Here is a 121,896-nt window from a genome sequence, read left to right on the forward strand (position 1 = left end):
GGATATCCTTTCTCACCAGCCTATTTCACTGCTATCATCCAATGTGCGTACCTACTACACAATAAAAATCCACGTTAATGTGCCAAAAAATGAGTCCAGTGTTAAGTTTGTGAAATGAGATCTAGTGTTGCAGCTTGTCAAAACAATAAATCTCAGGAAAAAAAAAAAGAAAAGGAATTACTTGAAATAGTTAAGAACACTTACAGGTTTGGGGGAGGGGGTTTGTGCTCTATTAAGTGCTCCACACCCCGGCCTTTTATTCGTTTGTGTGTCAGATATGGTCCTTGCTGAGGCTGATCTTGGATAATAATCTTTCCAACCAACCCCTCCACCCCCTACCCCCACTGCCAAGGAGCTGGGATTATAGGCATGCGCCAGCAGGCTCCTATTCCCAATTTTATGTTCTTATTAAGATCATTCTGTAAAACTGGCTTAGAAGAGGAAGGAAACCTAGGGGTGGCTGAGGTACAGAAGAGTAGACTGTAGATTGCATGTGTGTATGTGCACACTGGGACTTGAACCCAGGGCCTTGGGCCCTCGCATTTGGCCTTTCACTGTACGACTTGAGTCATGCCTCCACTTCTGGCTTTTTGTTGGCTAGTTTGAGGTAAGAATCTCAGATTTGTCTTTTCCTAATGATTTCAAGCATGATTCTCAGATTTCAGCCTCCTGAGTAGCTAGGATTATGGGCATGAGCCACCCACGTGCAGAAGTAACATTTCCTACAAGTCTGGTCTTGGGGAAAAAAATATGAAAGAACAAAAGCAAAAATCCAATGAAAGATTTTCTAGAGAAAATAAGATGAGACAGCTGGATCCAGGCAGAAAACAGAAACATGTCCTATGTTGTGCGTTAGGGAAGGGACCTGGTTTTGCAGGGAGGTGGAGAAAAAGAGAGAAAAGAAAATCCAACCATTTTTATGGACTAAGTCAAGGTCAGAGCTGAATAGATTAGGCATTTTTTCACTAGGAGTCACCAAGGTAAGCTTGGAGAAGGGCATTCACATTTCTTGCAAATCTAATAACAGGACCTGGGACAGTTATTGAAGCAGTGATCAGCTTCTGTCTCATCCGTGGTTATCATGATGGAGTGACGTAATGAGTACAACAAAAGCACACAGCTCATAGTAACTGAGCTCTTGTGGTTTCATGTTGGGGCACACACAGCAAAAGAACATATCTAAAAAGTGTTCAGTCCAGGAATTGTCCTTGCAGTCTTGTACTCCCTAACACTATGTTGAAGACGAACCATACAACTTGTGTGTAGGGATGGGAGTGGAAAATTAGGAGAGAGGAAAGCAAGGGGTGACATTGTTCAAAAAGAAACTTATTACCTGATTTATGTAGCTGTAACCCCTCTGCACATCACCATTGCAACAACAAAAAATTTTTAATCTAACTTTTATTTTTATTTGTTGCCAGTTCCAGGGCTTGAACTCAGGGCCCGAGCACTGTCTGTGGGCTTTCTCAAGGCTAGCGCTCTACCACTTGAGCCACAGCACCACTTCTGGCTTTTTCTATGCATGTGGTACGATGAATCAAATCTGAGTCTGCATGCTAGCCAAGCACCTGGCCCAATAATTTTTTTTTTTTAAAAAGGAAGAAAAGACCTCCTCCCAAACAATCTAAAGATTCTCCACTTAGGTCTTTACAATTTAACACAACCCTGAGGACTTTAGCCCAGCCTTTCCATGGGGGCTTTTGGGGACAGTCAAGGTCCAATTACACCGATCTCATCATCAGAGTCATGCCCCCCATGACTGTGTTGGCCCCCACACCATTCCCTGCCTATCCCCCAACACAGCTGACTGATCAAGCCTGGCTAATCCTCTTATTGGCAAGACACCAATGAGATGCTTTCTGAAGAGTGAGCCAAGAAATATTCTTTGGGCTGCCAGTATTTGACATAGAGAGGGAAGTAGAGAGAGAAGGAAGCCTAGCGGTAAACCAACCCTGGTGGAGTCCCAGATTCTAATAAAGATCAGCTATGCCGGCTGGGAGTTTGGCCTAGTGGTAGAGTGCTTGACTAGCATGCACAAAGACCCGGGTTCGATTCCTTGGTACCACACACGTAGAAAAAAGCCAGAAGTGGTGCTGAGGCTCAAGTGGTAGAACTCTATAGTCTTGAGAAAGTCCAAGGTCAGTGCTCAGGCCCTGAGCTCAAGCCCAGGACTGGCAAAAAAAAAAAAAAAAAAAAAAAATCAGCCATGCTTCGTTTGAGAGCACCTGCTGCACTGTGCCATAAAAATATTACTTGGGTGACACTGTCCAAAAAGAACTGTACTCAAATTTATAGAGCTTTGAGTGAAAAACCTCAGGACAGTGCCCAGGTCCTGAGTTCCAAGCCCTACAACCAAGAAAAAGAAATAAATGAAAGTAAAAAATTTTTAAGAAAAATCTTTTACTTGAGCTAGTTTGAAGACTTCCATCCATACTATTCAACCGATTCCATGCAAGACCTATGTTCTCCACTTACCAGGCATGTGTCCTTAGACAACTCTAAGTTGCCTCTAAGTTCTGATGACAACAGAACAAAGGGTCTGTCTGAGCAGATGTTGGGGACATTAGGACAGAGACATTGGTGGAAAGAAACCATGGAAAAGAACAGCTGATAAGAGCTCCAAGCTCCAGGACTTCTGAGAGGGCCCCTGGCGTTCGGTTGTCAGGGCCATGAAGGTCTCCTGAAAGAATGGACGTCTGAGAAGACCTTCCATTTGGAGAAGTAGAGGAAGACCGGAAGGACATTCTTGAATAGGACACAGCAAGGAAGCCAGGCTTCACGACCTACTGAGGGGCACAACATGGACCGATTCTTTTTGGTGAGCACTGATGCGTGGTACTGAATTTGAAGCTATTTTCTGCCCCATGCTGTAATTACCACCCCATTATCCATAACACCTTCAGTAAATGGTGTGCACAGGGGCCCATAATAGTGAGACCTTGCGGTACAAATCAAAGACAGATACATATTTGTGCTCCACTGAGGTCAAATGCTGAAGGAGGAGAATAAATGAAATCATGGAAAAGCAGCAGGAGCCCAGTGATGGGGAAGATGCTGACAGCTGCAAGACAGGACAGCTTATGTCCCCAAGAAGCTCCCAAAATGTATGCTTGCTTGAATCACGTTTTAGCTCAAGGTGATCCTGCTAAGCTCTGTAATCCCAGCTACTCAGGAGACTGAGATCTGAGGATCACAGTTCAAAACCAGTCTGGGCAAGAAAGTCCACGAGATTACAATTTACCACCAATAAAAAGCTAGAAGTAGGGGCTGGGAGTTTAGTCTAGTGGTACAGTACTTGCCTAGCATGCACAAAGACCCAGGTTCGATTCCTTGGTACCACATATATAGAAAAAAGCTGGAAGTGGTGGTGCTGTGACTCAATTGGTAGAGCTCTAGTCTTGAGGAAAGCCCAAGGACAGTGCTCAGGCCCTGAGTTCAAGTGCTACGACTAGCAAAAAAAAAAAAATGCATTAAAAAAAAAAAAAAGCTAGAAGTGGCACTCAAGTGGTAGAACCCTAATCCAGAGCAAAAAGCAGCTCAGGGACAGTGCCCAGGGACCGAGTTTCAGCCCAGGACCAGCAAAGGAAAAGAAAGAAAAAGAAAAGGAAAAAAATGTACTCATCATCCGACTTATGAAATGGTAACCCCCTCCTGTACAACACCTTAATAATAATAAAATTGTTTGGGGGTAGTCCTATCTATCCTACCTATGTTAATCACACATTAAACTGTGAATTAATTAACACCTCAAGAAACAAATTAACTGGGAGTTCTCGCTCTCTATATACTTTATTGTTTGAATTTTTAATAAGCACATAACCAATATAAAAGTGCTTAATGTATTTTCAATGCAATAACAACCAACCAACCAATTTCTTGTATTCCTTGAATTTGGACTAGAACTAGATTTTTTTTTTTTCTTTTTGTGTGTGCTCTGGTCCTGGGGCGTGAACTCCGGGCCTGGGCTCTGTCCCTAAGGGGGCACTTTTTGGCTCAAGGCTAGAGCTCTACCACTTGAGGTACATAGCTCTCCACTGCCAGCTTTTCAGTGGTTAAATGGAGTTTAGCATCTTATGGACTTTCCTGTTCAGGCTGGCTTCAAACTGCTTTCCTCAGATCTTGGCCTCCTCAGTAGTTCAGGATTACATAGGCATGAGCCATGGATCCTGGGCAGGATTATGTTTCTAACAAGTGACTTTTAACTAGTATAGATTTTCCATGTAGGCTGGTGGTAATTAACACAGACACCATGGCGTGTGTTCTATTATTAGAAACTTCCTGTAGTTTAGCCAGGCTCTGGAGAAGTCTGTTCTGAGGTGGAAGGGTAACACCTCCCCACCATGCTGACATCTGATCATTTAAAATTGTATTTCTTCAACTGAGGTGATCTCTTGGCAAGAGCTGTTAGCACATCTTTCCATTCAGATGGATACAGTTGGCGACAGATCAAATTCCAGACAAGAGTTAATTTCGAATTATTCTTTAAATTTCCCATGACAAGACAATCTATTGAGGACTGGAGACATGGCGCAAGTGGTAGAGTACCAGCCATGAGCAAAAAGGTTTGACAATAGCCTGAGGTTCAGGGTTCAAGCCTCAGTACAAGCATAACATAAAAATTACTGAGAATTACAACAGGTTAAGCCCACTGCACAAAGCATAATTTTAATACCTTCCTACCCTCAAATTAGGGGGGGGAGGAGTGTGATTATATCATATCTTTGTTAAAAGAATTCCAGGCCAGATGCTGGTGGCTCACACCTACTCAAGGGACAGATGTCAGAATCACTGTTCAAAGCTAGTCGGAAAGCCTGAGATTCTTATCTCTAATTAACTCCAAAAAACTGTAGCTCAAGTAGTAGAGAGCCCCACAAACAAGCACGAGGCTCAGAGTTCAATCTCCAGTACAATCAACAAAATCTAGTGTTCATTTTGTGAAATGCCAGATATTATTGAGAAAACAAAATTATTTTAATGTTTTAGCCCTCAAATAATATACTATAGTCTATTTACCCAAATCATTTATCTTGCAATATTATACATATTTATTCTTATTTCCTACCTACATATTCTTCACAGCCATTTTACTTAATAAATACGGATAGAACAGCATTTTACTGGATTTAATTAAACAAAAAAATCTCACTTCCTCCATGCTTTGTTATAATCCATGGAATACTTTCTCAAAGTAAGTTTTTTTTTTTGTTTTGCCAGTCCTGGGCTTGAGCTCAGGGCCTGAGCACTGTCCTTGGACTTTCTCAAGGCTAGAGCTCTACCACTTGAGCCTCAGCACCACTTCTGGCTTTTTTCTATGTATGTGGTACCGAGGAATCGAACCCGGGTCTTCATGCATGCTAGGCAAGCACTTTAACCACTAGGCCAAACTCCCGGCCCCTGAAAGTAAGTTCTATGAAAAGAATACACACTGAAATTTTTAGATTCCGGTGAAAAGCAAAGATTTCACTGGGTATTTTCTTTTTCCAGGCTGGTACTGGAAATTGAAGGCAGGGTCTAGATGTTCTCCTTTAGCTTTTGCACTCAAGCCTGGTACTCCACCACACCTCCATGTCTGGCTTTTTAGGGTGATTAATTGGAGACAAGGGACTCATGGATTTTATACCAGGGCTGGCTTTGAACCTCAGTCTTTGATCTGAGCCTCCTAAGTAGTTAAGTACTACAGGCTAAAGCCACTAGTGCTTGGCTGGTATTTCCCTTTTAATTGAGGCTGTGGTTTCTGCTCAATATTAGTTAAGACAACTCATAAAGGCATACAGTGAATGGTGGGTAAGCTAATTCCCTCAGACCGCGAGGGTGCTGCTGTTGACTGAATTACTGCTTGGTGTACTGAGCTTCGACCTCCAGCCTCAGATCATAACAGTTTTTGTCTATTAAAGGTGAGCCTTTCACCTACTCATTCCTCCAAGGATTCACTATTTGTTGCTTATTTAAACTGATTAAGAATGAAGAGGCCAAATCACAGAAAAGAGGAATCCTCCAAGCTTTAACTTGAGCACCTTAAAGAAAACACAGCTTTCTACTGAGCAAAACTCATACCTGAGCCAAAAATATCACAATGGACTCCCCCAAATCTGGCACAGTCCAGATTTGGCAATCTATGCAAACTAAAAAAAAGTAGTCCAACAAGAGTAGCAACTTGGGATTTTAGTAATCTCCTTACATTTTAGTAGACTACAATAAATCCATTATCTTAATTCTTTCCCCTCAGAAGATGTTATCACATTACCTGCTCCTGGTTAAAGTATTTTAGAAGTCCACAGAGTACCCCTAAGTTTTTTGTTTTTTTAAATCTATAAGTTTTGATTAACTGTGTTATCATGTAATTAATGAGCTGGCATGCAAAACTGGAACCTCAAAGAGAATCCCAAGAAACCTTTAGATCCTGTCTGAAGACAAATCCATGAGAAAAGTTCAAACGACTCTATCTCCAAAATAACCATCAGCTTAGAGAGTAAGGCCCTTAGTCCAACCTAGAATATGGATCAAAAAGAGATCAATAAGCAGAAATGTGGGGGGGGGGAGAGAAATCCAGAAAGGTAATAGGCAGGTGCTGGAGTTATCTAAGTAATTCATTGGACTGTCTCAGGACGTATTTGTGGCAACAGAGCTATTGTTTCAGAAACATTTCTATTTAGCTATCATGGGCAAGTTTCTATTGCTGCATAAACAGAACCCAGGCTCAAATTTCTGTGCAATTTCCTTTCCTCTCTAAAAAGAATTTTGCTACACTCGAATATTATTTAATATTCAGTACTTGCAGCTGCTACTTTAGTGTTCCCTGCAAATTTTTCACTTGAAAACGCTACTTGCCAAGGGGAGATTTGCGTAGCCAGCTTTTCCTTTTCTTGATCTGTTACTTAACAACACTATTACAGGTTAATAAAGGTGCTTTCCTTAAGTAAATCTTCCAGTAGATGTTAAAAAGGAACGCAAATACCGCACACGCTTGCAATGGGAGAATTTCTCCAACTGCTGAATAAATAAGCCATCTGTGACTCAGGCTTGCCTATCGTGTTTTTTAGGCTGACCCACTTCTCCAGTCACCACAGCTCACAAAAAAAAAAAAAAATTCACTTCTAAGGGACAGCAATAACTGATCTGAGCCAACAGGGTAAAAGGGGATGAGGAGGCAGACCAGCACTGATAAAAGTGGGTCTCTATTCAAAAACCCTCCCCTTCCTAAAATTAAAGAAAAAGAGGGAAGAAAACACACACGCACACAACTTCAATACCAGCCTTAACCAGAAGCTCTCTTTTTATCCAACCCGGCGCAAAACGAGGAGAGATGATCGCCAAGGGATCAGAACCCAGCCGAGTGTCCGAACACCTGGTGGTGCCTTTGGGGGGTCTGCAGACCCGACACCCCGGGGGTTCTCAAGCGGGTCCACCGGAGCTCCGTCCCGCTCCGGCGGGTGCCCATCGCCCTGCGGACGCGCTCCGCGGAGTCCCCGCCGCGTCCCCCGGCGCGCTCCGGGGGACCCGGACCCCCCCCACGCCCACCCCCTGCACCGTCCAGACAGGCGGAACTTCGTGTGCACTTTGCCGCCCTCCGGGGGCGCGCGTCCGCTCCACGCCCCTCCGTGGGTGGCGGGCGGGGGGAGGGGAGGTGCGGAGGAGCCCGGACCAGGGGTGAGGAGGAGCGGCGCCCCACGCCGCTACAAAGGGAAGGGCGTCGCGCCTCGCCCCGGGGCCCACCGACCCGCACGCGTCGGCCCGAGCCGCAGATAAGCCCCGCAGGCCCGGGGAGTGGGGGGGGGGACGCGCGGCAGGTGACAGTTGCCTCGCTGGTGCCCGGCCCGAAGGGGGGGGGGTCCCAGGCTCCCCACTCGGCCAGGGCCTCTCCGACACCGCGCGCCCTCCCGCCGCCAGGACCACCCAGCCCTCGCAAGGGTCTGGAGCTGGGGCGAAGCCGCCGGAAAGCCGGGGCGGCCGGGAAGCCCCCGCGCGCGGAGAGCCGGAGCCCCGCGGCGTGCGCCGTCCCCACCCTGCCGCGCCCGGGGACGCCCGGGAGCGCCGATTCCTACCCTTTGGTGTGCTCCGCTTCCTCTTCATTGTCCCCGTCTATCCCGCACGTGTCCTGGTCGTCTAGCTCCAGGCTCTGCTGGCTGGCCGCAGACTCGCTGTCCTCCGCCATCGCGGCGGCGGCGGCGCCGGCTGGGGAGGCGGCGCTCGAAGCGGCGGGCGCGGCGCGGCGCGGCGCGGCGGGGCGGGCACTGGAGCAGCTCCCTCTAGTGCAGCGTGCGGCCCGGAGCCCGGTCCTAGAGACTGCGGCCGCGGCCGCCACGCCCACCCCATGGGTCACGCCACGCCCACCAACCTGGTGAGCCTATCCTCGTCGACCCCGCCTCTCCGTCGCTTCAATTTGCATGACCACGCCTCCAAGCCGCGCCCATCCTCGGGCCAAGCTAGAGGGGCGGGGCCTGTGTTCTTTCCCTTGGGTGTGGGGGTGGCTGCTTATAGTCGGGGTATTCCATGTGGTTCTGGCACGTTCTGCACCCTGAAACCTGCGCGTCTTCTCCTCCCTGATCTGAGGCTCTCAAAAAAGCCACCACGTACAGAAACATCCTGCTGTGCGTTGGCATTGAGAACCTAGGCCAACCGATTTTGCATTTCCACGTGGTGGGGAGTGTTCTGGAGTTTCTGCAGGGATTTTTAATCCGGAGGAGGCGTGCGAAGGCCGCTGAGTTCCGGAAGCTCTCCCCGCCCCCTCGCACACATGCGCTTTTATAAATCCCGTCTCATGCATCTCTGCTTCATTATCAAACCAAAGTCATAAGTGAGAGCCTCTAATGTTCCCACCTTTCTGATTCCTATCATACTCACAGCCCTGAACTCTTGACAGGAAAATTCTGGGGCTGACCCTATTTGGGCTGGACGAGGTCAGCTGAGACCATATAACAAACATCTTGAGGAAGATGGGGCTGTCCAAGCTGGGGGATTGGACGGTTTCAGGCATACTATGCTACCTTCCCCCAAAGGTCACAATCTACACTCCAAACAAAATGAAAAGCGGAGACTGGATTGAAATCCTTTGTCTCATCCCTGACGCGGGAAAGGAAGTTCTTCATAGGCTTGCCAAATAAAAGGTAAGTTTTCAGGCTCTATTTGTGCTGTTTTCCTTTCCCTAGATGGAAAGATACACGTTAGAAACTGCATAAGAGAAGGTATTGGAAGCAACAGTTTTCCTCGCAAAGGGTAACTGTGTCCTTAAAGCTTAATAAGAGAAATATATAGACAAAAAATGCAAAGCAATGTCATAGTCAGATATCTGATGTTGATTTGGATAACTAAGGTTTTGTAAGAAATGCAAATGGAGACGGAGGTGGCTCACACCTGTAATCCATCCTAGCTTCTGTAGGATGTGGTTCAAAGCCAGCCCCAGCCAGAAGAGTGCCCTTGACCATCTTATCTCCATTAACCTCTCAAAAACTGGAAACGGTGCTGTGCCTCCATGTAGCAAAGCTTTAGTCTAGAGCAAAATAGCTTAGGGATAGTGCTCTAGCTGTGGGGAGGGGGGTGGGGGGGAAGTGATCAGTTTTGGGTGGGTGAGATGGGTGTTATTAATACAAAATACTGAGATTTATCTGGACATAAATCAGGGTCAGTAAATAGAAGGATTTTAGGCCTTCCTTTTCCCAGTTCTGCTATTCTTTCCATCTTCCCACAACTTACCATTTCAAAGGAGAAAGCAAACTTCTGTTTTTCTGTTTGTTGGTTTTTTTTGCCAATGTTGTAGCTTGAATTTAGGGCCTAGGGCACTGTCCCTGAGATTCTTTTAGCTCACTCTACCACTGGAACCATAGCTTTATCTTTATGAGGAATTGAACCCAGGGCTTCATGCATGCAAGGCAAGCACTCCACCACTAAGCCACATTCTCAGCTCCAAAGCAGATTTCTCTTAATCTTGTAACTTGACAGGAGTGGGTGTGGCCAGTCAGGAACTCAACTGGCTTTTCCTAGCTTATTTCCTAGTTTCAACAGAGTCCAGCCATTCTGATATTTGATTGTATCTTGTCCTGCCTCCTTCTGGTTTCAAAGTCAGTAATCATTGAGATTCCTGCTATTCATCTCTATGAAAGCAAGCAATTGAGCCAGGTATGGGTGGCTCACATCTATAATCCTACATGCTTAAGAGGTTGAGATCTGAGTATCACAGTTGCCAACCAGCGAGGGCAGAAAAGTCCCAGATATTCTTATCTCCAACTAGCTAGCAAAAAGCTTAGAAGTGGAAGCATGGCTCAAATGATAGAACACTGGCAGGAAAATAACCGGGCAAGGTGGCTCACACTTGTAATCCTAGCTATTCAGGAAGCTGAGATCTGAGGATTAAGGTTCAAAGCCAGCCCAGGTACACAAGGACCTGAGACTCTTATCTGCAATTAATCTCTAGAAAATGGGATGTGGGGATTGACTCAGGGAAGGGCAGTAGCCTTGAGCTGAAGAGCTCAGGGACAGCGCCCAGGCCAAGTTCAAGCCCCATGACCCACAAAAAATAAATAAATAAATAAAAGAGAGAGAAAGAGAGGGAGAAAGAGGAGCCAGAACTTTGGCCTAATGGTAGAGTGCTTGCCTAGCATGCATGAAGCTCTGGGTTTGATTCCTTGGTACCACATATACAGAAAAAGCTGAATGGTGCTGTGGCTCAAGTGGTAGAGCACTAGCCTTGAGGAATGCCCAAGGACAGTACCCAGGCTCTGAGTTCAGTCCTCAGGATCGGCAAAAAAAGAGAGAAAGAAAGAAAGAAAGAGTTCTAGCCCCAGTTCTGGCTACAATAAAAACATACAAACAACAAGCAAAAAGGAGTAGATGGGTAATTCTAACCTGCTTGGCTAACCAATAGGAACCTGATCAGGAGTTTGCCTATCAGATTAGCCACTATCAACAATTAGAATTCTCACAAAAACATTAAAAAAAAATACAGAGCAAAGGAAGCTCAACAGACATGTATTTATTTGAATTTTTGAGGAGCATCAGTAAAGACTGTTAAAAAAAAAAGACTAAGAAAACAATCTTAGAGAAATAAAACGAGGGCATTAAAAACTAGTTAAACATCAGAAAACAATGACAAACAGTTGCCTGTTTGTCATCTGCTCCCCAGAAGGGAAAGAAGTTGGCCAGACTTGTAGTTTATACCAGACTGACTTGAAGTCTTAGAGAATACCAAAGTCTCCCAATCTTTGTCTTTGGCCTGATCACCGTGGGGATTCCTAAATCCTATTGTCATGTAAAGAAACTCACTGTGCTCCCCAAAAGTTGTACTTCTTTCCCTGGCTTACGCCCAGTGTTTGGAAAATCAGAGCCAAGGGACTTTGGGATATCATCCAAAGTTTATTTGGAAGAAATTGTTCTATAAAATGATTTCCAGGCGCTAGGGAATTGCCATGTCTTCTATTGTAGATGTCTCTTTTGCTTAAAGAGTAACTTTCTTTGGGGGGGGGGATGTTACTGATAAATAGTAGTTAGCCCTGGCAAAGGTGACATAAAATTTCATTAAACTTTCTACTGTACAGATGATTCCAGCCCAGCAGGTTGGACGTTGGGTTGGAAATGCTGAGGTTCTCATCATGGAGATAACCCACTTGTGTTTAAAGTGGCCTTGTCCATACAGTATGACGCTAAATGAAAGGACTTCTAGAAACAAAAGCCATGTAATGAGTGATTGTTGTCCTTCATGTACTATGTTATCTCTCATCTCTTTTGCTGTCCCTTGGTTATCTCATATGGTTACAGTGTTTCATTTTGTTATCTGATATATTGGATATATGCATATTTGGTTATTTGAAATTGGATAGGAAAGGGGGGAAAACAAGATGAGGGTGGGGGTGGGGCAGAGGGAAATGGGGACCAAGACATGAGAAAGGGTATCAATGTATGTGAAGTAATGCACCTTCCATCTGGCGAATGTCATGTAACCCTTCTATTAATTACAATAAAAACTATATGGGAAAAAAATTTCCATCTCCTAAAATAAATAAATAAATAAAGTGGCCTTGTAACAGATTTGTTCCTTTGGTGGGTGTGTATAGGTCCTGGGGTTTGAATGCAGGGCTTGAGCACTGCCCCTTAACTTTTCTGTTCAAGATTACCACTCTACCACTTGAGCCACAACTCCATTTCTGTTTTTTTTTGGTTTTTCTTTTTTGGTAGTTAATTGGGGATAAGACTCTCAGAGGGCCTGGGAGTTTGGCCTAGTGGTAGAGTGCTTGCCTAGCATGCATGAAGACCAGGGTTTGATTCCTCAGTACCCCATACATAGAAAAAGCCAGAAGTGGTGCTATAGCTCAACTGGTAGAGCTCTAGCCTTGAGAAAGCCCAAGGACAGTGCTCAGGCTCTGAGTTCAAGCTCTGTGACTGGCAAAAAAAAATTCTTCTCTGTCCAAGATTACAGCTCCAAAAAAGGAGAGAGAAAGGAAAAAGCAAACAACGAACAGGTAGAGGAGGAGAGGAGGAGGAGGAGGAGGAGGAGGAGGAGGAGGAGGAGGAGGAGGAGGAGGAGAAGAACTATAATGAATCTGACATTTCTGTGGGTAGTACACGTAACCATAAGGGGAGCTGGAGTAAATAGGAAGTGCACCAGACTGCAGGGTGAGAAGGGTCTAGGGCCTGTTGAAGGCTCAGCCTCTCAGAGCTGTGTGATCTGTGCAAGCCCCTTTATCTTATGATTGGAAAACAGGCTGATCATTTTTCTTTTGCCCTATCGCATCATGTGATATAGTGTGGCTGTCCAGCTGATAGAAAAGCAATGGTAGAGAAAGTACTCGAGATGCTACTAAGGGCAACATAGGTGTACTGTCATGGACACATGGAAGCATCAGAACAAGCAGAGAAGAGCTTCTATTTCCACAAACATAACATATCCGTGTCTGTTGGTTTCTGTTTTGTTGGAGACCAGACTGTAGTTAGTCTTATTTTGTGGGACAGACATAACTTCATACCCTGGCTGGTGTGAGTTTCCTGGGGAGAGTAGGCTGAGACCTGAGATGAATTTTTAAGTTACAGGAAGTGCTCTAGGATTTGGAGTAGAGCAGGCACCGCTGATGATTTAAGTTATGGGAGAAAGAAGGAAGCTAAAGGTGTTTTTGTATAAATTGGCAGGGAAAGTATCTGTAAATGGAACAGAGAGGTGATATAATCAGGGGTAATTTGATAAAGAGTTTGGAAATCAAATGTGAATAAGTGGAAGTCACTACAGAATTACTCACCAATTATGCTGTCAGAGGTGCAGGTGTAAGAAGTGCATTTGAAGCAGTGTTTCTGGACCATTTGGAGGAAAGGAAACCTAGAAGCAAAACTGCAGTCAGTGAGGTTTGTTTCTGATGAGAAAAGGCAAACAGGTTCAGAGATTATGGTGCAAGGGGAAAAAAGAAAGAAGAACGAAGGAGAAATAAAGAGGGAGAGGGGAAAGGAGAGCGGAGGAGGGAGAGGGTGCGGTAGTATAGGGGGAATTGGAAAGGAGAGGGAATGAGAATTAAGAATTTCAGAGCTCCAGTAGTCAAGAGGAAGAGAAGATCATTCTAAAGTTAGAAGGGGAAGGGAGGATGTTGAAAGGAAATGGAGGGGAAGGGGGATGCAGTGCCTGATAGGGGATATCTAAGTTTCTGTTGCTTTAGTGGACAAGAGGAAGGGAGGAGTATTCTGAAGTAGTAAGCAGAGAGCAGAACAATGGGTAATCAGATAATCTAGGGGGATGATGTGTCAGATGCTTAGAAGTAGTTACTGGCTTTCTGCTAAACACAATGAAGCATGATGGCAGTTTAAATGAATTCATAGCATGTCAGCCTTTGAATTTTTCATGTTTATTTATCCTTTGCCTGTCAAATTGACTTTTTTTTCTTTATTTTTTATTGTTGGGGTAACGTGTAGAGGGGTTATGTATACATTCGTCAGGTAGTATTTTCTTCTTCTTCTTCTAAACATCCTTCAAAATTCAAGAGATTAATGTTCTAGAGAGGCACAGTTTATAGTGACCAAGTATTTAGGGGCCAACTGTGAGGAGGAGAAAACCAAGGTGCATTCCAAATATATCAGCTACTGACTCATGGTTTCTTATGTAATGTTCCATCTCAACCTGTCCAACTACTCTGTGATATAGGCATTATCGCTTTCCCATTGCCCCTTTTAGGCATCAAGAGATGCCAGGAAGCCAGGTTTCAGTGCTGGTGGCTCAAGCCTATAATCCTAGTTACTCAGGAGGCTGAGATCTGAGGAGCACCCTGCGAAGCCAGCCTGAGCAGGAAAGTCACGAGATTTTTACATCCAATTAACTATTAAAAAAAAAAAAAAAAGAGGCCAGAAGTAGAGCTGTGGTAGAGCACTAGCTTGAGTGAAAAATGTCTCAGCACCAGTGTGGATAGGCACACACACACACACACACACACACACACACACACACACACACACAGAAGACTAAGAGCCTGGAAGAGATTATGCAATCAGTCCCTGCTTCTATCCTAGCAGGGCTGTGGTTGGCTGTTTGTTTACTTATTGGGACAAGGACTGGCATACATAATAGGCCAGCTAGCCACCTCTTTCTGGCCTTTAGGACTCGTTTTTTTTTTTCCCCCAAGTCTGCATTGTTAGACATCCCTTCTACCCTTCTACCCTACCCACCCTTACTTATCTTGCAGTTTGGGGAAGGTTACTCACTTGTCTTGTCTTTGTGCTCTAAAGAGATGCCTCTGAGGTACTTTGGGGAAAACATCTATTTTATTTGTTGATTAATAGATTTTAGAGAGGTGCTGGGTGGCGCTTGAACTCAGAACCCTGAGTTTAGGGCCCTATCGCTTAGCTTTTTTGCTCAAGGCTAGTACTTCAGCTACAGCTATGCTTTCTGGAGTTTGGGATGATTAATTAGAGATAAGAGTCTCAAGACTTCCCTGCCCAGCTGCCCTGGCTGGCTCTGAACTGTGATCCTTGGATCTCAACTTCATGAGTAACTAAGATTACAAGTGTGAGCCACCAGCACCTTGGAGGAATGATGTCTGTCTGTCTGTCTGTCTGTCTGTCTGTCTGTCTCTCTCTCTCTCTCTCTCTCTCTCTCTCTCTCTCTCTTTTGTCTGTTGATTGTGGGGCTTGAATTCTGAGCCTGAGCCCTGTCCCAGCTCAAGGCTAATGCTCTATCACTTGAGCCACAGCACCACTTCCGGTTTTCTGGTAGTTAATTGGAGATGAAAGTCGACTGGTTTTGAACCATGATCCTCAGACCTTGGCCTCCCAAGTAGCTAGAATTACAGGCAGGAGCCACTTGTGCCTGGCATGATGTCTTTTTAGTGGGGTCACCAAGCTACTGATCATTCCCATGCTTCTTGCTATGTGGGAGGATAAATCACCAAGTGTTTTAGACCCCATGTATGTCCCGTTGTTTGCAGCTGCAGGCAGGGCGGACTGGCCTCTATCTGGATTCTCATCATCCCCTTTGGAGGGGTCCTGCTGGAAGGCTGAGATAGTCTCTTGGTTGGTAGCTCCACCAAGTGGCCTCAAAGGAAAGCAGCAACCCAAAAAGAGTTTGAAGGCCTTGTCAGAGTATCTGGCTTGGGAATTTGAACTTGCACCCCAAGGAGATGGTTTGTTCATTTAACAGAAGAAAAAGAAGAAAGAGAAGGAGAAGAAGAAGAAGACGACGACAACGACGACAGAAATGAATAAAGAAAACCAAGTCTTGGAGAAAATCGGAGCCAGACAGACCAACACACCCATGAATATGCACCTCTAAGTCTCTGGGTCCAGGGAATGCTGGGGTATCACCACGTGGCTCCTTCATCTTTGTTTATTGAGCACCTGGACATCTGTTGGCCGAGGCTGCTGGCTGAATTCTGTTTTATGATCCATTGCTTGCAATATTGTTTTCCATTTCTGGAGACATTGGCCAAGATGGAGGAACTCAGGAGGTCAAGATGAGTACTGTGGGGATAAGGTTGTTCTGTCTGCTCCTTACATATTGAAGAAATTAGAAATTGGACTCTAGAAGAAGCCCCGTCTAACTGACTGCCCTAGAGGTCAGGGATTCAGGAAACCCAGGGAAGACAGACTTGGACCCCAAGTTCATGGGTCATGGTACTGATAGTTCTCTAACAAATCCTTTAAACATGGCTCAGGTGATAGATGCCTGCCTAGCAAGAGTCAGGCAATCTGTTGCTAGTTTTCTTCCTCTTCCTGCTATTGGAAGGTGGTGGAAATATTTAAGAAACATGATGGGAAGTTTTAGGTAATGATGGGTTTGCTCTTAAAGGGGATCATGAGATCCTAGCCTTCTCCTCCTCTCTCTCTCTTTGATCTCACACAGAATGAATTTCCTATCATACACTCCTGCCATGGCTTTCCACCTGAAAAAGCAACAGAACTGTGAGCCCATAAGAAACATTTTCTTTTTCTAAAAATGAAATCAGGCCTTCAATCCCCACTGCTATCAAAAATAAAAGATACTTATCTCCTTTGTAAAAGGAATTACTTCATGGTTGTGATATCTAATGATCAATAGTTTTAGGAAAGATCCCCCCCCCCTCTCTCTGCTCTCCTCTCTCTCTTATTTTTTCCAGTCCTGGTACTTGAACTCAGGGCTTAGGCACTGTGCTTGGGCTTTCCTAAGCCTATCACTCTACCCTTGAGCCACAGTGCCACTTCCAGCCTTTTCTGTGTATGTGGGACCAACGAATGAAACCCAGGGCTTCGTGCATGGTAGGCAAGCACTCTACTACTAGGCCATGATCCTGGCCCAGGAAAGATCTCTTTATCTGTATGGATTATGGATGTGATTGTGTAGAAGGTTATAATGACATTCAATGTTTGTGATGAAATTTTGAGTGGATTCTTTATAGACTATCTATCTATCCATCTACCTACTTTAACTAGTATGCCAGATTGAATAAACACTGACAGTGTTCTGTTTCGTGTTTTAAACTGTTTTATTTATTCATTTTCAGTCATGGAGCTTGAACTCAGGGCCTTGACACAACTGTCGTTGAGCTCTTTTTCTCAAGGTAGCATTCTATCACTGTGAGCCCCAGCACCACTTTCTCTCAAGCCCCCCAGGGCAGCTAGGATTACAGGTATGAATCACCAGCACCTGTCTTTTTCTTCTCTTTCTAGAATATGTGTATATATATATATATATTCAGGACCTTGAGATTTTACTTGGCTCTCTTGTTCACAGCTGGTACTTTACCATTTGAGCCACACCACCAATCCAGAATTTTGCTAGTTTTTTAGACATATGAGACGTTCCAACTTTTCTATCTATGCTAGCTTAAAACCAAGGTCCTCCAAATCTCAAACTCCTGAGTACTGTGTAGCTAGGATTATGGGCATTTTCTTTCTTTTCTTTTCTTTTCTTTTCTTTTCTTTTCTTGTCTCTACTATGGTTTGAACTCTTTCTTTTTGTTTTTGCCAGTCCTGGGGCTTGAACTAGGTACTGTCCTTAAACTTTCCCAAGGCTACCACTTGAACCACAGTGCCATTCTTGGCTTTTTCTGTGTATGTGGTACCAAGGAATCAAACCCGGGGCTTCATGCATGCTAGGCAAGCACTCTACCACTAGGCCAAACTCCTGGCTTCCCTTCCTCTCTCTCTCTTTCTTTCTCTCTCTCTCTCTCTCTCTCTTTTGTGGGTCATGAGGCTTGAACTCGGCCTGGGCCTTGTCCCTGAGCTCTTCAGCTCAAGGCTACCATCCTACCCTTGAGCCAAGCCCCATTTCCCATTTTCTAGAGGTTAATTGCAGATAAGAGTCTCAGGTCCTTTTGTGCCTGGGCTGGCTTTGAACCTCGATCCTCAGATCTCAGCCTCCTGAGTAGCTAGGATTACAGGAGTGAGCCACCGCGCCTGGCCAGGCTTGAACTCGTAAACAACGGCCTCTTCCTGCTCATTTGTCTTTTTTTGCTCAAGATTAGCGTACTATCACTTGAGCCACAGCTCTCACATCCAGATTTTTGCTGGTTAATTGGAGGTATGAGTTGTAAGGACTTTTTTGCCCAGATTGTCTTCAAATTTCAGCCTCTGGAGTAGCTAGGATTCCAGACATGAGCCACCAGATGCTAGCAAAATGCAGTATTTTGAAGAAAGAATAACACAAAGGTTTTTATGTTCCATTACACACAGCTCCTTAGCAGAACTATGTAAAGCCACAGTCACTCAGGGACATAGCTAGTGTGATAAGATGAACTGCTCTCTAAATGTTAAGGAATTCAAACCTTAAAAGGTCACTATCCCCACCCAAAATCCCCTCCTGGGTCTGCCATGGAAATAGCGATGCTTAAAAATCACTGTGGAGACATTTAGAATTTTAATGGAGATTTCAGGCAGACAGGAGCTTAAGGCGTGTGGGCATTTGAGAAAGCCATTCTCCATCTGTTCACTCCTCCATGTGTATGTGTTGTCTGTGACTCCTTTAATCACCCAACAGAAGAAGGCCACTCTTATATTTTTACCTTCCTTTAAGATGAGCCTTTATGATGATGTCACGTGTTTTCCTATATTTAGTTGGTGTATTTATTCATTTCTTTTTCTTGCAAGAATTGAAGTGGGTATCTTTACCCCTAACATTGGGCGTATTTGAGGTATGTGGTGGTAAGTTTTAAGGCTGGGTCAGGCTAAAATACTCCCTCTGGGATTGGCAGCATAGCTCAGTGGTGGAGTCCTCATTGGCCCTGGGTTTGATCCCATGCACAACAAAACAACAATAATAAAACAACACAGAGGCTAGGTGCTGGTGGCTCACACCTATAACCCTAGCTACTCAGGGAGATGAAATCTATGGACCAATGTTTGAAGCCAGCCTGGACAGGAAAGTCCATGAGACTCTTATCTTCAAATATTTACCAAAAAGACTGGTTGCCAATGGCTCATGCCTGTAATCCTAGCTACTCAGGAGGCTGAGATCTGAGGATCAAGGTTCAAAGCCAGCCCAGGCACTAAAGTCGGTCAGACTCTTTATCTCTAATTTACCACTAGAAAACCAGAAGTGGCACTGTGGCTGAAAGTGGTAAGAGTGCTAGCCTAGAGCTGAAAAGCTTAAGGACAGTGCCCAGGCCCTGAGTTCAAGTCTCACGACTGACAAAGAAAATTCCAAAAACAAAATGAAAGAAAAAACATATATATTCACTGAAGTAGCTAAAGAGGTAGAGTGCTATCCTTGACTGAAAGAGTGCAGGGCTTAGGGCAAGTACCAAGGCTCTGAGTTCAGGCCCCATGACCAGAAAATCAAAAACAAAAACAACAAAACAAAACGTACATGTGTTGCCTGGTGCTGGTGGCTCAGACCTGTAATCCTAACTAGTCAGGAGGTTGAGATCTGAGGATCACCAGGCAGACAAAGCTGAGACTCTTATATCTAATTACCAACAAAAAATCAGAAGTGGAGTGGTGGCTCAAGTACAACATTAGCCTTGAGGAAAATAGCTAAGGGTCAAGACTCAGGCGCTGAGTTGAGGCTCCACTACATCTCCCCATCTCCAATACGGATAGGTTTCTGACATCTTCTGTCACTAAGAGGACCAATAGAATCACCACCCAGTAGGGGACAAAATAGAAATGTGTTTCAATTTATTATTTTGTATGTTCATCTCATGAATAACCTTTTTTTTTTTTTGTTTTGGCATTAGGTTTTCTTTCGTCTTCTGAGGTGGGGTGAACATCATAGAGAGGCTGAGTCACAGGGGATGGTTGTGACAATGCATCATCTGGCCCACACAAGTTTCTGCCCCCTTCCTTAGGGCCTGGCCATGGGCTGGGGGGAGTGAGGAAGAACTGGAGTAAGGGGGAGCTAAAGAGGCATTGGAGTTCAGAGTACTTTTGCCGGGAGAGGAAGAAGAAGTCTAAAATCCTCTTACTTTTGCTTGTTTCTTTTCTGAGTTGAAAATTGTAGGACCAGTTCCCAGAGATTTCCTTTGCAAATTATTTGCAAATTCTTCACGCAAATGCCCTGAGATACCATGAAGTTCCGAGTAAGTCCCTCCTCTTTCTGATTCAAAGAAGTCTTCTTAAGACTAAATCATTCTAGCCAGGTGGAGGTGGCTCACGTCTGCAGTCCTAGCTACTCAGGGGGCTGAGGTCTTTGGATTTGGGTTTGAAGGTAGTCTGGACGGGAAAGTCCATGAGACTCTTATCTCCAATTAATTATTGAAAAAACTGGAAGTGGAGTTGTGGCTCAAGTGGTAGATTCTAGCCTAGAGAAGGAAGGTCAGGGATAGCCCCCAGGCTCTGAGTTCAAGCCACAGGTAGACTCATAGACATACAGACACAGAGTGCATAAACCGTGCCATTCATCCACAGGAGTGGGAGACTCAGAAGTCTTACATTCTATCAACGTTTACTAGTTCTTCCTAAAATATTTGCTCTTTTCTCTTCGGTAAAATTGTAAGCTCATTAGAAAAGCCAAGGTTGATGAGGGGGGCTCAGTTCTCCTGGTGTCTCAGCAGCTTGCCTAATGAGGGGTTGTCATCTTCAAAAATACAGGCTAGGCTGGGAGCACAGCCTAGTGGCAGCATGCTCCCCTAACATGAACAAAGCCCTGGGTTCGATTCCTTGGTACCGTATATACAGAAAAAGGCGGAAGTGGCACTGTGGCTCAAGTGGCAGAGCACTGTTCTTGAGCAAAAAGTGTCCAAGGACAGTGTCCAGGCCCTGAGTTCAAGCCCCAGGACTGGCAAAAAATAAATAAATAAAAATAAAATTAACCATAGGCTACTGCCCAGCACTTGCCGTTTCCAAAGGCCAGTCAGGGGCATTCGAACCAGAAGGAAGAACAGGAATGAGGAATTCATGATGCCATTACTTTCTAGTTCCATCCACCTGAACAGCTTAAAAAATTATATCTTAGAGGGAATTGGAGGTGTGGCTCAGGTGGTAGAGTGAAAACGTGAGATACCAAGTTTGAGTCCTGGTCTTGGAAAAAACAAATAACAAAACCCCAAACTATATGTTCGGGCTTATGAGAGTTGGAGCCACTTAGAGTCTTTGCTTTGAGATCATCTGAGTTTTCAGCAGGACATGAATAATAACACCAGCACAGTGGTATGACTTATTTCATCTATACTTTCCCATACTGAAACAATTGGGTGTGATTCTGGCAAAGGAAACAGATAAGGGCCAATCACCACGGAGAATGTGGTGATTTCACACACTAAGGATTTCTGGCATCCTTAATTCCTTTGCCAGGTCACTGCCCTAGGCCCTCCCAGGACAGAAGGGAAGGAAAAATGGTGAATCATATTAAGAAATTTTTCTAATTATTCCAGGGGTTATTTTCATATGAGAAGAAAACAACATTGATAGTATGATATTCCAGAAATCTGACTTTTTGTTGGTTAATTGGAGATAAAAGTCTCACAGGGCTGGGAGCATGGCCTAGTGGTAGAGTGCTTGCCTAGCCTGCATGAAGCCCTTGGTTTGATTCCCTGGTACCACATATATAGACAAAGCTGGATGTGGTGCTGTGGCTCAAGTGGTAGAGCTCTAGTCTTGAGAAAGCCAAAGGACAGTGCTCAGGACTGGCCAAAACAAACAAACAAACAAAACACCTCACAGATTGGTTGTTTGGGCTGGCTTCAAACCTCAGATCTCAGTCTCCTGAGTTGCCAGAATTAGAGATGTGAGTCACCAGGTGCCTGTCAAGAGACTTTACCAACTATGGGCCCCTACCAGACAGCTAGGGTCCCCAAAGGATAAATTACTTATAAAATTAATAACAGCTGAAATCATTAAAATTCGGTTGGCAAATTCAAAATGTTACATAGTAGGTTTACAGTTCAGCATTGCATTCAGGCCCCTAGTCTCAGGCACAAAACCTAACTTGGGAATTTGAAGGTGGATTCCTGGCAAGGAAGAATAACATGATATTACTTGACCCTGGGTTTCTGTTGCCTCCTTTCCCCATTTTTCTCGGAACACTCTCAGACTTGTCTTTCTAAACTGAGTCCAAGACTCACTCCTCTGTGGATCTAAGTTATCCCTCTAGACACTCCTTTCAATGGCAGCCTTCATCTTATGCCTGGCCTGAAGGTAAGCTAGCCTGGGTGGTACTGTGGCAGAGAAGACAGCCATTTGTAAACGGATAGCTGTGGCTGGCTCACCTGGGTGAGTTGTGGTATGTTTGGGTTCTGTCCTTTGGGCTCTGGTTTTACACAAGCGTGTTACTGTACCTACAAAGTGTATTAGATATTTGACTTAAACTCCAAAGAAACACGAATTTGAGTAAGTTAACAGTAATTTTTTTCTTTTCTTTTTTAGTGCTGGGAATCAAAACCAGGATGTTGTTCTTGCGAGGCATGTGCTTTGCCCCTGAGTGACATCCAGCCCTTTGTCTGGGTTTAAAAACACAAAACAAAATGGTATTTTGGTTGATAAGAAAAAATTAAATTAAATGCTCAACATTTTTCTACCTTCTGTCCTTCTCTCCCTCCCTTCTTTTCTTCCTTGCGCCCTTCCTTTCCCCCACCTTTCTTTTCATGTTCTTGCTTGACTTTTTTTTTTTTTTACTCAAATTTGGCACTCTACCACTTGAGGTGCATCACTAGTTCTAGATTTCTGTTGGTTAACTGGACATAAAAGTCTCTCAGTTTAGTCTATTGTATGATTATTTATTCTACTACCCAACACAAGGGGCTCATTCCTGTAATCCTAGCTACTCAGGAGGTGCGGTTCAAAGCTAGCCTGGGCATGAAAGTGGGTAAGACTCCAGTTCACCACCAGAAAAGCAGAAGTGGTGCAAGTGTTAGAGCTGTAGCCTTGAGCTGAAGCGCTCAGGGACAGCATCCAGGCCCAGAGTTCAAGCTCCATGACAAATAAACAAACAAAAATAAACCCTATAAAACAAAAACAAAAAACCCCAACAAGGTGTTGTATTATATCTATTCCTAGATGAGAAGAATGATGGGAGCTCTCGTTCATGCTACAGGAAAACTGACAGTTCATGCACGTTTCACTGTGGTTCATGATGGCATCTGGGCTATTTATTTATTGATGCTCCTTCCATCAATTATTCAAAGGCACTAGTTGAATGATTATAGACTAATGTTTAACAAACAACTTCGAGTCAGGTGCTGGTGGATCATACCTGTAATCTTAGATATTCAGGAGGCTGAGATCTGAGGATTGTTATTCATTTTCTTTTCCTTTTGGTCAGTGGTGTAGCTTGAATTCAGAGCCTAGGAGCTGTCCCTGAGCTTTTCTGCTCAAAGGCGAGTGCTCTACTACTTTAAGCTATAGTTTAAATTCCTTTCCCCCTATTGATTAAATAGAGAGAAGAGTCTCTGAGGGCTGGAAGTGTAGTTGAGACAGCTTGCCTAGCATGCTCAAAGCCCTGGGTTTGATTCTTCAGTACCACATACACAGAAAAAGCCAGCAACAGAAAAAGACGTGGTTCTTAGCCAGAAAGCACTTGGGAGTCTCAGGTGAAACGTGGCTTTTCTTTTTTGTTGGTTGTGGGACTTGAACTCTGGGCCTGGGCATTGTCCCTGTGCTCTTCAGGTCAAGACTACTGCCCTATCTAACTTTTTATTTTTAATATTTTTGTTTTGTTCCTGAAGTGCTGGGTATCAAACCTAACTCTACTGCTAAGTTACAAATACTGTAGTACTGAGTTACATTCTTTGCTAAGGTAGGTGCCGTTTGTATTGCTGTTGGTTTGTATTGTGCCTGGAGTGGGAATTGAACTCAAGGCTTTGTGCTCTTAGCATTTTTACTCAGGGCTGGCACTCTACCATTTGAACTGCATCTCCATTTTCAGCTTTTGCTGGCTAAATGGAGTTTCACAGATTTGTCTGCCTGGGCTGGTTTAGAACAGTAATCCTCAAAGCCAAACCCTGGTGACTCAAGCCTGTAGGTAGTTAGGAGACTGAGGTCTAAGGATTACTGTTTAAAGTCAGCCCAGGGCAAGGGAGTCAGAGACTCTTTTTGCCAGTCCTGGGAATTGAACTCAGAGCCTGGATACTGTTCTTGGGCTTTCTCGAGATTAGTGTTCTACCACCTGATGTAGAGCACGCTTCTAGCCTTTTCAAATTCCATTTCTGGGATTCACGGGATTACTTAGGACATCAGAAACCATTTTTCAAGTTTTTGAAAGGAATTATCTAATTATGTTTATACCGTACTTTCTAGCAATTACCAACTATCCACTAAAAATGTGGTATGGAGCTGCACCTTAAGTAGCAGAGCACCAGTCTTCAGTGAAAAAGCTAAAGGAGAGTGCCCAGGCCCTGAGTTCAAGTTTCAGTAGCAGCGCACGTGCACGCACACACACAGAGTTAACCCATGAGATATATTCAGTTGTAAATTATAACACAGGAAGTACTGTTACTTGTTGCTTGCATCCTTGACTTTTGGGGGGTTAATTGGAGATCAAAGTCTCAGATGCTATTTTTCCCCCTGGGCTGATTTTGAACTGTGACTTCTGATTTCAGCCTCTCAGAGTAGCTAGGATTATAGGCATGACCTACTAGTGCCTTACCAAAGGTTTCACCTTATGGGGAAATCACAGAATTTTTGAAGTTACCTCACCTGTGTATTAATTTTACTTGAACCCCTTGTGCTCGAGTTCTAGTGGTCTACAAAGGTAGCATCTACTAGAGAAGGATCCAGGAAATGCAGAACATTGTATCCTTCTGTGGCCTAATTACCATGGCTCCTGATCTTCCTTTGGGGTTCTGGTTTCACTTTCTGGGGTGCTTTTGTGTTTGTCTGTGTTATTTACATCACTTGCATTTAGGAGATAGCTACCTCCTGGCATGGTCAGAGCCAGAGATTCCTGCCACAATCTGTTAGAAACAGCTCTAGATATTAGGGTGTCACATGGAAGTAAGAACATCAACTTAAAATGAGCTGGATGAGGCAAAGCTTACTTCTGAAGAGGGTAACAATAATCTGGCAAGATAGGTAGCCCCCCCTTTTTTATCCCTAACCTCACAGGCCCCACTCCTATGCTCACACTTGCTGAGCTCAGGTTAACCATCTGCAAAAGGACTTGGTTTAGATAACAGGATGTAAATGAAATTCAGAGTCTTAAAGCCCTCTGGATATTTTAATTAAAGTGCTCAGGAAAAAGATGTATGTAACTAATATGTAATTTACAAGGGCCAAGACACCTGGCCAAAGCTTGACTCCTTCTGAAAACCAATTCTGTCAAGAGTAACAAAAAGGAAGAAAACTTTGATAGAAAAGATACTTCCACAAACAACCTTCTTGCCTCTGTTGCCTTTGTACTGAAATTATAGTTCCTCATCACCATGCCTGGTCTACATCTCTAATTTATTATTATTTTTTGGTCACTTATGGGGCTTGAACTCAGGGCCTATCCCAGAGCTTTTGTGTTCAAGGTTATTATCACTCTGCCACTTAGAGCCACAGATCCACTTTCTGGTTTTCTGGTAATTGGAGAGAAGCCTCATGGACTCTGCCTGGGCTGGCTTTGAACCAAGAAGCTCAAATCTCAGCCTCCTGAGTAGCTAGGATTACAGGTGTAAGCCACCATGCTGGGTTTGTACTTCATTAATTTCTACAAGAATGGTGCATGTAGGCACTGTATAACTAAAGCATGTATCATTCATATATTAATGGAAACCAACCTGGAAAAGCAGAATAAAGCTATGGTTTCATTCATAGAACTGAACCATTGATTCAATACTGTGAATTAAACCATTGGTGTGATGATGATGATGATGATGATGATGATGATGATGATGATGACGACGACGATGAAGACGATGATGACGATGATTCCAGTCCTAGGGCTTGAACTCGGGGCCCGAGTGCTGTCCCTGAACCTTTTATTCTGAGGGTTAGCACTCTACCACTTTAAGCTGTAGTTCCACTTCCAGGTTTTAGGTGGTTAATTGGTGATCTCACAAACTTACCTGCCTGGGATGTATCTTAGAACTGTGGTCCTCAAATCTCAGCCTATATGAGTAGCTAGGATTATAGGCACGAGCCACAAGCGCTGAACAATTTCTTAGTTTTGAAATTGTTCCAAGGTTCTGTAAGAAGGAAAATTACAGAAGATGGATGAGGCGTATCGGAATTCTGTATGACCTTTGCAACTTATCTATAAATCAAAAATGATTTCAGAATAAAGTTTTAAAATATGATGCGAAGTCTTGAAATATGATGTAAAAATCAGTGTTAATAAATTCTTAAAAAAAAACAATAACAAGGGCTGGGAGTTTGGCCTAGTGGAAGAGTGCTTGCCTAACATGCACGAAGACCCAGGTTCAATTCCTCGGTACCACATACATAGAAACAAAAGCCAAAAGTGGTCCTGAGGCTCAACTGGTAGAGTGCTAGCCTTGAGAAAGTCCAAGGACAGTGCCCAGGCCCTGAGCCCAAGCCCAGGGCTGGCAAAAAAAAGAGAACAAAACAACAAAAAAACCCCCAATAACAAAACTTACAAAGTCTTTGGTGGTGGAAGAGACCGTAGAACATAAACATGCTTTAGTAGAGACTAAAAAAAAGATAAAAATTAAAAAGCAAGAGACCAGAGTTGGGGATGAGGTAGACTTTTATTCATGCCAGAAAAGGAAGTGGAGAAAACTTAAGATAGTGTCTAGAGCAGGGTTCTTGCTGGTGGTTTGAAAGTGGAGCTGTGGCTCAAATGATAGAATGTTAGTCTTGACCAAAAAAGCACAGGGACAATGTTTAGTCCTTGTGTTCAAGTCCCTGGACCAGTGCATGCTACACACACACACATATACCACACACACACACATACACATACGCACACATGCACACACACACGTACGCACACACACACACATACGCACACACACACACACACCACACACACGCACACACACACACACACACACACACACACACACACACACACACAGCATCTGGAGCCATTATGTGTGAACAGCATTAAAAAACAATTGGGGAAATATCTTTCCAAAAAGGTCGAGTGAGTGATGACCTGACATATTTTTGTCGTTTTACCTTAATCATTAATAAAATAAAATACTAATATTCATATGGTATCTACACTCTGGCCGTTTGCAACAATAGGTTGTCTAGGGTGATAGTCCACAAAAGTGAAATCAGTTGACCAAGATAATTACAATAGAATGTGTTGTGTCTTATTATGATTTGTAAATTGGGTCCCACAATCCTTTATTAAGAACATCTATTCCTTAATTTCTCGAGAGCTGCTTACTTAGCAGCTCACCATTGCTTTGACTTGAATGACTTCAATTATTTAACCACGAAATCTTCGTTTAGTTATGAATAAAACAAGGAATCATATGTCTTCCTAACAAGACTGTGGGTGTGCACGTACTAGACCTGGGGCTTGAACTCAGAGCCAGGGTGTTGTTCTGGAGCTTTTGTGCTCAAGGCTAGTGCTCTTCCACTTGAGCCACAGCTTCACTTCAGGCCTTTTGGTGGTTAACTGGAGATAAGAGTCTCATGGACTTTACTTCTAAGGGTTGACTTTGAGTCTTGGTGCCCTGCCCTAATAGATTTTTATATAATCGAATGTATTGTAGTACTTTGTTTCCAGGTAGAGATGCCACAGACTTCAGCCTCCTTTTATTGGTCACCCACCAGAACAAAAAACTCGGTTGATTCATCCTTGGCTCCCCCTCTAATCCTGAAGCAAGCTCTGGAAAGTCAATTGTCTAGATTAACCTTCTGTTCCGGCAGGAGAAAACTCACCACTAGGTGGCACAAGCAAGATGCTTTTGATGGTCCTGATTCTCCAGAAAACGAAATTGGTTTGGAAATATGGTGACAACTCCTAAACAGGCCAGGGGAAAGATAAATGAACCATTCAAGTCTGCAGTCATTGTGTGCTCTGTCTAGAGAATTTGAGTTCTGCAACCAGGGTTGGCATTCTGAGGGGGAAAAAAATGTTAACATCTGAGCCTCATTTTGGACAACTGTAAAACAAATGGAAATTCATCTGTAGCAGAAGCAATCTTCCCTTGGTAAATCCATTTGCTTTGTATTTTTTATTTTGCCAGTTCTGGGGCTTGAGCTCAGGCCCTGGGCACTGTCCCTGAGCTTCTTTTGCTTAAGGTTACCACTTACTACATAAGCCACAGTGCTATTACCAGCCTTTTCTCTTCATATGGTTCTGAGAAACCCAGGGCTTCAAGAAAGCTAGGCAAGCATTCTATCACTAAGCCACATCCCCAGTCATCTCAGCAAAGGAACAACAGTCAGCAAAGGACTCCCTCCCCACCCCCAGACCCACCTCCCATGTTCAGTCTCCCACAGCCTTCTTCTCTCTCTCTCTCTGTCATGGGACTTGAACTCGGCCTGGGCCTTGTCCCTGAGCTCTTTAGCTCAAGGCTACTGCCCAATCTCGGGACCTGGGCCTTGTCTCCAAGCTCTTCAGTCCAAGGCTACCACCCTATCCTTGAGGCAAGCCCCACTTCTCATTTTCTAGAGGTTATGTGGAGATAGGAGTCTCAGGTCCTTTTGTGCCTGGGCTGGCTTTGAACCTCGATCCTCAGATCTCAGCCTCCTGAGTAGCTAGGATTACAGGCATGAGCCACACTCCCAACTCCACAACTTCACTTCTGACTTCTGGCTAGTTAATTGGAGATAGGAATCTTGTGCGTTTTCCTGCCATGACTGGCTTTGAACCTCTATTCCCGGATCTCATATTCTTAGGAATATAGGCACGAGCCACTGGCACTCAGTGTTTTTAATTCGCCTTTACTGGGTACTGGACCTGAATTCGGTGCTTGGACCCCATCTTTTAGCTTCTTCTCTGAAGGCTGGTGCTCTACCACTTGAGCCACATTTCTACTTCTAGCTTTTTGCTGATTAATTGGAGATAGGAGTCTGATGAACTTTCTTGCTCAGGCTAGATTTGAACTGTGATCTTACATCTCAGCTCCTGAGTAGCTAGGATTATAGGTGTGAGTCACCGATGCCTAATTTGATTTTGGTTAATGAGTCATTTTGAGCTTTTTATAATATAGATGAATAATAAACATAATACAAGTTTTTAAAAAATAAAGTATAAGCATCTTTTTTTTAAATCTGAAACACCACAAAATGGTACCTTGAGTTCTTGAATGAAATTAAAGTGAAGGTTAATTTTTTTTTTTTTTTGCTAGGCCTGGTGCTTGAACTCAGGGCCTGGGCAATGTGCTTGGGCATTCTTAAGGCTAACTCTCTATCACTTGAGCCACAATACCACTTCTGGCCTTTTCTGTATATGTGGTAGCGAGGAATTGAACCCAAGCCTTTGTGCATGCTAAGCAAGCCCTCTACCACTAAGCCATACTCTTGGTCTCAAAGCAAAACTGAATTTTAAAGATTAATTTTTGTTTGATCATGGGGCTTGAACTCATGGCTTGGGTGTTGTTCCTGAGCCTCTGGGCTCAAGGCTAGCACTCTACCACTTGAGTCACATCACCACTTCTGGTAAATTGGAGAGGTAAGAGTCTCACAGGGATTTTTCTGCCCCAGCTGGATCTGAAACACCATCCTCAGATCTCAGGCTCCTGAGTACCTAGGATTGCAGGCGTGAGAGCCACCAGTATCTGGCAATTTTTTTTCTCTTTTAAGCCTACTGGAAATTCTTAGGTGTGACTAATTATTTATAGTTCCAACTCAACTTGTTGTCTTAGGGACAATTTTGCAATGGATAATAGTGGCTTAGAACAAATTAAAACCATCATAACCATATTTTTGGGTTTTTTTTTCCAAGTTTATTTTGAGTTTTCTTTTTTTTTTTTTTGGATAATCAAGCAGCTCTTTAAGGAGAAGGCGCAGCAGTCGCTCTGGCACTTTTGGATAGTATATAAGATTCAGTTGTCACATTCTGTCTCCTTGCTCAGTTTACTCTCTCGTGTTTGGCAAGCAAGATGGGCCCATAGGATTCCAGAGTGAATATGTAACCCTATATACAAAACAGCCAGGAAATCCGGTATGATGGCTACTGGCCGACGGGCTGGAGTTGGAGGGGCCTCCTTAATATGACCTCTAGTCTATGTTAGCTAAACAAACCCACGTTACACATGATAACTAGAGAGTACACTGCATTGAAATGGGGCACGCTCAGCACAAATGGCACCTGGCAAGCATGCAATAGAAAGAATGGGGTCTCATCGAATCACTGTATAGAAAATTCAGGCAGTTCAATTCAAGGGCGTAAGAAACACAAGACCAACAACGGCAAAACAAAAGTGAGGGACTACCTGTTGTCACTGTAAAAAAGGCACTTGGAGTTAATGGGACCAGAATTGAAAGACTCTTTAAGCGGATAAAAAAATTCAGTACGCTTTCATTTTAAAAGGCTTGGATGTTTTTTAGAGACGATGATGCTTTCGAGTTCCTGAAGAGGAGAGCTCAAAATAAACCACTGAGAAGGAGAACAGATTAAAATGAAGGAATAAAAATCTTACCAAGTTGTTCTTGAAAACAAACAAACCCCAGAACAGAGAAAGCAAAAAAAAAAAATCTCTAAAAGAAATCTAACCAAAACAAATAATAAGAAGGAGAAGGAGGAAGAGGAGGAGGAAAAGGAGAGGAGGAGGAGGAAAGAAATCTAAGCAAAAACAGAGCCCTCCAAGCAGCAATGCATAGCTTTCCTTTGAGATAGTGGTGACTTTGGAGACAGGAGAGTCCCGCTGATTTCTCAGTAATAGCTTCACCATTGCATTATCACGATAAAATGGATTCAAACAATGCAAAAGGAAAAAAAAAAGCAAAGAGAAGAGTTTCATCTGTTCCCAGAATCCGAGGGAGGACTGAGGTGATCCTTGGAGCACAGGAACAGGGCGCGTGGTTTCTCGGCATTCCTGGCTTGAGCGGGCAAGTCCGTGGAGAAGACATTCAGACCCTTCTCTCCTAGTCAGCACCCTCAAAGGGCGGCATGCATCAGAGATCCTGCATTCTGAGTACTCCTTTGAGTTCCTTTCTTCCATGAACAACCCATCCACGCTCGCGTCGTCCGGCTTCCTTTCCACACAGGCGTGTGATTGTGTAAGAAAGGATTATTTGGCAATTTCATATTCCACAGCGGGGTGGCTCAGCGAGAGCTCATTTGATGTTAAAGGCCATCAGGGGTCTCTCCTCTCGTTTCTGCCAGGGGCTTTTCTTGTCTTCTCCTTGGTCATCGTCGTCGTCGTCGTCGTCGTCGTCTTCCTCACGAGCAGATCGTCTCTGCTGAGGGCTGGCTAATGGCTGCTGGGGGCCATCCACAGTTCGTTTGGTCGTCTCCTCCTGCAGGCTCGGCAGCTGCCCCCCACTCCTTCGACTGGAACCTTCCAGTAAACATCGCAGCGTACTGTCCTCTGGGGTGCAAACAGTCGTTCTGCATTCGCTGCCGCTCTCGTCCGTGTCATCCAGATACACCAGCTGCGTGTAGGTGTTGCTGTCCTGGGCCCTGGATTCCTTCTGCGGGTGCTCCTGGACTGGTGGGTGGCTCTGCTGGAGAGACAAAGGGTCACCCCTTCCCTTCCGGGCTGATTTTGGTTCGTTCATATCCACACCAGAGTCTAAACTGGCATCGTTGCTTCCACTCCTTCCAGCTCTTTGGAGATCAATGTATGAATGTCTGACGTGAGCATTAGACCTTCCATCCAGGGAGACGAACCACGCCCGGGGGTGTGGAAGCGGCTTCCCACCCCCAAGCTCCATCAGAGCCTTTTCAGTCAGGAGCTGCACCTCGCTGTTCATCTGAGCCAAAGCTGCATCATTCAAGGATGCTGGGATGGACAGAGATTCGGACATAGATGCGTTCTGAGGGCTCCACTCCCTTGAGCCCGCCTCCTGCAGGTGTTGCTGAGAGATGGCCTGGGAAGACAGAGGCTGACCTGGCATCTGGGTGGATGGGTGGGGGAAGATCCCTGCATGGGGGTTGGACAGCTCCGCCTGGAGTCTTCCGATTTCCAGCTGCTGGTCTGCAGGCACCACCAGAGGCTGGCTGACGTAGGAATGGTCCCCTGGAAGTTTCATATAATGAGCTGGGATGACCAGGGCGGGCAACACTTTTCTGTAAACGCTGTCATTGACCTGATCCACGGAACTGCAGCAGATCAACTGGCCTGGCCGAGGGAAAGATGTGGGTCTCTCCAGGTGATCAACTGATCGCGACATCATACATTCAGTAGGTCTGCGGTCCAGCAGCTGTTCTTTCTCAGGGGACGAAGGCGCGGGGTACAGATGTTCCTGAATGGTGAGTTTGCTTCCTGTAGAGGCTGAGTTGTCTCGGTCCTGCTTTTCAAATAAAGGCTGGGACAGCATGGCATTGTAACTAGCCCTGTAGTTATCGTTGCCAGAAGACTCGTAGCCTTCTCTTTCTAGAGATTTTCTTGCCTTTAAGGGAAACATCTCCACGGATTTATGATAATCTTTCCCTAGCGTCCCACTTGGTGTCAGGTTATCCAAGGATGCTTGGCTTTTATCCTCCTCTTTATGGGAGAGCAGTTCCTCTCTTGAGCTAAATTCTCGTGAGGTACTGTAGGAGAGTTTCAGCATGGGTGTATGCAGGTCCCCCTCTCCGTTAGGGGACATCATTTCTGAGTGGACCCCGCCCAGCAGCTCCTTTGTCCCTGGGGCTTCTGGGCGGCCATGGCTGGAGACAGACAGTGGACCGGGAAATTCTGATGTCCGTCTTGAAAACAGTAAGTTGATGTGGGACATGGATGTTGACTGGTCCCTTTTGGAACTCTCAAGGGTTGCAGGAAGTTGTAGTTTTCTGTGATGCTGGCGGGGTTTCAAGCACTTCCTCCTGCGACCAAAGACAAGATTCCAACTGAGATTAGAGATGCTCGTGACAAGTGTCAGAAGTGTCAGGTAAAATCCTAGTGAACAAAAAACTACAACTGCCTAGTGGTAAGAAGTCTCAACTCAGTACTAACCTACTATCGCACAGTCTGGTAATTGCATCGTTAGGCTTTTTTTGGGGATACTGGAGATAGAACGTAGGGCCTTCATGTTTTCTAGGTAGGAGCTCTACCATTTGATCTGTGCCTCCAGGTTGACTTTTTGCTGATTATTTTGGAGATAAAGTTTCGTGGATTTTTCTGCCTAGGCTGGCTTCAAGCCACAATCCTCTGGATCTCAGCCTCTGTAGTTAGGATTATAGATGTGAGTCAACAGCACTCAGTAATAATAAGCATTCTTACTGATGGAACAGACATGGCATCAAATGGAGAAAAATTCTACTTTGATCATAGAGAATATAATCTCTGTCTCTCTCTGTCTCTGTCTCTGTCTCTCTCTCGTTGTTGGTCATGGTGCTTAAACTCTGGGCCTGGGCACTATTCCTGAGATTCTTTTTTGTTTGTGCTCTACCACTTTGAGCCACACTTAAACTTCCAGTTTTCTGGTGGTTAACTGGAGATAAGAGTCTTATAGGGACTTTTCTGTCCAAGCTGGCTTCAAATCTTGATCCTCAGCTCTCAGCTTCCTGAGGAGCTATGATAACAGGTGTGAGCTACCAAGCGCCTGGTGAGAATGGCATCTCTTAACCAGTATTGAGGGATATTCTGAGTCCTAATCCTATGACAATTGCCCAACTGCTATAGCCCCCATCGTAGGCAATGCTATGTATAAGAATGTCTGTATATCCTGCTGATTTAACTGGATCACACATTTGTGTTCTTTGATACTCTTTCATGAGGAGAAAACACAACCCAATATAAGGAGAGAAAAAACAAAGAAGGATGGGGGCGAGGAATGTAGCTTAGTGGTAGAGTGTTTGCCTAGCATAGGTGAAGCCCTGGGTTCGATTCCTCTGTATCACATATACAGAAAAAGCCAGAGGTGGTGCTATGGCTCAAGTGGTAGAGAAAAAGATGCTCCGGGCCTAGGCCCAGAGTTCAAGCTCCAGGACTGGCCAAGGCTTTGAACCCCGACTCAGTAAGAAATTCTACATTAAAAAAAGATATTGCAGTGGGTACTGGTAGTTCATGCCTGTAATTGTAGCTATTCAGGAGGTTGAGATCTGAAGATTGCTGTTTGGAGCCAGCCTAGGCAGGATAATCTATGATTCATGAGACTCTTATATCCAATTCAGCATCAACACAGTGGAAGTAGTAGAGCCAAAACAACAATAACAACAACAAGAACAAACCATAGGCTGGGGGCACACACATACACACACACACACACACACACACACACACACACACACACATAGATATTGCCCAAATAGTAACACTTTACCTGCAGTAGTACAAAAGGAGACACAGCAAAACCAAAAGAATGAAAGCCATTCCTCCTAGAATGGCCAAAAGAAACACCGTGTGGTAGGTGGTGATGTCTTGTGTGGCGACAGGCCCTACAAGATCAGAAAACAGTGTTGTAGAGTTCTGAACCTCTTTAAATAAAAATGGAGAATCAGCTGAGATTTTTTAAGTATAGATTTAGGAAAAATTTTAAATAAGACCAGCTTCCATCCTTTCATTTACACCTTAGGAGTCTAAGTGTTAATGCCAGTGATAATCCCCTTGCAAAAATATTTGAAACTTTTATTGAATAACTGTCTTCACGGCTAATTTGCAAGAGATGTCTCTCCATCATAACACACTTTGACTTCACTCCATCACTTACTTTGATCATTGTGCTTGGATGGTTTTAGCTTTCAGATGTGTACAGAAGAAAAAAACAACAAACCCAAAGGTATCCCTAGAGCATAAGGTTTTGCCACCAAGAAAGGGACTTCCCCCCCCCCCCCCAGAGCAGACAGTCCTGGACTAATAATAGGAGTCATCCCTGGAAAGAATCCTCTTGTGATACCCATTTACCAATTTTGGGGTGGGGGAAGAAGCCACAATACTGAAATAGTCACCAGGATAAAACAGATGAATAAAGGCCATACACTTTTAGTAATGTTCTGAAGAACTAGGAATCAGTTTATATATCCTAACTGTAGATTACTCTTTTTGGACACAAAAGCAATTGCTTGACATTTAAGCCTTTGGTCAATGCCAAATTGAGCATTTTGCCCCAGAAACCCCGCTCTCTTCCCCACAAGCTCCCTTACACGAGGCACAGCTGTCTCAGGAATTAGGGAGGCGGTCTCAGCCACCCCTGGGGGCTCTTGATTAAGAATTCCCTATGGCAGCTGGCTTGAGCAAAACAGGGATAGCCGACAGGACTATTTTCCATGCATTATTCTTATCCTAGATGGAAAAGTTCCAACCCGAACTCTCCCAACCCCACAAAATACCTTTGTTTCCATCATTAGATCCTCTGCTGAGACTATTTCCCAAAGCAGGCTTAAACCGAGCTCTGGAAGAAATTAGTTCCCACCATCACTGGGTGTTGTCTCTGTTACCTGGGATGGGAGGAGACATGGCTGCTACCCAGTACCCCAGCTGGGGGGCAATGTATGTCCACGTCAGCTGGTTGCCTTCTTGGTGGATGAGGCCTAGTCCACTCTTCAGCCACGTTCCTGTGGGATTGGGAAAAGAACGTCAACTCTGTGCAGGTTTAAAGTGGTACGCAAAGCTTACGCGTTTGTACAAGTCACCTCAAATGTCATATTTATAACTCAGGTTGATAAGCCCAGATAATAAAATTAGGATCTAGGGATGGCATACAAGTTTCTGTCAAAAAAATTTCCCTTTAGAGGAAAAAGAGGAATGGTGTAAAGAATTTCTTTGCAGCCAGGGCTCTTGGCTGTACTGCTAGCTGCTCAAGAGGCCGAGATCTGAGAATTAAAGTTTGAAGCCAGCCTGGGCAGAAAAGTCTGTGAGACTCTATCTTCAATTAACCACTAAAAGACTGGAAGTGGGTGGGTGGGTGGCTCAAGTGGTAGAGCACCAGTCCGGAGTAGAGAAAGCTAAGAGAAAAGTACAGGGCACTGAATTCAAGTCCCCCCTCCCACCCCCGCCCCGTATTGGCACACATACACACAAAATCTGTTTGCTTTCCCTATCAAATTAGTTTCGGTCACTTTATCAAACTGATAATTTCAGCACAAGCTTTCAGAGATCAGAAGATGGCAAGACCCCTAGGGGCTGGTGAGAGTGAAGAGGTGGAGAATCCAGAGCTATATACAATCGTGTGATTGTGTGTGTGTGTGTGTGTGTGTGTGTGTGTGTGTGTGTGTGTGTGTGTGTGTACTGGGGCCTCATGATCTCACCTGGCTTTTTCCCTCCACTGGTGCTCTCCTTCTTGAGCCATGGCTCTATTTCTTTCTGCTGGTTCACTTGAGTCTCTGGACTATTCTCTCCAGGCTGGCTTGGGACCAAGATCTGGGATCTCAGCCTTCTGAGTAGCTGAGATTAGGTGTGACTCACTATCACTCTGCTCTTTATAATCTCCATTTTTGAGAAAATGAGAAAATTTCCTACCCTAAGCCCACACTGCCACATCATTATGGCTTAGGAAAGGTCCACTGTTGTTTTGTTTTTGTGCTAGAGATAGAACCCAGTGCTTCGTGTATGCTAGCAAGACACTCTGCTAATCAGCTGTACCCTAGCCTTGTTTACAAAAGTCTGTCTGTCTGTCTGTCTGTCTATCTGTCTATCTATCTATCTCTCATTCCATCTTTGCAAATTCTCACCCAGAAAGCCTGGCGTAGGCAAAAATCTTTAAAAGAATATTTTTTAAAGAACTACATATTCTTCAAAGAATAGACTGTATATTTTTATATATTTTTAACTGTAAAGGTGATATTCAGTTATATAAGTCAGGTACTGAGTACATTTCTTTTTGAACAGTGCTATCACCCCTCCCTCATTTTCTCCAAGTTCTTTCCCTCCTCTGACCCTCCTTCCCAATTGCATATTCTTTTTTTGTCAGTTGTGGAACTTGAACTCTGGGCTTGGGTGCTGTCCCTGAGTTCTTCAGCTCAAGGATACCGCCCTACCCCTTGAGCCACAGCACCACTTCCAGTTTTCTGGTGGTTAATTAGAGATAAGAGTCTCACAGAATTTAGTGCCCAGGCTGGCTTTGAACTATGATCCACAGATCTCAGCCTCCTGAGTAGGGATTACAGGCGTGAACCACCGTGCCCGGCTCACGTTGCATAGTCTGTAAAAACCCTTTAATTGTTCTGATATTAGAAAACACTGCATGTCAAAATTTGCATATGTGCTCTGTCTTCAGTTACTATTTAACTACCTACCATTGACAAAAACCCAGCTGCACACTAGCTTGGTAGTCTGCGTGTCGTATGTATATTATTCATCATTGCACGACAATCCTACAGCGCGGGACATGGACTCTCCATTTGGATGGGGACACTGAAGGTTGGTGATCTTTATCGTAGCTCAAGTCCTCATGGAACTAGAAAGCCCAGGGGAACTGGCCCCAAGTGTGACTGAGCTCAAGGTTGGCAGCTTTTTCTTCTACTGTGTCACGGTCTTCTCACAAACCTTCCCAGGGTCTCTGCAAAGCTCGTGGGAGAGGACCCGCCGAAGGAGATGAACTTGAACAAGGTTGCTGAGCTGTTTCCTAGCCCCAAATGGAGGTGCCTGGTTTATCTGGCTCACTCAAGGGGTGGGTCAACTGAGGCTGGGTGATGGTGGCTATGGGCAGAGGACAAGGCTAAACTCCCTGGAAGTTTGTGAATATCTGCTCTGAGCCCTCCCTCCCCCAGCATGGAGCTGTGCTGTCCATCTGAGGCACATGCACAGCCACCAAAACAACCATGCGTGGGACCCCAAGGTACCACAAACATCCATGGGCGAAATGCGCCAAATATTTTACTTCTTGCTTCCCAATCCCAGGTGCATACACGTCAGATGTTTTCTGCAATGGTGGATTTCTTTCCCCTGAAGAAAGGAACACTTGGGCTGCTTCTAGGCACTACTGGTTGCCATAGCAACATGCAAATTGCTATGGCAGTGGGTGGAAAGGTGCTCTGGCAATGCCTAGGAATGCACAGTGCCCTCTTCTGCTTAGAAGGGAGCCACACAGAGGAGGAAGAAGAGGCCAGGCTCCTTCAAGAGCTTCCTCATTCTCCAGCTTTCTCAGGAAACAGCCAGATCATGGCTCCAAATGATTTTGGTTTAAGTTAGAAAATAACGGCAGAAGATAGGGGACACATTCAAAAGGCCTGTCTTCTGGACACCACTGACTTATGCCTGTAATCATAGCGACTGAGGAGCCTTAGATCTGAGGGATAGTGGTTCAAACCCAGCCTGGGCAGGAAAGTCCATGAGACTCTTATTTCAATTAGCCACCAGAAAACCAGAAATGGAGCTATAACTCAAAGTGGTAGAGGGGTAGCCTTCTAGTGCGAAAGCTCAGGGACAGTGCCCAGTGAGTTCAAGCTCCATGACTGACCAAAAAAAAGGAGAAGCCAGACACTGGTGGCTCACACCTGTAATCCTAGCTACTCAGGAGGCTGAGATCTAAGGATCACGGTTCAAAGCCAGCCCAGGCACAAAAGTCTGTGAGACTCTTATCTCCAATTAACCACTAGCAAACTGGAAGTGGAGCAGTGACTTAGAGTGGTAGAGTGCTAGCCTTGAAGAGATCAGGCACAGTGCCCAAGCCCAGAGTTCAAGTCTCCCCACCACCACCACCAACAACAAAGAAGTGTGTGCGGAGGGGCTGTTTGCTAAGAGAGTTCACCCAGCATGGGTAAAAAAATGGGTGCTTTCAATTGCTTTCTTTTCGCCTATCCAGTCCTCCTCTCCCCTCTCCCTGCCCCTTCTCCTCTCATGACTTACATACTTTGCCCACTCCCACTGGTGCTTCCAATAGCTTCGCCCACCTCAGGTTATATCTATGGACTATCTAGGAAGCAGACAGGCATTCCCTGGTTTGCAGTTTTCCCTAGATTAGATGCTTGACTCACAGACTTTCAAATGGGATAGATAATAATCAGTAACTAGAGGATGAGAGCTGGAAGCAGAGTGCTACCTCCTGCAAACCACCAACTCTATCCCCGAGTTGCTCTTCCCTTATACAACACAAGAACATCCACTGACACAGACTTCCAAAATTCCTCAGCTTGTACTTGGAAAAGTCGAGTGACTGTACAATCCCACAATTCTGTCCAGTGACAGGCCCTCAGGTCAAGCCTGGAAGACTCACAGTTCTGTGATGGTAGAAGCCAGAAAGCCAACAACTAAGAAGACACAGCTGTTTGGGAAGTACAATGGGGGGAATTATGTCACTTGGCGTGACAATGGGATGAATTCACCTTTGTGTGTTTGTGTTTGCTGGTGCTGGGGCTTGAACCCAGGTTCTCTCATGCTCTTGCTTATCTTGTTTGTTCTACCATATGCGAATCACACTCCCACTTCCTTTTTGGTGGTTAATTGGAGATAACAGTCTCTCAGATTTATCTTCCCAGGCTGTCTTTGAACCATGATCCTCAGATCTCAGCTACCTAAGTTTGTAGGACCACAGGTATGAGCCACCAGTGCCCAGCTGAATTAAGCTTCGATGGACAAGCAGAGGATGCCTGCAGGGAGTGGGGGGGGGGGAGCCAGGAGAAAGAGGAAGAGAACAATGTGTGTTGGTGTATAGGCAACAGCAGGTCTGGGCCTGGTGGCACGGTGGTGGGTGTGTAAGACGGCAGGGTGTGAATGAATGAGAGGGAGCAGCTGGGCCCGGGGTGGGGAGGAGGAGTTTAGCATGCACATGGCAAACACTATTAGCAATAGAGACCACTCTATTTTTCACACCTCCTGCCTTTTCACCCCCTTCTATTGCTTTCCTGTCTTCCCGACTCTCAGAAATATCCATGGAGTAGAAACTCAACCGTGCTTCATGTTTCATGAAAATTAGAGGCATAGTCCCAAAACACCACCAGGCAGGGCTCCGATGGTTCACACCTGGAATCCTAGTTATTACTTAGGAAGCTGAGATCCGAAGATCGTGATTCAAAGCCAGCCAAGTCAGGGAAGTCTATGAGACTCTTATCTCTAGTTAGCTGCCAAAAAAGCCAGAAGTGGAGCTGTGGCTCAAGTGGTAGAATGGCAACCTTGTGCAAAAACAAAACAAAACAAAAAACAAAGGAACAGGTCCTGAGTTCCTGAGGTTGTTGGTTCAAGCCCTACTATCCACATAAACAAACCAACAACCTCCTCTCCCCCATTCCCCCCTCCTCCACAAAAAGCCCACCAGAAAATCTTTATTGTCTGGCTTGGTGTAGTCAGCAGGGGAAGGGTCTGTGCAGAAGTGTGACTACGAGGGGCTGCTGTCTTCCTACGCAGAAGGGAACAAAGCCAGCAGAGTCATTTATCCTGGCATGAGTTTTCTGTAAAATGCACACATAGCCAGGGACTAAAATGTGACACCGTTTTGGGATTTGACGTTCACGCTGTTACTGGCAAACACATTTTTCCAAGCTTTCTGTGTTTGGCGGGAGGGAATCTAAGAATTAATGACCTGTGTGTTGGAAACGTATGGTGTGCATTACTGGAGTCCACGCTGCTGTGGGTGAGGACAGTGGCACACACCAGAAGAGATTATGGTGCTGATGGTACTGCAGCCCAGAACCAGGCGGGGCCTCCTGACAGGTGAGGCCACGGGAAGACCAAAATAAAACTCCCACAAGTCTTCCTGCTAAGAAAAGTTGCCAGATTGGTGGGGTGCTGAGATCAAGGGTGGTTCCCCGAATGTCTCCTTAGCATGTACATGTGGGGTACATGTGGGGTACACTGTGCAGGCAGAACAAGGTCCAGATCAGCTTGTTCCTATTTTACAGACAAAAGTTTCAGCCTTTGGGGGCTGGAGTATGGCCTAGTGGTAGAGTGCTTGCCTAGCATGCTTGAAGCCCTGGGTTGGATTCCTCAGTACCACATACAAAGCAAAAGCCAGAGGTGGTGCTCTGGCTCAAGTGGTAAGAGGATTAGCCCTGAGAAAGCTTAAGGACAATACCCAAGTCCTGAGTTCCAAACCCAGGACTGCCCCCCCCAAAAAAAAACAACAATTAGCTTTGGTCCTGGTATTGGTGGCTCATGTCTCAGATGCTGAGATCTGAAAATCACAGTTAGAAACATTTCAGATTTTTTATTTGGTGGCAGTTCTGGGGCTTGAACTCAGGGCCTGGGTTCTGTCCCCTTTGCCTTGAGCAAAAAAATCTCTATGACTTGAGCCACAGCTCAAGTTAGTTAACAGTTAGTTGGAGATAAAGTCTCATGACTTTTACGGCTCTGCTGGCTTTGAAGTGCAATCCTCACTCAGGTCTCATCCTCCTGAGTAGCTAGGATAACAGGCATGAGGCACTAATGCCTGGTGGGAGAGACTTTTTACCCCCAATTAACCAGAAAAACCCAGAAGTGTGTGTACATGTGGGGTGCTGCTCAAGAAGTAGAGTGCCAGTGTAGGGGGAAAGTTCCAGATTTGTTCCTATGGCTGGCCCATCTAGCAGCAGAATGGGGATACTCTCTGGATGCCCCTGGGTCAGTGCCTCTGCTCAAGCTGCTGTCCTGACAGAGCGTCTCACTTTTGTGGCTCAGACACACAGCAGATACTGCAATCACACCAGCATCTGCCAAGGCTGCCACCTCGGGCCACTTCCTCTGGGCTTCCTTCTCCTGAGGGCTGGCTTCCTTCTTTCACCAGGTGACTGTACCCAGTAAAGGTCAGTGGGCCTGTGCTTCAGCTGGAGCCAAGGTGCCAGGCTTCAACCTGCAGCAGCATCCATCTGGCTGCCGAGTGGATGTCTCAGGAGGGCTGGTGGCATGTGTCTGTGTTCCGGCCAGGCCTGGGGCATGGTGGTGTGAGTTCTGGGGGCCTGCATGTGTGGGAAGGTATGTGATGACCCTGTGGGTAGCACCAGTAAATGGAACTCTGCATAGTGAACATTTCTAGATTATCAGGTTTCAAATCATGTAAAAAGACATTTAACTGTCTCTAACAGAATCTCAAGCAAGGATAAATGCGTAAAACATATAGAAGGTAAACTCTGCATAAAGTCCCTCTGCTATGCAACCCTCGGGATACCTTCTTAATATAGTCTGGAAGGTTCTCTTCCAAAATATGAAAAGACAGTTTTCTGAAAATTCTAAGAACAGCAAATTTACCGGCAATTATTATTAATTATTATAATTATTTTTGCCAGTCCTAGGCTTGAGCTCAGGGCCTGAGCACTGTCCTTGGACTTTCTCAAGGATAGAGCTTTACCACTTGAGCCTCAGCACCACTTTTTTCTATGTATGTGGTACCGAGGAATCGAGCCCGGGTCTTCGTGCATGCTAGGCAAGCACTCAACCACTAGGCCAAACTCCCAGCCCCTGACAATTATTTTTGATCTAGACACAAAAGTTTTCTTGAAAACTCAAGGTCATGATTATGATCCATCACAATGTTAAGTTCTAATCAATGTATTTTTACCCCCCTTCCCTTTGGTCTCTTCCTCTTCTCCCTCTTCTTGGTGTTGGCACTGGAGCTTGAATTCATGACTGTGCTTTCACTCAGCTTTTTTCATTCATAGATGGTACACTACCACTTGAGTCATGACTCCAGCCCAGCTTTTTTTTTGCTGGTTAACTGGAGATGCAATACAAAGATTTTCCTATCTGGGTTGGTTTTGAATCTCAGTCTTCCAAGTCTCAGCTTCCTGAGTAGCTAAAATTCCAGATGTGAACTACAGGTGCTCTGCTTTTCTTATTTTCTTGTAGCTTGCCAGCCACTCCTCCAGTTTGCCACGTGGGCCACACAGCCTGTTCAGATCAATCCACCTTACCCAAATGGTTTGGAAGAGTTCACAGGTAGTGTGAGGGACAGAACAGAATCAGCTATGGACTGACCTTTTGGGTTCAGGTTTGGTATCTTCCCATCTGAATTCTCTTCTAGAGTTAAATCTTACCCTATGAGAAGACATACTTTCTAGAGTAAATAATGTGTTGAAATGTTACCATCATCTCTATTTTTCCTTCATTCCTTCTTTCCTTCCTTCCTCGCTTCCTTCCTTATTTCATTTTTTTGGTCAATCTTGGGGTTTGAACTCAGGGCCTTGGTGCTTTCCCTGAGCTCTTTTGCCCAAGGCTAGCACTCTACCACTTGGTTTTGGCAGTGGGTTAGTTATATGTATATTCAGCAGGCTAGGCTCTGGGGCACTGTGAGTCCTTCCACATTTATAATAATGATTACATGTCAGAGTTGACAGGCACAGAAGGACAGTTATAAGAATGAGCCTGTAAGATCTATATTTAAAATTCAGGTCAAATAGCACCAGGTCCTGGAGGCTTCTAGTCTGGTGGGAAAAGCTGGCAGAAGGATACAAATTGGCCACACATAATGCACAAATTCCATAAATGGTAATTAAGCATTGACCTTTGAAAAAGAGGGCTTATCTTAGGGGAGGAACATGAGGATCTTGTAAACAGTATCACAAAAATCAGGCTAATAGCTACTTGTTAAGCTGTCTGAAAATGGTTTGGGACTGGACACTGGTGGCTCATGCCTGTAATCCTAGCTACTCAGGAGGCTGCTATCTGAGGATAGCAGTTCAAAGCCAGACTAGGCAGGAAAGTCTGTGAGAATCCTTTACTTTCCTCCCCCCCCTCCTCCTCTTCCTCCTCTTCCTCTTCCTCCTCCTCCTCCTCCTCCTACTCCTTCTCCTCCTCCTTCTCCTCCTCCTCTTCCTGTTCCTCCTCTTTGTTTTTGTCATGGTGCTTAAGCTTAGGGCCTGGGCACTGTCCCTGAGTTCTTTTGCTCAAGGCTAACAATCTACCTCTCAAGCCACAGTGCCACCTCTGGCCTTTTTTTTGTAGTACTGAGGCATTGAGCCCAGGGTTTCATGCTTGCTAGGCAAACTCTATCAATAAGCCATATTACCAGCTTTTGGTTTAGAGAATCTTTAACTCCAGTGAACCACCAAAAAGCCATATGGAGTTCTGGTTCAAGTAGTAGTGTGCTAGCCTTGAGCAAAAAAGCTCAGGGCCTAGGATCAGCATAAAAAAGAAAAAAAAGATTTTGGTTAAATTGAGGCATGGGAAATTCTAGCATTGTATACAATGATACTTTAATAAAACTAAATCTTTAGAACTAGTTTTAAACTAAAACAGTCCCAAACAACAGCTGTTAACAGAGCGAATTAATGGCACGGTATTATTTTTTGAAAATGCTTCGTTTTGGAGAGGCTACCCACGCAAGAAGCTTAACAATTCTCAAAAATGGGCTGATATTGCAAGATTGTTTCTTGAGTTGCTAGGCAACGTTGAAAAACAACTGTCCCTGTTCTGAGATCACTGGGTGGACAGTTCAAATATTACACAGCCTGACTCCCCTCCTCGGCACCAGACCATGGCAACTGGGATGCTATGGGGGGCGGGCAAGGCGATCCCCTGATGTGAATCTCAAAAAGCAAACAAGAGTGGACTGACTGCCTGGTTACCAATATCTTCAGCAAGATAGAGTTTGCATCAAACCCTCACAGTTCTTTGCTAAGTACTACTCTACCTTGGTCAGTACCTCTGAGCAAGGAAATTATGCCTGCGTTTCTTTGTGGTGCATCTAAGCCCAATGCACTTCTGAGGGTAATTTTTACATGTGGGAAGGTAGAGAATCCTTCACAGTGAAATGACCTATCTCAAATTACATCTTTCTGATAGTGCCCTCCGTAGGTCGCTTCCTCTGTCATTTAATAGCTTTCAATTGTTTCAGCTTTCTGGAAAAGTGAAATATAATGAACAATCGTGCACAGAAACACATCCTTCATTGTGAGATAAACAGACTCCCAGTTTTTCACCCTTTTGCCCATTCTAACGTTTGCAATGTAATATAGTTGGTCCTTAAATTCAGTCCTGACTCCAGCATTTCAATTCAATTTCTCCCCTCTGGACATGTGGATTGTCAAACACAGGGAAAAAAAAATCGTTTCTTTTTGTTTTAAAAGAGCAATTTTAGCTGCATAGTAAAATCAAGGGAAAGGATCAGAGATGGCTCCCCAACGCCTCTGTCCACACAGCCTCCCCCACAACCCACATCCCCACACCCCCGTTTGCTCTAACTGTCCAAGCTACATGAACATGTCACCATGAGTCAAAGTCCTCAGGTTACACCCACAGAAAGACGTTCATTTTCTTAAAGTTGTAACCATTATGAATGCCTGAAGATCTCCCAACCTCTGCCTCGTATCTTGTATCTTCAGGAACTGGTGGGGAAGGGGACCAGAAAAACCCCCTTAGATGTATATTTTAAATAAGCTCCACCATTGATGAAAAGCAGGCTGGTCGTGACTTACCTAAAAGGACTCAGGATGTGGGCAGGGCACTGCAGCAGAGACAAACCTACTACAGGCCAATTATGATGGGGGGTTCTCAGCGCCTGCTACGTATGCACCATACATGATAAGAAGCCAGCTCAATAACCGCCATTTCTATAGCAATCCACACACTCCCTGCTTGCTGTTTGGAGAAGGCAGTTAGAACTGGATTCTACAAGGTGGCTTCCTTCCCACTTGGAATATGTATTCACTATTCTCTCACTGGAACCGGAGTATTTCAATCAAGTGTGCTATCATTAAATAGCAAAAACCTCATACACTCAGACTCTGAAATCTCTACTGCTTTGCCACTTGCTGTCAATCTGTCACTTTAAATTCAAATGACTGACCTGGTTTACTTGTTCATAAGTGACCATTCCCCAGGGCAAGAAGTCAGAACGCAGTGTGACAACCCTGTACATCAGACGGCCATCTGCTACCCCAGTTATACACAAGAAAAAGGACGAGTGCCCGGAAAAGTGAACTGACAAGCGTCACGCTTTAGTGTCCATAAACATTCATCAAACGTGCATTCACAGTGACCAACCTTTAGGCCAGACCTGAGAAGAAAACAAGCTTCTTGCCAGGAGCCGGTGACTAATGCCTGCAACCTTAGTTTCTCAGGAGGTTCAGACCTGAGGATTATGGTTCAAAGCCAGCACTGGCAAGAAAGCATGCGACTTTTACCACCACTAAACGATTAAAAAAAAAAAACCAAAACTGAAGCAGGCTGGAAGTGGGGCTGCTGTGGCTCAAAATGGTAGAACTTTGTGTCCCCCGAGCTCAGGGACAGTGCCCAGGCCCTGAGTTCAAGCCTCAGGATCGGCAAACATAAATAAAAAATAAAAGTACCTAAAATGCAGATTGTATAAAGTTAAAAAAGAAGAAGAAAAAGAAAGAAGGAAAAATAAATAAAAGCTGGAAGAGGAGCAGTGGCTCAAATGGTAGAATGTTAGCTTTGAGCACAAAAGCTCAAGCTTCAAGGGATAGCACCCAGGACTAGCATACACACACACACACACACACACACACACACACACACACACACACACACACAGAAAAGAAAAAGAAAATAGCTTCTTTTAAAGGTCAAACTGGCCCCTGCACAAGACTAATGAGGTATGTGCACATATTTTCCTTAGCCCAACTCATTCCCTCATTCTATATGTGGGCACCTAGAGACACAGAAAATACAATTGGGAGGTCACAAGTTAAAGGATTCTGCTAATACTCAGGAAAAAAATACGTCTACTACTCCATTGGTCCATAAAGCAAACATTAAACACGGGGGCTTCAGCAAGGCATGAAAATGCAACCAGTTTTGCTCTATAATATGCAAGTTGTGCTTTATACAGATCATTTGAGGGGCTGCACACGGGTGTCTCATACCTGTATTCCTAGCTACTCAGTAGGCTGACACCTCAGGATCACAGTTCAAAGTCAGCCTAGGTAGGGAAGGCCATGAAATACTCATCTCCAATTTATTACCACTGTGAGCTGACTCAATTTGTAGACCACTAGCTTTGAGTGAAAAAAAACCTCAGTGACAGTGCCCAGAGTTCAAGGCCCAGAACCAGAGTGCATTCACATGCTCATTCACATGCACATGCACACGTACACGAACACACACACACACACGCACACACATATACACACACACCCATCATTGAGGGTCTACATGGCATGTAGCCAACTGACATAGCAGTACCAAAACCCAAGGTTAATTGTCTTCCCAGCCAGTGTTAATTAGGTCATTCTCTAATGAAGAGGAAGGTTGAAATAGAGATGCTAATGTCTGTAGTGAAATATTTCTTTGCCTGTTCTGAAAAAAATCCATCAATTTGAAACACAAGTGTAGCTATATAAAGAAAAGATAACTGTGATATATGGCAACATGAAATACTAACCCCTCTAATGGTATCACAGAGAGAGCCCTTGAGAGTTTTGTTTCAGTTAACCATAGTCACCTACTCAAGTATTTCAGTTAGCACTGAACCATGACTATAGCTGGATACTGGTCACTTACACTTGTAATCCTAGCTACTCAAGAGGCTGAGCTCTAAGGATTATGGTTGAAAGCCAGTCTGGGCAGGAAAGTCTCTGAAACTCTTCAAGTATCCACCGAAAAGCCTAAAGTAGCATTGTGGCTCAAAAGTGGTAGTGAGCCAGGCTAAGGGAAAGCATTCAGGCCCTGAGTTCAAGCGCCAGTACCGGCACAAAATCAAACGAACAAAAATCCCTGTAGCTTTATTGGATCAGTATTAAAAGTGTGTTTTTATCATTCAAACAGAAACCCACTTAATTCTGAAAGAAGTTCATCTTCCTGTAGAACTCTGGACTTTTTCCCTGCAGTGAAAGTTTGCCACTGTGTCAGGTGTCACTCCTGGCAAAATGATGGAGGAGACTGTCCGTGTAAGAGCTGTGGCTGGAACAGTGCCCCAATTCTAGACTGCAGAGGGCAGAATATGGTAATATTAGAGTGGAAGCATTTAGCTGCAAGATTTTTTTAATAAAAGGCCCAAAGATACAAATATAACAAATGGGCACGGTTGTGTTCCAATAAAACTTTATTTAGTGATGCTTATGTATGTTTCACAACATGTTCATAGAGTATGCGATATTCTTCCTCTGGATTTTTTTCTCTCTGTCCTCATTAAGGCAAAATAAAAGTCACACATGCTGAAGGTATATGGCATAATGTTCTGCTATACATGTCAAAACAACCAACATACTATTACTTCACAGCTACCATTTTCTTCTTTATTTTATTTATGCTAACTATGCCTATACTGCTATAGAGAAAACCTCTTCCATAATTTCCTCATCTTGCATCATGGAAACTTAATAGTCTTTGATCAACTTTCTCCTTGGCCCTCCACCCTCCTTCTTTTTTGTGCAAGTTCTAGGGCTTGAACTCAGTGTCTGGTGCTATCCCTGAGCTTTTCTGCTCAAAGGCAAGCACTCTACCATTGGAGCCACAGTTCTACTTCTGGTTTTCTGGTGGTTAACTGGAGATGAGTCTATGGATTTTCCTGCTCAGGCTGGCTTCAAATCTCAGTCCTCAGATCTCAGCCTCCTGAGATTCTCCCTTCTTAAAAAAATAAAAACAAATCATTTCATCAGTTATATAAAAATATAAATATTATTTATGGCTTTTAACTGGCTGGCCTTGATCTAGGCCAAAACTTCCCCATGGATTTAAAAATGGCTATTTCTAGCTGTTAGATAATCTAGGATTGCTAACTATTTTGATCAAGTTCCAAAGTAGATAATCTGAAGCATTAGATTATTTGAAGTGATTATTATAGTCACAAACAGCAAGTAATAAATGACTATGTCATCTGCTAAGAACATATTGAGGCATTGCTTATTCTGATAAGACTGTCCTTGGAATTTTTTATTTCACTGAAATATTTGAATTTCAACATAGATAATGACATGATTGATTAAATAGAATGGAAAACAAGTTAGGAAACATGTAAGCTTCTATAAAGTTTAGTAAGTTAAAGGACATATGTTTTTTTCCCCAAAACGTCCATCCAATCTTCAAGTTTTCAGAAAACATTTTAATTCACTTGATTATTTTTGAATAGGGATCCAAACGCCGGCCTTTCTCTGTGCCCATGCAATCTGCCACAGCCAGGAATTTGGCAGGTTGGTATTGTTCACAGTAGATGCTAACTTAAAAAGACTATTTTGGTGGAAATCGACATCTCTTTTGATCTGGCTTCTCTTGCCACTCTCTCCCAAGAACTTTGTGGTGATCAGCCCATCTGGATGATGTCTGCAGCTTAAAATTCTTTTTATTGTATATGTGCCTGTATCTGGACTTCAATGTAAGGCTTGGGTGTTGTTCCTGACCTTTTGGGTTCAATACTTGCACTCTGTCAGATGAGCCACAGCTTCACTTCAGGTTTTTATTTTATTTTATTTTGTGGTTATGTGGAGATAAGAAAGTCAGGGACTTTCCACCCAGGTTGGCTTTGAATGCAGATCCTTGGATCTCAGCCTGCAGAGTAGGTAGGCTTATGGGGTGAGCTGCTGTGGCACCTGGCTTCTACTTCCTACTTTGATGTGCTGGTAGATGTCTTTAGCCAAGAGAACAGAGAGAAACGAGCAGATGTACAGACTGGGCTAAAGGGACTTGGTAAGTCTATTTGTAGCAGGGTGAATTGAGTTTTCTGTGGGACACCCACCAAGAGGTGTTTGAGGGGGGCTGGGAAATAGAGAGGTGTGGGGAATTAAGGTTAGATGCCGCAGAGAGGGCACATTAAGTAACTCAAGAGCCGAGAAGAGGGCAAAGCCAGAGGCAAGCAGAAGCAAGACCCAGGGACACAAGTCAGAGCACTGGTGTGCTGAAGAGGGACCACAGGGCGCTGAATGGTAGAAACGGCACATGGAGCACACTTTCTCAAGAAACCTGGGCCAGGAATTGTTTGGTTGGCGCCATCGGGAAATGATATCCACAGAGCCGGGAGACCTCTGTCTGCTTCATAAAGTCAAGGTTTTGTGCTATGGCCTGGGCATTGTCCCAAGCATCTTACAAAGAGAAGTTTGGTTTTTCTTAGAATAGTGAACTGCATACATCTGATAGGTGAGGCCGTGGCTTCTTGGCATTTTATGATACCATCATCTGGATGGTGCAATGAAGGTAGTTTCTGGATGAGATGAATATTTAAATCAGTAGACTTCGGGGGAAACAGATTACTCTCCATAATGGGGATGGGTTTATTATTCAGTCAGTCCAAGGCCTTAAGAGAGAAGAATGAAGTCCTTTATGCAAGAGGAAATTCTGCCATCACACTGTCTTTGGATTCAAATGGCAACATCAATTCTTCTTGGAATCGCTAGTCTGCTGGCTCACTTTGCAGTTTTGGATTTGCTAAGCCTCCTCAAGTGTATGAGCCAATTCCTTAAAACCTCTCTTTTTTTTTTTTTTTTTTTTTGCTTGAGCTCAGGGCCTGAACACTGTCCTTGGGCATTCCTCAAGGCTTAATGCTCTACCACTTGAGCCACAGCACCACTTTTGGCTTTTTCTGTGTATTTGGTGCCGAGGAATCAAACCTGGGTCTTTGTGCATGTTAGGCAAGCACTCTACCACTAGGCCACACACTCAGCCCCTTAATATCTCTTTCTCTGCCTTCCCCTCTTCAATCCTATTAGTTGTTTTTCTGCAGAACCTTAATAGACTTCTAACAACAGCAGACACTATTATTATCTGAATGTACAGGGAGGAAACTGGTACAGAAGGCATAAGCAGCTTGATGCCACAGCAAAGAGCTGCTGGGATTCCAGTCCACCATGTCAACAAAGTCCTTGCACTTTAATCTTAGGTTCTACTTCCTTTTCAGAGCATGGACCCCAGTGTGTTTAGGGCCCCCTGGGAGGACTAAAAAAGAGAGCCAGAATACATATGAATACCCACGACTGGCCATTCATGGTTTGCTCAAGGTGGGACTTGAAGAATTTTTAAGTTGCAGAACTCAAGCATTTAGGAAGCAAAGGCATTCTCTTTCTTTTCCCCTTTGCACTCCCTCTCCATTCTTTAACTACCTCCTTCTGCTTTCAGAAATCCTGGGCTCTGAGATTCATTCTCACATTCCCCTCGAGTTGCTATGACCATGAGTACCAAGCAACCCCCACCCCCAGCCCGGCAATTTTGAAGTCATCAACAATACACACAAGCAATACAGGGCCTGGGCAGGGTAAGTTAACATGACACCACAACCCATCTACCAATGTCCATCTGGTGAAATCAGTGTATTGGTGCTTTTAAATTTTTTATTTTCTCTTGGATGACTGGCCCAGAGAAAAGCAAGCAGCCACGTGATAAGCCCTCTAGGATGTGATAAGGAATTAAAGCCTTTGGGCAATAAGCCAGAGAGGAACTGAGACTAGCCTGCAGGTAGGTAAGTCCTAAAGCCCAGCCGACCCTTCCCGAAGATGACCAGAACCTTGGCTGACATCTCTGCAATCTTTTGGGGAACCCTTGACCCCAATCCAGCCAGCTCATTTGGGCCTGGATTCATGACTCCCTCCAGGCACAGTAGATGTTCACTGTTGTGAAGCGACTACATTTTTGTTTCATTAGTTACACAGCAATTGGTAACAGATGCATATGAACATCAGCATTCAAAATGTATCACTGATTCTCTCTAGGTTGAAGCATCAATGGTAATTTTCATTGGTTCTACACTATGTTGATAAAGAGTTCCCCCCTTTTCAACAAACAAACAGGATGGCCATGTGACCGGCTCATTCAAGAGTGCAAGCATGGATGCAAGCAGAGCCCACGTTAGCTCTCATCATCGTCAAAGATTCTCTTCACATGAATTAGCTGGAATGCACATAAACCCAAACCCCCAACTCAACGACACACAACGTCAAACTCCAGAGCCCTTTAGCTTACCCAGCTTCTGATCAAACCGCCATGCTGCGACATAAGCATTGTGTCTCAGGCTGTTGTGTGCGGCCAAGGGCACCGAGACGTAGATGGGGCCATCCACCAGCACGGGAGTGCCGTTGGTACTGAGCAGGTGCACGCTGACGGCCGTGACGGGGGTCAGATCGTACCTGGTGCTGTTTCCTAGAAGGAAGAGGTATTTATTTTCCTCTTTCTATCATGTGGCACGAAGTGCGTGGGACTGTGGAAATTCTTTTTGGAAAATAAGTCACAGTTGACACTTGCTGTGTAAAGCCAAGGGTCAGGATCAGGTCTTTCCCATCAGCAATCCTCAACACAACCTCACCAAGCAGGTGAAATCCCCATTTTATACAGGGATGGCTTCGGCAACGACAGTGAATGGGCAGCTGTCTGAGGGGCATCTCATGCTAGTGGTTGATCTAGACTCCACGCTCAGGCCTGTCCACTCCTCACTATCAAGCTTGTTTTGCTTTCAGAAAGGGAAAGACTTTCCTGGAATGTGAAATGAAGGCGTAGGTGGAAGCTACTGAAAATAACTTCTACCCAAAATAAGCCCAGTACAACATGTTTATAACATGCGGAACATACGTTAAGTAAAAGATCACTAAATGTGCAAGTAAAAATATACTTATTGATTGTTTGGTGCCAGTGATGGGGCTTGAACTCAGGGCCTGGGCTCTGTGCCTTAGCTTTTTTTTGGGGGGGGGTGTCAAGGCTGGAACTCTTCCACTTGAGCCACAATTTCATTTTTTGGCTTTATGGTGGGTAATTGGGCACAAGAGTCTTATGGACTTTCCTACCCAAGCTGGCTTTGAACTGCGATCCTTAGCTCCCAGCTTTCTGAGCAGTTATATTTACAGGCGTGGTCCACTAGTGCCTAGTAAAAAAAAATTTTTTTTGCAGTGTTGGGAATGGAACCCAGGGCCTTGTGCATATTAGGCAAGTGTCCTACCACTGAGATACATTCACAGTTCTAAACTAAGTGCTTTGTGTGTGTGTGTGTGTGTTTGCCAGTCCTGGTGCTTGAACTCAGGGCCTGAGCACTGTCCTTAGACTTTCACAAGGCTAGAGCTCTACCATTTGAGCCACAGCACCACTTCCAGGTTTTTCTATCTATGTGGTACCAAGGAATTGAACCTGGGTCTTGGTGCATGCTAGGCAAGCACTTTACCACTAGGCCAAACTCCTGGCCCTAAACTCAAGTGTTTTTGAGATTTTTTTTTTTTAAATACTAAGCTTCTTTAAGGATTACTTCAACATATTCATTTACTTCTGCCAAATGTATATTGCAACTTGGGCTTGAAATATTTGAGTTATTTTAGTTGCCATTGTTATTTTGGTCTGTTAAAAAGGAATTTGATATCCCAATTACTTTCCATTAGGGATCTTTCATCCCAGCCAGAGATTTAATGACTGTCTATAGATAAGTTAGAGAATCCTTTAGACACTTAAGCAATCCACTTTAGATTTTTCTCTCGTGAGATATAAGGGCACATAAAATATATTTTCAGAATGTTTACCTTTCCTTGAACAAAATGGTAAAAATACACATTGATTAAAAAAGTTAAGCTACATTACAGTCTGAAGGATTTTATTATTTTTCCTTTTCTTTTTGGAGGCTGTGTCTTATCAGGTTATCTGAGAGTCTCAAATTCTCTAGTCTCCTGTCTCAGCCTTCTGAGTGCTGGGGTTATAGACCTGGCTCCCATCTATGGTTTCTTGCTCAGCTATTTATATATTTACCCATTTACCTCACCTTTAGTTTAGATAAGTAAAAACAAATCTAGTGAACTTTGGAGTTTCAGCAGTGATTTAATAGCTAAATCCTTTATAATTTCTCATTTGTTTTCTTTCTTTCTCCCCTTGTTCCCTCTCTCCTTTTGTCCCTCCTTGTCTCTTGCTCTTTCCCCTTTCTCTGCTTGCTGCTCTTTCTTTTCTCCCCACTTCCTTTCCTTTCTTTCTGGAGGTACTGGACTCAAGGTCTTAGCATGTGTTAGGCGAGAGATCTACCACTTGAGACGCTCTGTTGGCACTCTTGGCTTTAGTTACTTCTCAGATAGCTTTGAGTGCTTTTTGCCTTAACCAGCTTCAGTCTGCCATCCTTCTATCTACACTGGATAGTTGGGATTATAGGTATTCACCACTACATTTGGCCAGGAGGGAAGTTTTCTTCCATCAAGTCTTTTGCAGAATGTATGTCTGGGAGGCAGGGGGTAGGTGGCATAGAAAACATGAGACATGGCATCTCTCTTGTTCTCCTCTCTCCTTGCCGTCTATAACCCTACTCTGCCATCCATAATTCTTTCCAGAGAGATGGTGTACTTGTGTCAACTACCTATGCGGCCTCTGGAAAGTTATTCCACTTCTTCGAGACTATTTTTCTTCGCTACTAACGAGGGTGTCGAAGATGCTTTCTTGAGTGTACAGACACAAATACTTTCTGTGCTAAACAGAAGTAAGTGAGCTTTGTAGAAATAAATGTATGAATTGAAAACAATAGATATCAGATGCTTTTAGAAGTTCTCTAGCTGGAGCCAGGTGTTGTGGTGTATACCTATAATCTCAGCACTTGGGAGATTGAAACAAGAGGGTCATCAGTTCAACGTCAACCTGGACTACATAGGGACATTGTTTTGTTTTGGCTAGTCCTGGAGCTTGAACTTAGTACCTAGTCACTGACCTTGAGCTTCTTTTGCTCAAGGCTAGCACTCTATCACTTGAGCCATAAAACCACGTCTGGCTTTTTTGTTTATGTGATACTGAGGAATCCAACGAGGGCTTCACGCATGCTAGGGAAGCCCTCTACCACTAAACCACATTCCTGGCCCCTCTGAGCTTTTCTGCTCAAGGCTAGTGCTCTACCACTTGAACCACAGTTCTACTTCCAACATTTTTTTGGGGGGTGGTTAATTGGAGATAAGAATCTCACAGACTTTCCCATGTAGGCTGAAATGTCTGCAGCCAGAAAAAAAATTCTCTAGCTATCTTAAGACATGGCAGATCATCACCTGCTTTCTAGAGGGTTCTTTTTTTCTTCACTATTCCCTAAATTTCTGCTCCTACTTGACCTTTCTTCATGCTTCTTCCTCCTCCCTTGCCACTTCTTTTCTTCTGTAATGATTCAGATTTGAAGGACTATTTTCTCCTGTATTCTGTGTTATGAGTTTCTAATTCTGGACAAAATACTGAGTTCTATACATGATTAGGCTTTTTCTCTGCTCCCACCCACGCTGATGTCCTTGGCCCTTTATATTTAAATAAAGACAGGTCTTAGGCTAAACCAGCTGGAGGAGGGGAAGGCACCCACTGTACACACCAAAAAGACAAGCAGTATCATCTTAGGTCTCCCACCAATTCCTTCTGGTGCTGCTCAGCCATGTAGGGTTCAGTTTGGCTTTGCACTGCAGTATCAGGAGGAGCGTCCCTGATCCAAAAAGTGTCAGGAGTCTAAAACTTTCCAAGGACCATGCTGCTCAGTCAGTGAGATCTTTGCAAATCTTTCCAAAACGAACATGCTTCCCCCCAAAAAATCTATAACCACTTCTGATCCCAAGCACTTTGGCTAAAGGATAATCAACCTTCATTCAACTTTTGGGGGTTGTAAGAAAGGATGCATCCCTCTGTCTTTGTGGAGTTATGGTGAGAAGCCATTTCATTCAGACCTCACAGGAGCAGCACAGAGCATGCAGTTCTGTGCTCTTAGCAACAGAAAAGGGGGTGATGCTAGCTGAGAACAAATAGCTTTGGTCTGCTTGCAATATGAGGGATCTCCCGAGCAGATGGGCTGGAAGGGAGTGGCTGAAATCTCCATGCGGCTACATTTCTTTACCTACACCTCAGCCTTCCTCCAAACTAGATGCAACTGTCCTTACAAGGCTGCAAGGAAACCCCTCTCCTTTCCAGTCTCTTCTGTGGCCCACACCGTTCCTGTCTGCCTTTAGTAATCTCCCGTCACCTCACAAAGACTTCTTGGTCCTAGCTCCCCTCCGCTGAAACCTCAGAGATGCTTTGTATAAGACAGGAGGCAGGAGATTGGAAGCCAGCTAGGATGTGGGGGGATGAGCTGCAGGACTGGTACCTCCAGGCAGCCCCACGGTCTGTGTGAACACACCGGGGGCTGGGGCCTTTTCTGTTAAGTCTCGGAAGTGGGCTCCTTCCTGAGACAATTTACCAGTTATTTCAGTGAAAAGGAAGTTTATGTCACCTTCTAAAGACCTTCTCTTTTCCCTCTGAAATAAAGTTGAGTTTAAAATAAAATAAACTCCTCTTAAAAAAAAATCAATAGTTCAGTGTCTTTGTGTTCTTTATCCCCTCATTGTCTCAGATTTCATAATTTATTCAAGAGCTGTTGGAAGTGGGACACAGGAAAAACAATGAGCTCGGAGGAATGAGGCTGTCCCTCTGAGTTACAGCTTTATGATTGTGCTCCATGCTGTCAGTGAGACTGAATGGCAGCTGCAGTGACCTCAAAGTGGACTTCACCAGCCTCCACAAATGATGCTTACACATCAGACGCACAAGTCAAGATTTTTCCCAAGAATGTTTGCCAAAGATGACTACAATCCATCTGCCTGACAGCAAATGACCGACATATTAATCATGTCATCTGCACACACAACGAAAAGAAACATCTCTCAAACCAGCATTTTAGGCAGGTACCAATACCTCACCCTTGTAATCCTAGCTATTCAGGCAGCTGAGATCTGAGGATCAAGGCTTGAAGCAAGCATAGGCAGCTAAACTGGAGAGATTCATATCTCCAATTAACTAGCAAAAAGCAGGAAGTGAGGTATAGCTCAAGTGGTAGAGCACAAGTCCGAAGTGAAACAGTTAAGCAAGAACTTGGGGCCCCAGGAATGAAAATTGAAAAAAAAAATACATCTGAGGGAAGGAAAGTGAGTAAGAAATTAAGAAATCACTAGGTCACCTTACTCTCCAATTCACAATTCATTTAACATGCTACAAAATGCATCAGATACTTCAAGTTAAAAAATGGTTCCTCCCCACCCCAAATCATCTGTTCATATAAAATGCTGGAAAAAAATAATAAAAGTATTCTTGGAAAATGCAGGAACTTACATAGCAGATATTAGACTGAAAAGGAAATGGACAAAAAATGGATGCAGAACTGTGGACGCCTGGCACTGTGTACCAGGAGTTCAGGAGACCATGCCATCGCCCAGTGTTCTTGAGAACTGGGCTGTTGGGCTACTGGAGTCCAGTCAGATGGCATGCGTGTATCTGAAGTCTTTCTCTGATGAGATACCTATTCAACACCTATTCAGCTGGCTTTTGCATTCTCTCATCTTGTAGCTCTATGTGCCAAGGCAGAAGAGTGACAGTGACAGAGCTTGACGTAGACATTTGCCAGGAGATTCCAAATGAGCTGCAAAGCCTGCCCATTATTCACAATCAAAGGAAACGCCCTGTCTCCTGTTATTAGTATCTTAAAGTACCCCCTCTGGGCTCTGTTTTCGCTGTGGATTCCAGAATAGAGAGGCTCAAGGAGACTCGCTGAGAGGCAATTCTGTGGTGTGTGTAGACTGAATCCCCTCCGCTGAGATGCAATTCTGTGGTGTGTGTAGACTGAATTCCCACATACACTGCTAGAAGGGGGCAATGGTAGTGTACTTGAACTTGCAGGAAGAGGTCTCCTTCAGCAATGTCAGCACCCTTCTTCCATTCCATCCTACCAGGACCAGCCTTATCTCAAATCTACATACAAAGAACAAAACCTAAGCCAGGTGCTGCAGGCTCACACCTGTAATCCTAGCTACCCAGGAAGCTGAGATCTGAAGATGGCCATTCAAAATCAGCCTGGGGGAGGAAAGTTTGTGAGTCTCTTATCTCCAATTAACCATCCCTGAAGAGCTGCAGGTAGATCAAGTGGTAGAGTGTGAGCCTTGAGCACAAAAGCTCAGGGGCAGTGCTCAGTCCTTGAGTTCAAGCCCCATTGCTGGCATACAATAAAATAAAACCTAGAAGGTCCACCTGGGAAGAGAAGGGATATAGATTACCTGTTCCATTTCCATCCAATCCTCTCAGATAGGGAAAGCTGTCCACCTCAGAGGGGGAGCTGGCGGCTGTGAGGAAGGCTGTCAGGTCACTGTAGCTGGTGTTCTCAGGTAAGCGCAGGGCCCTTCTCTGGAAATGGACACGGGGCTGTGGCCGGGCACCTGCAGGGAGGAACCTCTGAGTTACCTTCCCCAAGGAGACATTTCTATGTCAGGAAAAGATCTAGCCAAGAAGTGCTTCCGAGGTTTCTACCCCCTCCTCCCATCCTTCATTCCTACAGGGCACAAACTGACAATATGTTATTATAGAGTGAGAAGTAATAGTCCATTGTCACATTTGTTATCCATGTTTTTAACAAAAAGGCTCCCCCCCCAGTAGTATTTGTAAACGTCTTTTCACTGCCAAGCGTTTGCCTATAGATTGGGTCACATTTTAGTATGTCCATGTAAGTGAAACAAGGGGATAACAATCCTTTGATCAAACAATGGAGACATGTATTGATCCTGCTATCAATCTGTCTTTCATCTTCCTGGTAAAATGTGCTTTAACTCTGCCTGCTAAACTGAAGTAGAACAAGGTGATTAGACTTGCTGACTTAGAAAAAATGAGACACGGGCCGGGAGTTTGGCCTAGTGGTTAAAGTGCTTGCCTAGCATGCATGAAGACCCGGGTTCGATTCCTCGGTACCACATACATAGAAAAAAGGCCAGAAGTGGTGCTGAGGCTCAAGTGGTAGAGTTCTAGCCTTGAGAAAGTCCAAGGACAGTGCTCAGGCTCTGAGATCAAGCCCAGGACTGGCAAAAAAAAAAAAAAAAAGAATGAGACACAAGTACCCAACAGCAGCTAGGTACCTGTGGCTCATATCTCCAGCAGGAAGCTGACATCTGTGGATCACAGTTCAGATCCAACCTTGGCAGGAAAGTCCATGAGACTCTCATCTCCAACTAACCAAAAATAAGCTAGAAGTGGAGATGTAGCTCCAGTACTAGCATAAAAGCAAAAAAGGAAGAAAGAAAGAAAGAAAGGGAGGGAGAAAAGGAAGGGAGAGAGAAAGAAAGGGAGGGAGGGAGAAAAGGAAGGGAGAGAGAAAGGGGGAGCGAGAATGTCAACAGCAACACTCACTCATATTCTTGTTTTTATTCCTGTATTAGGGTTTGAACTCAGGGCCTGGGCCCTGCCTCTGAGCTGTTTTTTATTTGTTTTGTTTTGTTCAAGGGTGGCACTCTACTCTAGAACCACATTTCCGCCTCCAGTTTCTTTTTCATTTGTTTGTTTTTGAGTAGTTTACTAGAAATGAGTCTCATGGACTTTTTTTTTTTTGGCTTGGGCTGGCTTTGAACCACTTACTCTCAGATTTCAGGCTCCTGAGTAGCTAGGATTATAGGTAGGAGCCACTCTATTCAATTATGAGGAAGTATACTTTTTCTAGTGTTTTAAGTTCTGCTGATGTTATTCAGACAATAGTCATTGTGCAGCAACCTGGTTTCCGTAACATATGTTAGAAATGTAGATAGTCAACGATGCAGTCTGTAAATCCCACGACAGCTTCTCAGCCTGCATGCTCCTTGACCATCTCACAGTGGTCCACACTGTTCACCCCTCCTTCTTGGGACTCATGTTCCTGAACTCTGGTTCTCTTTATCCGGACTTTCTCCCTTGCAAGTGCTTTCTTTTTTCTCCTGCCTCCAGATGAAATGCTTCCAAAGGTCTGCCCTCCTACCATACTGCTGCTCTGCTACTGTGCTCTGCAGCCCTGGACTTTTGTGTAAGCTCCAAACCTATATTTCCCTCTGCCTTTTGAACACAGCTATCTGGTACCCACAAAACTATCAACTATTTTCACCCTCTTTTAATGATCCCACACTCCAACATTCACTTTATGTTCTTTTAAATAAAAAAAAATCTTTAGTTGTACAAAGGAGGCACTGTACAGCAAAGCAGTTTACAAATATAATGTGTCTCGATCAATGTCACGCCTATGGCATTCTCACTCCTCTTCCATCTACCCCGTCACTTACTTTTAATTTTGTGGTATATACAATGAGTTCGTGTGTGTGTGTGTGTGTGTGTGTGTGTGTGTGTGTGTGAATCCTGGGGCTTGAAATCAGGGCCTGGACACTGTCCTGGAGCTTTCTCAAGACTAGTGCTCTACCACTTGAGCCACAGCACCACTGTGGCCTTTTCTGTGTATTTGGTACTGAGAAATCAAACCCAGGTCTTCATGCACGCAAGGCAAGCACTCTATTGCTAGGCCTGATTCCTGTCCTTACAACGAATTCTTGACAGAATCCTTTTCCCCTTTGCTTATCTACCTGTTCTCCCCTTGGCCTTACTCCCACTCTTGGATATACCCATTTTCTGGTGCTGATTTTGTTGAGCTTTGACTTAGTCTTTCTAAAAGATTACATTCTTTGAGCTCGTCATAGAATCTATTAAACTCAGCTAATTCGTTTGTAACCACTTGCATACCACCCTATGTGTTTACTTATAGGTTTACAGGCACATGCTATCTATCAAAAATGAAGGAAACCACGCAACTTTTGTTTCTCTTTGGCTTACTTCACTTAATATAAGACTTCCCCAGGCCTTTCTATTTCCTTATAAATGGTACAATATCATTCTTTCTAATAGATCAAGAATATATGTTGTATAGATACATAGATAGATATAGCATCTAGTTTTGATCTAGGTCAGCATTGTTATTTTCCCTTTATAATAGCTTGCACACTTACTCAAGGGCCAAGATTGGCTAATCTTCCTTTCTTTTCCCCTTCCCCATTCCTTTCCTCTTCCTCTTCCCTTCCTTTTCCCTTCCCTTTTGATTTTTGTATCAGTACCGATATTTAAACAGGAACTTGCTGGGCGTGTCCCTTACCATTTTCACTCTATTATTTGAGCTATAGCTTCACCTCTGGCTTTTTTCTGTTTGTTTGGTTTTGGTAGTTAATTGGAGATAAGAGTCTTAGACAGCCTGCCCTCCGTGGCTCCTGCTTGTAATCCTAGCTACTTAGGAGCTCAGGAGGACGGGATCTGAGGATGGCTGGTCAAAGCCAGCAGGGGCAGGAAAGTCCATGAGAAAAACAGGAAATGGCACTGTGGCTCAAGTGGTAGAGCACTAGTATTGAGCTGAAGAGCTCAGGGACAGCGCCCAGGAGCAGAGTTCAAGCCCCATGACCCACCCCTCCCCCAACACACATACACACACAGACAAACGCACACACACTCACAGAGTTGGACACACTGTTCAAACTGGCTTTGGTTTTTTGGGGTTTTTTTTGTATGTGGTACCAAGGAATCAAACCCGGGTCTTCATGCATGCTAGGCAAGCACTTTAACCACTAGGCCAAACTCCCGGCCTCAAACTGGCTTTGGACTGTGATCCTTGGATCTCAGCCTCTTGGGTAGCTAGGATTTGTCAACGTTTCTTACACTATCTTTTCCTTCCTTTCTGCCTCCACCCTATGTAACCCTTTACCTCGACAATTTAGAAAGTCTTCGAATTAGCCCAGCCTTACCCCATTTTCCATTTCACCCAGTGACTCAGGGCCTATTTTAAGACACCAGTCTGATCACATCCTTTTCTGCTCCAAAGCCATTAATGGATCTCTGTCACTTAACAAATTAAGAACAATGACAGTAACAGCAGCAAAATCAGGCCAGTATAGAGTGAGGCTGCTTCCTTTCTTTTATAAATAAAAGGCAACAACCAGTGGCTTTAGAGTTTTCAAGGGTCTTATAATGATCAGTGGTTGCATATCTTAACAACAATCCTGTGAAGAGGAAACTTCTTTTAAATTATTAGGATGGGCATGAAATTGGGGTGGAAGGCTTCTAGTAGTCATGGTGGGGAATAAGAAAACGGGGTGACTGAGGAACAGTGAAGAAGCCTGGCCAAGAACCATGGCTCTGGGCTACTAATAAGCCTTCTGTCCCTAGTCCCTGCCACCAGCTTTCCAAGTCAGGGCCTCCAGGAGCCAGGACTGCAGGCTAAGTCCCAAACTGTTATCGCCTCCATCTTCCATCACCTTCGGATTCACTTCTGGATTTCTCCCCCACAAGATATCAAATGAATACATTTTTTTTTTGGACAAAGTACAAAACACTCTTTAAAATAATTTAGGAGTGTTCTCTCTTTCCAGCCTCCTAATCAATCTGGAAGAAATCTGCCAGCATTCTGCAACAATGAGCACATTTTCAGATACAGACTATTGCTCCGGAAAAGTCATCCAGCTGACCGGACCAGCTGGCCAGTCCACTTCTCTTCACTGCTGTAAGCCTGGGCCAGACTTTCTTCATAAAGTTAAAGCAACACGAACCACAAAATCACTTTCCTCATTTTTAAAATCGCAAGGGCAGTTGATTGTGAGGACTAGTTCCCTTAGAAGCATGCATTTACTGCGTGCCTCAGGTTTGTAGGCGTGCTGCAGAGCCCCATCTAGCTGGATGAACGAATAGCTTTCCTGGTGTGTAGAGTCAGAATTTACACGATTAGGATACAGTCTACCTACCAAAAAGAAGTAGGTAGCCTTTAAAAAAAAATCAGAAAAACTCTCATTGTCCTGAGTTAATTCACCGAGTTACTTGGCTGTGAATATCTTAGAGCAAAAACTTCAACTCAAACACCAGGCTGTGGGAGTGGGAACAGGAAATGGAAAAGCACACATGTGGGATGCGGGGACAGGCACTGTGAATGAGAGGTGATTTGGGCTGCAAGGCCAGGCACTCTGTATCTGTATTTGACTCGGGAGCTAGCTATACGAAGGGGAGAGGAAGGCATATGTAATTGTGAACACGGAAAGGTTATACTATAGACGGCACATGACAGGGTCCTGAGGCAGGCAGTGGAACGGAGTGTCTCTCATGAGGCTATTGCTACCTAACTGATAGAAAGCAAGATAGGAAAGGGATTAAATATCTCCTTTAGTGACTTCAAAAAGGGGAATGTGGGTTCGATGGATACCACAAACAGCTATGAAGCACATGAGGCTGATTTGTGACCAGGTGGGAACTGAACTAAAAGTTATGTGTGGAGGGTAGGGGGTGCAGGCAGCCAGTTCTGCAGGAACCCTGGGGGTGTGGGTCAATAGTGAAATCTCGTCCCTTCTTTATCAGTAATCATCTCCAGATGACTGTGGCAGCCACCAGAGGCTCTGTGCTCAGGGACCATTCAGCCCCGAGAAAAGAGTTTGGATTTTATTCTAAATACCAGGAGAGAAACACTGAGGAATCACCGAAGCAGATAACTTGATCGCCTTGACTTTAGCCTTGTGACAGCTACAGTGTGCATTTAGCCCAGAGTGGGAATCACATCTCCAGCTAAAAACCTTCTGCTGAGCTAGCAGGGGAGATGGGGGTGGGGTGTCCTGAATGTCTGATGAGGCAACAGAGGTGGAGAGAGGAGGCTGAGCAGGAGAATCAGATGTGACAAGGGTCTGGGATAATGTCTAAGGTTTCAGCTCCATTAGGTTTGGTACATAAGATAGAAGAACAGTCTGTGAGATTCGTACTTCAATAAATATCTCCAAAGAAGCCAGAAATGGAATTGTGGCTCAAGTGGTAAGAGTGTTAGCCTTGAGGAAAAGAAGCTCAGGCACTAGCACTCAGGCTCTGATTTAAGGCTGAAGACTAACACACACACACACACACACACACACACACACACACACACACACACTTTTATACAAGTGTTTTTTTCCCAATTCTAACCCCAAGAGCAATAAGAGGGCAAGTCTGTCAAATCTCCCACAGGAGCTCATCTGTTTGAGACTCCAGACTCCAGACCAGGACCCATGTACACTGCCAGTGTGAGTGAGGCACATCAAAGCACAAAACACTCACATTCTTCCCAGCTTTTGCAAGTAGTCAGGTCCACTAGGGAACAAAGTCCAGGCAAGTCTTGGCCAGAGACCCAAACGAGATTAACAATCTCTCCTTTGGAGAAGAAAGCGTCACAGGAAGAGGACAGAGAAGGGCAGACCCTTCACTTTCCTCACACACCTAAAGAACAGGCCTGAAAGAAATCAGATTCCATGTGCTTGAAGTCAGACATGCTATGTTCTAATAGAGTCAATATATATTATGTCCCAGCTGTGGGTAAATTCACGTCTGTCAACATCTGAAAATAAGTGGGCCCCTCTTAAGATAGTGATAGTGGGCCCAAGAGATACTGTTAGTTCACTTTTTAAATATTAAACATACCTTGGAATCCTGATACTATTTGGACAATATCATCATAGACCATCAGAGTAGCAGACCTTTCTGGAAGCAGGCCGAGGCTCAGAGAAGAAAATACTGTAGGAAAAAAAATGTGCATGAGGGAATTTTGACATTTAAATCCCCAAAGGCTCATTCTAAAGCTCTGATATTCTGTATTTTGAGTTCTCTGATTTCAAATCTGTCAAAATCATATTGATTTTCAACATGATTACAAAAGGGCCTTCAAAAATACCATTAGAACACTATACTCTATTACATAGCAACTGCTTGTTCTATAATAGTCCCAGCAATTCTGCTCCTAGCTATAAACCCAAGAGAAATGAAACAGGTTCATGCAGAAACTTGCATACAAATGTTCACATGGCATGATTTGAAATGGTAAAAGGGAGAGGCACCCACATAAATCAACTAACAACATAAATAAAGAATGATATATAGATAGAAGGGACTATTTTTCACCCTCAAGGAGGGATGTAGTTCTTACACATTCTACAATAGAGATGGACCTTGAAATATGACATAGGTCTGATTTCCCAAATATGCAATGTCAAAAATAGCGAAATCCTGAGAGAGAAAAATTAGTAGTTGTCAGGAGCTATAAGTGGGAGGATAGCATATTAATCCTGATAAGCACAGAGGCATGAGGGGATGATTAAATATGATGACTCTGACGATAGTCATAATTATACGAATCTGTAAGGTTTGCACTTTAATGGCTATGTGTTCTGGTAGGTGAATCATATCTTAAATATTAAAATAAACACAAAAAAGAATTAAGAATAAAGACTGTGTCATGGAGTTCAGAGTTTTAAGGGATGTTGAGACAAATTTTGTGGGGGGAAGATGAGAAGAAAGCACTACAGCAAAGGCTGGAGTCCTTGCCTTTTCCTAATGGCTGGTCATGGATGGAACCACAGTGAGCCTGGACAAAAGGGCAGGCCTTTCCCTTGAGCCACGCCAAAGGTTATCTTAATGATGTTACAGGGCAAGGGCAGCTGGTGGCCAAGAAGAAAGGACAGGACTGTTCTAGAAGGTGTTGCCTAAAGAAAGCAGCTCCCTTCCAACGGCAAGTTCTAGTGGGTATTGGCGGCTCACACTTGTAATCCTAGTTACTCAGGAGGCTCAGAGCTGAGAACTGAGGTTCAGAACTGGTGTAGGAAAGTTAACCATCGAAAAGCCAGAAACAGAGGTATGACTCAAGTAGTAGAGTGCCAGCCTTGAGTTAAAAAACAAAATAAACAAGTGAGAGTGTGAGGTTCTAAATTCATGCTCCAGAAATGGCTCACACCCCAAAATTAGGCAGGTAGCGTATCAAACTCCATGCTTTGAGTCCTGTTCCTTTCCGGAGCTCACCGGAGCCAGAGGCATCTTCTCAGCTGCCTACTGTAAGATCTCTGAAACCACCTCTAGATCCTCTTTTGTAAGTTATATGATCATCATAGTGTTAAAACAAACAACTTTTCAACCTGTTTTCCCCATACAGATGTTCTGGCAAGTTTTTTTTTTTTTAAAGATTTTATTTATTTTTTTTCCCCCTCAAAGAAGAAAAACTGGTATGTGTGTTCAGTAGGAGATTCCAAACACAGAGGGGCTGGAACTGGAGACCCAAGTCCATGAGCGCGCATAGCATGCAGGGTTGGGGCAGCAGACAAGCCCTGAGAATTCTGAGTGGGTGATATTTTTAACCACCTAGAGAGGGTGCTGACGGGTGCCCAGCACCTCCTCACACTATAGAGATAGCTGCTATTCTTGCCCCTGGTGTCTCCAGAGGCCATGGCAGGATTGTAGGTAGATGTTTAACTTAACCAGACACATGTGTTTTAAGACCCAGAGTTCAGTGAGAGGGTTGAAGAGGCAGATTTATCTAGGCAGAGGCTACTGTGATAGGACTATTGCAGAAAGCCTGGGCTGGCACTAGCTGTGGAGGTGGAGATAAATGAAGATGCAGAAGATTAGTCTTTGGTGGATAGATTGGTTTTTATAGGGATATATTTATGTTCACTTGTTTAAGTAGGCCCCCCTCCCTATCTATATCTCTTTCCATCAAATAATCCCCACCTCTTCTAGAAGCTGCTGATGGGAGAAAAGCAAGACATCCATTGCAAGTTCTTAGGAGAATGCTCGTGCAAACTAAAACACTGCACTTGCATTGTAAAGAGAGGTGGCACTGTCCAAAAAGAAATGTACTCTTTACTTGACTCATGTAACGTTAACCCTTTTGTATATCACCTTTATTTTTATTTTATTTTATTTTATTTTTGCCAGTCCTGTGGCTTGAACTCCAGGCCTGGGCAAGTGTCCTTGAGCTTTCTCAGGGCCAGCACGATACTACTTGAGCCACCACCCCACTTTTGGCTTTTTCTGTGTAGGAATCGGACCTAGGGCTTCATATATACCAGGCAAGTACTCTACCACTAGGCCATACTCCCGGCCCCCTATCTCCTTTATATTAACAAAAAAAATTAAAAATTGGTCTCAAGTTTTCATCCTGTTTTACAAAAGGCTCTCGGTTCTTCTGTCTTTCTTGCCTGATAATCTGGTATGCTAGAAATATGAGACTTGACTCCTAAAAATATTTACAGAAACAATAGTTCACTTGGTCTTTCACAAAAATCCAGTCTACATTTTGGCCACATTTCCTGGTACGTGCTAGTGAACAGTATCTTCTTTATGTTGAAAAGGCAACCAGGATAAAATAATCAAACACTCTGAAAGGTCCTTGGAAATGACTCAGGCCAATTATTTTTAATTTTAGAAGTGAGACGCCCAGGCTCAAAACATATTGATGGGACCATGTGTATTTGTGTAGGGGAGGAGGGGACTTTCAGTGGTTAATTGAAGACAGAATCTCATGTACTCTCCTGTTCAGGCTGCCTTCAAACTATGATCCTCAAATCTCAGCTAGATTAGAGGAGTCAGAGTGCTATGCAATTCTGGGCTTTTGAACTTGAAATGAACTACGTGGTTGGCTTGCCTGTTTCTCCAGCTTGAGCTGATTTATCATGAGACTTCCCAATTTCTGTGATTGAGTGAGCCAATTTCTCTAATAAATTCTATCTCATTTCTCTCTAAAATATAATATCGTTTCTATATCTCTGGAGCATCCTGACTAAAATATCCTGTATGGTGGAAATTGCTTCTATAACTGATTTCATCAGCAAATTAGGACAAAGTTTGTGGCCCTGGATCTGTGGTCTCTGACATTGGTTAGTACATGGTAGATATTTAATACATGAAAAGAGCATGCTGTGTGTATAGGTTGATGCTGGGGTTTTATGAAAGAGAGAAAAGCACTTTTACAATCTAACACTAATCCTCAGAGGCAGTTAAGATCCCTAAAGGGAATTTGTCTAGCTATTTTGGGGTCACAGCTAAATACTAACATTGATATTTTACCTAAGAGTGTCCTCAATACTACAAGTTTTTGACCAGTCACTGTAATGGAGGTTGTGTGTATATCAGCTGAGTCTCAATCTGAACTATTCTGCATAGCACTATTCATTCCATTTAGAGATGGGGCTGGAAGCTAGAGGGGTTCAGCCACAGGGTGACGCCCTCTGATCTCCAATTAGCCAGCAAATGACAGAAGTGAAGTGAAGATGTGGTTCAACTGGTAGAGCACCTGCAGCCTTGAGTAGAAAAAAATGAGGGAGAGTACAAGGTCCTTGTAGTTCTTGTGCACACACACACACACACACACACACACACACACACACACACACTATATCTATATCTATATCTATATCTATATCTATATCTATATATCTCACAAACTGTCCCAAAGTTTCTTTCAGCAAAGAAGCATGCCTTACGTACCAGGTAATCGGAGAGGCTTCCACGGGGCCGACTTTGGCACATAGGCATGCTTCGTGGCAGTGACAATCAGCTGACTACCCAGCTTATACTGGAACTTGATGAAGGCGGTGCCATCTGTCCCCGCTGTGCCCGAGGCGATGGAGACCTGGTTGGCAAAGATCTCAATGAGCGCATCTGCAATGGGCTGGTGGGTGCTGGCGTCACTAATGTGGACCTTCAGTGTCACCTCTGGAAATAGAAAACGCACAAAGAACCACTGCTGTTAATGGCTGCTCTGCTGTTAACCCAGGTAGAAGGTCAGAAGTGGGAAATGGCAGACAACTTAGATCTACATCCTCAATTAGGGGTCCTCTGACCAGGAGCACTGATTTCTTAGTGGCCCCTTTGTCCTTCACATGATGTCCTACTTCTTTCAAAACCACTGCTCATCATTGGCTGCTTTCTTCTTTTATGTCTTCCTGATCACTCCAAATACCTGAGAGAAAGCCAGGCACGGTGGCTCACGCCTGTAATCCTAGCTACTCAGGAGGCTGACATGAGGATCCTTGTTTGAAGATAGTTGAGGCTAGGAAATCCAAGGGATTCCTGGCTCCAACTAATTAGCAGAAAAGTTGGCTAAAAAGCCAATCAAAAGTACAAGGCCTGAGGTCAAGTCACTGTACCAGCACACACACACACAAAGCAAAAGCAAAACAAAACAAAAACTCTGAGAGAAATTCTATTCCTTTAACACACAAATATGGTGCCTTTTCATGGGTAGTCCATATTCTGCCAATGTTTATACATGTGGCTTTGGAGAGGTTATTTATGCTGTCTAGGACTTGGTTTCTCCATATATACACTAAGGATACCCACAATGCACAGCTCACCTTACAAGTGGAGATAAAGAACACAAAATGTGACAGAAGAGGCAGCCGTTACATTTTGCAATCCCTGTGCTTGCACACACTCAATCATGGCTCTGGATGTGGCAGAGTTGGCTCCCCAAAGGGTAGGAGAGTGGCGAGGTACCCCACTCAGAGGGCAGTAATACCTTTAGATCCAAAGCTTTAGGCCTGGAGTATGGCCCCACGACAGAGTACATGCTTAGCATGTGCAAGACTCTGTGTTCAATCTCCCTACCCCCTAAAATATGTTTAAACAAAAGTCGAGAAAAGCTAGAGAACAACGTAGAGTAAAATTTCTTTTGGAACCTGTACCTTCGCAACTTGTATGTTTTTTTTAAACTGTATTTTATTTATTTATTTATTTATTTTGGGTACCGGAGATTAAACCCTAGCAATTGCTAGGCAAGCACACTGCCACTGGGCTACATCCCAGCCCTTGGTAATTTGTCTCCAATCTTGATATCATAATTACGTGCATATGATACTAATAAAAGATTTTGTAAATACTGTGAATTCATTCAATCATTTAGCCATTTCACCCATTTAAAAAATATGCTGATGTAACAAATTTCTTGAGCATTTGATTAGAGAATGTAGCTAAAGAATCTGAAATCCCGGGCTCAGGATGTAGCTCAATGGTTGAGCACTTGTTCATATTCAAGAGTCTCTCCCCCACCCCCATCACCACACAAAGTGAACCCCAGTTCTAGGTTCTATAGATATATTCCAAATAAATCCCCCAAAGATCTTTTATTATTTATTTATATATTTTATTATAATTGAGAGGTTACAGTTATATTCACCAGATAGAAGAAGCATTACTTCACACATATTGATGCCCCCTTTTTTTGTCCCTATTCCCCCCCTTCCTCTCATCTTATTTTTCCTCCTTCCCTTTCCTACTTCAAATAAACACATAAACATATATACAATATACCAGATTACAAGGTAAGATACTGTAACAATATGAGAATAACCAAGGGACAACGAAAAAGATGAGAAATAACATAGTACATTAAGAACAACATTCACTCATTATATAGCTCTTGTTTCCTAGAAGTCCTTTCATTTAGCCTCATCCTATATGGCCTTTGTTCTTCACAGGGTTATTTTTATGCATCCATACGGTTTCTTTTTTCCCCCTTCTTCCCACCCTCCTCCTCCCCCCTCCCTCCTCCTCCTCCTTCTTCTCCTTCCCCTTCTCCTTCCTTTCCTTTCCCTTCTTCTTTTGTGGGGTTTGAACTCAGTCAGGGCCTAGACACTTTCCCTAGGCCTTTATTGTGCTCAAGGCTTAGTGTTCTACCACTTGAGTCACGGTGGCACTGCCTGTTTTTGAGTGGTTCATTGGAGATAAGAGTCTCACAGGGACTTTTCTGCCCAGGTTGACTTTGAGCCTCAATCCTTAGATCTCACTCTCCGGAGAAGCCAGTGCCTGGCTGGTGTGTGTGTGTGTGTGTGTGTGTGTGTGTGTGTGTGTGTGTGTGTGTGTGTGTGTGTGTGTGTGTGTGTGTGCCTACACTGGGGTTTGAACTAAGGGCCTAGGAACTATCCCTTAGCTTTTTTGCTGGAGACTGGCACTCTGCCACTTGAGCCACAGATCCACTTCTGGCTTTTTAGTAAGGAATCGGTGAAAAGAGTTTCATGGACTTTCCTGCTCAGGCTTGGCTTTGTACTGTGATCCTCAGATCTCAGCATCCTACGTAGCTAAGACCACAGGCTTGAGCCACTGCCACCCAGTCCATAGTTTCTTATTTAACTTGGGTCTTTCATGTCCCCGAATAACATAGATTACTTTAATATTCACGTGACAAAAATTGCCTACAAGTACATGAGGGAGTTTGAGAAGGCCTTTGTAGGGTTACATTGCTCATTTTCGTGATTTTATGGTAATGTAACATTTACTAACAATTGATATTACAATTTCAAGGTCCTGACTCTTTGCTGTGCTGCGAAGGTAAAAGCCATTGAGACGTGGGGAAAAGAACCCTTGAACATACAAAGAAAGGAGTCTATTCATGTGACATTCTGAAGTTCTACTGCTTAGATTTCTTTACTCTGGAATTCTCCTTTATTATGTCCTACAATGATGGAATTTGAGTCACTAAGAGTCTTTTCTTCTTCTTCTTCTACTTTTTTTTTTTTTTGCCAGTCCTGGGCTTGAACTCAGGGTCTGAGCACTGTCCTTGGACTTTCTCAAGGCTAGAGCTCTACCACTTGAGCCTCAGCACCACTTCTGGCTTTTTTTCTATGTATGTGGTACCGAGGAATCGAACCCAGGTCTTCATGGATGCTAGGCAAGCACTCTACCACTAGGCCAAATTCCCGGCCCCTGAATAATTCTTATATACTCTTGGGGTATCATTTATTTCTCAAGTAATATTCAGGCCATCCATTAAAAAAATCAAGAACACTATTCACACAAAATGATAACTAGAGAATATACTTTGTTCATGTGTGCGCATGTGTGTATGTGTGTCTGGGCATGCGCCCTCACTCTACTAATGGGACTTACATTCAAAGCCTAGACATTCAGTGTCCCTTAGCTTTTTCTTTCAAAGCTAGCATTCTACCACTTGAGCCACAGCTCCATTTCTGGTGGAGATATGAACCTCATAGAACTGCCTGGGCAGGTTTCAAACGGTGGTCGTCAGATTTCAGCTTTCTGAGTAGCCAGGATTATGGAAATGAGCCAAACATTATTTTTTGTTTGTTTTTAGTTTGAACTCAAGGCCTTAACACTTGGTAGGAGGTGTTCTACCACTTAAGCCAGTCCTTTTGTGCTTAAGTAATTTTTTTTTCAGGTAGGGTCTTATACTTTTGCTGAGTGCCTCACATATGACCCCCGTACTCAGCACTCATGCTTCTTGAATTGCGGAGTTGACCTAGCTAATAGATTGAGGTAGGTTGGCCTGAGGTAGGTTGGCCTCAAAGCACAACCTTCCTGACTCTACCTCCCTAGCAGGTCAGATTCTAGGCATGAGCCTAGAGATCATTTCTCACCCTTTGTCCTGCACATCCATCATTAAGGTCTGTTGGTTTGTATGTGGAAAAACTCATCTCAAAGCAAGCTGTCCTCTGCATTGTGAACATTATTCTATTTCAGGCCTTTACCATCCATCACCCAGTGCAAAGATTTACAAGGGGTTTGGTGGGACTATGACTGGGGTGGAATGGATGGATGTGGTTTTCCAGGAATCTGCTATATACGGAGACCCTGATTATGGGTTGGGGGTTAGTGGAGACAGCTTCCTGGAAGAGATGACATGGAGGCTGAGATCGGAAGGGTGGACAACTGGGCATCATTTCAAACAGCCTTCTTCCATTTGGAGCTGTTCCTCCGAGCTCCCATGGCCCCCTCGGCCAGCCTCTCTTAGCTAGCTAGAAATGGATTCATTTGGTTAGGCTGATTTGATCTGGAAGATGATGGCAGCATTAAGAAGCAGGTGCTGGGTTGGGAACTGTGGCTTAGTGGTAGAACTTGCCTAGCATGTGTGAAGCCCTGGGTTCGATTCCTTAGTATATATATATATATATAAACAAAATCAAATAAAATTAATTTTTTAAAGGTTAAAAAAAAGAAGCAGGTACTTTGTTTTTGACAAAGGCCCTGGAAGAGATGTGGGTTTGGGGACAGCAGGGATGCCATGAAACAGTCTTAGCACATGGCTCATAGGTTGGCCTGGCTTTGAGCCCTGTCCCTTCAGACTATGTGTGAGCCACCTGAAAGCTTTAATGAATGTTCTTCTCACGACACTTGTTGGGGTGGGAGGTGCCATCCTCACACGGCCCTACATGGCTGGAATCCATCTCTTTAAAAACACATCCACAGCCTCCCCCGTCCCCATCTCCATTATGCCTGTCTGGTCAGGGTGGAGGACCCCAGGAGGGAGTGCTCGGCCCTCCTCCCTCCACAGTCCTATCCAGTGAATTATATCACCATTTGGAAATCCGTCTATGCCTTGAGAGACGTCTCAGCCTTCCACCAACCCAGTGGAGCGAGAAAGCAGCAGCAGGCACTCCATCCGGGATTCATCCCCTGCCAGAATTTCAGAGCTCTTCTACTCTTGGCAAACACCAGGAGTTTTGGCTCTGTGGGCACAAGCTAGTCCATTTTAAGTAGTACAGAGAGCATCTGCTTTGTGGGTAGAAAAACCAAACATTATCTTTTAGTCCAGCATTATCTTTTAGTCATTTCCTTTTGAACTGCCACTGATTTAGAACTAAATGCAACAAGGCTGTTTCCAATTGTTGGCTTGGGAGAAGGCACTTCTAAGTAGCAAGTTAAGAGAAGCATAATTACAGGGATGGGAGGACAGAATTATGGTGCATAATCCACAGACACAAGGAAGATATCCCCAGTGAGGATTTGACTCCCCCCCCCCATCTCTCTCTCTCTCTCCCTTACCCCCACTTTGGGAATTGAGCTCTGGGCCTTGTGCTTGCTATTCAAATACCACACCATCTACCACTTGTGCAGGCTCCTCCTTCCCTCCTGTCCCCTCCCTTTCTATTCACCTCACCCCCCTCTCTTTCTTTCCCTTTCTCTTTCTCCCTTTTCCCTTTTTGATTTTAGATTATTTCTTTTTTTTTTTTCCAGAAAGGATCTCACACTTTTTCCTTAGGGTGAGCTTTCTCCTACCACCTCCTCCTGGCAGCTAGGATTTCAGATGTGAGCCATCACACTGGGTTCCCTTTATTGTTAAATAATAATAATATACACTTTATTTTTCTACAATTGACAGAATGCTTTTATTTTATAACATTACATCTAAATGACAAAACAAATACCCTCCATCTGTCTCTTACATCTTATGCTAGCATGGAATATTCCAGAACATACACACACACACACACACACACACACACACACACACACACACACACACGATAAAAAAAAATGTGCACTTCCTCACACACTGGGAACAGAGCTAAGGGATCACTCTCTTGATTTTGAATATCTACATTTCTCTTAACAGACTCTGGCTTTACCTTGGAATGGGGCAGTCAAATCTGATTACTTGACTTAATTTGAAAAAAAAATGTTTGTGAATTTTTTGCTTCTTGTTCCCTTCTATATTTTCTCAAATTGGCCTGTGTTCAGGGATTTTAATTTTTCCTTTCCTTGGGGTTTTTAGAGCTGTTGTTTCCCCATAGTCTCTCTTAATGCGGAGCCCAGCGTTTTCTTGGTTGACCAGGGGAGCCTGTTAGATGCGTTTCCCAGTGGGACCCCACACGAGATCCTATCTCAGGTTGCTCTGAGCTCTAGCATTGCTCAACACTAGGGAAAGCAGCTAAAAAGAAAGCCACTATTCCAAGCCAGTGATCGGCTATATTTAACACCAGTTTAGGGGAGTTCCAATGGCTTTTCATGTCTTAAATAAGACAATAAAAGATCATTTGGTGGCTTAAAAATGTTTGCCAAATGAGAGGCTATTTTTAAAACGTTACCAGACCTTTGCTCTCAGAGATGTTTACTGCTTAGCAGAAAGCAGACTGCCCATGTGTGGGGGGGCTGTCTTTCATCCATTCATTTTATTTTACAAACATAAAATGGCTTACTTTATGATCTGATAAAATTAGAATGTACTCAGTTGCATTAGAGTTTTACCATAACTTATTTTCTCTGGTCTCCTATTATATTGTATCTTTCAATTTTATTAAAAAAAATTACAAGCTGAGTGCTAGTGGCTCATGTCTGTAATCCTAACAACTCAGAAAGCTAAGATTTGAGGATCACAGTTCAAAGCCAGCAGAAAAGTCCCTGTGAGACTCTTATCTCCAATTAACCACTCAAAAACTAGAGTGGAGCTGTGGCTCAACGTTGTAGAGCGATAGCCCTGAGCAAAGAATTCAAGGATAGTACCAAAATCTTCAATTCAGTGCGCCATGCCCTGATGGACAAAATAAAATTACACAATCTTTAATTTCGTAAATCATGTCCCTTCAGAAATATTACATATGTATTTTGAAAGATCCACATACCACATATTACCAACATACAGAATGTTACTTTGTAATATTTTAATTATATTATGGGTGGCTATATAACATTGCTCAATAAAATATTCCTACAACTAGTATAACCCAGAAGTCCTTTGTATCTAATTCCTACTTTTACTAAAGCAGTTGGCAATTTGTGTGTGGGTGTAGCTCTAAAAGTAATATTCAGTTTGACACTCTTCTGCTGCAAAGACTAAGACATCTGCAATATCTCCAGGGGAGAAAGGACAGAGACAAGCTTGCTGGGTACAGGGTCCCACCTGGCTTCCTGAAACCTCCTAGGAAGCCATTCTCTACGTGAACCCCTTTTAATTCTGGATGGTTCCAGAAGCTGCCCTAAGGCACTGATCTGAGGTCAACATGACTCACAGAATTCCTACCTCCATCCCTTCACATTCAGGAAAGGCTCACCATCTCCTTAGTCCATGTGACTTTCTACTCACTCTGAGAAGCACGTAAGAGGTAAGTTCACACACTGCAGCCTCTGGAAATGCTGAGGAACCATTCTGTGTGTTTTGGTGTTCTACCCATCTCTGGCAACTGAGCTTCAGGAAAAGACAGGGATGTGGCAGACTCCACAGTTAGCTTCAGCTGGGAGGAGGAAGAGGAGAGCTGTGCAGGCAGCCAGTGGGTACAGCTCATGCTGCTGGAGCCTCGCAGGCTTGGCAGGCTCTGCCGACAATGTACTCTATCTCTTCAACCTCTCATGTCTCCGTCCCTCGGATGTATAAACTTCTCTCTTGGCAAGGATGCAAGGATGTCTCTGAGCAATCAGTTTGTTCCACTTCCCATCATAAGAGAAGCAAATCAATGATCACGCTCTGAACAGCACTTTCTAAACCAACATTGCCAGGCTGCCTTGAAATATACTATAATATAAACATCAGAGATGTATAGCAATCTAAAAAAATCATTATTAACACCCTCCTTCCCTCCAAAAAAACCTTTGCATTTTCTCAGGCAATCTTTATAATCCATTAAAAGCTCACTGGCTCATGCCTGTAATGCTAACTACTCAGGAGGCTGAGATTTGAGGGTCTCCCTTTGAAGCCAGTCTGGACAGGAAAGTCTGTGAGATTATTTTCAATTAGCTACTCAGAAAAAGCCGGAAATGACATTGTGGCTCAAGTGGTCGAACACTAGCCTTGAGCACAGACAGGACAGAGCCAAGAGCAAAAACAAAACCCCAAAAACAAAAACAAAAACTCAGGCACAGTCCCTGATGACAGGAAGTTTATGTGAGATTTGTAGAGCTGAGTTAATATGATCATTAGTCAATTAGGAGAAAAAGTAGCTTCATTCTTGACCAATTAGTCAAAGGGTCATTAAAGAAAATATTTTAGGATAATTTCAAAATTATTACTGGACTTATTTACTTCAGCTACACAGCTTACAATAAACCAAATATTCACAAGCAAAGTTAATGAAAGACATTTTTTCTATGATCTTTGCCAAACAAGTTATCAGATATACACCAAATAGCAAAATAAAAATAATCCTAATCTTTATGTGGTATCTCAAATCATTGAATGGTAATGCATTAGCACGTCGGAGGCTGAGTTCAAATCTTAGTACCATCAAAACACAAATAACTTAGGTTTAAAAAAGTACTCTTTGAAAATATGATTACTAATCTTAACAGAAACTTTTGAATATGATTGTTCAAAGGAAATAGGAATTGAAGAGTTAGTGACCACCAAAATGATGCTAATGATCTATAGCTTAAAAGTCATGGTTCAAAGGTGAAAGAACTTTTCCATAGAGGTCAATAGCAGTCTCCTCATTGATATGGAGATGGAAACGTAGTAAATAGGTTTACTAAACTTCAGCACTGGGCCTATGCTACTGAACTAGTAGAGGGGAACAAGAAGGCCTACAAAGAAAGCCTTTACAAGGATATCACTGTAAGAAATCACTTTAAAAATGCTTCTGTTTTGTTGGTGTTTTAAAACGTTCAGAAAAATACCAAGTCCCCTTCTGGGAATTGAGAAGACTCTGGAAGCTGCTAAGTTAATGAGTAATATTAAGCATGTGTAGAAAATTAGTGTGTACACCTTAGCCAAGCTTTAAACATCTGTTGGAACATGCTAGAGTAATGGTTGCCAAGCAACCTGGTGGGAGAAAAATTCTGTGTGTGTGTGTGTTTCCAGATCTATGGATATGCATTTATCATCTTTGTGTGTGTGTTTGTGTGTGTAAACACTTTCTTTTCTTTTTTCATTTGGTCTAGGGTTAGGGGAAATGCAAAAGCACGTAGCATTTATTTTGAATAAAGAAGCCCTGAGATTTGATGACAATGATAATGCTGATAATGACAGTGATGGTTTTTAGCACATCATTCCTCCCCCCTGGGAAGGGACCATCAGGAAGTGTTAAGTAGGAACTAGTAGCAATGACACTGACTCATTAATTACTTTTTTTTTTAATGGGGGGGGGGGGAAGCAAGCTGAAGAGGTTGCTGGAAGGCTATGAATGGCCCAAGTGTGTGGAGTTCTTTGACACTTGAAATCTAATGAAAGAAAGGAAGTGGTGCCAGGAGCAGCTGAAGTTGGGTCAGTGTAGTGATTAAATTATACATATGTGCTTATCTTTTCAAAGAAGGGGATATATGTAACACGCTACAGTGAACCTATTATTAAAACATTCTGTTCGGTTTCAGATGAAGCTGTGCTATTTTAGGGCACTTTAGGGTCTATTCTGGATAGTCTTGCCTACCTAGGGCGGGGCTGGCTTCCAGATCCTAACTTAATCAAGTATATGGCCGTGAGCAAGTTCACATCACCTAAGCCATCATTTTTGTTTGATTGTTTATAAAACAGGAATAGGAACATCTTTGAAGAGATTACAAATTTGCTGGAGGAATGATTGGAGGTCATGTCTGTCAGGCACTTGCTTGTTTGTAAGCATTTCACTAACTTTCCTTGGTGAAATAGTCTTAAAACCAACACCATCTCAACCACCATCATAATTACTGTCACTACCATCACCAAAGTTCCTAATGAAAGAAAACTAAAAATGGGGAGGAAGTATGCCTTTTTTTTTTTTTTGCCAGTCCTGGGCTTGAGCTCAGGGCCTGAGCACTGTCCTTGGACTTTCTCAAGGCTAGAGCTCTACCACTTGAGCCTCAGCACCACTTCCGACTTTTTTCTATGTATGTGGTACCGAGGAATCGAACCTGGGTCTTCATGCATGCTAGGCAAGCACTTTAACCACTAGGCCAAACTCCCGGCCCGCCTTTTTTTTTTTTTTTTTTTTAAAAGAGATCCAGGGCTTTGGGTTGACAATCTCTGTCTGTCACCTCTGCTACTTAGAGTTTGTGGCTTATAATTTCTCATCTGTAAGAAAGAGGGTAAGGTGCCCCAAGTATAAAGTGCTCTGGCATTTGAGCTACTTCTTCACTTCTGGCTTTTTTAGTGGACAATTTGAGATTTTTTTTTTCCCCTACCAGGTGGCTTGAAACCTTGATCTTCAAATTTCAGCTTCCTGAGTAATTTACATTATTGATATGAGCCACTGGTACTTGCATATGAAGGTTCATTTTGAACAGTGGACTTCCAAATTCTTAAGTAATTCTCAGGTCAGGGAATGATGAAGTTTTATCCTTTTCTCTTGGCAAGTTCTAACCACTCCCACCTCTCTTACAGCATTTATACTAACCAGACACTGTGCTCCACTAGTTTAACATGTTGTTCTAGAAAGTTCCATCTGGGTTGTCTCCCTGCAAGACAACAGGGAGATGAGAATCTGAGGGTTTCCTATTACAAGCTCTACTGGGTGTTTTGTTTTTTGAGCATTATAAGAAATGTAAAGTCATTTAGGTCATCACAAGTAGCAACTGAAAAGTAGAATTAAAATCATATGCTAATTAAGCTGCTGGTTGCTATTCATTTTGTATTCAAAACATACATTTGTTTAATCAAATGCCTTGCTGCTTTTTTTCCTGCATCTATTTTAATAAACTCTGTACTAATGAGATAGCACTAAAAACTGTTTATTTCTACAAGTTATAAAATGTTATAAGGTCCTTATTAACACCAAGATTTATAAAGGCTAATTTTTAGGAGTTTTCTGAGAACTTTAAAACTTTTCATAACACAACTGAAATTTCCTGCTTCATTTATGGGAGAACAATCTGTCTATTATGAACAATAAATACTGCTTCTGATTATTATTTTTTTCCATAATGAACACCAACATACAATTCTTACTTTCGGCCAAATGAATTAACCTTTCACCTTTAGCCTTTAGACCCCATGTCCTGGTAGTAATGCCAGTTAAGTCATTTTATTTTTTTTCTTTTGTCTTGAAAAGTAAGAGTTCCATATGCCCTTTCTTTGCCACCTCATGGCTACTTCTATTACATGAAATTAAAATTTGTTTTACCAAGTGGCAGCACAGAAGGTCTGCCATATTTTGTCTTTTCAGAAATGGATGCTATTTTAACTCCTCCTTCATGAAGGCATTATTAAACACCAACCTGCCAAATGGGTCACAGATGTATACTCTACACCTAATCATTTGGCACAGATCAAGAACTTAAAAAGTTATGAAAGTCGAAGGGCCAGTAATTATGTCTCCCAGAGAGCCCACTGGCCAAAGTAGTTAGGAATGCAGGCATGGGCGGGAAAGGGCGGGAAAGTCCACATGCGAAAGGGCTTAAAGCCAAGTTTCAAGGTGGCCGGCGGTGGCCGGAGCAGGAGCCACACTGCGTCCACTCTACAGGCTCAGGGTTAGCTCCTGGTGCAGCAGGGAGGACTATTTTGAAAAATAAATATAATTTTATTTATATATTTATTTTTGCCCAGTCCAGGGGTTGAACTTAGGGCCTGCGCACTGTCCTTAGACACTTTTTGCTCAAGGATAGCACCCTGCCACTTAAGTCACAGCACCATTTCTGGCTTTTTCTGTGTATGTGATATTGAGGAATTGAATTCAGGTCTTCATATATGTTAGGCAAGCACTCTACCACTAGGCTACACTCCTGGCCCTTTTATTGTTATTGCTAAGGTATTCACAGGCAGGTTAAGATACTATAAGTGAAGTAATGAGTCTATTTTCTTTTTTGGTTTTTTTGGCTAATGTAACCTCTTCTTTCACTCTTCTCAGTTTCCCCCTCCCCTGAATAATAGTAAAATATAGCTGGCACTGGTGGCTCATGCCTGTAATCCTGGTTACTTGGGAGGCTGAGATCTAAGAATTGTGGTTCAAAGCCAACCAAGGCGGGCAAGTTTCTAAGACTCTTATCTCCAGTTCACCACCAGAAAACCAGAAATGGTGCTGTGGCTCAAAGCAGTAGAGGATTAGCCTTGAGCAAAAGAGCTCAAGGACAATACCCGGGCCCCATGTTCAAGCCCCATGATCAACAACAACAATTAAAAAAGTAAAAAAGGTATGTATGTATGTACATATACATGTGTATATATATATACACAAATGTTTTAAGCTTTACACACATACATTTATACATATATGCCTATATATGTGTGTATATACACACATTTATACACACACACACCATACACACACACACACACACACACACACACAGATAGATAGATATAGATGTTTAAGTTTTGGTGATTAAACAAGTTGCTACCACTAAGCTATATACTCCTGGACCCATTATGAATTTAAGTGCAGGTGTTTAATGGATCCTGTGACAGGAATGGTATTTTTGGTTCTTCTTTGAATGAGTCACATTAAAATAACAGAACTGAGCAGAGGTAAAATGTTTAAGTCATCCTGTCATCAGTACCAGTCAATTTAGAGTAATTTCTTTTGTTTTTTTTAGATGTTCTTTTTTTTCAGGCTGCATCAGATTCAGGGTGAAGACTCCCAAAGACAACCTCAAAACATAAAGGAGGGGAATGCAGAAAACTGTATCTTAAAGAGGGCAATGTGCATCTGAGAACCAGCCATTACTCCATTTCTTTGCTCCATTAGGCCATATCCACCTCTTCCTCATCAGAGCTAAATTCAGCAAACATCCATCATGGCTAACACGCCTGCCATATCAAGCTTCCTAGAGTAAGGCTCTCTTTCCATCATGGCCCAGTTCTTGGAAAAAAAACACTCAGTAATTCTGAATTGAGCCTCTATCTGCTCCTTCAGAGCCCTGGGTCATTACATTTTATGATTGTAGAATGCAACAAGATCCACAATGTTCTCAAAGTGCTCTGTTGGGTGACTTCGGTTCCTATTGGATGCGCCAACCCAGGAGTATAAGGGTTATACCACCATCTCCACAAGTACTTCTGACTTGTTTTTCAGGAAATCATGAATCATCACAAGCCTTACAACTTCCTACTTGCTTGTGTGGAGCCCCCAGCTGCCAAATACATGGGCCATATGGAGACTGAACCCATGACCTTGTCTACTAGTTACAGAGGTATAACTAGCTGAGCTAGTTATACACAGGATTATAAAATGAAGATTTGCCTTAAAGCTGGAAGGGACTTGAAGAAGACTCTAAAAATATATTTACCAGGACAAAAATGTGAATATATTTATCCAGTATTTTGATGTTTCCTTTCCCATCAGCCCAAACCAATCAATAAGTCGTGCTTACTGAGGAGCACAGAGGCAATGTGGGGAAATGGAGAATTTTAATTAACAGCAAATATTAAAACATTTTTGTCATTCTCCATCTGTCTTTATTCATGCAAAATCAGTGACATGCAAGACATTAAATCTACTTTCAACCACTGCAACAGCAATACTCACAAGACAAATGTTGGAAATGAACTTTACAATGGGGGGGGCGCGGGGGAGTTGGAAGGGGGTAACACTGGTTACCACATACATAGAAAGAGCTCAGGGACAGTGCCCAGGCCCAGAGTTCAAGGCCCACAACCGACAGGAAAAAAACAAAACAAAATCCTACTTTCAACTATACAAGGACTTAGTGAGCACAGGACTTAGTGAGGAAGAGCACAAACTGTGCCAAAAAAATCACAACTACTACTTCATCAGGAAAATGAGTGCTACAGAGAGGTTCTCAAGACAAAGTCTGTCTTAAAAATAGACAAACATCTGCTAACATTTAGATTTTTAAAAGCAGAACCTTTTTTTTTTTAAAGTATGGAACAGCTCAGAAATGTTATCTTAAGTCTATTTTGATCAGCATTTCCATAAATAACTGCTAGTTTTCAACTTAAAAAAACCCTGTAACTTTTAAGAGGAATAGCTAGTCTTTGTGGCAAGCCTGGTTATACTTCATACTTTATTCAGTTTCTTGATCACTTATTATATAATGTGTATAATGATCATGCATAACGTAAGCAAATGAGCAAGTAGAAACCAAGTTTATTTTCTAATACATATATTAACGGAAATAGCCAGTATTGCATTGAATATTTGCTCACCAGTGACCTTTTACAAGTAATTTTTAGGAAATTACACTATTCAGTGCTGAAGACCCTTCCTCACACATGTGAAATGAGATACTGAATAGAAAGTAAATGTGAGTCCCCTTTAAACTAAATATTTGGAGATGAAGTGTCTAATCACAATTCTTATAGTCCTGTTTCAGGACCTGAAGGAGAATCTATGGATCTATGAGTTCTGCAGGTAAAAGATAAATTAATTATTCACTAAAACCACAGATGAAATCCTGTGACTATTTCAGTGTAAGAAACTTTTTTTTTCTTTTTTTTGCCAGTCCTAGGGTTTGAACTCAGGGCCTGAGCACTGTCCTTGGGCTTTCTCAAGGATAGAGCTTTACCACTTGGGCCACAGCACCTCTTTCAGCCTTTTCTATGTATGTGGTACCAAGGAATCAAACTTGGGTCTTTGTGCATGATAGGCAAGCACTCTACCACTAGGCCAAACTTCCTGGACACCATTTTTTGCTTAATAGTAAGGTAAATCTTCCATCAGAAGGAAAGCAAACTATATGAGATATGTTTAGTTCTTCCCTTCCCTTCCCTTCCATTCCCTTCCCTTTCTCCCCCTTCCTGCTTTCTTGCTTTCTTTTGTGCCATACTGGAACATTGGCTTTTCCTAGTATTCTACTACTTGAGCCATACCTCTTCTGGTGTTTTGCTGATTAACTGGAGGTAAATCTGGGCTAACTTCTGACCTTGATCCCCAAGATCTTAGCCTCCTGAGTTATTAGCATCGTAAATGTGAGCCACCAGTACCCAGATATTCCTGCTTTTAAGCATTTCTTTCTTTTTTTTTTTGCCAGTCCTGGGCTCGAGGTCAGGGCCTGAGCACTGTCCTTGGACTTTCTCAAGGCTAGAGCTCTACCACTTGAGCCTCAGCACCACTTCTGGTTTTTTTCTATGTATGTGGAACCGAGGAATCGAACTCGGGTCTTCATGCATGCTAGGAAAACACTTTAACCACTAGGCCAAACTCCCGGCCCCAGCTTTTAAGCATTTCTATACCAAGAGATGGAGCAGACTTTTTGAATTTTTCAAGATGCAACACACAAGTGCTTTCTGCCAGCACAAGTATTTTCTCCATGTGTCTTGTAACATTTCCATTTGCATGTCACACTACAATGAATTGGCTGGGCACTGGTGGCTCTTACCTATCATCCTAGCTACTTGGCCAACTGAGATCTGAGATAGGAGGGGTCTTCCAAACACTGCGCTCCCTTGCAATGGCTCCACCTAAGTGCATTTGGCCAAGGTGCATCGATGACATGCAGAAACAAGTGAGCACCACTTTACAGTTTACAAAGCATGCCCACGCGTATTGTTACATTTGCTCAGTAGGATTTTATTACTATTTACTTTTAGGAGGTAGCTATGTAAAAGTGCAAAGAAAGAGGTAAGGTTAAAAGTTGGCATGCTCACTTCTTCTACCTGAGCCCCACAGCAAAGCCCTTATTGCCATCTGGTTTCTTACTGCCACCTTGTTGCTGGGTTCTCAGGGGCAACAAGTCTTTGCACCTTTTCCCTAAGATGAAGCACTGCAGTGCAACTAATGATAACCCAGCTCGCTCTTGTGAGAGCCAGGGGGCAAGGCTGGGGGAGAAGGCCTGGCCTGAGCTATACCTTCTCAGGGTCTCCCTTCTCCCTCCACACCTTTCCATTGTAGGGCACGGGACTGCCCTGGGCAGTACCTGCTGTACACTGGACTTTATGATTATTATTGTCTTACATTTGGCATCGGAATGTGATTCATCTACTGTATTGCATTTGGCGTTTTTTCATTTTTCACTTTGGAGCCAGACGCTCTTGATGAGGCCAGCAGATCACCAATTTCCATTCTGGCCCGAGTTATGCCTTGCCCTGCATGCCAGAAACAAAAGTATGAAGCCAGGAATGAGCTGTCCAGAGGTCCTGGAGACCAAGTGCATTGATTGAAGCTGCTGTACTTCCTACCTGGCAAGCAGGAGTATTCCCCTCTGCACCAGGCTGGGGTGAAGCTGGAGGCCTACTTCTCTCTGTTGTCTCAGAACCCAGCAGCAGAAAGAAGGGCTCATAAGCTCCTGGAAGCCTCTGGTGCTTGGAGAATTCTAGCACTGGTGGCTGAAATACCCCTAGTGTTTCTCCGAGCAACCCTGCCTGGGCAGCTGGCCTATTCCGTGACTGGAAAGCTCTGGGTATTGGAAAATCCTTTCTTTCCCTGTTCTAAAAATTTCCCTTTGGTTTTCTCTCTGCCACTGTCCTAACTCTGACCTCAGGAGTCCAAGATTAACACTTACCTTCCCTCTGGATAACACTGCCTGCAAAGTATTTGAGGCTGAAAACGCACAAACCACAGACTGCACTGAAACTCACTAGCTGTACTCCAGTGTTCTCGTGAGAATGGAGCCTACAAGTGTGAGGTTTTCGTGTCAGTGTTTTCCCAGATCTCCAAGTCTTCGGTAATAGGCACAATCCAATCCAAGAGGAAATGAAGGTGAAGAAAAACCCATGCCTTCTTGGTGGCCAACTATACTCACTATTCATATGGTCACCCTTCATTTGGAACCAGTAAGATGAAATGTGTTTTATGGAATCCATGTCCCAGTTTGCAGGATGCATGATGGGAGAAAAGCAAGCCCTTCACCCTCCTTCACAAGAGTGGCTTGTAACCTGCCAGAAGAGAGGGGATCAGAACTTCACCTGAGTTGGTGTTCTGTGCAGGTACCTTTCTACTTTTCCAGGCCAGAATGGAAATGTCTTAAGCAGAAGGAAACCTACACTTGCCCTGTCTTGCTGTATTTCTTGTTGACATGATTGACATGCTGCTTTCCTGAGGAAACTCAAGAGAATCCATTTCTGTCACCCAAGCCTAATAGTAAAAGAGCGGTAGGCCACATGTCTAGTTCTGTGCTGTACAGTGCAGTTCAATGGGATGGCCTACTCCCCTACAGCATGGAATCATAAATGGAATCCATGTATCGTGTTACACATTTGGCCGGCATATGCATCACAATCCTCATGAGCAGTTGTGACTTTATTGGCAACAGAGAAAAGGGGCGGGTAGGGGAAAAATCCATGTGGCATGCTGTAGGATTCTTTATTTACCTGACAGAGCTCTCTGTGGTGATAGAAATGTCCTATCTAGCAGGCCCAATATGGCAGCCACCAGCCATATGTAGATGTTGTTGGGTGCTTATCGAATTCACAGTGAGCATAAGGGCTCAACTGCTGATTCAATTGTAATTCATTTACACTTAAATCTGTATGTGTCCAGGTGGCTAGTGGCTCCCATATGGGCTAGTGGTCTTAAGTAACACTTTCAGGTGGGCTGTCTGTTCTCTCACTTCCCCTCTCTAGAGGACATCTCTCAGAGCTCTGACTCAAAACCATGAGAAACATTTTCTGCCAATCGTGGGGCTTGAACTCAGGGCCTAAGTACTGTCCTTGGGCTTTCTCAAGGCTAGGGCTCTACTACTTGAGCCACAGTGCCACTTCAGCCTTTTCTGAGTGGTTTGTTGGAGATAAACTTTCCTGTCCAGGCTGGCTTCAAACTGTGATCCTCAGATCTCAGCCTCCTACATAGCTAGACTCACAGGCGTGATCCACTGGCATCCCGCTGTTTCCAAGTCTTCAATTCTACAAGGAATACATACAACACTGCTTCTTTTCTTTTTATTATCTATCTTGTACTAGAGAAATATAGTAGATACTGTTGCTGACTTCAAGCCAGGACAGCTATCTTTGGTTTTGTGCTACCGTACACAGAGCAAAATCCAGCAGGAAATAAGAATCTAATGATCTAATTTCTTTCACATGAAGACTGACTATGTCTCAGGTGCTCTGCTGAAAATCCCAGGCTTGATGTAAGCATGAGTTATTACATTAAAAAAAAAAGCAAAACAAAAAACGTGTGCCGCGATCAGAAGGCTGTAGAAAAATACCACTGGGGGTTAAAAGCAGCTTTCTGAAACTGTTCTAAATGGACAAATAATGCTTTGCTTTCTTTGACGGTTGTTCAGTAACTGAACACAGCTGGAAGGAGCCGGCTGCCAAAGCACTTCTACTTGGTTCCACTACCAGGTTTCCTTTTCCAGAATGCTTTCCAGTATTCAAAGTAGACCTACTTATCTTAGGCACATTTTATTTTATTTTTTATAAAATAAAAGGGTTACATGATATTTTCTTAGGCACATTTTATTTCTTTCAGTCGTGGGGTTTGAATTCAGGGTCTGGGCACTGTCCCTGAACTCTTTTTGCTCAAGGTTAGCACTCCACCACTTTGAACCACAGCACCACTTCCAGCTTTCTGAGTAGTTTATTGGAGATATGAACCTCCTAGGGACATCTTTTTTTGCCAGTCCTGGGGCTTGAACTCAGAGCCTGAGCATGTCCTTAGGGCTTTCTCAAGGCTAGGGTTCTACCACGTGAGCTAGAGAACCACTTGTGGATTTTTCTATGTAGGTGGTACTGAGGAATCACACATGGGTCTTTGTGCATGCTAGGTAAGCAAGCACTCTACCACTAGGCCAAACTCCGGGGCACTTTAGGCACATTTTAAAAGATGCTTTTATTTTAATTCTTTGCCATTTTCTTCACGTTCCACGTATGTTGGATAGATGTCTACAGTAGTCTGAAGGTTTTCTATTTCACTCTGCAACTTCAGCTGGACACAGGTGATGTTAAAGTGACCTTGAACAAGGATATTACAATCACTCAAACACAGCTCCAGTTGGCATTCTTGGTCACTAGTAACCAAATAGTTCATTAATGACTATGAATGTATCAAACAGCAAGCATGAAAAAAATGCTAAGATTCTTTCAGATATGGCAAGGAAGCTGGGTTCACCAAATGCCTATCTCTCCCCACCCCCAACACTTCATTTACAATGAAAAATAGGAATACACCTCTCTAAAGTTGGCGATACTTTATCCCATAGCCAGTATGTTTTCTCCTATGGAAAAAATATCTGTCCAAGAAGCCAACTTACAGTAAGAAATAGAGTTGGTGCATGCTATATGTAATTAGGAAGATGACGCTGATTATAGAATTCACAAACATTTTAATAGTGTCAGGCTAGAGAATAGCTTTGTGAATGAGACTATGGTGGGTTTTTGTTTGTTTTTTTGCTAGACCTGTGGCTTGAATTCTGGGCCTGAGTGTTGTCCCTGAGTTTTTACTCAAGGCGAGCACTCTACCACTTGAGCTACAGTGCCGCTTCCAGCTTTCTTGAGTAGTTTATTGGAGATAAAAGTCTCACGGAGCTTCCTGCCTCGGCTGGTTTTGAACCATGACCGTCAGAGCTCAACCTTTTCAGTAGCTAGGATGTAAGCATGAACCACTGGAGTCCAGACCATGCCATCTTTCCACCTGGTGTCACACTTTTACTTAATGTGATAGGAAGTAAAATAATCAGAAGAAAAGAACATGGTACTAGGATTCCAAAGTTAGGCACGGAAGAGTCTACTTTTGATATCATTAAAAAAATCCTCAAATGCAAAGCAATTTAAAATGAAGAGCCATCTACTTGCTGGGATAAGCAGCTACTTTCTTTTTTTTTTATTGTAATTAGTAAAAGGGTTACATGATATTTGCCAGATAGAAGGTGCATTAATTTGCGGCGCCCGGCACCCCTGACCAGCAGGGAAGAACGGACACCACCCGAGGATCCTTCTCGATCACGCTTTTAATGAAGAGCCACTTGGTTAAAGGGAAAGCTGAAGCAGAGGGGCGCAGGGCAGGGAAGTGCAGCTGCTTATAAACAATCAAGGAACGCGGGACTTTTTCCATTGGCTGCTGTGCTGCTAAGGTCATTTTAAAACTCGGGATTGGTCAGGCCTCTGACGTCATACGCGCAGACGCAGCGGAGCGAGCAAAGGCTCTGCACTCACACACCCACTAAGGGGAACTAAGAAATTTGTATACAATGAGCGAGGCAGGGGACAGGCGCCGTCTTGGCTGCTCCGGCTCCCCACATTAATTCACATACATTGATACCCTTTCACATGTCTTGGTACCCATTTCCCTCCCCCCACACCCCCCCACCTGTCTTGGTTTTCCCCCCTTTCCTATCAAATTTCAAATATCCAAATACAAATAAATTCAATATATCAGATAACAAAGTGAGATACTATACCAATATGAGATAACCAAGGGACAGCAAAGGAGATGAGAGACAACATAGTACATTAAGGACAACAATCATTTATTATATGGCTTTTGTTTCACTATCCTGGAGGTCCTTTCAATTAGCTTCACATTATATGTCCTTATGTATCAAGATTTTGCTCTATTGCAAATCTCTGCTAGTAGAGCCCAAGGTTTCTACTGATTATGACGAATGAGGGAAACCATTGAGCCTAAGTTCCTTTGAGTCTGGCTTACTTCACTTAATATGATTTTTTCTAAGTCTTTCCATTTCCTAACAAATGGGGCGATGTCATTCTTTCTGACAGCAGCATAGAATTCCATTGTGTACAAATACCACAACTTGTTGATCCACTCATCAACTGAGGGACATCTAGATTGGTTCCATATCTTTTAAGCAGCTACTTTCAACGCTAAGAATATAACAGTGAAAAGATCCAGAGATCACAAACCACTTCAAACCAGAGTATCAAAATGGAAAGGACAGTGGTGAGCCAGGTCTGCAAGAGGACAGTCATGTGACACTGCACTTTAACTGCTGAAAAATCATACACAGATAGCAGGCAAATGAATGACCGCGAGAGGAATCTAAGTCTTATCTTCTATCTCTCCCCAAATATGGAAGACTTGAGATGAAACAGGGGTGCACAGTGCTTGATAATATTATAGGAGATTCAACTTAACACCAGGACATCTTCTTGTCTCACACTTACCTGGGACTCAGTGGTCTCGTCTTTTCTAACCTTTCCTCAGTCAAACAAGGCTACTGAAGCAGAGGGAAAGTCAAGTCTAAGAATCTCAAAATGATATACAAAGTCTATTCTATTTCTCCTTTAGGGGCAAATGCTTTATATTTTGTAACCATACACACTTTATTATCATACCATAATGTGACTTTCCCAGATTTGAATCATATTTTTCCTGGCAATGTCTTAACAACAGTATAGAATTTCTGGTAGCATTAGCCCCAACCATCCTCTAATATGGTATACTCATTGGCTGCCATGTGTACCCAGCTGAAATTTATAGTTTATATTGTGCTGGTGGTATTCACATTACAGGAATCCACTTGAGGAAATTTAAGAGCTTTCCTACTGAAAAAAAAAAAAAAAGAATCCACCAGCTGGACACTGGTAGTTCATGCTTATAGTCTTAGTTACTCTGGAGGTGGAGATCTGAGGATTGTGGTTCAAAGCCAGCCTGGGCAGAAAAGTCTGTGAGATTCTTGTTTCCAATGAACTACCAGAAAATCAGAAGTGGAGCTGTGGCTCAAAGTGGTACAGCCTTGAGCAATAAAGCTCAGGGACAGCGCCCAGGCTCTGAGTCAAAACCATAGGACCAACACACACACACACACACACACACACACACACACACACACACACACACACACACACACAGAACACACATATGCACACAAAAGAGAACACAACAACAGATTAACCTATCAATATCATTTCTGTCATGATAGAAACCACAACTTAGTCATGAAGTAACAAATCACAGGCATTCCAACCTGTCCTAAATGCCTCTGAGTAAATTCACTGATACCAATTCCTTTCATGCAGTACTACAAGATGGCAAAAGGCAATGCAAAGGACAAGACTTGAGGGAAAGCTACAGGCACACCACACAATCTGTCTAGTAACAAATGACTAATAGGAATAAGCTGGCTAAAATGTGAAGCTGTAACAAGCTCCTGTTCCTTCTCTCCTTTCCAGCAGTTGGTGGAGCCTTCTTACAAGATCTATGCTGTAGGCAGAAAGCACTATCTATGATGTCTGGCTGTTCTTTCCTCAGTGGACAGGAAGTGGGAAAGCCACTCCCAGAACAGCCCAATGCAGGATCCTCTTTTTGTGACTGCTTTCTTTCTAATATTCCTTTACCTGGCTGGATTATTGTTTTGGGGGCTGACTTCTATTGCATCTTTCCAAAATGTCAGCGTATTCGTGAAAGGATAATTGCTTTGCACAGCTACATGTTTTATGTAGTTATTTAATTAAAACATCTAAGAACAAATTCAGCTCACTGGCAATAACGGGGTATGAGCAAGTCTGGTTTTCCGAATGCATCCTTTACCTTCCAGGGCAACTGGGTGCATGGACTTAGTGCCCAGCTCTAATCTAAGCCCCTCAGAGCCACTGGCAAATCTGGCGAGCTGGGAGTACTTACCACATCTGAAACCAGCACAGGGTAAGGTAGGGACGATTGCTTTACAATGTAAATTGCCCCATTTCTTCTAAGAGTTTTTGTTTGCTTGCTTGTTTTCTGGTTGTGGGGCTTGAACTCAGGGCCTGAGTGCTGTGCCTGAGTGTTCTACCGCTTGAGCCACAGCTCTAACGTCCAGATTTTCTGGTGGTTTAAATGGACATAAAAAGTCTCATGAATTTTCCTGCCCGGGCTGGCTTTGGACTGCGATCCTCAGAATTTCGCCTCCTGAGTAGCTAGGGTAACAGGCATGAGCCATCAGTGGCTGGCTTCTAAGACATTTTTTTTTTTTTTTTGCCAGAATACCTGGGTGCTGAGACCCCTGCCTCCCAGCAGCTAAGTGGACTTCTGTATTGAGGCTGGATTGCTTGCTTAGCCTCCAGACCCTCCAGCCAGCCTGGCTCCCCAGTGCTCTCAGAACAGTTCTCTGGCTGACTCTCCATCTTCAGATTCTCTAATGGTTCATGCTGTGCCCTGATCCAGCCCAGGTAAAGACACATCACAGAAGAAAAGCTGTACTTACCATCCTAACATCCACCTTCTCACACTTTTTGTGTGTGTGTGCTGGCCCTGGGGCTTCAACTCAGGACCCTACCCTGAACTTTTGTGCTCAAGGCTAGTATTCTACCCAGCTTCCAATTCCACCCTTTTTAAAAGTGCTTCATTGGAGATAAGTGTCTTACTAAGAGTCTTATGAACGTCCCTGCTTCCGCTGGCTTCGAACCAAGGTCCTCAGATCTCAGTCTTCTGAATAGCTAGGCTTACAGATTTGAGCCCTGAGTGTCTGCCCCATAGTTATCCTTCAACAATGATCAGTCCAGACTCCTTCTCTTAAGCCATATTTCTGACTGTAAACCTAGCACAGATGGAACACGTCTATATCAGATCACACTGTAAATGCCTTAGGGCTGCTCGGGATTAAGAAATCGACGATGAACTATTCAGCAAAAGAAAAAAAAAACATTTTCCACTGCAGTTAACTACTCTCTAATTTATCTGTTGGGAAAGTTTAGATTCTTCTGTTTTATGTTCTATTAAGAATGCAGAAGATTCATGGTGGGGAGGGATTTAGGCACTCCTTGCCTTTTCTGTAACTATTTCATTGTTCATTGAAACATATTTGGTAAGTAATTAAAAATCAGCCTCTAGTGGCTGCCTTTGCTGAGATGAGGCCTTCCTATGTTTTTGTTTTTTGGTTTTTCTTTTTGCCAGTCCTGGGCTTGAGCTCAGGACATGAACCCTGTCCTTGGGCTTTCTCAAGGCTAGAGCTCTACCACTTGAGCCTCAGCACCACTTCCGGCTTTTTTCTATGTATGTGGTATCGATGAATTGAACCCGGGTCTTCGTGCATGCTAGGCAAGCACTTTAACCACTAGGCCAAACTTCCGGCCTGAGGCCTTCCTATGATTTCTGGCTTTGGGTCAGTGGACACACCACAGAGAGTGGACTGACCACACCAAGAGCTGGCGAATACATATGAATGACTCCTCTGTCTTCCTTCAAGTATTGATCAAAAATGAAAACAGAAAATTTGAAGTTTTAGAACAAGCATTCCCCTTTAAGGAAAATAACAACGATCACATCATGAGGGGTGAGTGAGTAGCACAGTATATGGTAATCAACAGTTCTGGAGCACGATTCCTTGAGTTCAAATTCCACCTCTGACCCCTTCTCAGTTGTGCAACTTTGGTCTCGTTGCCTACCCTCTCTAGGCTGTTTGACTTCAGAGTGCTGGGGGAAATGCACAAATCAGAGATTGGAATATACCAAGTGCTCACTAGGTGTGCTAGATAATACTTCCTTTTTATTTTTTTAGGCCCAAGACCAGGACTCCATCTGGGTACCTGACATTTTCATTCATTGACTGATTATCAGTGGAGCCATATCTCCAATTCCTTTGAGAATATCAACCATTACACAGTTAACTATTCTATCTCAGTGAACTAGTTGACAACAGTCCAGGCAGAGATAACAATGAGCTCATTGTTTAAACTTACCAGGCACTTTACAGCCTTTTAAGAAAAATCTTTTTTATTTTATGTTTTTTTGCCAGTCGTGGGGCTTGAACTCAGGGCCTGAGCACTGTCCTTGGGCTTTTCTCAAGGCTAGAGCTCTACCACTTGAGCCACAGTACCACGTCTGGCTTTTTCTATGTATGTAGTAGCAAGGAATCGAACCCTGGTCTTCATGCATGCCAAGCACTCTACCAGTAGGCCAAGCCCCCAGCCCAAGGAAAGTCTTAAAATACATGTTACACACTTGGTTTTCCGCACTCCTCTGAACAGGAGTACCCAGAAGCTGTGATCCCAGAAGCTCAGGCCTGTCAGAACATATCATAACCCTGCTGATCTCCACAAAGCGGTGGCCTCATCCAGGCTTGCCAGAGCTCAGCAGGCCGGAGTTGGGGTAGCTTCTCTTCACTGCTGTCTTTACTCCTCCTTCACTAGCCTCCCTGATTTCCTCATGAGTGTTGATCTCTGCTCTCAATCTAGCGGCTGGGGTTTGGCAACCCTAGTGGTGAAATGGCTGGGGCTTTGCAAGCATTTCTGCTCCTGGCTATCTCCAGGAGCTACCCTCCATTCCTGCCTCCATCAGCACAGGGATGAGAAACCACACGTCCATCACTGGCATGTTTTAGTGAACACATCATCTCCATCCCCATTCAAAACAACAAACCTGCAAAAGGGGAAGTTACAGCAAGAACCTGCAGAGCACAGCTTGAGCAAGCCGTCTTCACTCAGGCGAGCAAGAAGCAGCCTTGGAGAAGCCACTTGCTGTGAGGAGTCCATGTCACTGAGAGAGACCTCCAAACCCCAATCAATGGGGGTGGAAGGAAGCCCTGGGCCAGTGAAGTGGGAGAGGAAGGAAGGGCCATACAATGATAGTGCAGGGAAAATGAGTGCAACATATTCTTAACTCTTCCTCCTCCTGCTCCTCCTCCTCCCCTTCTTCTCTTCTTTCTTCATCTTGTTTCTTTTGGTGCCCATATCGGGTGCTGGAGCCTGGGTGCTGTCCCGTAGCTTTTTCATTCAAAGCTAATCACTTGAGCCAGCCACAGTCATTTGCCAGGTTTTTTTGGTGCTTCATTGGAGATAAGAGTATCGGGAATTTCCTGCTAGGGCTGGCTTGGAACCAGCATCTTTAGACTTCAGTCTCCTGAGTAGCTAGGAGCTACCAGTGCTAGGCAAGTCTTCACTTTTTAAGTTTAACTAGGTATATTAACCTAAAAACAACTATGTTTACAAACGAGTTCTGTCACCTTGGTTATTTGGGGGGCAGGGTCTCACTCTAATGCTTAAGCTGGCCTGGGCCTTACTCCTCGAATTTGTGTTTCCCCATGTTGGTAGGAATGACAGGCATGTGTGACTCTGCACAGACACTGTGCTTCCTCAGTCACTGGGATAACAAGTGTGGGCTACAACAGCGGGCATCAGTTGAGATGGACTTTCAATCAACTATTCAGTTTGAACCATAATCCCAGATCTAGATCTCTGCCTCCTAAGTAGCTAGGATTATGGGCTTGAGCCACTGAACCAGGCTTTAGGAAGTCTTTGGTTAGTGGGAGTCCTCAGTTTTTTTGGAGGCTGTGTCCGGCCTTCCTAGATGCTATCCCCAAAGAATGAAGAGTTAGGCACCTGAAATCCTAGCTACTCAGGAGACTGAGACCTGGTTTGAAGGTAGCCTGAGCTACAGAAACATCTGTTAGGACACTATCTCCAAAATAACCAGCATGGAGGCATGGCTCAAGTTCAGTGAACAAGCCAAACAAGTATAAGGCCCTGAGCTCAAAGTTTGGTACTGGGAAATTAAAAAAAAATGACTGTGTGGCAATTTATCCATATAGTCCTAAGACTTACAAAAAGCACCACAGGGGAACCAACCTCAGAATAAAATTAGAAGCATCTAAGAACAAAGCAAAATCAAGCAAAAAAACAAACAAAAAAACCCCAGCACCTTTGCTGACAGTCTACCCTCTCAATCTGCACTCCATCAGTCTTCACTTAAGCCAGCATTATGCCTTTAGCTTTTCAGGCTCATCAACCAACACTACCTATATTGTTTAAGCCAGCTTTAAGGTAAGTTTCTTATTAACTCAAATGTCCTGTTGTATCAAAAATACAACCTTCCTTGACTGAATTACATAGTACTGCAACAGGCAGTTCTGTTGGAACAGAATTTGACTGCTAAACGTTTTCTGCCAAAGAGTGGAGGGTATAAATGATATTTTCTGTATATCCAAGATTGAATTACTTTGTACTGTAAAACTCTGAACCCATAAGACATTTACACTAAAAAATAAAATCGTGGCTTTAAAAACCTATCCCTTAGCAAATTGGTACACAAAGATTTTTCTCCTTAAAACAAAATAAAGTTCCTCATCAGGATTTTCAAATTAAAGGCAAAAAATGAGCCAGATGAAATGATTAAATTTTTAAACAGCAATTAGAGGTTTTGCAATGGATGTGCATCTATTGAGAAATAACATAGAGAACTGAAAGAGAAAATGCTAGACTTGTTTGATATGTAGCCTGGAAGTGATGAGAGATTTCACTCTTTTAAATCAGTGCCGGGCTGCAAAAAACATTAGTTGCATGTTAGATTAACCTTCTGACAAGAACAGAATGGTACTTCCAACTATGCTTTATTTTTGTTTACAAGTGTATTTTTTCTTCCACTAAAATGGAGTGTGAGAACATGAGAAAGAGAAGGGAAGAAAGAGAGAGAGGCAAGGAAAAGAGGAAGGAAGAAGAGAAGGAGGAAGGAAGGAAGACGAGAGGGAGGGAGGGAAGAAAAAGGGACAGGGAAGGAAGGAGAGAAGGAAGGAAGGGTAAAAAGTAAAAGAGGAAGTAAACGTTCTTCAGATTGATAATAAAGCTCAGGTTCCTTTTTCTTCTCCTTAGACTCTCGTTGGATTTCTCGTCATTATTTACCGTGACTGGAACTGGATGGAGAGCTCTCTCCACACTTTAAGTGCCCTCCTGCCCAACCCTGAGGATGATGTGACTTGTGATGTCACAGCTTCCCCTGGGTGACAGCGGTGAAATCACTGATTGTTATGCAAGTCAACACCGCTGAACTCAGTGCGGGGAGGGAGTAGCAAAAGGGATGATTTTCAGGGTATGGTATTCAGAAAATCAGAGTTAAGACAAGGGAACACTTCAGAGCCGTACTATGAGGGCAGGAGGATATACCCAGAATGACAGGGGTCTTGTGGACGTCCCTCCTGGTTCAAGTTTGGCCTGAGGTCGACTCAAGTTTTTGCTTTATGTTACTGGGGTTTGAACTCTGGGCTGTGTGCTTTATTTAGGTTGGTGCTCTACCACTTGTACTACACCTCTAGAATGGCATTTTGCTAGTTATTTTAGAGATGAAGTCTTGTGGACTTTTCTGCCCAAACTGGCTTTTTTTTTGATGGGTCATGGGGCTTGAACTCTGCCTGGACGCTGTCCCTGAGCTCTTCAGCTCAAGGCTACCCACCCTACCCTTGAGCCACAGCCCCACTTCCTGTTTTCTAGAGGTTTATTGGAGATAAGAGTCTCAGGCCCTTTTGTGCCTGCACTGGCTTTGAACCTTGATCCTCAGACCTCAGCCTCCTGAGTAGCTAGGATTACTGTGAACCACTGGTACCCTGAAAGTTTTGTTTTGTTTTCGTTTTGCACTGATGTTGACTTTTAAGGAACAAATAATATAGCTTTATCAGCAAAATCCATAGCCTCCTACATGTAAATGTTAGAAGATTATAATACCTAGTAAACTTCAAGGGGTTTCAGTACAGGGTGACTGTGGAGTTGCAGGTAGAAACATCTTCTGTGGATGGCCAAAACCTGTGTCACACTTAATTCTTAGATTTTGAAGATGTCACTTTTCTATTTCATTGTTACATTCCTGAAATGGGGACTTGTCTTGGAATCCTTGTAAAGGTACAGGTGGACTTGCTTGATATAAATAAAGTTTTAGTTAAATGCCAATAAAGTCTAGAGGATTTGGTCCCACAGGACCAAAGGACTTTCTCTACCCTGATACTTGGGCAGGTAAGGACTACAGGAAATACGAGGCCAATATAATACAAGTTCTTAAATTCAAAGATTTCAGGGCTGTTCTAAGCATGTTGGATTTGGGCAGGATTGTGCCTACTTTCTCAGTCCCACCATGCATTTACACTCTGGTTGGGGTTGGTTCTCTGTGAAATGGCTACGGTATCTCATTCAAGGCTATTTTCACATGACCAAAACGGTAAATGGATGCTGAAAATCAAACTGCCTCCTAGTTTTCATTGAAGAGGCACATTTTTTTTTCTATAGAGTCATAGGTTTTTATGTCTATATAGTTATGTTTATATTTCCATTACCATGTCCATAGCTTTGGGTATGCAGTTATTGTGTCCTCCCAAAGAGGCACATTTTTTTTTTTTGTTGTTAACCTCTTCAATCCCTCCATTTACACATTTATTTGAGGCACTGCATCAGTCATGGCCTGGCCAATCAGAATGGACATGCTTGTCTCCTCAAATTCCCACTGGCTTGTCAGGAGAGGCACACTTATGACTGAACTGTGCTAAGGAAATCCCAGTCTCTGAGCATGAGGACCACAGCTGAGCCCCAAACTTAGAAGCTTGACAGTGATTATGAGCCCTTGCAGTTTTTTTTTCATATATTTTTTATTGTAATTAATAGAAGGGTTACATGATATTTGCCAGATAGATGGTGCATTAATTCCCATACATTGATACCCTTTCACATGTCTTGGTCCCCATTTCCCTCCCCCCCACCCCCACCCCTCATCTTGTTTTCTCCCATTCCCTATCCAATCCTTGCTGTTTTTGATTCTCCTGGGTCATCTGATGGATGTATACCACCACATGCTTGTGTTCCATATTTCACATACTTAAGTCTTAACCACCAATATGATCATGTTTGGAGAATAGGCTTTCTTTTTAGAAGGAAATTCCTGTTTAATGGAGTTCAATGTGATTGGTAGACAGAGATGCCAATCATGTTGGTATTATCCAGTAGGATTGGTGGATAGAGAAACAGATATCCTTCCTCCACTATGTGAGGACTGCTGGTAAGATGACTGTCCACAATCCAGGATGAAGGTGTCACCAGAAACTCAATTAGCTGACACCTTGATCTTGGGAATCCCTCAGTATCCAGCCCAGCAAAATAAAAGTATCAAGAAGTGGGTACTCAAAAGGGGTGGGGTGGGGTCAAGGGGAAAGGGGTAGACAATGAAAAAGAGAAAAGGGGTAACATTCAGACGAGAATCCAATGTATATCCTACAAAATTAAGAAGCTGTGAGGAAGAGGGTAGGTGATGGAGTGAGAATGTTAAAAGGAGGTGCATTGATTAAGATATACTGTACTCAGAGATTGCTTTATTAAATGGAAACTCCTTTGAACAACTACTTAAATATCCCCTGGCTAAGCCCTGCACTTTGGAAACAGCTGCAGTGTGCTAAATGTATCTATCTTCTAGAATGGTTCAAAGACCTTTCTGGAAGGACAAATACTCAGGAGTGTACAGAACCCTGGTTGGAGATGTTTCAGCCTCAACACTGTGTGTGTGTGTGTGTGTGTGTGTGTGTGCGCGCGCGCGCACATGCATGTACCAGTCCTGAGGCTTGAACCTAGAGCCTGGGTGCTGTGTTTTTTTGTTTTTTGTTTTTTTGTTTTTTTTTGCTCAAGGCTAGCACTCTACCACTTGAACTGCAGCTCTACCTCTAGCTTTTTGGTGGTTAATTGGAGATAAGTCTCACAAACTTTCTTGCTCATGCTGGCTTTGAACCACAATACTCAGATCTCAGCCTTCTGAGTAGCTAGGATTACAGGCGTGAGTCAATTGGGCCCAGACATATTTTTTAATCTACAGTTTCATATTCTGACATTAAGTTGTCCAGAGAATTAAAAAATATAGTTCCTATCAGCAGATCCCTTTGTGGTACCTTAATTTGAAGAACAGCCAAAGAGTATCTTTAGTTTAAATAAATCCAAGGTTTGGGAGAAAATGGAAAGAAGAAAACCCAACATTTAAATACTGTAGTAAGGGGGAAAAGCCCTTTTTCAGGATTATTATGGCTCATTTATCCATGCTTGAAATAAATAAACTTCTATTTAAAAATCAAGACACACTCTCTCTCTCTCTCTCATTTTGGCAAGCATACCATATAAACAGCCCAATTAGATGATTTTATTGGGATATGTACTTTGGAATTAATCCTGAAACCTGATTCAGAGGAATATGATCTGACCAGCAACATGTTAGAGCTATAGAAACTAAGTCTTCAATGGAATCTTGCAATGTCAAAGCCAGATATGCAAGTAAAATACATAAAGTATTATAAATATATAATGTGAATATATGATATAATTATATAAAATAAAATATTAATAATTCAATATGCTTAAACATTTTAACACATTCACTTAGTGTCATCTTGTTCTAATTCAGATATAAAACCACTGAGGGGAAAGATCACAGCAGCTCAGGGATACACACCAGACATGTAGGTGCAGGGTGCCTGCCAAACTATACAAGTACCAAGTAACAGAGGTAATAGTAACTAGTCAAATTAATTGCATTACTGTACTTGCTTCTGTTGTCATGGCTAATAGACATGTTATCATGCCTGTTTTGACATCTTTTGTTTTTATTATTCTTGTTTGTGATCATGCATAAATAAATTACAACAGAGACTTCACATTGCATGTATTTTTACCTGAAATCAAAACAAAGGAGACACATGATATTTGTGAGGAATATATTCTCCTGGTATCATGAGTCCCTGTTAATAATTTTTTTTTTTTGCCAGTCCTGGGCTTGAGCTCAGGGCTTGAGCACTGTCCTTGGACTTTCTCAAGGCTAGCACTCTACCACCTGAGCCTCAGCACCACTTCCGGCTTTTTGCTATGTATGTGGGGTACCGAGGAATTGAACCCGGGTCTTTGTGCATGCTAGGCAAGCACTCTACCACTAGCCAAACTCCCGGCCCTGTTAATAGTTTTTTTTTTTTTTTAAATGTCTAAATAGATGGAACTACTGAAAAAAAAGCTCAACTTTAAATGTAATACCTATGTTTTCATGTATAACTTTTATTTTTAGGAAGCAGCCATCATCATTTAAAACGGCTTCACTTAGTCCTCCAGTGTCAACAATAATCATGGTATTGTTATTACTGTTTTGTGCTGGTACTGGAGCGTGGACTCAGGGCCTGGGTGCTACCCCTTAGGTGTTTTGCTCAAGGCTGGCACTATATCATTCGAACGACAGCTGTACTTCTGGCCATTTGCTGGTTTACTGAAGATGAGTCACACGAACTTTCCTGCCTAGACTGGCTTCAAACCACGATCCTCAGATCTTAGCCTACCGAGTAGCTAGGATTATAGGCATGAGGCACCAGTGCCATGGTGAATAAATTTCTAGCGTAATAGAAAGTCTTATGTTAGCAGTACTGGGGGTTGTTGAACTCAGGGCTTTGCACTTCCTGGGCAGGCACTATTACCATGTAAACCATACCCCTAGACTCTTTTTGCATTGGTTATTTTCTCATTTTATGTCTTAGCTGGCCTGGGCTGCTATCTTGCTACTTTGGGTTTCTCCATGTCTCTGGGGGTGACAGGTGTACCTAACCATTGTGTTTCACCCAAAGCTGAATATAGCAGCACATTATCATGCCCAGTCACTGGTTGAGACTCCATCTCAAACTTCTTTGAATACCCCAAGTAGCCAGGGTCACAGGCTCAAGCCACTGTACTTGCTTAGTGTAATAAAACCTCTTGTTCAATATTTTGAGATATGTTCACCCTAAAAATGTATCCAAGCTGGGGTATAGTTGGTGGCAGAGCACATGCTTAGCATGTGCAAGGCCCTTGATTTGATTCCACAAAGTCATTTTTCTTGTCATTCACTGCCTATCTGAAACACAAATTGAACCTCGAGTCCCATGCTTTACATGGCAACCCAGGGCATTGTTGGCCTCCAAATAAAATATCAAGCTTTGCGCCCTTGCATTTACCAAGACTTTATTATTGTGTTTGTTTCTTCGTTTGAGTGATGACAATATTAAAGAGGAAAGTATTTGCAGGCTCTGTGTTTGTTGCCCAATAAAGTCCTTTGATATTTAGGCATGAGGGCCATTAAGAATAAGTAGAATGTTCCTTTCTCATACTGACTTCAAAGAACGGAGTTCTCCAGCCTTGAACAAAGAACACAGCAAAAAGGAAACTTTTGTTGGCCGGCTGCAGCTGAGCACATGGATCACACAAAGGAAGCTTTCAGCCCACACCTTGCGTCACCACTGACACGCCAAACACTTCTGCAAACTACCCAGAAAACAGAATCCAGGAGGTAATTTGACCAGTCTAATCTTGTAATTATGAAGTTCTTTTTCCTGGTTTTTGCTCTTGGGGAGATGAGGAGAAAATGGGCACAGCAAGGAAAAGAGAAGGAAAGAAATGTGCCCGATCAGATCTGATCGTCCACAGAGCTGTTGAGGACCAGATGAGTAAGAGGCATCCATGGATGCAGGGGACGGACACGAGGACGGACACACACATGGACACACACACACACACACACACACACACACACACACACACACACACAGAGTCAAGTACAAACAAAGGGAAATTTTCCTCTATGTACTCGGCATCTAGAATGAGGCCTGAATGAGCATTCAACAAGTATTTGTTGAATAACCAGCAGAAGGGAGCACACAGACCTGGGGCAGAGGACCCCAGATGGCCTCCCAAGTACAGCAGATAAGAAGAGCGGGAATGACTCAGTCAAGTAAAAGCAGGAAGAGCAGAACAATTGACAGAGACAGAGCCAGACAGCATAGGCTGGTGGTCTACAAGGAAGTCATCTGGATGCCAGCTAGGAACTGAAGGCCCAGTGGAAAAGAGGATGTTCTGAAGGCAGGACTGGACCCCAGGACACTTCCTCCACTGCAGGAGAGGCTGAGGAAAGAACTGTCCCCATGGGGACTAAGAAAGGCCAGCCCCCACTGAAGGCAGTGGTGAGTGGCTTCCACCCTTCAGGGCACTCTACCTCATCTACTGAGAAACACAAACCAAGAACAAAGGCCCATGGGCCCTGGGACAAGCGCTTACACACATCATGGTTTTAAAGGCTCCTTTCCAGGCAGCTGAAAATCTCCAAGGAGTAAAACTGCTAACAGGTCGCGGGGAAAATTATGCTGCATCAGCAGTGTCTGAACCACCTTCTCAACAGGGACAAAGAGGACAGGGCACAGCCAGGGGCAGTCGGCAGAGCCTGACTCTCTTGTTATCTGGGTGTGGTGCAAAAACCCATCAATCCTTTTACGCCATCAATTCTATTTCAACAAAAAAAAGAAAGAAAAAGTCAACACAGTATCAATAGCTCTTCTAAGATAGCCCCAACAGCTCACATTAAATGGGTAATTCAACATGCTATGCAACAGCACTGAAATCTCAGTTGCAAACATAGAGACAGGCATTCTTTCTTTTTGGCCAGTCCTAGGGCTTGAACTCAAAAGTCAGGGCATTGTCCTTGGTCTTTCTCTAGGCTAGCGCTCTACCATTTGAGCCACAGCACCACTTCTGGCATTTTCTGTGTATGTGGTACTGAGGAATTGAACCCAGGGCTTTATGCATGCTAGGTAAGCACTCTACCAGTAGGCCAAACTCCCAGTCCAAGACAGGCATTCTTGACATCCAGAGACAGCCTTGCTCCATCCAAAAAGAAAAAAGCCCTAAGAGTGGTAGTTCAGAATCGAGCACTCACCAGAAGCAGGACCACATCAACATTTCAGTTGCTCTTTGAAAGGTTTTGTGGGGTGCAGAGGTCATGCTGGGGTTTCAGGTGGTCTAAGTCAGACTGGAGCTATTCAAACCATGGCACACATCCCCAGGATCACATTTATTATGTACATCATAAGCATTTCTTAATTTTATGATCACAAGTCTTAAGAGTTCTTCTATTATCCTTTAATGTACTTTTAAATTATCACTCACTGCTTCTAAAGCAACACCTTGAATGAAATATGCTATAAATGAAAATTTCTAGGTAGCTTTCTTTACTTTTTTTTCTTTTTTGGCAGTATGGAATACAGGGACTCCTTCTTATTAGTTTGTGCAGCTGGTTCTGTACTGTCTGAGTCATATTTGTAGCTTGAATCTTTACTAGTTACTCTGGAGATGGAGTCTCACAGACTTTTCCACCTGAGTTGGCCTCCAACCACAGTTCGCCGGTCTCGGTGTCCCCACAGACTAGGGTAACAAACCTGATTCACTGGTACACAGCCTTCATAGCTTTCTTAAGTTGACAAGTGAAACATATCCAGCATGAAGAGTGGCTTGTTCGCTTGTCTGCAGGAGCAGCGGCAGCATGGCAGGGAAGATGAGGGGAGCTGGGCTTTCTAAACCATTTCTGGGGTCTGCCCCTTTTCTTGTCTCTACACATCAGGGGTCTAGTCTCAACTTTCAAGTGTGGTCCACAGCCCAGCAACATCTGGCTTCACACGGGATGCTGGATTTAACAAGGCCCCTGGGTGACTCCCAGAAGCACAAGACCAGCTATCTGGACTGTCAATCCTCAGCCAAAGGCAAGGCGGAGAAGGGGACAGAAGAGGTTATAAAAGCTGCTCTGGTTACATTACAGTTCATTTATGCTTCTTAGCCCTGTTTAACTTTTACTCCAGATGGCTTAATTTCTAACAGTAGTCTAGCTTCATGCTCTCATCTACATCTAGTTGCGTTAATAAGATAGGAGAAGGAAACATTCAATGTTAGATACAGTTATATAACTCTGTGCGTGTGTGTGTGTGTGTGTGTGTGTGTGTGTGTGTGTGTGTGTGTGTGTGTGTGCGCGTGTGCGCATGCCAGGGCCTTAGCTCTGGGCCTGGGTGCTGTCCCTGAGCTGATGTGCTCAAAGCTAGCACTCTACCACTTGAATGACAGCTCCCCTTTCATCTTTTTTTGGTATTTAACTGGAGAGAAGAGTCTAGCGAACTACCCTGCCAGGGCTGACCTCAAACCGGGATCCTCGGATCTCAGGCTCCTGAGCAGCTAAGAACTACAGGTGTGAGGCACCTGTACCTGGCCTTTCTTTCTGTGATAATAGTTAATCAACTTGTTAGCAAACCTGAGTTTTCATAGATAGCTAGGAAGTCACTTAGATCTATTATGAAGAAAAATGGCGTTACAATTAGACCTCTGCTCCCTCAGAGAGGTGTCCCACAGCGTGCTCTGCCACCTGAGACCCCAATCTTGCAAACCAAAAGATTATGTGCATACAATTAAGTGTAAAGTCAAAAGGCAGGCAGATCTCATGTCTGTCTCTACACTGCCTGACAAACAGGAAGGGCACCTTAAATATTGGTAAATGGTTGAGTAAGGGAATGCCATTTAAACAGGTTCTCCCTGCCTCCATCCATCTTCTCTTTCACTTCCTGCCAGGGCAAAGGAAGGGAAGGAAGAGAACGGTGCATTCATCCCCGAAAACCAGAGGCGCCTCCTCTGCACTTAGCGAGCTCAGCAGCCACTCACGGATGGCTAGAGGGACTTCTTTTCCCTCACTGAGAACAAAATCATTCCTATTCCATCACTCAGATAGTAACAGATCAACTTCCTAATTGTGAACTCGTCTATGATTTGGAAAGATAAACAGTGTGCATTTGATAACTCTTCTAGAAACTCAGATGGTCAAGTAGCCCTGTTCAACAGTTTTCATAGGTTCTCTTGTCCTCTGAAGTTTGGTTTTCTATTTTTCTTTTTTAAGAGGTTGAACTTTTTGTCTCTTTGCCTGATGGAATATGGATACTTTTCAGTAACTTAATTGAAAAGAAAAGAGAAAGGAAAAAAAACCCACCCATACAAGGATAAGGAATGCAAGGAAAGGGACCAGGTACGAAGACAATGAATCACATTCTAAATCACTTAGCAGAGAAGTCTGGGGTGGGAGAAGGCTTTGAAGGGAAAGGCAGACCCTTCTGATGTTGGAATACCTGGAATATCCTCTCAAACAGGAGTAGATAGAGAAGGAAATTTATAATTATCTGAGAGAAAAACTAGATCACACATAGCAACCAATTCCCTGGTTTAGAGTAACAACCACTATTCACAGCTTACCAGGTAGCTCAGCAACTAGTGATTTTGTGAAAACAAATAGCCAAGTGTGGTAATCACGCTGATAACTGTAGCTATTTGGGAGGCTAAGATCTGAGGACAGTGGTTTGAAGCCAGCTTGGGTAGGAAAGTGTCAGACTCTTATCTCCAAGTAAGCACAAAAAAATTAGAAGTGGATCTGTGGCTCAAGTGGTAGAGTGCTAGCCCTGAGCACAAAGGCCCGGGTCAATGCTCAGGCCTAGACTTCAAGCTCCCATTTGCAGGAGGGAAAAATAAAAAAAACCAACCCTGAGCCAAAAGGTCACTGTCCCAGTTTAATTTCTCTGGCAGTGTTTTAGTTAAAGGAAACAAATGTATCCATGAAATTCTACATTGGGTAGATACACAGGCATGGGAAGGAGACTTAATGTTTTAGCAACATTTGGACACACATGGACTGCCAGGCTCCCCAGAAGGGCCAGGAAGGCTCTGTAGCTTGTTGAAAGGGCTCTCTGTGCTCAGGCAGATGGGCCACCGACCTGACCAGACTGCTCCATCCTTACCAGCTGCATGAACTGACTTTTCTACCCCTTAGCTAGATGCCTTATCATGCATGTGTAAAACATGGAGAGCAGATGGTAGGTAACGGGGTGGGGCTGCACCAGCTGAGCAAGAAATGAAAAAAAAATATATAAAAACCAAACTTGGCTCAAAAGGTGGCACCCCCAAACCTATCACCTTGAGCCTCTGGAAAATCGTGTTGCTGGAAATATATTCAAAATCAAATGTCATGAAACCACAAATCATTTCTTCTGTGCCACCTTTAGGGAATCATTACAATATCTGGAATAAGGGACCTGGCATATCTCTGACATTTTTTTCTAAGTGGGAAAAGCCACAGAGTTTATCAACATCAGGAATATTGATAAATGAAAAGGAATGTCAAATCAATTTCCTAGTGATAGATCAATCAACAACTAACAAGTTATGTCTTTCTGGCACTTGAAACCCCAAATAACAGAAGTGGAACTCAGGGATGCATCTCCTGAGCACAGAAGCAAAAAAAATGTTCTAAGCTTGAAAAAAAGTTCCATCTCTCCTTTTATTATTACAATGTTTCCTCTTTCTGTCTCTCTGTCTGTCTCTGTCTGTCTGTTTCTCTGTCTATCTGTTTCTCCCTCCCTCCCTCCTTTCCTCCCTCCCTCCCTCCGCCAGTTCTGGGGCTTGAACTTGGGATCTGGTTGCTGACCCTGAGTTATTTCTTGCTGAAGGCTAGTGTTTCACTACTCGAGCCACAGCTTCATTTCCAGCCTTTTGGGTTGTCAACTGGAGGTTAAGAGTCTCAAGGACTTTTCTGCTTGGGCTGGCTTCCAACCATTATCCTCAGATCTCATCCTCCTGAGTATCTAGGCTTATACATGTGAGCCACTAGTACTTGCCCATTTCTTCTTTTATAAAACCTCTAATATAAACAACAGAAGGACTGTGTCCACCACTAATTCCATCTGTCTATGAAGTCACTCACAGGTTACTTACCGGGCGCTGGTAAGTAACCAGCATATGTCCTATGCAGACATTAGAGTCAGAGGGCACTTTTCTCTTCCTTCCCATCAGCTCTCCACCTCTGGTGCAGGCACACACAGGTGCATACGTATGTATGCACATCTATACCAGAGCTTTGGTTAGATGACAGGTATGTAAATAACATGGTTTTACATGGTCACATGGTATTGTCACTGGGGTCATTTGGCCATAGGGTCAGAAAAACAACACATCAAAGAAAAATAAGAACTTGTGTTGAGGCATTGTTGGAAATCAATGTAAGCATAGTAGTGAAACTCCAATTTTAGTTTCTAAAAAATGCATCGACATTCTTCAAAAAACACAAGCCATTTATAGCTGGAAAGAAAACTATTCATACAACATATTCTATCTATATACATATATACAAATAAATCTGTCCTCCAAATGGCTAACAAGACGCACACAACCAAAAGAAAAGTCTTGGATATTTCTGGAGGCAGTATAGAAATACAGAACCTATCTTGAAAAAGTTCTGGTGGTTTCTTATGAAACTAACCATTTCCCTACATAGGTATTACCCTCTAAGTATTTTCTCAAAAGCAATGGAAAAAATTTGTGTGTGGAAGTATTGAAAAAAATGTTTGCAGGAACTATGTTTTAGAGAGTCAAATCTAGAAATAACTTCAGAGTCCATTCATCAAAACTATATAAATGAAAAGAAACCAAAATACTTATAACAATACAGTGACATGGTAGCTAAAAGACATCAGAGAATATACTGATTCCCCCTAAAAAAAAGTTGTAGAACTACCACCACCAACAGCAAACAACTAATCAGAGCTGCTTTTGTCCTTTTGTTATCCATAAAGAACAGAGACAGAGTTTGCTCAAGTGAAGAATGGATTAACTTCCTGTAATGACAGTAATAAACCTTGATAAAGGTTTTGGGTGGCACAGGTGTATGCAAATGTTGACATAATTTGTGTGTTTCCTTGTATGTAAATTTTTCTAAGAGAAAATAAGCACTGGATACTAATGATATTCATACTGAAGTCCTAGAAAGAAAAGACACTGACCCCTGAGATACATTGTAAAATGCCTCAAAATAATTCATGGATGGATAGAAAGCTGAATAAATGGACAGATAAGTAATTAATCCAGGTGTATATAAGATGTTCATTGTAGAATCTAAGTGATATGTGTATGAGTATTCACTGTAAAATCCATTTATTTTCATGAAACAATCTAGAAAAAATATAGTTATAATCCCATAAACCATCATTTTTCTAAAAGTTATTTTTTGGATCATTGTGCAAGTGAAAAAAAATAGAAGCATTTTTTTTGGCCAGTCCTGGGGCTTGAGCTCAGGGCCTGAGCTCTGTCCTTGGACTTTCTCAAGGATAGAGCTCTACTCCTTGAACTACAGCATTACTTCTGGCATTTTTTATGTATGTGGTACTGAGGAAGAGAACCCAGGTCTTTGTGCATGCTAGGCAAGCACTATACCACTAGGCCATACTCCTGGTCCTAAAATAAGCTTTTTTTAAGAGAGAAAAAGATTAAACATTTGCTAATAAATTCAAATTAAACAAACTAATATTTCACACTTGTTTCAGATCAAATAAAATCCCCTTTCAAGCCACAAAGAGAAAAAGGCACCTCATAATGCTTTCTGAGCCCAATTACACCCTGCAGCTTTGCACAGGCACCTGTCCTTCCCAATATTCTCCTCCCCAAACAGTCTGACAAATCTAGAAGAAGCCCCTAGCCTCAGCTGAATGTAACCCCAAGTCCCACCCTGCTCTCGAGATCTCCCATGGGAGATTATAAGAGCTCTTGGTGTGTGCTCCCTATCTCTTCACCACATCCCAAGCTTAACTCTCAGGAGATGATGCTCAGCCAATACCTGCTCAAGGTCATTTCCTAAGGTCAAAGATAAACAGGGACCAAAAACAAGGGGATAGTTTTGGCTTACCTTATGTTACCACGACCATGAAGAGTCCTTCAAATAAAGGTATATATACTGTATATATTGTACATGGTAACTGCCATGGTGATCACAAAGCGTGTGATGTGATTCAACCCCCCCCCCCAAGCCACAAAGCAGTTAGAAGCGGAGGCCAGGCGGCCTCCTGTAACACAAGGAACTCTGCTCATGACTATCTGACTTGAGCTTCTCTGAATCCCACATTCCCCTTCTATAAAATGAAAACGATGTTTCTATCTCTTAGGATGGACATGACGATTAAGTACAGTAATCCAGCAAGTTACTCATAGGGTCACAAGTACCTGACATGCTAACCAACTGCCACTGTCATTTTTCCCAGGTCTAGGAGAATACCTGTCTCAATTACGCCGGATGTAATACTAAATAAAACAGAGCTATGCTAAATGCTTATCACTGAAAGAATTTATGCAATCACAGGACATCTAAATACATGTCAGTCTTAGGATCTCAAAATGTAAAAAATTCAAATGCAACACTTTGACATATACCTTTTAGTATTACAAGATTTCCTTATGTATCACGCATACAAGGTTCCAAAATCTGGAGAGGGAAACCCTTGCCCAGGATGCTTCTGGAGAAATGGAGAGAGGGACATATAGAGCAATCTCTCTGATTCCTGATGTTCCCAGCGGCAGGGAAGTCACGCTCCTGACGTCCACTGTCCTCTGGGGCTAGCATGTCCAGTCTAATCAGAGGAGCCTTTAAATGCATGCTGCTTGCTCTAGCTGTACAGCCAATGAACAAACTAGGTAACTGAGGTGAGGAAGAGTTCTGTGTGCTGCTGTGAGCGAGGTGACAGGACTGCAGGAGGCTTTATGGAGCCAAGGCAGTAAAGCGACAGGGACTCGGCCCTCCATGTGCAAGAGCCAGCGTTCTGTCAACTCCAATGGGTTTGGGAGTGGATTTGTCCTTAGAATTACTAAAATGGAACAGGGCTTGGTTGATTCAGGCCCTTGTGAAGCCATGCTGTGCCCATACTCCTGCTCCCATGAAAACTGGGACAGGCTCACACCTGTAATCCTAGCTACTCAGGAGGCTGAGATCTGACGATAGCAGTTCTAAGCCAGCCCAAGCAGAAAAGTTGGTGAGACTTATACCTCCAGTAACTGTGGCACTGTGGCTCAAGTGGTAGAGTGCCAGCCAGCGAGTATGGGGGTAATCTAAGGCTGCACTAGGTAATAAAATGAGCGCAATGGCCCTTGCAGTATCTCATGTCCTCTTTTCTCTCAACCAAATGTTCATTGGGACTGGACTATCCTTCATGAGCTATTATCCCTTAAAAAACAATACCTGGGGTTGTCCATCTGATAAATGTGTGGAGGGGGATCTGTGATGACCCCCTGGTCAACAGGAGGGCTGAGTGAGCAGACGTCTGTCAGGATGTCTGGTTTCAGATCAGAGGTCTTATTAACCTTACTTTATGGCTCTATGTGTGTGAGCGTGCAAGTGTGTGACAGTCTTTGCCTGCACATCAGTCGTGGGGCTCTAACTCAGGGCCTGGACACTATCTGAGTTTTTTTTTTCCCCTCAAGGCTAGCACTCTAATACTTGAGCCAAAGCTCCAGTGGCTAATTGGAGATAAGAGTCTCAAGGACTTTCCTGCCTGTGTTGGCTTTGAGGTAGGATTACAGGCATGAGCTACTGGTACCAGCTTAAGGACCACTTTAACCACAGTGATCGATATTGTTCCACCAGTATTTCCAAAATTACATTAACCACACCTTCCCTCAAATGCAATCGTTTTCCAATTCAAATTTTAAGCTCAAGAGAAAACAGTCTAAGCAAATGAAAATGTTCACTTGACTTAGAAAGAGTTGTATCCTTCTTCATCAAAATATGCTTTCCCCACTGGGTGCTAGTAGCTCATGCCTATAATCCTAGCTACTCAGGAGGCTGAGATCTGAGGATCATGGTTTGAGGCTCACCTGGGCAGAAAAGACCCCGTGAGACTCTTATCTCCAATTAACCACTCAAGAGCTAGAACTGGCAACGGCTCTGTGGGTAAAGTGGTAGAGTGCTAGACTCGAGGACAAAGAGGCTCAGGAACAGAGCTCATACCTGCAGCTCAAGCCCCCAACCCATCAAAAAATTGCTTTTCCCTTCTTTTAATAAGAAAAGTAAATTTCTCGGGACATATCTTTAAAAAATTCCTAGGCTATTTGCTACTTCCCATGATTTCAAAATGGCCAGTTTTTATACTTGAGTGGTTTTTAAATTTTTTTATGTATATTTGATGGGTGTAGAGTACTTGATAACATGTGTGTGAAAGGGAGAAAAGCGAAGGAAGAAGGGAAAAGGGAGAGGGGAGAGAGGAAAAGAGACAGAAGCGAGATGACCAATGGGTACATACTGGAGTTGAAGCAAAGGGCCTTGTATGTTGCTAGGTAAAGGCTCCACTACTGAATGCCAGTCATATTTGCTTGCTTTCATTATTTTTCAGATAGAGACAAATGCTTTTTGCTTAGGGCCAGCTGTGGATCAATATCGTCCTACCTACGCCTCCTGGGTAGTTGAGATGACATATGTTCACCATCAATCCTTGGTCCTAAATATATGAAATTTATGTTTGATAAGCTTATCTTCCCAAGCTGATTATACAACCTCAGAGTGCTGCCTAATTGTCTTCCCTCTACAATGCAAAGCACGGAGGCACTGAAGTACGCTGTCACCACTTTAAATGTATCTGAAATACAGACGGAAGGATCTCTTCGGTCTAACTTACAGGACATAGTATATGGCACCCTCACGTTCTCCTTAATCAGACTTCTATGCATACATCCTAGAACTACCTAGAAAAAAAATCTTATAGGCAACTGGTAGCTAGATTTGCAGTCACACAAAGATTAGTTGGTTTTATCTTACTCCAGAGACTCTTGCCTAATTACATGATGAGTCCTTCAGTGTGAGGTTCTTTTTATTTTGTTCATTTATCCCCCCCATTTATTTTTCCAACTGGCTGACAAAACAAGAAGAGAAAGGACATCTAAATAAGCAGAGACTATACAGCCACAGCAAGGGGGAAATAGAATACTCTGCCAGAGATGATTTAAGTGGGCACAGAGCGGAAGGTAAAGCTGCGCTAAGCATACGCTGAGGAAAACCAGAGAGGCTAGAAAGGCTCAGCTTAGTAATTTAGACTTCAAACTTTGGAAAACACTAAACATTTTTCTGCAAAGAAGAATCAGGAGTAACATGGTGTGTGAAGAGAGACACCATGGAAGAGAGAGCCTGGGTCAAAACTGAAGAGAGAAAGACATGCTCGTTTAAAGTTCTACCACCAAGCCACTCTTCCTTCATGACTTGCTCATGCTGGATCTCAAGACCAGAAATGAAGAAGGTTCACACTTGTCTCCATTCTTGAGTTCACTTCCTGGGGTGATGACTCATATCATGTCATCTTCTTTCCCTTCCCAGAGACGGGTAGTGTGTGTCCTGCATTATACCAAATCACCAGAACAACCCCATCATCTCCTGTCCTGGGCAAGTGACAGCCCAAAGTCACTTGTCTCCTCTTTCTGGGCTCCACTGGACTTTATTCTTTTGCTTCTAATGAGATGGACATTGAAGGAGAGCAATGATTTCACTTTTCCTATATTCTCTTACCGGAGCTGCACTAGTGCTTCTTTTTAGCCCTGGACCTGGAGGGACCCATTTGTCAGAAGCTGAGCCTCTGAGACCACAGGGTCTTCATTCAAGTAGAAGAGGGGATCCTTCTCTTCCTAAGGTATTGAGGACCTACATGACATGTGAGCAGAACTTTCTTCTACTGTTTAGTCACTAATAGTTGGTGTTTTTTATGGTTTGGATCTGCAAGGACCTCTATTAAAGCTTGCTCCCAGTGCTGAGAAGTGGGGCTGTTAGTATGGGATTGGGTCGTGATGGACGAATCTATCAGTGGATTACTGCATGGATGGAATCTTAGCCTAATGGGCTGAGGGGAGGGGTTGTGCTAGATACACAAGCTCTCCTTTGCTTCCTGCCCTGAGGAAAACAGTTCTACTGCTCCACAGCAGTTGGTCATCTCAGATAGTTCCTTGAAGTGACAAAAAGACAACTAATACAATGTGTTGACAAAATGCAGAGCAAAGCTTGAAAGCAAGCAAAAATGCCTGAAAGTGGCTCTGGGCAAGAATTTGATAAAGCTACCAAGTTTTCCTTCCAGATCCAAATGTCAACTCTAGAGGGAACAGAGGAGACTTGAAGAGGAGACTATGAGCAAGCAGAGGAGAAGTCACAGCCCACTGATCTCATCTGGAAGAAAAACAGTGCTTTTGGGAATGGGGAGGGGTCATTGATGCCCTGTCTATGAAGCCGAAGGGCCAATCCAATCTTTCAATCCAAACCAGGATTTGAGAGACTGAGTTGCGTAGGGGGGAGAAGAATGTGGTTCAGAGATAGAGCATTTGCTGAGAATCAAGAATGTAAAAGGAAGCTGGGCACAGGTGGCTGACACCCACAATCCTAGCAACTCAGGAGGCCGATACCTGAAGACAGTAGTTCAAAGGTGGCCCAGGGAGGAAAGACTAGAACTCTTACCTCCAATTAAGTGGAGCTGGGCGCAAAAGCTTAGGAACAGTGCCCAGGCCCTGAGTTAAGCCCCAGGACTAGCAGGCACACACACACACACACACACACACACACACACACACACACACACATACTCAGAATGCAAAGGGTCCCAGATTGCAATCCCAGCACTACAAATACAAACATCATTGTTCATAAGATGATGCCAGCTTATTGATAAATCCTCCTGAGAACCCATCACTTCATGGTTCTCTGGTCAGTAAAGTCTGGGTCTGGTCAAGAATAGACCTCTTCAGAAGAAGAGAGGTAGCCCACCATTCACTCAAACACTGTGACAGATGATAGCTTTTCTGAGAGGAATGGAAAGTTGGCATATCATTGCAAAACACCTTACTGTTGGATAAAAACAACAAAGTGAAGATTATACACTGTATGCCTGAGCAGGAAACCTTTATGCTAATGCTAACATTTCTTCTGGAACAGAGACAGTTTGGGCTTTCACAATTACATCCCTATAGAGTACATCTGCACAGATTTCTGCTCTCTCTGGAGAGGCGCCCCGTTCTCCATGGTCACCTCACCTTTGTAAGAGGCACAGAAAGCCAGAGTTGCTTGATACTTTTGAATAACTCTTCCTGTAGAATTTCGACACACACACACACACACACACACACACACACACAAAAGAAAAAAATGGTGACTAAAATGCTTCAGAGCAACTCAAACGAAACACTTAATAAAAGCACCCAATCATATTAGAGAAGTAGTTTCTGTTCACATGGGAACTAATTAACTGTTGCATCGCAAATCACTTTGCAGATTCGGAGAAAATCTGCAGCCAACTCTTAAGTTTTATCTTGAATATATAAATAGCAAAGCAATGCCAAAAAATTTTGCAGATGTTAGTTTTTCCAGATGTTATAATAAAGCTTTGTTTAATAAAGAAGAGGTCACTTAGTCCCCGGAATCTAGTGTACGATCCTTTCATTTGAGTTTCACCCAAATAATTTCTAAGCCCTGTTGTACAATGTATTGTGTACAATGGTCATTCAAACTTAGGATTCAAGTTGGCTTTTGTAATAAAAGCAAGATTCTTACAAATCAGGTCTCAGAAGAAGTAAATATTGAACTTCAATTCTTAAAATACATGCTGATAAGAATGTTCCAAGTTACTGTATGTTACACATGTTATATATCTTCAACTTAAATTAGATGTAGCATTTGTTTCCACTGAAACCATCAATCTAAAGATCTGTGTTAGACAGAATATAGAGAATGATTAAAAGCCAAAATTCTTTGAAGGATTCAATGGATTCAAGGTGACCTCAAATGTTAGAAAAACTGTCCATTTCATTAACTATATACTAGCTCAAAATCCAGATGCCACAGAGTAAGACTGATTCCTGAGCCATAGAAAAGGCTGATTACCAATGCCTTAGAAAGCTATCCTTATTCTAAATAATCAGTCCAAGAAATAATCTCAGACGAATATTCCAATATACTGGATCTACTAAAACCATACCACATACTAAGGTATGTGGTATGTGGGCAAGGTATACATTTTCTTACAGGTTGACCATTTCTCTTGCACTTCACGGAATATTCCATTTTTTCCATTTCTGGGGGTTTGGCAGTAAGAGTTAAGAAAAGCATGATCTTAAGACTTAAACCAAGTAGGATTTTCCCCCCATGATTATAATAAAAAACAAAACTGAAGCCATGCCTTATAAGTGCATGAACTCAGTATTTCTATATATTACTATTTCAAATACAGAATGAAAAAAAAACCAATCAACCTACACGGAAAATAATGGCCTCATTGAGGTACAAATATCATTCACAAGCAGATGATTCAAAAAGGCAGTAGGGAAGAAATGAAAGAGGCTGCAATTCCAGAGTGATGAGCTAATGTCACAAACATCCATTTCCCTATAAGGGGGGGGGGTGTCTTTCTATATCTTGCCAGTGGCCCCTTCCTCCATAACATACATTTCCAAATTTATACTCAACGCATAACGATCCCATTCTAGCTAACTACAGAAGCGGCCATGCATTTAAGAGCCAGGGAGTCAGGTGGATAGGAAAACCTTTAATTCAACATGTAGATAATACAGGAGACCCTGGGGCAGGGCCTCCTCTCCAGGACACAACCTTCCAACCCAGGGTGGACAGAGCTTCCCGGGTGGCACTGAGAGGCTCCTCCTTCATTCAGTGTGCAGGGCCAACTTCGCAAGGCACACACACACACCTTCTGGTTCTCCATTGGGGGTTCTCCATGGCTGCAGGGCATCAATCTCCCAGAGGCCAGGGAGATTGTGGGCCTCACCCCCCACCCCCTTTGAAAATGCAAGAGGACAGGATTTTTGTCTCCGTCAAAGCACGCCCAAGGAAGCCCCACAGTTCTTCCCAGAGAAATCAGAAGGTTTATTTCATTGTATTTTATTTTAAAGGCCGGTGGCCATTCTCGGTATGGACCACTACCTCCTGACTCTCCTGGCTGAAAAGCAGATTCGCAGAGGCCAAAGATTAGACAAAAGGCACGAGCTGGCGACGATCTGACATGTAAATGGTGATTATTATTATCATTATTAAGTGATGCGGAGGGGGGCTCGCCGTTGCCATGCCTGGCTTTTGGGCTGGTTCCTGAAAAATCCCTCCAGGTGGGATGTGGGGGGAGACCCCGAAACTTTCCTAAACTGCAGTAGGCGAATGGAAAGGTCCAGGGGTGCATGTGTGTGGGGGGGTCCCCCAGGGCGGCGGCCGCCCCCTTCCGTGCCACAACAAAAGGGCCGAGCGCAGCCTCGGAGCTGGGCTCCCCGGACGCGAGCCCTCTCGGGGCCCGGGGAGGGGAGCGGTGGCGCCGGCCCCGGGGCTGCAGCCGCAGCCGCGTGTCGGTGTCACCGGTGCATAAAGGGGAAAAGACCCCGGAGGCGTCCCGATCCCACACCCGCAGCGGCGGCCCCGACAGCTGGGGTCGCCCGGACCCCCGGCCCCGGTCCCCCCCCCCCATCCACCCACCTCACCTCCCCCGGGGAGCGGCGGCCCCGCCGGGCCCGGCGTCCCCGCCCCCTCGGGAGCTCGGCCCCGGGCTCCGAGGCCTGGCGACAGCCGCACAGCCCACTCGGGTGGCGCGGGGTGGGCAGAGGCCGCCGCCGCCACGCGGCCCCCGGAGCCTCCCGCCGCCGCCGCGCCAGGCCCGGCGCCACACAAAGCCCCCCGGCCCCGCCGCCGCCCACCGACCTGGGGCTCCGGCGCCGGGCTCCCGCAGCGTCTTGGTCACCGCCTTCCAGACGTGGCAGCCCAGCAAGCAGAGCAGCAGCGCCGCGGACCTGTTCATCTCCGCGCCGCGGGGCCGCGGGCGGCTCGGGCTCGCCACCAGCGGGCCGGGCAGGGGCGCGTCACGGGCGGCCGGGCGCCGCGCCTCCCTCCATGGTGCTGGCTCCGCGCGCGCCGGGCCCGCCGCCCGATTGGCCCCGCGGGCCCCCGCCGCTCCCTCCGCCGCCGCGCCCCGCGCCGGGCTTCCCCGCAGAGCCCCAGCCGCCGCCGCCGCTCCGCCGGCGCCTTAACCCCTTCCTGCCCCGCCCCGCGCCCGCCGAGAGCCCGGACCCCGGGCCCGTGGTGCCACCTGGCGGCCGCCCCGCCGCAGGATCTCCCCACCCCACGCCGCGCGACCCCGAGCCCCTGGACCCATGCCTCGCGCGCCCCGGGCCCCCTCGCCCCTAGACCCACGCCGCGCGCCCCACGCCCCGGGCCCTCTCGCCCTTGGGCCCACGCCGCGCGCCCCCTCTCCCCTAGACCCACGCCGCGCGCCCCCTCTCCCCTAGACCCACGCCGCGCTCCCCCTCTCCCCTAGACCCACGCCGCGCGCCCCCTCTCCCCTAGTCCCACGCCGCGCGCCCCCTCTCCCCTAGACCCACGCCGCGCGCCCCCCTCCCCTAGACCCACGCCGCGCGCCCCCCTCTCCTAGACCCACGCCGCGCGCCCCGACCCTAGACTGCACCCCCCATGCCCTGAACCCTCATGCACACCTCACGCCTCACTCCACTCTCCTCGTGCTCCCCACCTCTGGGCTCCTACTCCATGCGCCCCACACCCCTGCATCCTCCAGGCACCCCGTTGCCTTAGTCCCCTACTCTGCACACCCCAGTCCCCTGCGCCCCCCCCCCACTCCACAGACCAGCCTCCAGCCTCCAGCCTCCAGCTTTCAGTTTGTGACACCTTCCTGGCACACCTGTGGGCCCCAGGAGGCTGTGCGGTGCTGACATGGGTTTTCTCTGTGTAACTCCATCACAGTCTTCCCTCCCGTACCCCAGGGGTGGTTGCAACACCCAATATTAAAGGTCAGTGGGAGAACCAAACTCTAAATCTGAGTGGACCTCAGTACTCGGGCTCCACAGAGGAGCAGCTAGCTGCAGGCTGCGCGGTGCTGGGGTATGAGGAGGGGGTTAAGGTAGAGGGGCGTTTTTATTATTGAAAGCCTTGGGTAGTTTTCTTCACATCGTTTTCTACCTTGGTTTGGAATTAGTAAAGAATCCATGTTCAATGAAATTTGCGAGTGAGACATTAGGCAGGACAGGTAAGACAGGTGCCAGGTCATGACAGCAGCCATGTCTCCTAGAGAGGGAGGCGGATTGGGCTCTGCTCCAACCAAGTAGGGAAAAACTGGGGGAGTTGATGGGTGGTTGGAACGGTCCTAGGCAGACACATAATGGCTGGAGGGTAGCAATTTTTGGTTAAAATTGCCTGTTTATGGCAGGCTAGGGTTATCAGCATCACCGGGGAAGAGGGAAGGTAAGGAATCTGATCAGATAAGGCAGGAGACCAGACATCCAGGAAGGAATGGCTGATTTTGCAAGAAGGGAACAGATGTCCAGGAAAGTTCCAAGGACCCAAAGTTTAATTAAGCAGTGACTCATGATAGATGAGGTAAAAGGTAGACATCTTATTCCATGCACAGACGAGAAAAAAAAAAAAGGCTTTGTTACAAAGCACCCAGCTGGTCAGTGGAAAAACCAAGATTGTAATAAAAGCCAGTCTCTTACACCCAATCCTTAGAGATGGCCTCCTCCCATCGTCCCTTTCTCTCAACCCACTCTCCTCCATTTTCCTCGATTCATAAAACCCTCCTGTCCCCCCATCTCTCTCTACCCCACCACTGCCCTTCACTTCAGGGAACCTCCATCCTTGTTGGAACTAGGAGCTAGGCTGGAGGAAGGCCAGTCTGCATCTGCCCAGTTTGCATCTGCAACACCAGGCCAGAAAGAGGGTCATCACTGCCATTTTATTAATTGAACACGAAGGCAGTGGTAGGTCCTGTACCAAAAAAGAGAATGAAGGGTGGCGCTTGCCCAGCTGGCATCTCCTAGGCAAATGACTGCGATCCATGATAAAAACTGGGAGATGGAGGAATCCATTCCAATATTACAGTCATCTCCAAGAGCAGGCTACAATCGATGCCATGGTGTAGCTGCACATGGCGTATTTCGAGTATTCAGGAAGGCAGGGAGCTCTTGTAGTTAAGTGCTGCCTGATTCCTTTAGTCTGTTCCCAAGTTCAAAGCCACCCTGTCCATCTAGGGAAAGAAATGAATAGTACATAGTCCAGAGTGGATCTTCAGCTCTACCTTGGTGTCAGCACACAAAGATACAGAGTGCAGCAAAAGATGGTTGGGTAGAAGAGGACTTTGTGAAACACTGGGATGGTCTTCATTTTTCCATGACATTTTCTTGATCAGAAGGCTACTTTTTTTTTTTTTTGGGCCAGTCCTGGGCTTAAGCTCAGGGCCTGAGCACTGTCCTTGGATTTTTCTCAAGGCTAGAGCTCTACCACTTGAGCCTCAGCACCACTTCCGGCTTTTTCTCTGTACGTGGTACCAAGGAATCGAACCCAGGTCTTCGTGCATGCTAGGCAAGCACTCTACCACTAGGCCAAACTCCTGGCCCCAGAAGGCTACTTTTTAAAAAGAGAGATATTAAGCCAGTCCCATCCATCTCTAATCCCAGTGGGGACTGAATCTAGTGAACAGCATAGTGCCTATGTCCGTTTCCTGGCTCTGATAATGTGCCATGAGGTGTTACAACCGGGGGTACCGATAGAAGAGTATCCAGGACCTCTCTGAATTACGTGTGTATGCACACACCTGCATGCATGTGTATACCACACTGGAGCTAGTACTTAAGACCTCAAATTCTTGCATGGCTTATTTTGCTCAAGGCTGCCACTCAACATTTGAGCTACAATTCCATTTCCAGCTTTTTGTTGGTTCATGGGAGACAAAGTCTCACAGACGTATCTGCTGTGTCAGCACGTTAGCTTTGTGCTTCCTGAAATCAGCCACGATTACAGAGTGAGCTGCACCTGGGCCTTCTCAATTGCTTTTTATAACTTTATGAGTTATTTCACAAACAAGAGTTTCCAAAGAACACAGAAAAGTTCTTTTCTACATTATTTTTCCAAGTCCTTATTGTCCACCCAAATCACTGGTGTTTGTAAGCCTAGCATTCAACATCTTAGAACTTTTTGGTTCTAGAAGTCTTAATAAACATTGAATGAAGTTTGGGCCACAGTTTAAACTGGAAATATTTAAGTATGATGGTGATGGATACTCCTTTGTAACAACTTTCCAGAACAGTGTGGTGATTTAGAAGTGGACATACCTAGATAACCACATTATAGCTTATATAAAGAGTTTCTCAACTTCTCACCCCATTTCATTTTGCAGATGTATCTGGAAAAGAGAAAACCGCCTCCAAGCCAAAAACAGACGGAGCCCCAAGGAGTATTGTCTCATCATAGGATTATTTCCAGTGAGCTCCTTTGGTGGGAACTAAGCAAGCACGAATTCTGCCCCATCCCTCAAGTAAATCTATTTGCAAATCATCTATCCAGCATTGTGCAAGAATTAAAAAATCAGACACCATTTACAGGAACATAAGAAAAATGGTTTACCTTTTTCTCCTGTTCTGTTCTTCTACCACCCACTTGGCAACTGGAGGCGGGGAAGAAAGACTGGAGAGGGAATTTTTACAGAACAATGGAATTCAGGAGTGTTCTTTCCTTCTAGAACTTTTCCTGTTGCTCTTAACAATCTCACATTGTTTGACTGGAGATGAATTATGACTTGACTGATTGGAAATTGCTTAGAAGTTGCTTTACTCTGCAGCATTTGATTTCAATTTTGGAGACCAGTGCCAAGAAAAGGAAGAGGAGAAGGAGGAAGAGGACAAGGAGGCAGAGGAGGAGGAGGAAGAGGAAAAGGAGGAGTAGGAGGAGGAAGAGGAGGAGGAGGAGGAGGAGGAGGAGGAGGAGGAGGAGGAGGAGGAGGAGAAGTGCCATATATAAAACTTCCTGTCTGAAATGTCCAGAGACCTTGATTTCAGAGGCTGTCTGTCAAGGTTTCTTAGCTCATGTAGTATTTCTTCTACTGAAATCTTTTCTGCTGTTTGTTGGTGCCCACGGGATGGGATTTCAATCGTCTGACTTTACTGCCAGTGGTATTATCCTGGTCACCTTTCCTGTCCTCACCCCTCTCCTTGCTTCTGAGTAAAGAACAGACTTATTAAGAGCTTTATTGTACAGGTCAGGAGTGCTTGATAGGCATTCTTGCTTCAGTTTGCTGGTGCTTTTAATTACAGTTAGATACAAGGTGGCCATAGAAATTTCCAGGGCTGGGGCCGGGAGTTTGGCCTAGTGATAAAAGTGTTTGTCTAGCATGCATAAAGACCTGGGTTCGATTCCTCAGTACCACATACATAGAAAAAAGCCAGATGTGGTGCTGTGGCTCAAGTGGTTGAGCTCTAGCCTTGAGAAAGTCCAAGGACAGGGCTCAGGCCCTGAGCTCAAGCCCAGGACTAGCAAAAAAAAAAAAAAAAAAAAAGAAAGAAATTTCCAGGGTTTTTTCTTCTTCTGAACTCTTTTGGTAGCCACTTAGAGAAAAGAAAAACAGATGCCCATGGCTCATGCTTATAACCCTAGCTATTCAGGAGGCTGAGATCTGAGGATTGTGGTTCAAAGCCAGCCCCAGCAAGAAAGTCTGTGACATTCTTATATCCAATTAGCCACCAGAAAACCAGAAGTGTCACTGTGGCTCTAGCCTCGAATAAAAAGAGTTCAGGGACAGTGCCCAGGCCCTGAGTTCAAACTCCATCACTAAGGAGAGATAGAGACAGATAGATGGGGAGGAGATAAGGAGAGGGAGGACTGCTGTGTTTAAGTGAATGCTAACCCTCCCCTTGTCCTCCATGTAGGATTTGGTACCCCCCATGCTGCAGAACACCCTGTGGTCTTCTGACAAAGTCTGTCTTTCCAAGGTATCCTCCATTCTCCCCTATAGCCTCCCTTCTCCCAGGCAGGTTCCAGCCAGGACAGGCATATCTATGGGAGAGAAGTGAGTGGATGTGTGCCTGAGGCCAGCTTCAGGTGAAGTCACCAATAGACTGCAGTCGTGCATCTCTGCTGGTGCAACTGTAGACTCCTGACTTACTGTTCTATTTTGAGGCTCCCCTAGAGATGATAGGGGTCTGGGGACATCCCCCAAGCACTTGTATTAGGCTTGACTGCTGGAAAGACTATTCAGAGCTAGAGACCAGTGGAGAATCCAGGAGCTCAGCAATGCTTTCTTGACTCCATATTCTTTTGTGGTGACCCAGTTCTGTTAGCGTAGGGAGATGCTTCTAGTTCAATTCTTTGGCTGATTCACTGAGTTGCTGTCACAATGACAAGGGAAGCTCAAGACTAGTAGGACACTAAGCTTCTATAGAAAGGACTTCCAGCAAGTGAGAATAGGGAGTAGACATTTGTTTGGTAATTTTAAAAAATCTAAAGGAATCAGGCACAATTGGCTCATTCTTGTTATCCTTGGCTGAGATCTAAGGATTAAGATTTTATGCTGGCCTGGTTTGAAAAGCCCATGAGACTTTTATTTCCAATTAGTTATTCTAAAAAAGCCGAAAGTGGAGCTGTGGTTCAAACTGTAGAATGCTAGCTTTGATTTAAAAAAAAAAAAAAAAAAAAAGCAGGGCCGGGAGTTTGGCCTAGTGGCAGAGTGCTTGCCTAGCATGCATGAAGACCTGGGTTTGATTCCTCAGTACCACATACACAGAAAAAAGCTGGAAATGGTGCTGTGGCTCAAGTGGCAGAGCTCTAGCCTTGAGAAAGTCCAAGGACAGTGCTCAGGCCTGGAGCTCAAGCCCAGGACTGGCAAAAGAAAAAAAAAAAAAAAAAAAAAAAGCTCAAGTACAGCCCAGCCCTTAGGCTCTGAGTTCAAGCTCAGGAAGCAGCATGAAAACAAGCAAACAATAATAGTAACAACAACAAAACCTAAAGGAGTTAGATAAAACTGAGGAAGACAAAAGGGGGAAAATACATAGGTGATTAGATTATTTTAACTCTTGTCCAGTGACTGATCCACTACCTAAAATAGAGATAATTGGTCAGGGGCATGGCCTAGTGGTAGAGTGCTTGCCTAGCATGCATGAAACCCTGGGTTCGATTCCTCAGTACCACATACACAGAAAAAGCCAGAAGTGGTGCTGTAGCTGAAGCAGTAGAACGCTAGCCTTAAGAAAGCCCAAGGTCAAAGCCCAAGGACAGTGCTCAGG

General features: G+C 44.0%; 2 protein-coding genes across 4 annotated transcripts in view; both read right to left on the reverse strand.

Annotated features, from left to right (window-relative positions):
- The window catches only part of Nmt2 (N-myristoyltransferase 2), a 28,604-nt gene extending 20,375 nt beyond the window's left edge, over positions 1 to 8,229 (reverse strand). Inside the window, exon 1 of one of the 3 annotated variants that reach the window (XM_090318949.1) lies at positions 8,043 to 8,229. In XM_090318949.1, coding sequence (XP_090175075.1) covers positions 8,043 to 8,152 — 110 coding nt within the window. In that variant the 5' untranslated portion in view covers positions 8,153 to 8,229. The remainder of the gene's footprint in view (positions 1 to 8,042) is intronic. The other 2 variants (XM_090318947.1, XM_090318948.1) reach the window with 2 other exon arrangements.
- Positions 8,230 to 28,224: 19,995 nt separating this feature from the next.
- On the reverse strand, positions 28,225 to 115,634 carry Fam171a1 (family with sequence similarity 171 member A1). Its single transcript, XM_090318950.1, has 8 exons — positions 115,538 to 115,634; positions 67,554 to 67,781; positions 63,720 to 63,812; positions 57,524 to 57,682; positions 51,492 to 51,668; positions 35,240 to 35,356; positions 34,126 to 34,240; positions 28,225 to 32,686 (listed from the first exon to the last, which is right to left on the reverse strand). The coding sequence occupies exons 1-8, from the start codon at positions 115,632 to 115,634 to the stop codon at positions 30,994 to 30,996; spliced, it is 2,679 nt and encodes an 892-aa protein (XP_090175076.1). The 3' UTR covers positions 28,225 to 30,993.
- Positions 115,635 to 121,896: the final 6,262 nt, after the last annotated feature.

This window comes from Megascapheus bottae, chromosome 26 (assembly GCF_031878675.1).
Source record: "Megascapheus bottae isolate mThoBot1 chromosome 26, mThoBot2.hap1, whole genome shotgun sequence".
NCBI lineage: Eukaryota > Metazoa > Chordata > Mammalia > Rodentia > Geomyidae > Megascapheus > Megascapheus bottae.

Bases quoted from the DNA above. Each gene is read 5' to 3' on its own strand.
- Fam171a1 (XM_090318950.1), bottom strand. From the start codon at position 115,634: ATGAACAGGTCCGCGGCGCTGCTGCTCTGCTTGCTGGGCTGCCACGTC. The intron at 63,813-67,553 runs GTACGTAAGGCA...TTTTTCCTACAG, and splicing joins GAAGCCTCTCCGATTACCTG to TATTTTCTTCTCTGAGCCTC. The intron at 34,241-35,239 runs GTAACAGAGACA...CTGATCTTGTAG, and splicing joins CATGTCTCCTCCCATCCCAG to GGCCTGTCGCCACACAAGAC.